The sequence below is a fragment of the Eubalaena glacialis genome, chromosome 14 (assembly GCF_028564815.1).
Source record: "Eubalaena glacialis isolate mEubGla1 chromosome 14, mEubGla1.1.hap2.+ XY, whole genome shotgun sequence".
Lineage (NCBI taxonomy): Eukaryota > Metazoa > Chordata > Mammalia > Artiodactyla > Balaenidae > Eubalaena > Eubalaena glacialis.
In genome coordinates this window covers 60,704,613-60,814,712 of record NC_083729.1, presented here as the reverse complement: position 1 = coordinate 60,814,712, position 110,100 = coordinate 60,704,613, and the positions used below count along the sequence as shown (strand labels likewise).

At 38.3% G+C, this 110,100-nt stretch overlaps 2 protein-coding genes, 1 non-coding gene and 2 pseudogenes across 13 annotated transcripts; 3 read left to right on the top strand and 2 right to left on the bottom strand.

Moving 5' to 3' along the window:
• Window positions 1-25,964: 25,964 nt before the first annotated feature.
• LOC133074605 (phagosome assembly factor 1-like) lies at window positions 25,965-27,133 on the bottom strand (annotated as a pseudogene).
• Window positions 27,134-28,864: 1,731 nt separating this feature from the next.
• Window positions 28,865-28,935, top strand: TRNAG-CCC (transfer RNA glycine (anticodon CCC)). The gene has a single exon. It is a non-coding gene; the product is annotated as a tRNA-Gly (tRNA).
• Window positions 28,936-29,212: 277 nt separating this feature from the next.
• TIA1 (TIA1 cytotoxic granule associated RNA binding protein) lies at window positions 29,213-58,576 on the top strand. Of its 8 annotated transcripts, none has more exons than XM_061168638.1 (13): window positions 29,213-29,497; window positions 37,643-37,739; window positions 40,764-40,862; window positions 41,371-41,425; window positions 41,596-41,628; window positions 42,775-42,862; window positions 46,068-46,143; window positions 51,900-52,008; window positions 52,396-52,491; window positions 52,597-52,681; window positions 53,150-53,273; window positions 54,879-55,021; window positions 55,944-58,576. In XM_061168638.1, the coding sequence occupies exons 1-13, from the start codon at window positions 29,472-29,474 to the stop codon at window positions 56,068-56,070; spliced, it is 1,158 nt and encodes a 385-aa protein (XP_061024621.1). In that variant the 5' UTR covers window positions 29,213-29,471; the 3' UTR covers window positions 56,071-58,576. The 8 variants fall into 8 exon arrangements, with proteins under 8 accessions (XP_061024621.1, XP_061024620.1, XP_061024623.1 ...); XM_061168637.1 differs by having other exon boundaries at window positions 54,876-55,021; XM_061168640.1 differs by lacking the exon at window positions 41,596-41,628.
• A 10,074-nt stretch (window positions 58,577-68,650) lies between these two features.
• Window positions 68,651-108,761, top strand: C14H2orf42 (chromosome 14 C2orf42 homolog). Of its 4 annotated transcripts, XM_061210759.1 has the most exons (11): window positions 68,656-68,681; window positions 81,346-81,641; window positions 86,327-86,604; window positions 87,364-88,198; window positions 88,908-89,018; window positions 90,974-91,078; window positions 93,198-93,302; window positions 96,389-96,496; window positions 99,834-99,934; window positions 101,280-101,442; window positions 108,484-108,761. In XM_061210759.1, exons 4-11 carry the CDS (start codon window positions 87,376-87,378, stop codon window positions 108,690-108,692), a joined length of 1,725 nt encoding a protein of 574 aa, XP_061066742.1. In that variant the 5' UTR covers window positions 68,656-68,681; window positions 81,346-81,641; window positions 86,327-86,604; window positions 87,364-87,375; the 3' UTR covers window positions 108,693-108,761. The 4 variants fall into 4 exon arrangements, with proteins under 4 accessions (XP_061066743.1, XP_061066742.1, XP_061066745.1 ...); XM_061210760.1 differs by lacking the exon at window positions 81,346-81,641 and having other exon boundaries at window positions 68,651-68,681; XM_061210762.1 differs by lacking the exon at window positions 90,974-91,078.
• On the bottom strand, window positions 69,438-83,880 carry LOC133104984 (small ubiquitin-related modifier 1-like; annotated as a pseudogene).
• Window positions 108,762-110,100: the final 1,339 nt, after the last annotated feature.

The window sequence follows — 110,100 nt, the reverse complement described above, 5'->3', positions numbered from 1 at the left end:
AAACCAGTGGAAAATATTGGTTTTTTAAAATATTGATTCTAATGACACAGACATTCTAGTGGAGGGAGACAGATGACAATTAGAATAAACAAGTAAATGATGTAATGTAGGGTGGGGAAAGAGGAACGGGGAATGGCTTGCAATTTTAAATAGGATGGTCAGATCAAGCCTCATTGAGCAGGATGGCATTTGAGCAAAAGTTTGCAGTAAGTGAGAGAGTGGGCCAGGTGAATATCTAGGGAAAGAGCTTTCTAGGCAAGGAAAATGCCTGGCATGTTTGTGGAACAGCCAGTAGAGCACAGTAAGAAAGGGGAAAATGGAGGTGTTAATGGAACAAGATACAAGTCACACAAGAAATAAACACTTCCATGTAAGAACATAAAAATAGGGACTTTCCTGGTGGTGCAGTAGTTAAGAATCTGCCTGCCAATGCAGGGAACACAGATTCAAGCCCTTGTCCAGGAAGATCCCACATGCCACAGAGCAGCTAAGCCCACGAGCCACAACTACTGAGCCTGTGTGCCACAGCTACTGAAGCCCACGTACCTAGAGCCCAAGCTCCGCGACAAGAGAAGCCACCACAATGAGAAGCCTGCGCACTGCAACGAAAAAAAAGAAATAGAGTCTTTAAAAAAAAAAAGAAAGAACATAAAAATATGAAGATTAAGTCTCCTTTTTCTACAAGTTACAAAGAAAGAACTAAATTATGTGTTTTTTACTTTTCTTTTTCCAAACTACATTATGCCCACAACACCTAAGTACATTAAGCCTGAAAGCCCTTCAATAAATATATGTTGGTTGATTAGAATTTACCATGTCAGTGAACTTCACACACCTGTCCTAAGTGGAAACTTTCATTTCTGCTTCTGAAACATTAGGAAAGATTTTGCTGAAAGGACCCTCGATGAAGAGACAGTAAAAAAGACTTGCAAAGTGGAGGTGGATTGAAGGCTTTCTCATTCTGCATTCTTTTAACTTTTCAAAAGAATACTGTCACTAAAACTCAAAAAGATTTTTTTTAAGTCATTGGTGGAAAATGTTACCATGTATATGAAGTGTAATAATAAAGTAATATAAGAAATATTTATTCAAAGAAGTGTTCAAGAAAGCAGTCTCCTTAAGAACCTAAACATTAAGATTCTCTCCTTGACCAAACCCTAGCCAGGTTCTTCTGAGACCTCTTCTCAACAGCGCCTCAACTTTAGCATATAAAGACTAACATAGTTTACAACAGCTCAAAGCCGCATCCTTGGAATGAGCCCAAATTCCCTTAAAGTGCCTATCTGAAAAAACTCAAGGCTGCCAAAAAAAACTTAGTGTTAGTTCCAGCTAACAAATGAAGATAGAGTCCCTATCTTCTAGTCTTTGTGGAAGGACTGGAGACTAAATTTGATAAGTAGCAGTTAACGCAGAGGGATTTCACTTGCCTAACAGCTGCTTCTCAATTTTTGTAATCTTTCATTTCCCTGACTCTACTGGTCCCCTATTCATCCCCCCACCCCCATTCTCTCATTCTCCTTTTAAAACGTGAGATCACCTATGTACAAATCGAAGTTGATTTGAACATTTCCCTATTGCAACAGTATATCATTGATTAAAATTTAAATGTTGACAGGTGTCCAGCTTTGTATTCACACTGGACTTTTCCCCAGTGAAATACTAAATTACTGATAAAAGTTAAAATTTAACAAGTGTATGGCTTTTTTTGTCTATGACAACACTGAAATCAATAATTCTGCCACGTCTCCAGGTTTTTTTTCTTCATTGGAACTACCTTAAGAAATTCATTTGCATATGTTGTTACTTCCAAACATCTCATTTCTTTCTTATTCTAAATAGTCTAAATGATATTTATTCTGTCCTAGGCAAGATAGGAAATTTAGAGGCAATATGAGAAAAGATAAACATATTTGATTACATAAAACATAAACATTTTCAGATGGCAAGAGATAAAATTTTAAGAGTTAAAAAAACAATGCATGAGAATGAATATTTGCCACGAAAATGACAGACAAGATGGTGGTTTATATCACAAACATACAAAGAACTCTACAAATGGATAAGAAGAGGGAAACAACTCAATATAAATACAGACTAAGTACATAATTAGGTAAATCACAAAAGAGAAAGCAAGTGCCATTGGTCAAAAAGACAAGATGAAGCAATGCTCAACTCCAGTAGTAGTTTAGATGAATGTAACTGCAAACAAGGAGATACCAGTTTTCATCAATCATATTGGGGGAAACTAATAAGAATAATAACATCTTAATGCAGAAAAAAAGGTGGAGTAGACATAGAGCTCAGGTACTGACTTTGTTAGTGGGGGTATGAATGACTAAAACCTTTTAAAAACAATTATTTATTAAGATACATAAAAAGATAATATTGGGTTGGCCAAAAAGTTCATTTGGGTTTTTCCGTAAGATGGTATGGAAAAAAACCGAATGAACTTTTTGGCCAACCCAATATTTAATTCATAAATCCCATGTTTGGAAATCTACAGAGATAAAGTAATTAGTCATAAGGGTATATGTACCAGGATGCTTACTGCAACACTGTTTGTAGTGGGGGGGGGGTGCGGGGAACAGGTGTAAAATACTAGCAGACGTAAGGGAGAAATTCACTGGAAAACAAAAATATTGGGGAATTAAACACCAATATCACATCAATGGACAGACCTCCAGACAGAAAATCAATATAGAAACACTGTTCTTAAACAACACAGTAAACCGGTTTGACTTAATAGATATATAAAGAAAATTGCATTCAAAACAGCAGAATACACATTCTTTTCAAGTATACCAGGAACATTCTCCAGGATAGATCACATGATAGTCCACAAAATAAGTCTCAGTAAAGTTTAAAAGATTGAAATCATGTCAAACATCTTTTCCAACCACGACACTATGAGACTAGAAATCAACTACAAGAAACAAAAAAGTGCAAAAAACACAGTACAAACACGTGGAGGCTAAACAACAAGCTACTGAACAACCAATGGGTCACTGAAGAAATCAAAGAGGAAATCAAGAAATACCTGAAGACAAATGAAAAACCAAAAATGCAATGACCCAAAAGATATGGGACCCAGCAAAAGCCATTGTAAGAGGGAAGTTTATAGTAATAGAAGCCCACCTCAGGAAACAAGAAAATTCTCTAATAAACAACCTAACCTTACACTTAAAGGAACTAGTAAAAGAACAAACAAATCCAAAGTTACTAGAAGGAAAGAATCATAAATAACAGAGCAGAATTAAATAAATAGAAACTAAAAAACAATAGAAACTACTAGTGAAACTAAGAACTGGTTCGTTGAAAAGATAAAACAAAATTGATAAACCTTGAGCCAGACTCATCGAGAAAAAGAAGAGAGAGGGCCCAAATAAATAAAATCAGAAATGAAAAAGGAGAGGATAAAACCAATGCCACACAAATACAAAGCCTCATAAGAGAGTACTATGAACAATTATATGCCAATTAAATGGACAACCTAGAAGAAATGGACAAAATCCTAGGAATGTGCAATATCCCAAGGCTGAATCAGGAAGAAATAGAAAATATGAACAAACCAATTACCAGTAATGAAATTAAATCAGTAATCAAAACACTCCCAACAAACAAAAGTACAGGATCAGATAATGTCACAGGTGAATTCTACCAAATGTTTAGGGAAGAGTTAACATCTATCATTCTCAAACTATTCTAAAAAATTGCAGAGGAAGGAATACCTCCAAATTCATTCTATGAGGCCAGTATCACCCTGACACTAAAACCAGGCAAAGATATCACACACAAAAAGAAAATTACAGGCTAATGTCACTGATGAACATAGATGCAAAAATCCTCAACAAAATATGAGCAAACTGAATCCAACAATACTTCAAAAGGATCATACAACAAGATCAAGTGGGATTTATCCCAGGGATGCAAGGATAGTTCAATATCCAATAATCAGTAAATGTGATACACCACAGTAACTGACTGAAAAATAAAAACCATATGATCATCTCAATAGATGCAGAAAAATGCTTTCAACATAATTTGACACACATTTATGATTAAAACTCTGAACAAAGTGGGTATAGACGTTACATACCTCAACATAATAAAGGCCATATATGAGAAACCCACAGCTAACATCATAATCAATGATGAAAAGCTGAAAGCATTTCCTCTAAGACCAGGAGTAAGACAAGAATGCTCACTCTTGCCACTTTTATTCAACTAGTATTGGAAGTCCTAGCAACAGCAATCAAACAAGAATAAGAAATAAAAGGAATCCAAATTGGAAAGGAAGAAGTAACATTGTCACTGTTTGCAGATGACATGATACCATACACAGAAAATCCTGAAGATGCCACCGTCTAGAGCTCATCAAGGAATTTTGTCAAGTTGCAGAATACAAAATTAATATACATAAATCTGTTGCATTTCCATATACTAACAATGAACTATCAGAAAAAGAAATTATGAAAATGGTCTTATTTACAGTCACATAAAAAAGAATAAAATGGGGGTTCCCTGGCGGTCCAGTGGTTAGGACTTGGCACTTTCACTGCCGTGACCCTAGGTTGAAACCCTGGTCTGGGAACTAAGATCCTGCAAACTGCATGGTGTGTCAAAAAAAGAAAAAAAGAAAAAAAAGAATAAACCACCTAGGAATAAACCTACCTATAAAATGCTGATGAAAGAAATTGAAAATGCCACAAACAGATGGAAAGATATACCATGTTCATGGATTGGAAGATTTCATATTGTTAAAACAAACATAGATTGTCCAAGGCAATATACAGATTCAAGGCAATCCCTATCAAAATACCAATGGCAGGGGCAGAGTCAAGATGGTGGAGTGGGAGGACGTGGAGTGCACATCTCCCCACAACTAGGTACCTGCCAGATGCTGGTGGGGGACCTCAACACCGAGGGATGGGAGGAACCCCCGAGTGACCAGGTAGGACGTGGGGGGGGGAGAGGGGGGGAGGAGAAGTGGAGGCTGGACAGGACAGGCGCCCCTGAGGGGTGGCTGGGGGAGGGGAGGGGCTCCCACACCTGCAGGGACACTTGGGGGTTCAGAAGATTGGGGGGGACGTGACTAGCATTTTCCCTACCCAGTAGGGCCCAGGGAAGCCTGCTGGTGTCCTGGGTTGGGTCCTCTGCCTTCTGGGACCCCCTCCAGCTGCATGGGTCCTAGGGGCATGGGAGGGAGGGTGGGGGGAGAAGAAGAGGAGAGGTGGATGGGGAGGGACCCTCCAGGATCAGAGGATCAGGGGAGATGTGACTACTTTCCCCTACCCACTCGGGCCCAAGGAGCCTCCTGGGGTCCCGGGCCTGGTCCTCCACCCTCTTAGGCAGGAGGCATTCTGGGGCTCCTCCTGTCTCACTGATCCTAAGCTCCATCCCCACTCCCTGAGGGCCTTTTCCGGACACATGGGTCCTAAGCCTAGACCATGCCTCCTAAAGCCTGCCCCTGCCTAAGCCCCTCCCCCCAGAGCCATGGCCTTTTCTGGAATATTTTTTTCCCTCTTTTTTTGCTTTTGTGGTTTTGTTTTACCTTCTGGTTGTTGTTCCACCTATATTTTTATTTTTCCTAACATATCTGTTAGTTTCTAATCTTATTTTTTTACTCTTTGTTATTGTTCTGATCCTTTTTTTTTTTTTTTCCACCCCGTGCAGCTTGCAGGATCTTGGTTCATGGGCCGGGGGTCAGGCCTGAGCTCCTGTGGTGGGATCCCTGAGTCTGAACCACTGCACTAACAGAGAACCTCAGACCCCAGGGAATATTCATCAGAGTGAGGTCTCCCAGAGGTCCTCATCTCGGCATTAAGACCCAGCTCTACCCAACAGCCTGCAAACTCCAGTGCTGGAAGCCTCAGGCCAAACAAGCAGTAAGACAAGAACACAATCCCACCCATCAAAAAAAACCCAAAATGAGACGACAAAGAAATATGTTACAGATGAAGGAGCAAGGTAAAAACCTACAAGACCAAATAATGAAGAGGAAATAGGCAATCTGCCTGAAAAAGAATTTAGAGTAATAATAGTAAAGATGATACAGAATCTCAGAAATAGAATGGAGGCATGGATCAAGAAAATACAAAAAAGGTTTAACAAAGACCTAGAGGAAGTAAAGAACAAACAAACAGAGATGAACAACACAATAACTGAAATGAAAAATATACTAGAAGAAATCAATAACAGAAAAACTGAGGTAGAAGAACAAATAAGAGAGCTAGAAGACAGAACGGTGGAAATAACTGCCAAGGAGCAGAATAAAGAAAAAAAATGAAAGGAATTGAAGACAATCTCAGCGACCTCTGAGACAACATTAACTGCATCAACATTTGAATTATAGGTGGCCCAGAAGAAGAAGAAAAAAAGAAAGGGTCTGAGAAAATATTTGAAGAGATTATAGTCAAAAACTTCCCTAACATGGGAAAGGAAATAGCCACCCAAGTCCAGGAAGCACAGAGAGTCCCATACAGGATAAACCCTAGGAGAAACACAGCAAGATACATATTAATCAAACTAATAAAAATTAAATTCAAAGAAAAAATATGAAAAGCAGCAAGGGAAAAGCAAAAAATAATGTACAAGGGAATCCCCATAAGTTTATCAGCTGATTTTTCAGCAGAAACTCTGCAGGCCAGAAGGGAGTGGCAGGATATACTTAAAGTGATGAAAGAGAAAAACCTACAACCAAGATTACTCTACCCAGCAAAGATCTTATTCAGATTCAATGGAGAAATCAAAAGATTTACAGACAAGCAAAAGCTGAGAGAATTCAGCATCACCAAACCAGGTTTACGACAGTGCTAAAGGAACTTCTCTAGGTGGGAACACAAGAGAAGAAAAAGACACACACAAAAAAAACCTAAAATAATTAAGAAAATGGTAATAGGAGCATACATATCAATAATAACCTTGAATGTAAATGGATTAAATACCCCAACCAAAAGACACAGACTAGCTGAATGGATACAAAAATAAGACCCGTATGCCGACTCTTTGGTGGGGCTAATGTCAGACTCTGGGAGGGCTCACACCAAGGAGTACTTCACAGAACTTCTGCTGCCAGTGTCCCTGTCCCCACAGTGAGCCACAGCCACTCCTGCCTCTTCAGGAGACCCTCCAACACTAGAAGTTTCCTATTTTTAACTTGAAGAGATAAGGAAGGAATACAAAGTAAGATCATCCTCCCCTTTTGGAAAACGGAGAAATGAAGAGTGAAAATCCTCAACTACAAGTATTTTACTTTAAATTATGAAAGTGAGTTCATAGATAAATGAGAAAGAGGGAGAAAACAGGAGATCAAGGCAGAGCTGACAGGAAGGGGATTAAGATGAGACGTGAATCCCCCTTGTGCCTCTCCATCATTCCTTCCCCTTCTTCCCCCTGTGGCCATCAGAGCAGTGGATGAACAGAGCTGGAAAATGGAGCACAGGGTAAAGCCGTGTAGCTGACAGGGTCTTGGTGCTGTGGCCAGGTGTCAGGCCTGTGCCTCTGAGGTGACAGAGCCAAGTTCAGGATATTGGTCCACCAGAGACCTCCCAGCTCCACGTAATAACAAACAGCGAAAGCCGTCCCAGAGATCTCTATCTCAACGCTAAGACCCAGCTCCACTCAACAACCAGCAAGCTACAGTGCTGGACACCCTATGCCAAACACCTTGCAAGACAGGAATACCACCCCACCCATTAGCATACAGGCTGCCTAAAATCATAATAAGGTCACGGACACCCCCAAAACACACCACTGGACGTGGTCCTGCCCACCAGAAAGACAAGATCCAGCCTCGTCCACCAGAACACAGGCACCAGTCTCCTCCACCAGGAAGCCTACACAACCCATCGAACAAACCTTAGCTACTGGGGGCAGACACCAAAAATCAACGGGAACTACGAACCTGCGGCCTGCAAAAAGGAGACCCCAAACACAGTAAGTTAAGCAAAATGAGAAGACAGAGAAACACATAGCAGATGAAGGAGCAAGGTAAAAACCCACCAGACCAAACAAATGAAGAGGAAATAGGCAGTCTACCCGAAAAAGAATTCAGAGTAATGAGAGTAAAGATGATCCAAAATCTTGGAAATAGAATGGAGAAAATACAAGAAACATTTAACAAGGACCTAGAAGAAATAAAGAGCAAACAAACAGTGATGAACAACACAATAAATGAAATTTAAAATACTCTAGAAGGAATCAATAGCAGAATAACTGAGGCAGAAGAACAGACGAGTGACCTGGAAGATAAAATAGTGGAAATAACTACCACAGAGCAGAATAAAGAAAAAAGAATGAAAAGAATTGAGGACAGTCTCAGAGACCTCTGGGACAACATTAAACACACCAACATTTGAATTATAGGGGTCCCAGAAGAAGAAGAGAAAAAGAAAGGGACTGAGAAAACATTTGAAGAGATTCTAGTTGAAAACTTCCCTAATATGGGAAAGGAAATAGTCAATCAAGTGCAGGAAGCACAGAGAGTCCCATACAGGATAAATCCAAGGAGAAACACGCCAAGACACTTATGAATCAAACGATCAAAAATTCAATATAAAGAAAAAATATTAAAAGCAGCAAGGGAAAAACAACAAATAACATACAAGGGAATCCCCATAAGGTTAACAGCTGATCTTTCAGCAGAAACTCTGCAAGCCAGAAGGGAGTGCCAGGACATATTTAAAGTGATGAAAGGGAAAAACCTACAACCAAGATTACTCTACCCAGCAAGGATCTCATTCAGAGTCAATGGAGAAATTAAAACCTTTACAGACAAGCAAAAGCTAAGAGAATTCAACACCACCAAACCAGCTTTACAACAAATGCTAAAGGAACTTCTCTAGGCAGGAAACACAAGAGAAGGAAAAGACCTACAATAACAAACCCAAAACAATTAAGAAAATGGTAACAGGAACATACATATCAATAACTACCTTAAATGTAAATGGATTAAATGCTCCCACCAAAAGACCTAGACTGGCTGAATGGATACAAAAACAAGACCCGTATATATGCTGTCTACAAGAGACCCACTTCAGACCTAGGGACACATACAGACTGAAAGTGAGGGGGTGGAAAAAGATATTCCATGCAAATGGAAATCAAAAGAAAGCTGGAGTAGCAATTCTCATATCAGACAAAATGGACTTTAAAATAAAGACTATTACAAGAGACAAAGAAGGACACTACATAATGATCAAGCCATCAATCCAAGAGGAAGATATAACAATTGGAAATATTTATGCACCCAACATAGGAGCACCTCAATACATAAGGCAAATGCTAAAAACCATAAAAGGGGAAATCGACAGTAACAAAATAATAATAGGGGATTTTAACTCCCCACTTTCACCAATGAACAGATCATCCAAAATGAAAATAAATAAGGAAACACAAGCTTTAAATGATACATTAAACAAGATGGACTTAACTGATATTTATAGGACATTCCATTCAAAAACAAAAGAATACACTGCCTTCTCAAGTGCTCATGGAACATTCTCCCGGATAGATCATATCTTGGGTCACAAATCAAGCCTTGGTAAATTTAAGAAAATTGAAACCGTATCAAGTATCTTTTCCAACCACAATGCTATGAGACTAGATATCAATTACAGGAAAAAGTCTGTAAAAAATACAAACACATGGAGGGTAAACAATACACTACTAAATAACCAAGAGATCACTGAAGAAATCAAAGAGGAAATCAAAAAATACCTAGAAACAAATGACAATGAAAACACGACGGCCCAAAACCTATGGGATGCAGCAAAAGCAGTTCTAAGAGAGAAGTTTATAGCAATACAATCCTACCTCAAGAAACAAGAAACATCTCAAATAAACAACCTAACCTTACACCTAAAGCAATTAGAGAAAGAATAACAAAAGACCCCAAATTTAGCACAAGGAAAGAAATCATAAAGATCAGATCAGAAATAAATGAAAAAGAAATGAAGGAAACAGTAGCAAAGATCAATAAAACTAAAAGCTGGTTCTTTGAGAAGATAAACAAAATTGATAAACCATTAGCCAGACTCATCAAGAAAAAACGGGAGAAGGCTCAAATCAACAGAATTCAAAATGAAAGAGGAGAAGTAACAACTGACACTGCAGAAATACAAAGGATCATGAGAGATTACTACAAGCAACTATATGCCAATAAAATGGACAACCTGGAAGAGATGGAAAAATTCTTAGAAAAGCACAACCTTCTGAGACTGAACCAGGAAGAAATATAATATATAAACAGACCAATCACAAGCACTGAAATTGACACTGTGATTAAAAATCTTCCAACAAACAAAAGCCCAGGTCCAGATGGCTTCACAGGTGAATTCTATCAAACATTTAGAGAAGAGCTAACACCTATCCTTCTCAAACTCTTCCAAAATATAGCAGAGGGAGGAACATTTCCAAACTCATTCTACGAGGCCACCATCACCCTGATACCAAAATCAGACAAAGATGTCACAAAGAAAGAAAACTACAGACCAATATCACTGATGAACATAGATGCAAAAATCCTCAACAAAATACTAGCAAACAGAATCCAACAGCACATTAAAAGGATCATACACCATGATCAAGTGGGGTTTATCCCAGGAATGCAAGGATTCTTCAATGTATGCAAATCAATCAATGTGATACACCATATTAACAAATTGAAGGAGAAAAACCATATGATCATCTCAATAGATGCAGAAAAAGCTTTTGACAAAATTCAACACTAATTTATGATAAAAACCCTCCAGAAAGTAGGCACAGAGGGAACTTACCTCAACATAATAAAGGCCATATATGACAAACCCACAGCCAACATTGTCCTCAATGGTGAAATACTGAAACCATTTCTTCTAAGATCAGGAACAAGACAAAGTTGTCCACTCTCACCACTGTTATTCAATATAGTTTTGGAAGTTTTAGCCACAGCAATCAGAGAAGAAAAAGAAATAAAAGGAATCCAAATCAGAAAAGAAGAAGTAAAGCTGTCACTGTTTGCAGATGACATGATACTATACATAGAGAATCCTAAAGATGCTACCAGAAAACTACTAGAGCTTATCAATGAATTTGGTAAAGTAGCAAGATACAAAATTAATGCACAGAAATCTCTTGCATTCCTATACAGTAATGATGAAAAATCTGAAAGAGAAATTAAGGAAACACTCCCATTTACCACTGCAACAAAAAGAATAAAATACCTAGGAATAAACCTACCTAAGGAAACAAAAGACCTGTATGCAGAAAACTATAAGACACTGATGAAAGAAATTAAAGATGATACAAACAAATGGAGAGATATGCCATGTTCTTGGATTGGAAGAATCAACATTGTGAAAATGACTATACTACCCAAAGCAATCTACAGATTCAATGCAATCCCTATCAAACTACCAATGGCAATTTTCACAGAACTAGAAGAAAAAATTTCACAATTTGTATGGAAACACAAAAGACCCTGAATAGCCAAAGCAATCTTGAGAAAGAAAAACGGAGCTGGAGGAATCAGGCTCCTGGACTTCAGACTATACTACAAAGCTTCAGTAATCAGACAGTATGGTACTGGCACAAAAACAGAAATATAGATCAATGGAACAGGATAGAAAGCCCAGAGATAAACCCATGCACATAAGGTCACCTTATTTTTGACAAAGGAGGCAAGAATATACAATGGAGAAAAGACAGCCTCTTCAATAAGTGGTGCTGGGAAAACCGGACAGCTACATGTAAAAGAATAAAATTAGAACACTCCCTAACACCATACACAAAAATAAACTCAAAATGGGTTAAAGATCTAAATGTAAGGCCAGACACTATAAAACTCTTAGAGGAAAACATAGGCAGAACACTCTGTGACATAAATCACAGCAAGATCCTTTTTGACCCACCTCCTAGAGAAATGGAAATGAAAACAAAAGTAAACAAATGGGACCTAATGAAACTTAAAAGCTTTTGCACAGCAAAGGAAACCATAAACACGATGAAAAGACAACTCTCAGAATGGGAGAAAATATTTGCAAATGAAGCAACTGACAAAGGATTAATCTCCAAAATTTACAAGCAGCTCATGCAGCTCAATATCAAAAAAACAAACAACCCAATCCAAAAATGGGCAAAAGACCTAAATAGACATTTCTCCAAAGAAGATATACAGATTGCCAACAAACACATGAAAGGATGCTCAACATCACTGATCATTAGAGAAATGCAAATCAAAACTTCAATGAGGTATCACCTCACACCAGTCAGAATGGCCATCCTCAAAAAATCTACAAACAATAAATGCTGAAGAGGGTGTGGAGAAAAGGGAACCCTCTTGCACTGTTGGAGGGAATGTAAATTGATACAGCCACTATGGAGAACAGTATGGAGGTTCCTTAAAAAACTAAAAATAGAACTACCATACGACCCAGCAATCCCACTACTGGGCATATACCCTGAAAAAACCATAATTCAAAAAGAGTCATGTACCACAATGTTCACTGCAGCTCTCTTTACAATAGCCAGGACATGGAAGCAACTTAAGTGTCCATCGACAGAAGAATGGATAAAGAAGATGTGGCACATATGTACAATGGAATATTACTCAGCCATAAAAAGAAACGGAATTGAGTTATTTGTAGTGAGGTGGATGGACCTGGAGTCTGTCATACAGAGCGAAGTAAATCAGAAAGAGAAAAACAAATACCGTATGCTAACACATATATATGTAATCTAAAAAAAAAAAAAAGGTTCTGAAGAACCTAGGGTCAGGACAGGAATAAAGATGCAGACGTAGAGAATGGACCTGAGGACATATGGAGGGGGAAGGGTAAGCTGGGATGAAGTGAGAGAGTGGCATGGACTTATATATACTACCAAATGTAAAATAGATAGCTAGTGGGAAGCAGCCGCATAGCACAGGGAGATCAGCTCTGTGCTTTGTGACCACCTAGAGGGGTGGGATAGAGAGGGTGGGAGGGAGACGCAAGAGGGAGGAGATATGGTGCTATATGTATACATATAGCTGATTCACTGTGTTGTACAGCAGAAACTAACACAACACTGTAAAGCAATTATACTCCAATAAAGATGTAAAAACAAAACAAAACAAAACTGCAATCAGGTATCTTCACCCTAGTCAGAATGACCATCATCAAATATTCTACAAACAATAAATGCTGAAGAGGGTGTGGAGAAAAGGGAACCCTCTTGCACTGTTGGTGGGAATGTAAATTGATACAGCCACTGTGGAGAACAGTATGGAAGTTCCTTAAAAAATTAAAACTAGAACTACCATATGACTCAGTAATCCCACTATTGGGCATATACCCTGAGAAAACCATAATTCAAAAGGACACATGTACCCCAATGTTCATTGCAGCACTATTTACAGTAGCCAGGACATGGAAACAACCTAAATGTCAAACAACAGATGAATGGATAAAGAAGATGTAGTACATATATACAGTGGAATATTACTCAGCCATAAAAAGGAACAAAATTTGGTCATTTGTAGAGATGTGGATGGACCTAGAGTCTGTCATACATAGTGAAGTAAGCCAGAAAGAGAAAAACAAATATCATATATTAACACATATATGTGGAATCTAGAAAAATGGTACAGATGTACCTATTTGCAGGGCAGGAATAGAGATGTAGACATAGAGAACGGACATGTGGACACAGGGGCAGGAAGGGGAGGGTGGGACGAATTGGGAGATTAAGATTAACATATACCACGTAAAATAGATAGCTAGTGGGAACATGCTATAAAGCACAGGAAGCTCAGCTCGGTGTTCTGTGATGACCTAATTGGTGGGATGGGGGGGTGGGAGGGAGGTCCAAGAGGGAGGGTATATAGGTATACATATAGCTGATTCACTTCATTTTACAGCAGAAACTAACACAATATTGTAAAGCAATTAAACTCTAATAAAAAATAAAAATAAAAAAATTAAAATGTCTGAGAAAAAAATACCAATGGCATTTTTCCCAGAACTAGAACAAATAATTTTTAAATTTGTATGGAGACACAAAAAACCCTGAATAGACAAAACAATCTTGAGAAAGAACAGAACTTCAGGTATCATACTCCTTGACTTCAGACTATACTACAAAACCACAGTAATGAAAACAGTATGATAATGGCACAAAAAAATGACAGATAGATCAATGGAACAAAATGGAGAGCCCAGAAATGAACCCACACTTTTATGGGCAATCAATCTATGACAAAGGAGGCAAGAACATACAATGGGGAAAGAACATCTTCGGTAGATGGCAATGGGAAATGTGGACAGCTACAAAGACTCAACTCAGCCAATAAATAAATAAATTTATAAAATAAAAAAAAAAGGGACTTCCCTGGTGACGCAGCGGTTAAGAATCCCCCTGCCAATGCAGGGGACACAGGTTCGAGCCCTGGTCCAGGAGGATCCCACATGCCGTGGAGCAACCAAGCCCATGCGCCACAACTACTGAGCCTGCACTCTACAGCCCGTGAGCCACAACTACTGAGCCTGTGAGCCACAACTACTGAAGCCTGCACGCCTAGAGCCCATGCTCCGCAACAAGAGAAGCCACCGCAATGAGAAGCCCACGCACTGCAACACAGAGTAGCCCCCACTCGCCGCAACTAGAGAAAGCCCACGCGCAGCAACGAAGACCCAACACAGCCAAAAATAAATAAACTTTAAAAAAAAATTACTTTGCATGTAGCTCTTTTTTTACAGAGCTACATGCAAAATAATTAAACTGGAGTACTTTGTCACAGCATGCAAAAAAATAAATTCAAAATGGATTAAAGACCTAAATGTAAAACCTGAAATCATAAAAATTCTTGAAGAAAACATATAACTCTTTGACATTGGTCTTAGCAATATTTTTTGGATGTGTTTCCTCAGGCAAGGGAAACAAAAGCAAAAATAAATAAATAGGACTACATCAAACTACGAACTTTTCCACAGAGAAAGGAACTATCAACAAAATGAAAAGGTCACCAACTCAACTGGAGAACATATTTGCAAATGTTATATACAATAAGGAGTTAATATCCAAAATATACAAAGAACTCACATAACTCAAAATCAAAAAAACAAACGAGTCCATTAAAAAATAGGTAGAGGACCTGAATAGACATTTTTCCAAAGAGGACATATAGATTGTCAATAGGCACATGAAAAGATGCTCAGCTTCACTAATCATCAGGAATGCAAATAAAAATCACAATGAGATGTCACCTCACACCTGTCAGAATGGGTATCATCAAAATGACAACAATGGGAAATTCCCCAGTGGTTCAGTGGTTAGGACTCCAAACTCTCACTGCCGAGGGCCTGGGTTCGATCCCTGGTGGGGGAACTAAGAACCCACAAGCCAAGTGGTATCGCCAAAACAAACAAAAAAATTACAGCAGATAACAAGTGTTGGTGAGGATGTAGAGAAAAGGAAACTGCTGTGCACTGATGGTGGGCATATGACCTGGGCAGCCACTATGGTAAACAGTTTGAATATTCAAAAAAAGTTTTACCGAATTCCCTGGCTGCCCAGTGGTTAGGACTCTGTGCTTTCACTGCCAAGGACCTGGGTTCGATCCCTGGTAGGGGAAATAATCCCACAAGGTGGGCAGCACGCCTCCCCCCCAAAAAAAATTTATGATATAACTACTATACAATCCAGCTGCTTCACTTCTGAGTATTTATCAGAAAAAAACAAAACACTAATTCAAAAAGATATGTGCACCCTCATGTTCATTGAAGCATTATTTACAATAGCCAAGATATGGAAGCATTTTTTTATTAAAAATTTTATTGGAGCATAGTTGATTTACACTGTATTAGTTTCAGGTGTACAGCAAAGTAAATCAGTTATATATATACGTATATCCACTCTTTTTTTTATTCTTTTCCCATATAGGCCATTACAGAGTATTGAATAGAGTTCCCTGTGCTATAGAGCAGGTCCTTATTTGTTATCTATTTTACATATAGTAGTGTGTATATGTCAATCCCAATCTTCCAATTTGTCCCTCCCCACCCTTACCCACTGGTAACTGTAAGTTTGTTTTCTACATTTGTGACTCTATTTCTGTTTCGTAGATAAGTTCATTTGTATCCTTTTCTTAGATTCCACATATAAGTGATATCATATGATATTTCTCTTTCTCTGACTTACTTCACTCAGTAGGACAATCTCTAGGTCCATCCATGTTGCTGCAAATGGCATTATTCCATTCTTTTTTATGGCTGAGTAATATTCCATTGTATATATGTACCATATCTTCCTCATTCATTCCTCTGTTGATGGACGTTTAGCTTGCAAGCATCTTAAGTGCCCATCAATAGATGAATGGATAGAGAAGTATATAAATATACATACATATAGATATATATATTTACTATATATAATGAATATATAAAATAAATATATATAGAAAAAATATATAGAAAGAAATATATTAGATATATATAAAAGTATATATTAGATATTCCTTCCTATATATTACGTAGCAAGGAATATATTATACATAATATATATAAAGGAATATTACTGAGCCAGAAAAAAGAATGTAATCATGACATTTGTGACATCATGGATGGACCCAGAGGGTATTATGCTAACTGAAATAAATCAGACAGTGAAAGATAAACACTGTACTATTTCACATATATGTGGAATCTAAAAAACCAAACAAATGAACACACATAACAAAACAGAAACACAATCACAGTTACGGAGAATGAACAGGTAATTGTCAGAGGAGAGAAGGTCATGGGAAGGAGTGAAATAGGTGAGGGAGATTAAAAGGTACAAAAACAAACAAATAAAAAACAGGTGAAACCTGAAAGTATGTCAATGAATGCCATTTATCACTTATTCAATTTGCCACAGAAAAAATTGTGGCATATTCTGTGGACTCTTTGATGCTTTTAAAATAACAATTAATTAGATACATATTAGTTGAACTGGAGAATATCTATGATGCAAGTTTAAGCGAGAAAAGGAAGTTGCAAGTAATATCCATGGTGTAACCACATTTTTTAAAATAACAAAACCCCAAAGTACTTATATACATGTGCATCTGTATGCATGCAAAGTAAGATGTGGAAGCTTACAAACTAATGGGGGGAGGATAAGGTGATTATTAATCATTTCCTTATTTATCTACATTGTTTCACTTGTGACAGTGAGCATGTGTTACTTTTCTGAAAATAAAATAAGGTCCTTTAAGAAAAAGTAAAAAATAAGAGAAATCTCCCAAGGAAGAACATAGAAAATGGACCAGTGTGGCTAACGGGGGCCAAAAATAAAATGGGGCAGGCAGTCATGACAGACCTAGGGTTCAGTCACATACTCTGTGTTCGTAGAAAAACCACGAACAAAAACTTTAAAGAATTTTATTCTGCTAAGGGTCCTACTTAGAAAAGCCCCAATCAAGAAGCTCCAATGACAGCCAATCATTGATCATGATGGGAGGACTTGTAGTCAGTCTGCAAGGGCCATCCAATCCCCTTACAAGTCTCCCAGCTATGGCTTCTGAGGGTTTCACTTTTAAAAATCCCTCACCCCTTTCCCCCACTGGGAACACAATTTCAGTTTCAGCTGAGGGCTGTGTATCCCCAGTTTGCAAACCTTGTGAACAATAAAGCTGTCTTTTTGCTTCAAGATAACCCTGATTCTTTTCTGGATGTTATTTCTAATTTAGGACAACACAGTTGTAACTTTAATACTTTATTAAAGTTTTTAATAAAGCTTTTAAAATAAATATAATATATAATAAAATAATAAAGTTTTAACAAACTTTTCAAAGCTTAAAAAAATACTTCTGCTATATCCATAGGAAGGAATGAAGTATTTTCTTTTAATTTTGGTTGCGTTGGGTCTTCGTTGCTGCACGTGGGCTTTCTTTAGTTGCATCGAGCGAGAGCTACTCTTCGTTGGGTGCGCGGGCTTCTCATTGCAGTGGCTTCCCTTGTTCCGGAGCACAGGCTCTAGGCTTGCGGGCTTCAGCAGTTGTGGCACACGGGCTCAGTAGTTGTGGTTTGTGGGCTCTAGAGCACAGGCTCAGTAGTTGTGGTGCATGGGCTCAGTAGTTGTGGCCCACGGGCTTAGTTTCTCCGCGGCATGTGGGATCTTCCTAGACCAGGGCTCGAATCCGTGTCCCCTGCATTGGCAGGCGGATTCTTAACCACTGCGCCACCAGGGAAGCCCAGGAATGAAGTATTGATACATGCTATAACATAGATGAACCATAAAACCATAATGCTAAGTGAAATAAGCCTGTCACAAAGGACCGCATATTTTCTTATTCTGTTTATACTGATGAAATAATATTATTTTTAAGGCAGGACAAGAAAATTTTTAAACATAAAATTCTCTCTCTGCCTGTTTGGGCTACTACCCCTCTTGCACTGTACATCTGTATGATCCATTAACCAGATCTCTTTAGCAGATGTAGGAATGCCTGCTCAACCATAAAAACAATTTTTTCCTGGTGCCAGCAAGGTAACTTCTTAGGATATAACATTTATTTTTTAATCTTATAAGGGGTCACCAATTACCCACTTCTTGCCTTATACAAGGAGATCTGAACTACATAGACTGTCAATACATCATTTGATATATAACCTTTTGTCTCCAAAATGTATATAACTGTGCTTTAACTTCTAATGGGCAAAACAGTCCTCAGAGCTTTCTGAAAGACTGTCTTCTATTGGCTCGAATAAAATTCTTTATTTCCTTCTTAGATTGACTACTAATAATTTTTCATAGACATTTGCATGGCATAGCCAGCAGGATATCAGAGATACCCATCAGAGGACACCTGGAGACTACCTGAACTGGTTGTTGTTCAGTACCAGCTCAGGTCCTTTGAGTTCCACTGGCTTCTCAGTACTTTGCAGGTGTTCCAGTGAGTTCTCCTGATATCCAGATCTTATTGTTTTAAGTGATGGTCCTACAAATTTTATTCAAGCTGATTTTACTTAAGACTTGGAGTCTTAAGGAGCACTGGTACATTTCTTAGGCAGGGACTTAGGGGGATCTGGGTAGGAGGCTCAGAGAAACCCAGATAGGTGGCCAGGTTTTTGTTAAATTTGGCTTAGTTGAAAAACAAGTAGATATATGGTCTGAACAAACGGCTAGTGAAATGAGAGGCTGAATTATTCCACTCCGAAGAAAAGGGACATTTGCTCCTTCTGGCCACAAGGTGTCCTCAGGCAACTGAGAATTTAGTGGAAATGTCTGAGGATTAATCCTTGTGACGTGGAGCAGTCTCACAGGGAATCCCAGTACAACTATTAAGTCATTTCTGCTCTTCCTGAGACACATGATGTAAAGACTGATCATCTAGTGCTCTGAGCACCCAAAGCAGTTTTAGACTATCAGAGGGAAAAACAGAGACATGTAAAAGAGTCAAACCAATCCAAGGTTAACTCTCTGAGGAGCTAGACTCAGAAGCAGCACGCATGCGATCCACCACACTGTTCTCAGAAAGTTGTTGAATCAGGCTACCAAATTAATAACGGGAAATTGTTCCTCAAAGGCCAAACAGCTCCCTGACAGACAGGCACCTATGGGAACCCCAGCTGGGCTTATGTATCACACTTATGGAACTGATACCTGCGAGAGCTTACTTAGTTGGGAACTGTGGAAAGTCACGCCCTGAAAATGACCAAGATGGGGCTCTTTTTGACATTCCCAAACTGGCTTTGCATATGCAGTTATATAATGCCAGCTTGATAACCATCTTCTCAGAATTCGGACCCTAAGGGAACAAGATCTTCTAGGAGGGACTTGCTTTTCTCTCCCTATGCCTTGAGATGTAAATGTTCTACCAGGACTCTCAGGAACTCTTACCTTACTCTTATCTAAACCATCTCCAATTCCTGAGACTGAGAGGAAAAAAGGTGGAAAAGAGGCCTTTTTAAACTCATGCAGATAAACTTAACTTACTCCAATTGCTATTTACAAACTAGTGAGTTTATATTGTAATACCTGATTCAGACTAGATTTGAAAATGAAGCTATGAGATCTTTGGTTGTGTCTGTCTATACGTGTGTACGTTATAGATATGATATATCTTTACCTTCAGATGGCTTTACCAAAATTAAATGCCAATTAATGTAAATTAGCTCTATTTAATTGGCTTAAATAAAACTAAGCTCTTATGTAAATACTCAGAATTATAAAAGAAACTAACCCAAATGAATTTCAGGTTCACATGATCTGGAAAATATTCAATGTTAAATTAATATTTGGTATCAAAATTAGTTTAAATTTTTTGGTTTAACTGATAACAGATATGTCTGTGGAACCATCAACATTAAGTACTAGGTTTACTAGAAGTCAAATAAGATCTTATAATCTCTGTTAAAAAATTTGTCAGCAAGAAAAAGAACTTGATTTGATGAAACCAAGTTTCTTTGTCAATTGCATTGTAATTAGATCTTTAACCATACCTTTTAAAGTCTTTTTATCATTTACGGACAGCTATTGTTGTACTCCGATGCTTTTGAAAAAAAATGCTTCATCTTCAAGAATATTCATAGAAAGAACCTTTTGACAAGTACAGGTTTCTGATATCTTTCAAATCATACCACTAATCTGGGTAAGAAATTAAAGAGTTCTAATGGAAAACCAAATGGCTTCATAAACTGTTAACAGATGATCAAGATCAACAAGGATTAGCTACATAGGGCTGAGTGAACTGATGAATATGGTTATAATTTTTATGGCTTTTTGTCTGAAATATTTTTGGCTTTTAATCTTTGTTTTCCAGTTTTAAGGAAATCTTTCCTCTTAAGCTAATAATGACTTATAGCAACTTGGTAAGTTGTACGTTTTTAAGCAGAATTGAAATATTTATCCTTTCTCTCAACTTAATTACTCCAGAATTTGGAAAGTCTTAGTGAATATTCTTATTTTTAGGTAATATAGTTATTTGTATAAGTTCGATAAGAATCTGTTCTCCTTATAACCGGACATAATTGGAAACATTGGTTATATTACCATGGCTTTGACTGGAATGTTGTATTACAGAATGTGATAGAAATGACCAAATAACTTTAAAGAACTAAGGTGAACTTTATGGAGCTATAAAGCCCCTTGGAAAACAACCTGGTACCCTGCTTTCAGTGTTCTCAGCAGCCTTACCAGGTAAATAAAGAAGTCCACCTGCTGGCTGGTGCAGGAATCTCAAGATATTTTGGGGACCTTGAGAAGAGAGGAATTCACCCAAATCTATAGATACCACAGGCAGAATCTGATAGCAAGCCCTTGATGTGGCTTGCCCACCCTTGACAGGCCTTTTAAAAGTTTAACCTGAGATTCCTTATGAAAACTTCCAGCAAAGCCAATTTAAAGAGCCTATATAATCAATTACACTTATGTAAATAATTAAGATAAGTTTATTGAAGCCAGGCTTATTTTGCAAACAAATTAGTCTTAATTTGGCTATATTTGGTGGAAATGAGGATAATTTTGGAGAGAAAAATTACTTGTGGATATTAAATTCTAGTGCTGTTCGTGTCTTTGGGGTTTTATATTTACTACCTAAGACTCACTTCCTGAAGGGCTCCTCATTACTGTGTTATATTATTGTAAAGTTTAATTAAATTTGTAAAGGACATTCTAAGTTTCTTTCTGAAGCTTATCCCAGTAGTCTGTCTTTGGGCAAAGATCAGGTGCCCCATGACCTGCAACCAGGCAGATTATGCATACTGGGAAAGACATTATTTAAAGGGCCATCTCCAACCTAGATAGAAAGACCCTTACCAGGTACACTTGACTAGCTCATACACAGTAAAACTAAAGGAAATTGACTTTTGGATTCTTATTTCCCACTTTAGAAGGGCCCTGCACTGGGCTGGTCTATAGAGAAGACTGCTGACCTCAACTCACTTTAAAACAGTGCTCAAATAGAAGAGAAACTACACCCACACTAGGACAAGAAGACAATGGCATCAGAAGTAGACAGCTATCTTGAGATGCTGGACCTGACTTATATGATTATTTATAGTGTTTTATTGATTTCGTGGACTTTTGCATATATCAATTTTTTTCTATCATGGACACAAAGCCTAAGTAGGGTTTAAAATTAATTCAATTGTTGGCTTTACAGTCAATAATCTACGACTGATTCTTCTGGGTGTACCTTGATGGATTTCTTCTCTCCAAGGCTCTAACTGGATGGGCCTTAGAAATTTTATTTTAGAAGAAAGATAGGCTAGGACTGTGCCAGCTACCACTGATATCACTAAGTGGGACCCTCTTATTCAGCCAATTAATGACATTTGTTCAGAACCTGACTATCAATACTCCTTTTCACTAGATATTAAATATGTTACTTAGGGCTTCCCTGATGGCACAGTGGCTGGGGGTCCGCCTGCCAATGCAGAGGACACGAGTTTGAGCCCTGGTCTGGGAAGATCCCACATGCCGCGGAGCAGCTAAGCCCGTGAGCCACAACTACTGAGCCCGCGTGCCACAACTACTGAGGCCCGTGCGCCTGGAGCCTGTGCTCCGCAGCGGGAGAGGCCACCGCAATGAGAAGCCCGTGCACCACAACGAGGAGTGGCCCCTGCTCCCCGCAACTAGAGAAAAGCCCGTGCGCAGCAACGAAGACCCAATGCAGCCAAAAATATAATAAAAATAAAATTAATTAATTAAAAAAGAGATAATGGATATAAATTTATATATATATATATATGTTACTTAGCTCCTACTAGGATCCAATGGATTTATCGAACAATTTTATGGCCTTGGCTCTCCCCAGGTTGGTTAGGAAGATGCACAATTGGTTTTACTCATGCGCAAGGTCACCTAGAGGTAGCCTTTGAAACTGTCCCTGCCAATCTGCCTTTAATGTGAACACACTGGGATCAATCAGTCTTCCACGGGTATGATCGTTTGGCCACAATATTTATCCCTTCACTTGGAATAGAAGATGTCATTATTCACAGAGGCTTTAACAAAATTCACCCAGCAAGCCTTAAATGATAGTAACCAAGCCATTAGCTTGCTCAATTTAGAAGTTTCCACGATGAGAAAAGAGGTCCTATAAAATCACATGGCCCTAGATATTTTAACTGCTTCCCAAGAGTCTTCTAATATAACCCATATTGTGACACATATGAAAACGCAAATTTCCACTCTAAATGATCTTCTTCCCAGTTTAGGAGAAATACTAGGAAAAAGGTTTGGTTCGGGGGGGTCCTGCTTTAAATCTTTACTAATGGCATTCTTACTCCTGTTGGTAATTTTGATTACAGTTTGTGTAACTTATAAAGTGATGGTTTCTTGCATTTCGTGCTATGTATCACCAACTTCTACTAAAATAATATCTAAACTGCTTGAAACTATTGATTACATCTATAGTTCTCTATAAAATAATGAACATGCACAATGCACATGCAATGTAAAATTAACATAAGTCTTATTGGGCAACTTGGAATTCACTGTCAGTCCTTGACAGACATTACACCAGTACAATCTCCCTAAAAGGAAAGAAAGAACCAGGCTTTTAGAACTGGGAATGGAGGGACATGACAGACCCAGGGCAGGTAAGCAACCACAGGTGGCATCAAGGGACCAAATATTTGATCACCTAATGCTTTCTATCAAAACATTAATGATCAAAAGAGGGAATTGATGAAATAAAACTATTTTTAAGGCAGGACAAAAAAATTTTAAACATAAAACTTTCTCTCTGCTCATTTGGGCCAATACTCCTTTTTAGTGTGCACTGTGCTTCTACAATTATACATAAACCAGATCTCCTTAAAAGACACAGGAATGCCTGCTTGATGGTAAAGAGCAATTCTTCCTGGCACCAGAAGGGTAATTCCTTAGGATATAACATGAGGGATCAGACATAACATGAGGGATGAGGCAGCATTGAACATGGGGGTGTTTTATTTCTTTTCCTTCTCAACTAAAGAGGGTTTTCATTTCCAGCTCAAGTGTATTTTATTTTATTTTATTTTATTTATTGCTATTATTTTTTGGCTGCAGCACACAGCTTGCAGGATCTTAGTTCCCCGACCAGGGATTGGACACAGCCTGGGCAGTGAAAGTGCCGAGTCCTAACCACTGGACCGCCAGGGAATCCCCACATTCCTTTCTTAATCCTTAATCAAGATGACTCACTACTTGCCTTGTACATGCAGATCTGGACTATGTAAACTGTCAATACATCATTTGATATATAACTCTTTGTCTTCAAAATGTATATAACTGTGCATTTTCTCTCTTTTTTTTTTTTTTCAAAGTACAAACATCCCAGCACATGGTAAGCTGTTGCTGAGGGCATAGGTCTTCTTTTTTTTTTTTTTAATTAATTAATTTATTTATTTATTTATGGCTGTGTTGGGTCTTCGTTTCTGTGCAAGGGCTTTCTCTAGTTGCGGCAAGTGGGGGTCACTCTTCATCGCGGTGCGCGGGCCTCTCACTATCGAGGCCTCTCTTGTTGCGGAGCACAGGCTCCAGACGCGCAGGCTCAGCAATTGTGGCTCACAGGCCTAGTCGCTCCGTGGCATGTGGGATCTTCCCAGACCAGGGCTCGAACCCGTGTCCCCTGCATTGGCAGGCAGATTCTCAACCAATGCGCCACCAGAGAAGCCCCGGGCATTGGTCTTTATTGGAGGAGGGGTACAGGCAGGGCATGAGGATGGTTCCCCCATTCTAAGAGGATGGGAACAGTCCTGGCTGCCCCACAGTGGGTTGTGAGGGGGTCTCTGGCCAGGCCACAGTCCACATGGGAAGACACCAATCAGTCACAAAGTCATGGGAATGCCACACAAGCCTGGCTGTAGGCCCAGGCACCATACAGGCGCCCGGGGCAGGTCCCCTGCACATTCATTGTTAAACTATACAGGATGAGGCTGTACGTGAGTTAATTACAAAAGAGTCATATTTACAAAAATCTGTACACACATTTGAAAAACTCACAAAATTGTCATCTATGTATCACAAGTTGCTAAATGAAAATAATTAAAAATGGAATAAAATTATACATTTCTTTTCTCAATTCTTTTCAAAAGGATTAATATTTTTAAAGCACATATGCTACTTTCCTTAGCAAATTCCACGAAGAGACTGAGCAGCCCAGCCCTCCTTGAACCCCAGAGGACTTGAGCTATGAATGGGCCTGGCCAGGGGACACTGCCCAGATTCGGGGAAGGGGAGCCAAGCCCACAGTGCAGAGCAGAATGCTGAAACACAAAAAAGGAGGAAGTTGTCTCTGGCTACAACTCTGGCATTAAATAAAAGAGGCAAACAGGATGGAAACATGCAGCCCTGCCAGCCAGGTTGGGGCAGAGTAGGGGAACAGGCGGCCTTGAAGCCTGGCTCCAGGAGAGGTGGGAACCAGGCCTGGGCACGTACCTTGATGGGAGAAAGTGTGTTTCAACCAGTTGGGTGTGCCTACTGGGCCTGGCAGGGAGTGCATGCAGGAAAGAAACAGGGAAGGGCAGGTAGGCCACCTTGGCCACAGCCAGCTCATCCAGTAACTAAAGTGGATGTAGTACAAAAGTTGCAACCAAGTACTATGGACATGCTACCTGCTTGCCTTAAGGGTCATGTGGCAATGTTGGGCCAAAGGCAGGACCTTGTCCTTGTCCTGGGTGCCTGGGTCCTCAGCCACAGAAAGAGCCCCAAGTTTTCCCAATGTGTGTGGGTCAGGGGAGACAGACCACTCTCCCCTTACATGTTAGCCGAGAGCTCCTGGGTCCAGGTATCAAGGCTCAGAGTTTGTGCTTCTCTATGCAGTCTGTGTCCCCTGTTGGCACCAGCAGGCTGAGAATGGACAGAGGAATATCTGGGCCTCTCACCCCATGGCAGAGCATCCAGCCTGAACTCCAGCTCAAAATATCACAACAGCCCTTCCACACCGACAAGGTGTCCAAGAAAACCCACAGGGTGGCCTGCCGAATACGATGCGATGCACAGTTCCATGGGGCAGAGGGGCATGGGTGGTGATGATCCTAGGGGAGCTCCGTGGTCCCCAGGTGTGCACCAGGCCTGGGAGGGCCATAAATGATCACCGAGGCAATGTGGTTGTTCTGCATGACCTCAAAGATCACCCGCTGAAGACCAAAGCAGAATGTGGAGCCAAATGGGTTGGTGTTGTCTGGGGAGGAGGACCTGTGCAGGGCAACAGGCTTCTCCACGGGACGGCCCAGAAGCTCTTGGATGTTGCCCCCCTTGCTGTAGGTCATGCATGTTTCTGTCTGACCATCTGTGTTTTCTCTCTTTACAGTTAGTGGGATCTTGAACTCACAGTGGTGATAAATGTTAAAATTATAAGGTCCAGGGTAATTGGCATGTAGGACAAAGTTCTTCACTTTGAGTGTATTCGCGTCAAAGAGGATGTCCACTCGGAGAGTGAAGTAGTTAAAAAAGTAGTCATTGCACTTGGATGGAACTTGCTTATCAGGAGAAGGAGAATGAATCTTCATTTTGTCTTCTGACTTGTAGAAGACCTTGTGTGTAGAGCCCAACATGCTAAGAACATCTTGGCAGGAATTGCCAAAATACACTAAGAATTCAAATACCCACATCTTGGCATCTGCTAATACGCTGGATCCGAAACCTGCAGCAAGTAGGAGAAGTCATAAACCTGAGGGTCCAGTTCCATCTCAAAGAACATCTATACTCTCAGCCCACACATTGCCCAGGAAACAGCTCAGGGGCATCATGGGAACCTTGGTATCCTGTAGGCTGTTTCCACTGTGGATGTACATTCGTTTCACAATTGCTACGTGGGTTGTCTGGAGAGAAGCCAGACCATGGGCAAAACTGGGTTTGTACTTGGGAGCCTCGGTCCATGAATCTAGCTGAAAAGAGAAAGACAGTCCTCTGAAGTTGAGGTGGAAGAGCTGCTCAGTGGAGCTGTACACTCCAGGATGGGTTGCACCGAAAGACTGGTCAATCTGCTCAATGGTGGGAGCTATGGCTTGAGAATTGAAATGCACACCACAATATTTTAACTTTACTTTAGTCAAGTCATATATTTCAATCACCTTAAGTCTCTGATAGTTTGATCCCATCCTGAGCCAGGTTAGAGATGAGGTGATGGCTTAGAGGAGACCAGTGCAAATTCCCATTGCTCGTTTCCCAGAGAACGCTGAGGCACCACCTCCACACCCAGCATTGGTTTGGTTCGCTGATCCGGCGGCCTCCCTGCCGCAGCGCAGACAGACCGGAGCTCACCTGACCGGCAGCAGCCTGGGGCGGCCCTGTGCATTAACTTCTAATGGGCAGAAAAGTCCTCAGAGCTTTCTGAAAGACTGTCTCCCGGGCTATAATCCTCAGGTTGGCTCAAATAAAATTCTCTATTTCTTTCTGAGATTGACTATTAATCAAATTTTTCGTGGACAATATAATGTCCAGAATAGACAAATCTGTAGAGACAGAAGATTAGTGGGTTGTGGCGAGGGGTGGAATGGGGAATAGGAAGTGACTTCTAATTGGTAAGGGTTTCAGTTTTTCGGGGGTGAAAATGTTCTAAAATTGATTATAGAGATGGTTGCACATCTCTGTGATTACACTAAAAAAAACACTGAACTGTACATTCTATCTTTATACATTTTTTTCCTTTTTTTCTTTTTGGCTGCCAGCTTGGGGGATTTCAATTCCGCCACCAGGGGTTGAACCCAGGCTGTGGTAATGAAAGCCCGGAATCCTAACCATTAGGCAACCAGGGAACTCCCAAACTGTATATTTTAAATGGAAGAAATGTATGTTATGTGAATTACATCTCAAAAAGTTGTTTTAACATACTATCCACTATTAACATTTGTCTTATTCATCCCCAAAAGACTAATATTTGATATCTTTGAATAAAATCCCAAGAATGTGCACCAGATTCTAAAGACAATTCTAAAAATGGTTATCCAAAAGTATCGAAGTCTAAAGGAACTAGTCCAAAGAAAACACCACATTTTGGGGCATGTACATTTCCCAATGTTTAAAAACTTCTACATAACTTATAAAATGCAATACAAAATACATAATGGGTATACTGAAGTACATTTCAGAGCCCTAATTTTTCTGCTTCCCTGGAAGAGGGCTGAAATTTGTATATATTCTGAGTCAGTTGGTTTTAGAATTCTTGGGACCTATTTGCATTAAATAACTATTTCTTAAATATTTTCCAGTATACATTGAATATACCAAGGAAATTCAAATATAAAGAAAAATTCCGCTAAGATCTAGAAATACATTCCAGGCTCTCAAAAATTTGGTTAACACCAAGAAGACAAATTCTTTTAACATCTTTATTGGAGTATAATTGCTTTACAATGGTGTGTTACTTTCTGCTTTATAATAAAGTGAATCAGCTATATATATACATATATCCCCATATCTCTTCCCTCTTGCTTCTCCCTCTCTCCTGCCCTCCCTATCCCACCTCTCTAGGTGGTCACAAAGCACCGAGCTGATCTCCCTGTGCTATGCGGCTGCTTCCCACTAGCTATCGGTTTTACATTTGGTAGTGTATATGTGAAGAAGACAAATTCTTAATGAAACTTTTTGTTTTTTGGCCGCGCTGTGTGGCTTGCGGGTTTTATTTCCCTGATCAGGGATGGAACCCAAGCCCCCTGCAGTGGAAGCGCCGCTGCACCTCCAGGGAAGTCCCTTGAAACTCTTTTAAGTTAAAAAAAAATTTTTTTTTAATGAGATTTTTTCCGTACAGAATAAGCAGGAATATCCATTCAACTGTATCGGAATGAGAGAAAAGAAATCATTTCTTATATGAAAAGTAACAGATTATATGGACTCTCAATAAACTTTTATTTTTAAATAAATAAACAAATCTTCCGGGAATAAACGTTTGCTTGTACGTAATCCTAAAGCATTTCAGCAACGACAATTTCCGTGAGCGCCGCTGGTGTAGTGGTATCATGCAAGATTCCCATTCTTGCGACCCGGGTTCGATTCCCGGGCGGCGCATTCAACTTTTCTCCTTCCCTTAAATAATTTTTATAATCTTTCTTCTTCTGGAAACACTACTTTTCATTTCCATGAAGATTTATATTTCACCATAAATTACTGTTAACACATTCGAATCTGGAGGTGGAATTCAAAAAAGTTTACTCAAGTCATGAACTAGTTAACCTTTACGCCTGCGCAGTCTGAGACATCCCCGCGCGTCACTGGAAGAGCGGCTGCGCAACGAGTGAATATAAGGACTGAGGTGCAGCCTGGCGGCCAGAAGGTTGAAAGTGCAAGATTCTTCTGCGCCTGCGCGGCCCGGGTCACTTCGCTGGCTGCTCCAAGGCTCCCGGCTCGCCGCCATCTTGTGTTGGGGCTTCATTGTTCGCGCTGGGCCGGGTGGTTTAGTGTAATTGCCGCCGAAGCAGGGGGCGGAGTAACCGCCGGTCGGCCGAGAAACCCCGCTATTTCACAGACATAGCAGCTCAAAAGATTTGTGAGGTAGTAAAGGGTAGAGAGCTGGACCCGGAGGCGCCGCCGCGACAGCAGCAGCCATGGAGGACGAAATGCCTAAGACTCTGTGAGTCTGGGGCAGCGATGAGGGGGGCGGGATGGTGTTGGTCCCGGAGCGAAGCTTCGGCTCTGCGCCTCTCCCCAGCCTATTGTTGCCCGCGGACGCCGCGATATCATGGGTTCCTCTCCTTAGCGCTCACCGGGATGCCTAAGGACCGAGACCCGGGCTGTGAGGGGACGAGATGGACGGAGACGGGGCTCAGCCCTCTAAATTAGTCCCTACACCGTAACTACCCCACAGCGTGGCTTTTGGCCTCGTCCCGGGCCCTCTGTGGTCTTAGGCGTGGAGAAAAGATTTTCATTCAAACCTGTTTTTAGAACTCGGCTAGCCTTTTTGTTCTACGCTTTTCTTCTCTCCCCCCATCCCCCTCCCCCGCTTCTCGATTAACCTCTTTTGATTTTTACGGCCGTCTCCCTTTCATTTTACTTTGATTTTCTCTAGAAACTCTTTCTTTCATTGTCTTTCGTTGATAAGAATTTTCGTCTTGAAAATGCTTATACTGATTTTCAGGGACTTAAACTTTATTCTCGCAGTTGCCAACTGGAAAAAAGCCAAATGTTTTTTCTTGAACTTCTCTGTGGCTTTCCTTCTGTGGCACCCCCTCCCCCGATCAAAAAGCCCCAAATCGGACCCCTTAAGGATTTTGAAACTGCTTTTTAAAAATGGAACTCGACCCCGGAGGTATATATCAACTGAGGGGAAGTGGATATAATGCATTTTTGTCGTCGCTTGCTACTTTTCTGATTGACATGTCGTTGAAGGGGCGGGGAGTTTTTAATGAAGCAACAATTGATAAGTACCTTAACATATTTAGTCACCTCTGAGAATTTTTAGACTTAGTGTTAAGTGATCTTAGTTTGGGATCTTTTCTTTGTCGTGTTGCTCTCCCCGCCCCCTCTCCTTTGTTTTTTTCGAAATATTATCCGCTGAGGTGATCCTGCCTTTGTTGCTTTTCTCGAAAAGAAGAAAAAGCCCGATGAGTTTTTGACGTAGCTTTTTTGTTTTTGTTCTTAGAATACTGGCAGTTTGAGAACTCAAGGCAATAAAAATACACTCTTAGGTTTCTTTTTGCAACTCTCTGGATATCACAGTTGTTACGAAGTACAACATAATCAATTATTTTTTTCGCCACCAAAATAGTTTCCGTTTTGTAATCTATATGAGAAATAGAGTTACTTGTTTTCTTAATGAATAGGTAAACTTTTGATAGTTTATCTCATAATGTTAGTTACATTATGTGTCTTTTTAATAGGATGCAGCAATTAGCGCATGACTTTTGTCTTTTGAAAGATTATATCTGTAGATGAATACTCTCTAAAAAATCAGCCCCATAGAGTTTATGGAAACCTTTTTTCCCTCTTGCCTCTTCGCTAGAAGTATGATAGCCAACAGCATATTGGATTAAGAACTCATCTTTTATAATGTCTTTAAGATTCTTATTTTGAAATTTTTAATTTCAGAAACTGCCAAAAATAATCTGAGAACTTAACCTTTTTAGTACGTTGATTTGGGAGTATCAAATAATGAAGACAACTTAAGCTTTCCCAGGCCAGTCTACAAAAGCAAGCAGTACTAGCTTGGGGACAGGGGACCAACCATTGCAGGAGAATTAATGAAGTTTTATTTATTTATTTATTTTAAATTATTTATTATTTATTTATTGAATACTTACCGTTTGCCATGTGTTCTCTGTTAAGTGCTTTATGAGCTTGTGTAATCCTCATCAGAATTTTGCAGTAAATGGGTCCATTTTACAGCTGAGGAAAAGCTAAGCTTAGAATTTAAGTAACTCATCCCAAGTCATATACCCTTTTGTTCATCATCCTGCAACTCTTCTGTCCTCAACTCTTGACACTTACATTCATGACTAATTTTGCCTTGTATGCTTTACTAGAACACCCCATCCAAAAATCTTTTCCCCAAAGTAGTCCATGCTTTAACATTTCCTATTATCCCCTCCCTCGCTTCTACCTTTCTCAACCAAAACTCCCATTCTTCCAGTCAGACCAATCTTGATTAAATATGAGTAGGTGCTCATCCCTAATTTTTCCCAGCAATGTTTCTATTTTTAATATAAAATGTTTGTTTGAGTAACCTTGGGAGTCAGAGGCTTTTAATATGTTCTTAGCAATGTCTGCTCCATGGTAAGTGATCAATAAATTTGTTTTAAAAACTGGTACAGTTTCAAGCAGTGAATCAAGATTTTACTCATTCTTGAGGGTAAGATACAGTCTGAATTTCAGTATTACCTGTGTACCTGAATGGCTCAGAGGAAGTGCCTTCCTTTGCCACAAATGAGTGTTCAGCAGTGCCTTGTTAGAGACTGCCAGTATTCAATTTCTTGTCAGCAGTACTCTGGAAATGTACAGTTGACCCTTGGACAATGCAAGGGTTAGGAGCTCCAGCCCTCAAGCAGTCAAAAATCTATGTATAACTTTTACAGTCAGACCTCTGCTTCTGTGGATTCAACCAACCGTGGATCATGTAGTACATATTTAGTGAAAAAATTCCATGTGTATAAGTGGATCCACGCAGTTCAAACCCATGTTGTTCAAGGGTCAACCGTATTGTGAGAAGTGGTTTGATTCTGGAAATGTTTTGAAAATAGAGCTATGGGAATTGCCAGTGGTTTGGATGTTGAATGTGAGAGTGAAGTCGGCAATAACTTTAATTTGCAAACGCGTAATTATCAGCCATCTAGAATGTTAGTTTGTTGTAAAATATAATTAAAAACGAGAACTGTCCTGAGAGCATGGATATCTTATTAATAAGTCTTCTGGGCATAGTGTTAGATACTTCTGTTCAGACTGGTTTATGTACAGTTGGCCCTCTGTATCCACTGAAGTGGAACCCTCAGATATGGTGGGCCAGTTGTAAGAAACCTGAGCATCCATGGGTTTTGGTAACCATGGGAGGGGGCAGGTCCAGGAACCAATCCCCTGGGAGTACCAAGAGTTGGCTGGCTGCATATGGTCTGATCTCCAAGTGAAGGAGGTGCTAGCTGATAAAATAAGAGGGTTTCAGCTATCACGCAACAGAGTGTCCTTTGCGAAGAGTAGACAGTTGTTAAATAATAGTAAGGTTGGGGCTTCCCTGGTGGCGCAGTGGTTGAGAATCTGCCTGCTAATGTAGGGCACACGGGTTCAAGACCTGGTCTGGGAAGATCCCACATGCCGCGGAGCGACTAGGCCCGTGTGCCACAATTACTGAGCCTGCGCGTCTGGAGCCTGTGCTCCGCAACAAGAGAGGCCCGCGCACCGCGATGAAGAGTGGCCCCCGCTCGCCGCAACTAGAGAAAACCCTCGCACAGAAACGAAGACCCAACACAGCCATAAATAAATAAATTAATTAAAAAAAAATAGTAAGGTTATGATGCTGGTATATAGTATTTGTATTATGTACAACAAGCATTTACTGTCATACATAATTTCTTTTTTTAAATTGAATATAGTTGATGTACAGTGTTATATAAGTTACAGGTGTACAGTATAGTGATTCACAATTCTTAAAGGTTATACTCCATTTATAGTTATTTTAGAAAATATTGACTGTATTCCCTGTGACGTATAATATACTCTTGTCATAATTTCATAATTAGTAGGAGACATACACCTTTTCCCCCTGAACTAGAGTGACTCAGGCAAAATGGGTTAATTCCCTAGCAAATTGCAAATGTTCAAAAGTAATTCTGAGAGAGTACAGTTATCTCTTTGACAAATATTTATAGAGCACTTAAATATTCCAGGCAGGGTTCTAGATAGTAGATATATAGTATGAATGAAAATAAAAATCTCTACTCTTACAAAATTTATCATTAGATTAAAATGTATTCATGTTTTTCACTCAGATTTTCAGAGGCCTCATATCAAAGTCTGCATTTTTATACAACGATTGTGGCTCATAACAAACTCAATACAGCATTCTGCCTTGTAAATTTTTCTTTGTAGCTTAAATTTTCTAGAGCTGTACTAATCAAAATGAATATTTAAAATGTTTTGGATTCCAATGTTATAACTGTTTGAACTTAATATCAGCTTTTAAAATATATATTAAATTGACATGAAATCCTATCCCAGAACTGTCAAGTTTTCACTAGCATTGATGACTTTTTCCATTGACTTTTCTCAGGAAGCTTTTTTTTTAGATTTATTTATTTTTTATATTTTATTTTTACTGTACATGGGATCTTTGTTGTAGCATGTAGATTTCTTAGTTACGGATGCATGTGGGATCTAGTTCCTTGACCAGGGATTGAACCCGGGGCCCCTGCATTGGGAGCATGGAGTCTTACCCACTGGACCACCAAGGAAGTCCCTCAGGAAGCTTTTTATTTTGAAAAATTTAAAACCTATGGAAAAGTAGCAAAAATAGTATGTTGTAGACTTAGATAACTTTCATGTGGCTTTACCAATTGCTAATAGTTAGCCAAATTTGCTGAACCATTTGAGAAGACATCATGACACTTAGGGGCTAAATACGTCTAAGAATAGGGGCATTCTCTTATGTAACGGCAATATAATTTTCATATTAAGGAGACTACATTGAGTCAGCATTGTTAACTAATACACAGTTTATACTCATATTTTATCCAGTTGCCCAAGGAGGATGTTTACTTTCCAGTTCTGCACAAGATTGGTACATGATCTCAGAGGTGATATAATAAATATCAACATGGGATACTTCAGTCTATGCTGTTAACAAAAAGTTCATGGAACACGTAGAAAGGGATATTTTAACGTTCTTGAATAAAAAGCATCTTGAAAAATTAAAACTACATAAATGTAAGAAATTTACATTTTTGTTTAGTAGTCCAGTTGACATTGTGACAGGGAATCTTGGCTTACAACTGCTCCAGTATCAATTTTTGTATCACTCAGAATTTTCTTAAACGCAAGCTGCAAAAAAATTCAGGCATAAAAGGAATTTGTTTAAAAAGATATTGGACACTCCCGGAATTTGCGGGAAGGTTATGGAACCTGGCTTAGAAAATGTTCAGGAAAGAGAGACAACTAACTGTCAGGCCTACAGTCCTAATCAAGCCACAGACCATCCCAGAAAGGATACTACTGCCACACCTACTGAGGACCTGATACTACAGCTTCCACTTTGACTGGGCATGGGACTCTGCGGCTGTTTGCCACCAAAGTGGATTCTCTTCAGTCTCTGCTTCTTTCACCCCTATCTTTGTCTTCTGTGTTCAGGACTGGTATCTGTAATTGAGCTAGCCCAGATCACATGCAAGGGAGACTATATAACCATATTTAGCCTTTTCATCTTCTGAAGAGGAGTCAGGCTTTGCCACAGGGTGAGGATTTCTCTAAAAACAGGAAGATATTTGGCAGCCTAAAAGAAAAAAAAAAATCTGTTACACAGGTAACTTAAATCCATGCTGTTAAGAGGAAATCCTTTCACTTCAGAAACAGAATAGTATGTGACAAAGTATGGGACAACTAAAGAAACATTTTTATATAAAAATGGGAATGAACTACAAGTATATATGTTACTTGTAGTTTATTGTAATGGTGTCGAAGGTTGAGAGCAAGTTGTTGTGTAACTTCCTCTGAAGAGACTTTCTCTAAACAGCTGTGTGTAGAGTTAATTGATAAAGCCTCCTGGAACATATATTATACAGCAGGCCACATTAAATAAACAAATATAAAGGCCATACAGACCTTAGTGCTTTTTAAAGTATCTTTTATTATTATTATTAGCTATCTTCAAACTACGTAAATCACTTAGAAAATATTTCTGAGAAAATCTTAAAGTTTTGCAAAGAGTAAATGATAGACTCCGGGTTCCCTAAATACTGTTCAACTTGTCACTAGATTATCTACCTTTAGCACAGCAGATGTTAGAATTAAATTTTCAGAAGAGCCATTTTTTTCATTTAGACATGCAATCCTTAGGATTTCTTATAGGCACAAGAGTCGGGTAAGAATAGATACAGAAGAGTTGCAGAGATAGTACAGAGTTCTCATTTGACCTTCACCCAGCTTCTCTTGATGTTAACATCTTACTTATATAACCATGATATAGTTATCACAACTAAGAAATTAACATTGGTACAGTACTGTTAACTACAAATTTTATTACCATTTCCCCATGCCACTAATGTCCTTTTTCTATTCCAGGATCTAATCCAAGATACCACATTGTGTTCAGTTGTCATGTCTCTTTCCTGTAATATGTAAGGAGATATCTTCCATTACTGTGGCACTTTTGAAGGGTACTGTTTCTCCACTGTACAGTGACTACTATTTTTCTCTACATACTCTGTCAGTTAGAATTGAGTCACTAAGAGTAGCCGACCCTCAAGGAGAGGGAAATTAAGCTTCACTTCAGAGAGGGAGGTGTATCAAAGAATTCTTGCCAGTAGCGATTGTTACTAAGGTGTTTTAATGGTGATTTCTCTCATTTCTTCTATATTTATTAATTAGAATTCTGTAAGAAAAAGCTATTGCCCCCCCCCCCCAATCTAGAATTCAGTCAAGGATTATTCATTGTAGTAGGTTGTCAGTGTCTTTTAAGTCCCTCTTAATCAAAAACAGTCTTCCCCTCTTTTTACTTTTTTTTAGGACAATCTTTTGAAGATAATCAAATAAGTCGCCTTATATAATATCCCACATCTGGATTTGTGTAATTGTTTTATATGCCCAATATCCTGTAAACTTAGATCTAAATTTAAGCTTAGCTAGATTCAATTAGATATTTCTGATTTGAATACTTCATAGATGATATTATATAATTCATATTGTACACACAATGTCTCATTGTTTATCCATAAAATGATTTAAAGTTTGAACACTGGGTCAAAGTGGCCAAAAGCTCTCACTTTTAAGGTGGGTTTTCCATTTGCAGTTGTTAAGTGATCTATGTGATAACTTAGGCACCCTGCAAATATCCATTTTCTTACCAACCTTTCACCTAATAGTTTTATATCCATTAATCGTTCATTAATGGTTCATGCCTGAGTCAGTTTTTCAGTCGGGCTTACACATTGCTAATTTAATGCTCTCTGTCTACATTTATTGACTAGCATTTTTCTATAAAGGAATTGTTCATTGTTCCTTAAGACTCAGCACTTCTCCCTTTGCCATTTTAACCTATACCTGTGCCTTCACAGTAAGCATTCAATATTCTGTTGAATGGGTAAATGGAAGGAAGGAATTGAATCCACACTTTCTGGCATGTATAGATGTTTATTTTTCTGGGGAGAGAGTCCATACCTTTCATCACATTCCCTGAAGGATTCTTAGCAGAAGAATGAGAAACTACAGTTGTTGGGAGACAGCATTCTCTGATTTCAGAAGTAATAAACCTCTAACTCTAACATGTCTGGAGGTAATCTCATTTTAAAATCCCATTTTGAAAATTTATTTATAAACCCTTTAAATACGGATCATCCCCCTTCCCCCAGAAAAAGTAAGGATCATCCCAGTCATGTGGTCTTATACATTATTTACACTAATTAAGTTTGTTAGTCACCACTTCATATTATCTGTTAAAAGTCTCTCCTAGACTCTTTCTACTCCCTTTCTACTATCACTGATCAGTGGAAGGTTTCCCATTGAAAGGTTTCCCATTGAAAGGTTTCCGATTCTTTTGTGAGCATGTACAACACCTGATAAGTGATTTATCCATGATTTTTCAAAAATATGTTTACTGTGTAAGCCAAAGTATACCTAAATTGGACAGTTTTAGGGAAATCATGTGAATTAAAAATTGAAGATAATTTAATGTTCTCAGTAATACTGTAGAAGTAGAAATAATTGCAAAGCTTTCCAGGATCGATTGTGTAAAATGTTCTACATATTTAATGATTCATTTGAGAGATTTTAAGCATATCTTCCTAAGGTAAGCCTAGAAACTTAGAAACAAGCAACAGGTTTTATTTGTACAACCTTGAATAAAAACACAGACACACACTAGCTTCCCCTCTGCTAACAGTGTCTCATTAATATATTTGCAAGTAACGTATCTTCCATATGTTTTGAAAGAGATTTTGAAGTTTTCACAAACTTTTAAAAAGTTCCCAAATAGTAGATCCCAAATAGTAGATCCCAAAGATCTACCTATTCCCCATATTCACTCTCCAGTAATCAACAAAAGAAGCAAATTTAAAATGATGAATTGTTTTTCTTTGTGTTTCAGATATGTCGGTAACCTTTCCCGAGATGTGACAGAAGCTTTAATTCTCCAGCTCTTTAGCCAGATTGGACCTTGTAAAAACTGCAAAATGATTATGGATGTAAGGGTATTTTACTTAGTTAACTTTCTTTTTTTTCTTTTCTTTGAGGTTGTCCATGATACATTATTTAAATCCATTACTTCCAGGAACTCTTAAATTGGTTTATACAGTCTAAATTCATAGGGGTTTTAGTAAATTTGTAATGAATCCGTTTTGGCCACAAAGTTTGTTTTAGTAAGTAAAGAAAGAAGAGAATGGTACTAATCATGTCTAAAGCAGATGACAACTATATGTGGGCTCTTGTTTTAAAGTGTATTGAGGCATCAGAATTGTTTGTTTTATATGTAGTATCAGTTGATTGGCTAAACTAGAAATTCAGTTATTACAATTAAAATGGGAAATTGGGTAAAAAAAAAATAGACCTTGATACTGTGAAAGTGTTTTTAACTTAATTTTGAAGTTCATGATTCAAGTTTTTCTTGTATTGTGGCAGTGCCCATCCATCAGACCTTAATGTATAGAAAAAACATAGAATTCACTCATCTAATTGGTATTAATCCTGAGTCATAATGTGTGCTAAAAGGCACCTTAAAATTCTTTTGATGAGAAAAACAGTGCTAAAGAGAAATCCTTTTATCCCTGGTCTCTCCTACCTTTAAACTTTTGGTTTTCTTTTCTCCAGGAAAGAAAATCATATGTCTGTATCTACTACTTTCTCTTCTATTGTATTTCAATTTAACTTTTTTTTACTTGGTATTTTTTAAAATAATTATTTAGCCAGTTGGCTTTGGTTTGTTGTCTCAGATTTTAAAATGTCAAACCTTTCTCCTGGGATTTCCCCGGTGGTCCAGTGGTTAAGACTCTGCCTTCCAATGCCAGTTCGATCCCTGGTCAGGGAATTAAGATCTCATCTGGCGCAGGGTGCAGCCAAAAACTAAAAAAAAAAACTTTCTTCTAATGTGGTAGGGTCACCTACATATAATATAGATGGATTCAACAGATGTTTTTTGTCCTTTTCACTCTTCTAAAGTGTTTTCTTATCACATTTAATATCTGTATGCCTTTGGATAAAGAAGAAAAGATTTCTGTACCCTTAGAGAAAGACAAGAGGGAGAGATAGGGGACTATGATGGAGAATTTAAAACCAATCTTTCATCTGGGGCTCCTTCCTTATCTTAGTGATAGCATTTATGGAATGCCTACTGCCTGTTATTTTAATGCTGATGCCTTATCACAAATGCTCAATAGAAACATTACAAAGCAGATGTTATTCCTTTTTTTTTATTATTTTATTTTATTTATTTACTTTTGGCTGCTTTGGTTCTTTGTTGCTGTGCACGGCTTTCTCTAGTTGAGGCAAGTGCGGACTACTCTTCGTTGCGGTGCGCGGGCTTCTCATTGCGGTAGCTTCTCTTGTTGCGGAGCATGGGCTCTAGGCACACGGGCTTCAGTAGTTGTGGCTCACGGGCTCTAGAGCGCAGGCTCAGTAGTTGTGGCGCACGGGCTTAGTTGCTCCGCGGCATGTGGGATCTTCCCGGACCAGGGCTCAAACCTACGTCCCCTGCATTGGCAGGCAGATTCTTAACCACTGCGCCACCAGGGAAGCCCTTCCTATTTAAAATATACAGAAATGGGCAAAGCAAGGATGTAAACCCAGATTGATCTATTCTCTCCATAGGTCTGTAGGCTGCTATTCTCTCTGTGTCTGGGTCTTTCTAGATATTTGCCTATTAAAGATCACTAGGCAAAATGTTAATGACTGCTGGACCTACAAAAAAGGCTAGCTAGGTTACCTCTGCCACTTTGTATAAATTTTGGATTTTGGTCACTCAAAGGCTTAGATTAACTATTCCTTCTCCTCCTCCTTATCATTATTTTATTATTATTAAAGTCTAAATTCCAGTCTATTCACACTGATGCACTGATGTTCATATTTAGAAATTTTATACTCCCTAGAGTATAAAGGCTGATAATGTATATGCTTAGAATTTTTTTTTAATCTAAAAAGTAGTTTTTTTTTTTTCTGGGTACAAATTAAGTAAAATGAACATTCTTATTTATTTGATTGTCCTACTCTTAGGTGTAAGCCACTTTTCTAACCACATTCTGATGCCTGTCAACATTGATCTTGGTAATAGAATTCCCATTAAATATAGCGTAGTTTGATTATACAATTTTAAAAACATTTTTATATTCTCTAATGTTTTTAAAATAAAATAATGGATAGTTTAAATGTCATCAATTTTGTGGTTGCCTCCTTGCTCTAAAATTCTTTAAAATCATTGCCAGTGACTTTTTTTAACTGTTAATTGTGCTTGAAACAAAGTGGCATATTTCTTTCTTCTGTTATCATCCTAGTCTTTTCAATTAGTTTCTTATTTTAACAGTTCTGCTTAGGAGATTATGGAAAGAATTAAAAAGTCATTTGGTATTTTGTACTGATAGGTGTAAAATATTGGGTGTTTTTTCTGCTTCTTTAATTTATCAGAAAACATCCAGGCTTCACCTGTCATCAGACCTCAACTACTTGGAACACCAGTAGAAAAGAGGAGAGAGGTTTTTTTTTCTTTTTTGGCCGCACCGCGGCTTGTGGGATCTTAGTTCCCTGACCAGGGATTGAACCTGTGCCCCCTGCAGTGGAAGCACGGAGTCCTAACCATTGGACTGCCAGGGAATTCCTGAGAATTTTTATTTTTAAAAGATTTCTAAGCAGGCAAAAATTTTGATGTCAGAAAGTCCACATTCTAAAACCTATTCTAAAACTTTACTTACCAGAGAACTTCTTCAGTTTTCAGAGCCTGTTTACTTACATTTTAGTAACAGGTTTAAGAAGGTTAATTAGAACACTTAGTCATTAATAAAAGATTAAATTATATATAGTAGTATAGTATAAGCTGTTGAAGAAGATAGCTTTCTATAAAAATAGTTCATTTTTTAGTGTTTACTGCCTTATCGAAACATTTATTTGCAGAAAAGACCCTTCGTTCTCCATGGCCTGATACTGAGATGTATAAAACTTTGTATAGTTTTAAGGTATTGGGAGTATAAAACTTAAAATTGGCTTTTGTGTTTCTTCTTCAACAGACAGCTGGAAATGATCCATATTGTTTTGTGGAGTTTTATGAGCATCGTCATGCAGCTGCAGCACTAGCTGCTATGAATGGGCGGAAGATAATGGGTAAGGTAAGCTGTCATAATTAAAGAAGGTGACTTGCACTGGAAAATTCTAAGTTGTATACGGTTTTGTTTCCTTTTTAGAAGCATTGTATTCGCTTTACAGAAAATGATCACATTAATATTAAGAAGCTGGGATAAAGCGTTTAGAGGGTATGTTTATGTTAGTATTCTTAATGGTGCCTTGCACATGGTAAATACTAAGACATTTGTTGAATTATTCAAGCTTTGATGAAAGATCTAGGAACATTGGATACTAATGGGGAAGAATAAAAGAAAAAAAATTTATTGGTACTTTAGAAAGGTTAGTTGAATGTTAACAAAGAAGTATGTATAGTTAGGATTTGTTAACATTATTTGCATAAGTGTACGTTAAAAAATAAGTATTGAAATTTTGACCAGAAAGTTTGAATGCTTCATCTCAAACATATACCTATGTGTTCATAGATGCAAAGCTTGTAATATCTGATTATTACCTTTATTTTTATGGAGTATAAATGTAGAAAAATTTTTTTAGGAAGTCAAAGTGAATTGGGCAACAACCCCCAGCAGTCAAAAGAAAGATACAAGCAGTAAGTATATTTTATACTCTTTGAACTTTTGTGTTTATTGTACATAGTAGTTTTATTGTAAAGCATATAAACATCATACATTTGCAGTAATGTTTTGATCGTTATCCTAAGATATGATTGAATGTGTTTGTGTTAATAAATTTAAGAACAAATCTAATCTTTGTCATCAGGTAGTACCGTTGTCAGCACACAGCGTTCACAAGGTAATTGTATCTTCTTAAACATAAAATGAAATCTCTTGAAAGGGTATTCACTAACCACCTGAAGTTTTTTTGTTTGATATTGGGGGGAGCGGGGAGGGAGGGGTCGTATTTCTATTTGTCTCTCTGGCAATATTTTTCCCCCTTTTTCCCACTGTTGACCAAGTGTGGTTTGTCCACTACTTTGGTGGTATTTTAAGTTCTCTGATCCCCATTGGTAGCAGCTGATGCCTTAGAAATACTTTCACCACTGAAGGGCAGGATACCCTGTTTCCTTGAGGTCACGATCTGTGCTTCATACCAGATCTTCTGATTGCTTGAGTTGCTCCTGAAACTGTGTTTCCCAAATGGCAACCCAATATGTTGCTTAAGGCCTGCCAAATAGGGGTAACTTTTCTTTCCAAATATACTTTGTCAGAATTGATATATATGTCCATTTAAAGTGTTGATCCAACTATTTTGTATTTTTAAAGTGTTTCTTTTTTTTTTGAGCATTGTCTTTTTAAGAAAACTTCACATATGGGAACGTTTTTTTCTCTCCAGTGCTTTTTTAATGGCTCTGATATAAAGTGAAGGGATTACTGTTTTCATTCTGTTGCCTTCAGTCTTAGTTCACTTGCACATGGATTCACATAAACTGAATGGTGTAATGTCTGGGCAACCAAAACTGTTGGCTTTTGAGAAAACTGTCAAATACTTTAACATCAAACTGTTGCAATGCAAGGTATTTCTTTGATTGTTCTTCACAAAATATGGTTAAACCAAGTATATCACATAGGTAAACTGAATAAATGTAAATAAGTACTATTAGAATGGTAATGAAGTCATAAATATATATATATATATATTTTGCAAAACTTATTATTATTAGTTTATTTTCTTAGGCAAGTATAATAATTGGCTATAAGTAGAAATATAACTGTCAGTTTCCCATTAGATATATCACAGTCCTTAGGAGAATCTTTCCTGTATTGTCACCTTGATTCATTATGTTTAAAACTGATAGGATTTGTCTAGGTATAGGATAGTGTTATACTTTACTATAATCCATAAATTATTTTAAGAATACTTTACTGAATAGATTTTAGCATTTTTTTAAATTCTAAAATTATGTTTTTCTTTTCACTTCCCCTTCCTTCCCCTTATAAGATCATTTCCATGTCTTTGTTGGTGATCTCAGTCCAGAAATTACAACTGAAGACATAAAAGCTGCTTTTGCACCATTTGGAAGAATATCGTAAGTAACAGAAGATAAATTTTAAATGCTTTATATTAGAAACAATCTTACGTAGAAGTAATTTGAAAATCTATTGTGAATTTTGGACATTAATTTTAACACTGAATGTGATGTATTAATATTCACTTGAATGAGTATACTGTTTAGAGACTATTCAAGCAGTTAACAGCCAAAGATTTTTTCCCATTGATAAATAAATCTTTGGTCTTCAATTATCTTAGAATTCTTTTTCAATTAGCATTAGCTTTTAAGAGACAAATGTGCTGTTGTGCATATTGTTTCTTATATGAGTGTCTTGCTAGCTTGGTCATAATCTTTAGTGAACTTGTGCTATGACTAAGGAATTTAGACCCTTTGGCACTTCTATGATACCATGCATTTTCTGTTAATATATTTTAACAAAAAGAAACCTTAACAATTCAATCTAAAACGCAGTTATTAAATGTTAATTCCCAGGTATCCTTTTGTTGTTGTTGCTATTAACAATAATAATAATGCCTTTTAGTGTTTTGTGAAGCACTGTCTTGCTTGCATTTGTTATTAATTGTATAGTTTAGGGCTTTTATAAAAAGCTCACTCAAGGAGTATTCATCATAAAAGAACTTTATATTTTGAAAAGCATGCCTGTAATAGAGTAAGAATAATAAGTTGATGATTGCACTTTCTTAGAAGTAATCGTTGAATTTAGAAAACAAAATTTTTAGAGTTTCTTGTTGCTTTAGTATTGTTATTCCAGCTAGAAGAGTAGGAAAAAGGAAATGTTAGCTTTGGTTTGGTTTGATGAACAGACCAACAGCAGAGATGAGAAGGAGACTGGACAGTAAAAGCTGGTGGTATTGGTGTTGAATTTTGGAAGTTTTCGTTTGAAGAGTTTTAGTTCATTGGTAGGAGGATGAAAATGCATAGTGACCAAGGAATGACCATAAGTAAGGGGCCAACTTTAAAGGCAGTCACACGATTAGGGTTTACAAGTGGACTCTTCTATTAGGTGACATTTTTCTTTGTCTCTTAGAACTGACTTCAGGAAAATAAAGTTCTAATTTCTTGACTGTTCCTTTTAATCTGTTTTAGGGCTTTGATTATGGTTAGCTGGCTTTCTAGCTGGCTTTCAAATATCTAGATTGGAAAGGTCTTAACCTTTGGCCTCTCAAAGTTTCTATAAATCTCTGTATGCAAAATTTTATGCTGGTTTTCATTTTGGTGTGGAGTATCTTTGTAAGTTTTATCCTATTTTCAGATTAGTCACAGGACCATAAAAGATAAAGAACTCTGATATAGATCTTTGCTGCTTCTTCCTTAGAGAATCCTTTCAGATATAAGTAAGAATTAAATATATTTCAAGGCTAACATTTCCTGAAACTTACCTTTAAAAAGAAAAGGCTTTTCTAACATTTTAACAGATTAAATGCTATTTTATTAAATGTTTCGATTTTGATTGCAGTAGCTTTTCTGAAAGCATGGGAATTTTAGTTTGGCATTAGATAAAGATTGTTTAACAATTGGTGAGTTTAAGTTAAATGACATTCAAATTTTAGTAATTTCATTACTTTTTAATCAAGGATCAATAATTTCTTTTTGTTAAATATGTTGGTATCATAATTATAGTCTGTAGATTTTCTTAGAGTCAACTATGATTACTGATGTATATATCATTTTTTCTTGGTAAGGCCTTTAAGTTTTATAATTTTCAGTCGAGATAATGTCTAAGCTTTAGGCTACCCAAAGAGTTAGTGTTTCTAAATTTGAAGGAACCATTTTCAGTTGGTAGCATCATTTCCTGATTTTTTTCAATTAAAGGAGATAAGTTGATAAATATATATATTGAAAGGTTCTCATGATAGTCAGGTATTCCCTGTAGAGATCCTACAACAGTGCTTGATTTATAAAAGGTGTGTAGTAAATGTTGGCCTATTAAAATATTTAGTATATAAAATACAGTACTTTCTTTCCCTAATTTATATAGCTTAAACTTTTCCTGTTCCTTGAGTTTAGGGTAGTCTAACAAATTTTGCTATAGAAATGAATAAGCTACAAATTAAATGCATGTGTACCATACAGATAATTTTAATAAGTATTTTTACATATTGAGAAGTGGCTTGCATTAGTTTTCCCCTTTCACCATCACCTCTTTGTCATTTTGACCCTAAACACTTAATAAATCACTCCTAAATTGATCAAAATATGCTTATGTATACTTTAATATAAAATTATATTGCATGGCTTTCTGACTTGGGTTTTTGTTGTAAAAGTGCCTGTTTTGTTCATGTGTCCTGAGAGAACAAGCATTGTGACATACCTGGCTAACTTAAAAGCAGATTGCCTGTGAAGCACAATTTGAGTCCAATTTTTTGAGGTATGGAGTTTTAGCTATCATGGCTGGGTTTTTTACTCAATCTCAAATAATAGGGCTCTGGTTATTTTGCAGAGTATCTCTGAAGAATGGACAGAATTGCCCTGGCTAACTACAAGCTACGGTTCACAGTGGATAAATGTTGGCGTGCTTTTTTACTTTCTGACTTTTTAAAATTTTGCTTTTATATCTTATAGTTTCCAATCAATCTTATATGATTGCTATTTTAGAATTTAGTATAAAATCTGCTCTTATATAGTATAAAACTAAAGTGTGTGTCTAGTATTTTTCTTCAATGATTTAACGTTTCTGAAAAGTCAAGTTCTCAAAATTTACCCATAGTCCGGAAGGGGGGTATGAACTGATCTGAGAAAATGAAAAAATTTAATTAATTTAGGGAATATACAACTTTTTCATTCTTTTAGTTTCCAGTTTTCTATTTTAATTTTTTAATGATTAGGTAGTAAGTATATAGTGTCAAATAGCAAATTATAAATTGCATGGTTAAAGAAAGCCATTCATTTAGTGTGCCTGTGAACCCTATAAGTTAAGTAAAATTCATGTGAATAGCTGCTTTTACCATGCTTAATATTTAAAAATTTAAAAATTTTTTGAAGTGGGAGGCAGTTTCTGTACAATGTATACATATATATTTAAGAAGTTATTGATTTGCATGTTTATAAAATTAAGCCTCATTTGCTAATACATGATAAATTTTATAGAATAAAAGGTGAATTTACATTAAAGGTTCGTTTTAATGAAGATGAAACATGAAAATGAGTTGTGTATGAAATTCTCACTTGATATCCAGAGGAGAGTTTGCAAACCTAAACTTCCGATTGTTTCTGATTTCAGAGATGCCCGAGTGGTAAAAGACATGGCAACAGGAAAGTCTAAGGGATATGGCTTTGTCTCCTTTTTCAACAAATGGGTGAGCTAAATAAAAAGTGCATGTGTAGTGCTTTAAGAGTAAACGATAAAAATATTCATTTTGTTTCGATTGTTAATCATTTTCCTCATCTGCCATTTGTTCATTTCACTGATAATTAATACCTTTACTAGAGGATATCTTTTTTCTCCTGTTTGGTCATTTAGTCAGCATTTATTTAGCACCTGATGCATGCAAACTACTGATAAAATGTTTTCAGAATATAGAAAGTAGAGGTGTTTAAATCATCAGCCAAAGTTAGATATTGACTATCTGATTTATATATTTAATTCATTACGTCCCTGTTTCATATTCCCATGGTAATTCAAAAGTAGCTAATAAAATGTTCCAATGGGTGGGAACCTTTCTTAAAATTGTATGTTAATGTATTTGAAAATGTCTCATCATTTCCTTCATTCAGTAAACATTACTAAACATGAATTTGCATGGACTTGAAATTTCTGGGTTTTGCAGAGAAAAGGAAGGATAGCGCATTTTGTCAAATGAGAGGTGAAAGGAGGGTATAAAGAAGGAAAAGGCTCATATGTAGTGTGACGACTGGATAAAATCTTTGGTATGTTCTCCATACAATATAATACTGTGCTGTTGTTTACAAAAAAGAAAATGAATGAGGAAGCTCTGTAAGTACTGGTTATGGAAAGATTTCCATGGTATATTGTCAGGTGAAAAAGCTCTTTTGTGTAAAAAAGAAGAGAGTGTGTGTGTGATTTCTTTTCCCCCTTCAGGGATAACAAGAAACTTGTAGGGTTTCCTGTTTGGAGGGTAGGTAATGAGAGTTAGGCAGATGGGCAGCAGGGCAGGAGGCTTCTATCTGTATTGTACTGTTTGAAGTTTGAACCTTATAAATATTTACAAATTCAAATAAATAATTTTTTTAGTGTGATAACTCAAGGTTCCAAACAATTAAATGCAGAGATACCACATTTCTAAAAATATAGGGATGGATGGTAGGAGAATTTAATGCACTAATCTTGGAGTATACACTAAGGTTTCATTAACCTTAGATTTTATTGTATTGCCTCTATGTTACGACTGTTGTTTGCCAACGATTACTACAAAAATATTGTACTTTCTGTGTAAGAGTACCTTAGAATGAGCCATTAAAATTTTTGATAATATAAAATGTATTTTAGAAAGGATTTTCTTACTTTAGTAAATGGAGTATTTGAAATAGATATCATTTCTTGATGACTTCAGGTCAAATTTATGAGCATCATTCTGAGTCTTTTAAAAATACACCCGTTCGCAGTTATGCCAAATAGTGTCAAATTGTCTTGTTTTTTTTCTAGTTCCTGTGTCTGCTTACATTGAAACTGTTTGGTTATTCCTCCCTATGAACTCTTACTATCCAGATACTTGCTATAGCAGCCAGCTTGCAACCATTTTGCCCCAAATTTACTTTTCAAATAAAAATATCTGCCCTAAAAATGTTTACATGGCTTGTAAGTTAAGGCAAAAGAGGGTAGAATGCACTGTAATGCATTTGCTGTTTGCACAGTAACATCATATCTTGCAATCACATTGTTTAAATGTATAGCTATCATCTTCCTCTCATGAAGTGAAAATGCCTTCTAAGAAGTAGGTTAGCCTAAGAGGTCAGGAAAAATCTGTATATTAGAAGAAAAGTTGCACATGGTAAAGCATATTGAGAGGTGAAGGGGTAAAAGCTCCATCATGTATGTGTCCCATCTACCAAGTATAAGATGAGATAAGAAAATAAAAACTATGAGAATGTAGCTGGTTCTCAAAGCTTTACTGTTAATCACAGCATAATATTTAGGAAAGGTAGAAAAATACCTCTACAATGGATTGATAGCCACAATTAATATGAGTTCCTTAAAGGATTGATAAATAGGATATTAGTGTCTTGTGCTACTTGGGGAAATAGGTTGAGGGCTTTGGGTTGACTAAGAGCTCATTTTTTCCATTTGAGATTATGGAATATATACCCCTGCTATATCAAAGTCACTATTTAATGCATATTTAGTATGAAAGTCAGATAGCAAACGATGTCTGTGTGTGGCCTCTGGAGTTACCCAGAGATGGATTGTAATCCTGACAATCATCATATGATAGGTGTAACTTTGAGTAAGTGATTTAATGTGATCTTCCCAAATTTATATTTCAGTTTCTGTACATTTGGGATATGTGATTGGTAGGCATTCTCAGTGCCACAGCGCTGTCTGAAATTACCCCTGGCTCCCTTGCCTCTTCCTGTGTTGTGTGTGCTAGGCAAACTCCAGTACTGGTTGAACATAGCCTCTCTGCCTACTCTGAAGTAATTGAGTATTGCTAGAGAAAAACTGAGTCAATGGTGTTGCTTCTAATTTAATGGTCACACATTAGATGAGTACATGTTACTGTCTTTGCAAACCTATGTTTCTCTAGCAAATTGGATTTCCTGTTCTTTGATAACTATTTCATGCCCCCTCATTTCTGCTCGGATATTACTCACTCTTTTCTCCATCACCACCCTGAGCTTCAGCTGAGAAAATAGAAGCTATCATACAGGAATTCCCTGAGCTTTCAACCACCAAACCTACATTAAATGCACTCACCTTCTCCCTCTTCCTCCTATTACAGTGGAGGAAAGGTCCTGTAAAAGACCAAATCACTTATGATTGGGGTCCCACCACTCCGTCCTTTTTAAGGACTTTGATCACGTGGTTATTCTGGTTTTTTCCCCGACTAAAGCTTTATTGAGATATAATTCACATACCATAAAATCCACTCATTTAAGGTATATGACTCATTGGTTTTTAGAATATTCACAAAGTTATGCAGCTATCACCACAATTTTAGAATATTTTCATGACCCTGAAAAGAAACTACATACTCATTAGCAGTCACTAGCTTTTTTCTTCTACACCCTCTCCCCTCAGCCTTGAGCAACTATTAAATCTGCCTTCTGTCTATATAGATTTCCCTGTTCCAAACATTTTTTATAAATGGAATTGTATAATATGTGCTCTGCTTGTTCTTTTGTCCTGTGTCATCAGTCTTTCCCTCTTCACTGAATCATTCCCATCAACCAAAAAACATGTTCTGGTGTCTCTTAATAAACTTAACCCCATATCCCTTCCTTATCTATATCCCCATTTCTCTTAATAATTCAGAATCCAACTTCTCAAAAGAGTTGTTTGCATATTCTTCCACTTCTTTGTCTCCCACTCACAATACACATACACCCCACAGAAAAAATTTTCCCTCTTCTGTGAGCAGGTAATTGTATTTGTTTTCTAGGGCTGCTGTATCAAAGTAGCTGAATGACTTAAAACAACAAAAATGTATTCTTTCAAAGTTCTGGAGGATAGAAGTCCAAAATCAAGTTGTCATCATGGCCATGTTCCATCAGAAGACTGTGGAAGAATCCTTCTTTCCCTCTTCTTAGTTTCTGGTAGTGACTGGCAGTCTTGGTATCCTTGGCTTGTAGCTGCATCACTCCAGTCTCTGCCTTGGTCTTTACATGGCCTTCTTCCCTCTGTGTGTGTCCACGTTAGCTTCTCCTCTTCTTACAACGGCCCTTCTTAAAGGGCCCACCCTAATTTGTATTGACCTCATCTTAACTAATACATCTGCAAAGACCCTATTTCCAAATAAGGTCACATTCACAGTTATGGGGCAGGGTAGATAGGACTTCATATAAATTTAAGGGACACAGTTCAACCCACAACAGTAATTAAACATTGTATGGAGTTCAGACTTGGTAGTGTAGTAAGCAATATTTGTTTCTTTTTTAAGAATATGCATTTCCTTTTTGTGTCTCAAGAACAGCTTTTAGTTTGCCTGTTCTTTTGTGCTAGTTTAAGCTGACATTTGACATATGCAAACCAAAGCTGAATCCCATCTACTTTTCACTCTACTCTTTTTTTTAATAAGTTTATTTATTTTTTTGTATATTTATTTATTTTTGGCTGCGTTGGGTCTTTGTTGCTGTGTGCGGGCTTTCTCCAGTTGCAGCGAGCGGGGGCTACTCTTCGTTGCAGTGCGCAGGCTTTTCATTGCGGTGGCTTCTCTTGTTGCAGAGCATGGGCTGTAGGTGCGCGGGCTCAGTAGTTGTGGCTTGCGGGCTCTAGGTGTGCAGGCTCTAGAGCGCAGCCTCAGTAGTTGTGGCACACGGGCTTAGTTGCTCCGTGGCACGTGGGATCTTCCCGGACCAGGGCTCGAACCCATGTCCCCTGCATTGGGAGGCAGATGCTTAACCACTGCGCCATCAGGGAAGTCCCTTTCAGTCTACTCTTAAGCTGGCTTTTGTTCCTACTCTATACCAGCACTACCCTTTTCAAGTTCACCTCTTGACTTCTGCTTGCTTGACTCTGACAGATTTTTGAGGGTTTCTTCCTTCATCACTGGCTATTCCTTCTTAGTCACCTTAGTTAGTGATCTCTCCTTTACCCAGGTTTCAGATTTTGCTGTTTTTCAGGGCTCTATCCCAGGATGCTTTCTTTTCTCTCTCGTCTTTCTTCATGACTCTGAATCTTATATCTCCAGCTCCGTTTACTTCACACTTACTAACAAATGGTCTTCATTTGGATGTCTTACAGATATCTCAAACTTAATGTGTCCTAAATCATCTTTGTTTCTTCCTCAAACTTGTTGCCATCCTCCCTCCCAGGCTTCTCATTTCCATTAATGCTAGCACTATCCTCCCTACTGCCCAGGCAAAACCTAGGAATTATCTTTGATTCCTCCTCCCCTTTGACTTACTGTGCACATCCCTCCCCACCAGTTCTCTCGACTCTTCCTTTAGATTACATCCACTGCTACTGCATTAGTCCTGGTCACCGACTTTTTTTTTAATCTGGATATTGCATTAGTCTCATAAAGTGTCTTTTTCCTTTTACTATCTCCCCAAACTGTTCTCCTTCTTAAAACATAAGAATGGCCTCCTTAAAACATAAATCGGATCATGATAATCTCTCTTAAAATAATCAGTTTTTTCCTCTGGCACTTTTCCTTTTTTGCACACTAGATTCCAGTAAAACTAGTCATCTTTCGCATGCTTCTTTAAGATGCGTACCAAACACTTTCCTGCCTTAACACACCTTGCAGTGCTTTTCCCTCTACCAGGAACACCCTGGTGTTTTGACTTTTCTAGCTCCTCTTCCTCTCTACTTCAGCTTAAATGTCATTTCAGATACCTTCCCTAATCATGCTGCTCTAAAGTAGATTCCCATGCCTGTATCTCAGCATGGGATATTCTCTCTCTCAACCTTTTGTTTCTGTCATGGCATTTACCACAATCTGTAATTACTTTATTTGTCCCCCGCAAAAGAATGTAAGTTCTATCGCAGCAGAGACCATGTCTACCTCATTGACCAACGTTTCCCTAGCACTTAACCTGCTGTCTAGAACATGATAGCTGTTCAGTATTTACTTGTAAGATGAATGAGAAACCAAACACTGTCATTAAAAGCATGTTGGATTGTATAAAGTGCAATTTTCATCCATAATAGTATGGGTTGTTCCATGAACTTTACAATGGCTACCTCATAAGGGCTTTTGGGCTCGAGTCTTTCAGGTGATTAACATTCCCAAAGTCTGATATCCAAGTAAAAGAAAGACAGTTTAAAAGCACCATTGTGTTTTAGGAAAGCTGTCATATATTGTGTATTTCACAAAGCATTTCATTCAAAAAACATTTGTGAAAAGCAACCATGAGTTTTCTCTATTGCTAACAATTGTTTAACGTCAACTAATAGTGGCTTCTTTGTCATTTCTAATGTTGTGTGGAACAGGATGCTGAAAACGCCATTCAACAGATGGGTGGCCAGTGGCTTGGTGGAAGACAAATCAGAACTAACTGGGCAACCCGAAAGCCTCCAGCTCCAAAGAGTACATATGAGTGTAGGTGAATTGGAGAAGAAAAGGAAATGTGGAATTTTGGAGGAAAATACACTAGATTTTAAATGTTAGAGCTGTTCCCGGAGACTTATTGCAGAAATAGATGAGAAGCAAATCAAGACTACTGTTCAAAAATGTACTTAGTTTTCATTTTTGTAATTATAAATAATAAATTATATCTCTAATGTCAAGTCTCCTATTAAATAGAGAATATTGAGTAATTTTTAGACATTCTTGGGGGAGGTTTAATCCTCAATCAAATGTAATATGTATTAAATAAGCATTTTGATCAAGGTAAATATTACCATTACAGTAGTGTAGTTAATGTTGCTTTACTCTTTCTGCACATTTTATTTAATGAATTAAAAATATTAAATTTTTCCTCCCCAGCAAACACCAAACAGCTATCATATGATGAGGTCGTAAATCAGTCTAGTCCAAGCAACTGTACTGTATATTGTGGAGGTGTCACTTCTGGGCTAACAGGTATGGGGGCTTTACCTATGTGGCATCTTGAGATTAATTTTTAAACTAAAAGGCTTGGTATTTGTAGGATTTTAATGCGGGTTGTTTTTGTTTTTTGTCTAACAGAACAACTAATGCGTCAGACTTTTTCGCCATTTGGACAAATAATGGAAATTCGAGTCTTTCCAGATAAAGGATATTCTTTTGTTCGGTAGGGGTGGTTTTTAAAAAAATGTTTCCCCCCAGATCATTTTTGAACATTTAACTTAGTGGTTTTCTTTAAAATTTACTTTGGTTATAAAGAAATAGAAATTTTTCTAGTGTTTATCATATTTGCCACTTTTTTAATAGCTCCCTCCTTCCAACACAAGGCAAATAAAACATTCTATTAAAAGAAGTTTCCCCAGAACTATAAGATCTTTGAGGGGGAAAAAAAATTGAAAATATGCCATTTTATTGATTCTTTTATATTAACTTCCTGTTATACTTCAGGCTCAGTTTGATTTTTAAAAATAGGTTTTATTCATAAGCACTTTAAACTATTTATTTATTTTTAACATCTTTATTGGAGTATAATTGCTTTACAATGCTGTGTTAGTTTCTGCTGTATAACAAAGTGAATCAGCTATATGTATACTAAACAATTTATATTGGTAATTCTTAATATTATTTTCAATAGGTTCAATTCCCATGAAAGTGCAGCACATGCAATTGTTTCTGTTAATGGAACTACCATTGAAGGCCATGTTGTGAAATGCTACTGGGGCAAAGAAACTCTTGATATGATAAATCCCGTGCAACAGGTGAGAAGGTTCTTGACTTTGCAGAGTAATTGCTGGGCTAATAGGTATTTTTAAATGAAATTGTTGATAATCGTCGTTAATGCTTCTAGCTAAAATGATAGCATATAAGGGCTCTTCATGTATTATAGTTCCAGAGTAGTGGTTCATGGATGCAGGGGTGACATGATGAATGTGACCACCTCAATTGACTCATGCTCACACAGTGGGTTTTAAAATGCTGCAACAAACTTAACGGGGTATTAAATTTTTTCTAATACTTAGTAGATTTATTCACATACTATTTGGAGAACTCACAAGCATGTTTTTTTAATTTATTTATTTATTTATTTATTTATTTACCCATTTTTGGCTGCATTGGGTCCTTGTTGCTGCGCGTGGGCTTTCTCTAGTTGCGGCGAGTGGGGGCTACTCTTCGTTGCATGCACGGGCTTCTCACTGTGGTGGCTTCTCTTGTTGCAGAGCATGGGCTCTAGGCACGGGGACTTCAGTAGTTGTGGCACATGGCCTCAGTAGTTGTGGCTCACAGGCTCTAGAGCGCAAGCTCACTAGTTGTGGCACATGGGCTTAGTTGCTCCGGGGCATGTGGGATCATCCCGGACCGGAGCTTGAACCCGTGTCCCCGGCATTGGCAGGCGGATTCGTAACCACTGCGCCACCAGGGAGGTCCTCACAAGCATGTTTGATTCAGTTGAAACAAAAGCTATGAATATATTTAGGACCTTGGCATTTTCTTCCAGATTTTGCTGCCTTTGTTTTTCCAGGCAGTTCTAGTGGTTCAAACTTGATCCCACAAACATTTCTATGAGGAAATGGAGCATCAAGATAGGAGTAAGAAAATCCTAAACTATATAACTTTAAGTAAACTGAATATAGGAATAAATAGTCTTTATCTTCCCTATCTTCCCTAGCTAAAGGAAACAGTCATATGGATAATTTACAAAACACCTAAACATTATCCTGAGTTTAATAACCCTAACCCTAACCTACTGCCTTACAAAGAGTATGCCATTTAGAGCATCATTGTAGAGTTAAAGCAGTATAACCTCACTTTTTTTTTATTAGCCGTGACTTTATAAACTTTTCTTTGTCCTTTAGTGGTTTTTTTTTTAATATATATATAAATTTATTTATTTATTTTATTTATTTATTTTTGGTTGTGTTGGGTCTTTGTTGCTGCGCACGGGGTTTCTCTAGTTGCCGCAAGTGGGGGCTACTCTTTGTGGAGGTGCGCGGGCTTCTCATTGCGGTGGCTTCTCTTGTTGCAGAGCATGGGCTCTAGGCACGCAGGCTTCAGTAGTTGCAGCACACGGGCTCAGTAGTTGCGGCTCGCAGGCTCTAGAGCACAGGCTCAGTAGTTGTAGCGCCCGGGGCTTAGTTGCTCTGCAGCATGTGGGATCTTCCCAGACCAGGGATCGAGCCTGTGTCCCCTGCATTGGCAGGCGGATTCTCAACCACTGCGCCACCAGGGAAGCCCTATCCTTGAGTTTTAATTGTAATGATGGCCCTATGTGTTATGGCTATGTATTTGTGGTATATTAGGACTGTATGTGCACCTATAACTTTAAATAATATTAAATTATCTGTTACAATTTTACTTAATAGCAGAATCAAATTGGATATCCACAAGCTTATGGCCAGTGGGGCCAGTGGTATGGGAATGCACAACAAATTGGCCAATATATGCCTAATGGTTGGCAAGTACCTGCATATGGAATGTATGGCCAGCCATGGAACCAGCAGGGATTTAAGTAAGCATACTTGTTCTTTTCCTTTATTATTAGCCTTTGAAAATGTCAAGAACTTGGGAAGAGATTTTAAGTAATTAGCAGGTAATGTGCCTTCTTTCTAAAGCATAGCCTTTGAAAGACTTAGAGAGGTTTTTACTTTATAGTTTTAAGTGTATATCTTTAAAATTTTGCCTAGAAATGTGTTGTCTTGATTTATAAACAGCGTTATGAGAAGTTTGGTAATGCTTGGCAACGAATCAACAAATATTTAAGTAAGGAAATAAGAACTTAATAGTTGCTAGGCTTATTGGATACAGTTATTTTGATCCTAGTTGCTTTATTCATTATGCTTTTTTTTTGTGCAAGAGGGTTTATTCATACATTGTTATATGAAAGCTTCTTTATACATCCTGAATTACAATTTTACTTAAATTTCTGAAAAACAAACTGGAAATTAAAACGCTTTGCCATTTTTATTAAAAAGAATCTTGTAACATTGAAAAAATTTATGAGCTTACATATACTAATAATTATCTTAATTTCTTCTTTGAGTAATATAAATGCAAGTCCGTATCATACCAAATGATCATGTTTCCTTCAGGTAGTGGCTTGTTCAACATATGTCAAACCCCCGATGGACAGTTTTCTGAGATTAGAGATGAGTTTTTCTGAGTTCAAGGGAATAAATGTTTATAGATAAAGGATATTTTCTTAGCTAGAATTAAACTAACAGAATTAAACTGTACAAATTAAAGCTACAAGGATGCTTGTTTTTAAAAGAAAAAACCTTTTGCCTTTGCTTTCTCTGGCATAACAATTATTCTTATATTTGGGCTTAAGAAAAAGGATATTTCCCACGTATGTGTTATTTATTCTTGGCATTACATTTTATTTTAACCAGTGGATTTCCCCTCCCCTCTGCTTCTTTCACGTTCTCCACCAGTCAGACACAGTCTTCTGCACCGTGGATGGGACCAAATTATGGAGTGCAGCCGCCTCCAGGACAGAATGGCAGCATGATGCCTAATCAGCCTGCAGGGTATCGAGTCGCAGGGTATGAAACCCAGTGAAAAAGGACTCCAGAATCTAAAGCCAGTGGCTTAAGGCTACAGGGAGTGTAGTAAAGCCGTTGTTTACTTAAAGATTTATCAAATCAGTCAGTGCAAATGTCAGATACAATGTATTTATTTAAAAGATTCATTTTTTAATCATGAAATTACTTACCATCCGCATTGTTTTAAAAAGAAACAATATGCTGGATGTCTGCCAATTTTTGCCTTCATTACCTTTTTTGATAAAGTTTCTCAAATCCTTGTTTCAAATACAAATGCAGGGATTGCTGCCACTTTTTTAAAATTGAGGCAGAAAATTGCACAATGTTGAACTTTTTTCCACTGAAGTAGTGTGCAGTTCTAGTTTGCATTCCTGATATGATTTAAAACATGTAATATAAAGATGTAAAAAAAAAGGAAAACCAAAACTGTGCAGAGTCTAGAAGTTCTTTGTAATCTTCAGCTTATGCACAATTCTATTTTAGGTTTTTTTGAAATAGGCATTGTTTGAGCTGTCCCATCTCCACTGTTTTCCCTTTGGGGTTTTTAAATATAAGTTATTAGTTTACATCATTTTTGTATCTACATTTTTTTCACAAATTTGTCTTGCCTTATTAAAGTTCTATAAAGTATACTTAAATGGAAAAAAATGATCTTTAGATTGAAAACTTTTCTCAGATGGATTGATAATTGCATTCATCTTGTGTTTTATATGAGAAGGTGCCTCAAGAATTCCCTGTTGAATTTGTTTAAAAGGGTTTTTATCTTCTGTGATAAACTTTGCTGTGTACCAGGAAATATAAAAACAAAAACTTGTTACTAAAGAAAATCTCTGAAATGTGATAAGTTCTTATGAACCCATGTTAATTTCATGTGTCAACTTCTACATTTACATGTATCATTTCATTATGTAAAATGTTTTAGCAATTTAATATTTTGCACAGTTAGCAAACTTTGTATGTCATTTCCTCCTTAAAGGCATCATGCAGAGTTGACAGGAGATTTATAAGGTTTTGTTTGCATGTGAATATCAAATACACACTTTGGTAGTCTTTGAATACAAAGTCATCTGCTCTTGTTTTTCAAGAACTTTGAGACACAAAGTTGTATGTAAAGAAATATATTAATTTGCCATATTCTAGTTATATTTACTCAAAAAGAGTAAATCAACTTGATTTTAATATGTACAAATGATAGCTGTGAAACTGTAGAATATCCTTATGTCAGGCTTGGGGTTTCTTGTGAACTCCAAAATTAGCCTGAATGACCAGCCGGGCAAAGCATTTTTTAAATGTTCAGAGGCCAAAAGATAAACAAACAAAAAACCGTGAAATCCTACCTCCTTAAACAGCCTTCAAAGAGGAGAATCCTCAGTGCAATCATTACTTTGATTCTTTTGGTACCTGTTTTCCTGGAGTTCCCAATTGTATTATTTTGGGGTGGCTCCGAGCATTAAGAGGTTTAATCTTTGATGGCATTGTTCTAGTTTTGAAATTTCTAGTATATTTCAGTCTCTTAGAAGAATTGTGGGAGATTTTGTTTTGTTTTGTTTTCAGCGAAAGTCACAAACTCTCCTCTTCTTTGACTCACAAAGGGGAAGGGTCCCCAGTATACATATTTGGATGCTTCATTGTTTTTAAGACCAGAGAGCTCCTGGTGTTTTATTTAGGAACAGAAAAGGCCCATGGAATCCTAAGAGTTTCCTGGCCTGTATCCTCCAGGTAGGAGCAGATGACTCTAAGCTGGTCTCTAAGCCAATATTCCTGTAAACCAGAGCCCAGGAAAGACAGATCATAAATGTATAATTCTCTGGAGTTCAATTCTATGCAGTTGTACTGATGTTTCATCAAGTCACTGTGTATTTTCTAAGTGTTGATACATTAAAAGTTGCTTTATGGAAGATGAGTAAATTTTTTAAACACTTGGAAATTTTATTTCCTTGTTAATTAACCTTCTACAGATCAGGGCATGCAACCAAAAGCAGCTTAAATACTCAAAAAATAAAATAACAGGATGCTGTTTTTAGATTCTTCTGGTTTATGTTCCTATTTTAGGACCCTCACTTTTCTCTTATTCAAAAGTATTTTATGTCCTATACATCTGTGGATTGCAGGGTAAATTATTTGGGCATAAATAATCCAAGCAAAAGTATAGTTTTTCTTTCATCTTGACTATCTCAAGAAATAACACTTTTTATTAGCCAATATTTTCTTATTGCACAATTCTAAAATGTACATTGACTACTTTTTGAGAAGAAAGTAGCATTACTCAAAGGCTTATTACTACTGAACAAATTTGCAATTCAGGAACATTGCTAACTTTGCTTTAAATCTTACTCTCAGTGTTAAATCATTTAAAAAATTTACAGTCTAAAAATCATACTGGTATTAGTATCAGGTAAGGAAATTAAAGTTTTTTAAATGGATTCATTCTCTGCAATATGCATTCAGATTTTACTTTAAAATACATCTGGTACTGTAAAGAACCTAAAGTGGTTCACACTTAATGGGTCATTAATCCAGTATTCTTTGCCCTGACTGTTTGGATATTAAAGTTCCTTTATGTTTTCTATAACCTTTGGGATCTTCTTGCAGTGATTATTGTGTGTGAGAGATTTTTTTTTCTTTTTGGTCTAGTCATATTGTTATATTCACTCAGGTATTTGTTAGATTTCTTTTTAATCTTATTTCAGAAACCATGGTTTGCATTGGGTTACTGTTTGATACCACAAAGAATTGCTGTAGATTTAACTCACTATGAAATCAGGATCTCATTTTCCTTGTTAATATTCTCTCTCTGTTGAAAATGAGATTCACATTCTAGTTTTATTCTTCTCCTGTTTTGTCCCTGTGCTTACTCAGCTTCCTTTTGTATGTATTAGAGTTCTATTACTTTTGAGAAGGCGGTTGATAAGGACTAGTTTGCATACACAAAGAGAGTTAAGTTTACCAAGAGCTACAGGGTGCTCTTGAGGTTATAGTTGAATTGGAAAAATAAAATGTGTTTGTAGGAAATAAAGAACAAACCCTTTCAATGAAAGAGTGATGATTTCTAAAACAAAATCTTTTTGTAGGGGGTCGTTACGTTTTTTCCAGTCACTGCATTTTGACTATTTAGAACTTGAAGAACATACCTCCAAAACAAATTTTAATTTAAGAGCCTTGATAAAATGTATGTGAATGTTTCTGAGTTGAATAGGACTTTACGCTATGGTCTCTAAAGTTGAAGGCTGAAGTTATTCTGATAGTAATTCACCTAAGAAAGGGAAAAGTAGATTTCTGACTCAGGGTTAATAAGCTCAGGTGAGAGGCTGTGCAGAAAATAGTTATTAAGCAGTTTTATATACTAGATAAATGAGATCCCTAGCTCCTTATTTGTGTTCAGCTCTAGAAAACCAACAGCCACACTTAAACACACCAGGCAAGATTTGGAGGCTTCTACTGTGGAAAAACTAAGCAACTCTTGAGTGAAAAGACAGATGCTGACATTTGAGGGTCCCCTCCAAATAGTAACTGGCCAAGAGTCCCCTTACAGTGGAGCGTACCAATCAGTAAGCCCTGCCCACGTACACAAACCTTCCAAACAGGTTTTTAGTGCTTCACTTCTAAATAAAGACAGCCAAAGATCACCAGAAATTGAGAAAAACTTTGATTGTAAAAGGTAGAGCTAAATAAAAGCAACTCTCAAGAATCAGAAAACTTCAACAACTATCATATCCTCAAATAAGATACTGTACTCAAGAAATTAGAACAGGATACTAATAAAATGTCACAACAAGAAATTAGAATATGAATAAATTCAGTGAGAATATTAAAAGATGAGATGTTCTATGACAAATCAAAAATATAGGGAAAAAAATAAATATGGATCAATTCAGGAGGTTTAATATTAAATCAATAGGAGTTCCAGGAAGAAAACAGAAAATAGAGGATTGGGTAGAATTTATTAAATAAAGGAAAATTTCCCTGATGAAATTTTGAGTTTCAAGGTTAAAAAAAAAGCTAATGTCGAATTTGCACAATAAATATAAAAGACCCATACGAAGCCATACCATTATGAAATTTTAGGATGCCAGACCTATAAAGAGAATATTCAAATATTTACCAGATAGAAAAAGGATCGAGGAAAATACTCAATGGCAACATTGGAACCTAGGGATCAATGGGGTGCTGTCTTCAAAAGTTTGAATGAATTATGTCTTAGGTGACAATAGAATAAAGACATTTTTAGACATGCAAGTTCTCAAAAGATTTTCTTCTTGTTCACTGATTCTCAGTTACTGGATAAACTCCATCAAAATAAGAGTAAAAATCAAAGAAAAAATATGATGTAGCGTCTAGAAACAGGATCAAACACGAGTGAGATAACGGGAAGTCCCAGGATTGCAGCTGTGAAGCGACCTGGCAGCCAATCCAGCCTGATGGTCAGAGGGCTAGACTTAAGGTTATCTGAGACGCCAGCCTGTGTGTTGTGAGATGTTTTATGGAACTATGGAGCATGTGAAAAGACTAAATACTGGAAGAAAATCAGGCAAATGGAAAGAGACAATTGTCAGGGAAAGCATTCTATAAGAAAGGAAACATTCCCTGAGCCAAGTACATGCATCAAGATAATATTTCATGTTTTCCTGAATTATATTCACAAATATTTGTATCAATACTATTCCACTGCTTTGGTTTTCTTTGGCAATTCCAATTGTGTGTTGGATTTCCTCTGCCTGACATCGGTTTCTATCATTTGTTCTTAATTATTTTTATCTTTTTGTTTGCTTTTCATTTCTAATCTCCGTTCCTTAATATGCTTCCTGTGGTATCCAGACTCACTTGTGTTCCTTTTAATGTAATCTTCATTTCTGAAAATAAATTTTTTTTTTCTTTTCTAAATTCCACCAATTTTTGTTTGACTTCAGGGATGTCTCGTCCCTGAATTCTTGTTTTTCTTAGCTGCATTTACTTCATTAGATTTTTAAAATTCATATTGGAATGCCTATATTATTTTCAACTGCTTTGTGGGAACATTTTTCCTGTGAGTCTTCTCCAGGGAAACTATAGGTAAGTTTTGCTGTCTTATTTTTAATTACAGTATCTTGGTACAAATGCTGTGCTTATTTCTATTTGTTCATATTTGAAACAGTTGGTTTTTCCTAGACCAAGTACCAGCAGGAGGATGAAGGGGAAAGACCTTGTTGAGGTTTCTCACCTCCCTCTGAGGCTACAATGAATTGTCTCCTTAAAAGTGTAGCCATGGGTCTTCTCTGGGATGTGATCTTGTTCAGAAGTTCTGTGCCAGCTCTGAGCTCCCTTGGTTCCTTCATCTCCTACATTAAGGGACCTAACTCCTGTCTTCAAGGAGATCCCCTAACTTGCTTTCTGAAAGACATCACCTCTGCACCCCTTAGGCACTTCACACACCTTCCCTCCCTGCCTCTCCCACACTCATATGCTTGTTCAGTCCTCCCCACAGCGGGCTCCACTCAGGGTTTGGCTCTCTTCTCAGAGTGAATATTTGCGAGTGATTTCTGAGGTCTGCCACCACCAGCCCCCTCCACTCCCTGTCCTTCCCCCATGGCACTCAGTTGGCCTCCCATCCAGTACCACACTTCCACTCAATGTGGAATGTATAAGTTTTCTTTGCATCCCTAGTTTCACTTAAGATACTGTTCGTGGGAGTCAGTTGGTCATATGTTTTCCTTGTCGCTCCCTGTGGTTTCCAGGAGAAGTGGAAAGATCCAGAACCAGGCTGCTAACATTTCTACCAGAATCAGAAGACCAAAGGAATCTTTTAACAGATGTAAATCTGATCATGACACTCCCCTGCTTGAAAGTCTTTGTTTCAAATTGTATCTAGCAGTAATCTAACATCTTTAATGTGGCCTGCAGAGCCTTCTAAAGTGCTATCTGTGCTTACCCAACTTCACAGCAAGCCATTCTCCAGTCTCCCATAAGCCCTTCCACTCCACACTCATCTTTCAGTTTCCTGAATAAGTAAACACTTTATATCAGTTAAGGTCCAGTCAGGAGACAGAAGCCAACACTAAAATTTGAAAAGGGAGATTTTAATGTGAATAGTTGTTAAATAGTAAAAAGTGGTTAACTACTAAAAGGGATCCAGAAATTGCAGGTGCAAAAAAAAGCAGCTACTATTTATGGACAGAGTGGACAATGCAGAAACTAAGGGTTTAGGAGAGCACTGAGTTTCTCACCTCTTCAAAGTGGGCTTGATTATCATAGGAACGTGCCGCCTGGTGAACAAACATGCCAGAGGGCGTGGGCCAGAGCTGGTCCTTAGAAGCTGCCTACCATTGGCCAGAGGTGGGTGGGCTGGAGATGATCTTTAGAAATGGTCCACCAGGTGGGGGAGCTAGGGTTGCCAGATTCAGCAAGTGAAAGCACAATCGCAAATATTGCAAGAAACATACTAAAAGTTACTTGTTGTTTAACTGAAATCCAATTTTAACTGGGTGTCCTGTATTTTATCTGTCAGTCCTCGAGAGGGATGCAGCCAAAGCTGCCATGGAAACAGCTGCAGGTAAGGAAAGTGTGGCCTGAGGGTGCAGCCGGGGCAGGTCCAGAGAACCACTGACGGGAGGGCCACTGGGTCTTCTGTACACTGATCCATTGGCTTGCACACTGAATAAAAAGATAGAACCAGAACCCATAAGGAATGTGCCTTCCTGTCACCATCACCTTGCCATGTTCCCCCAGTGCCCTCTATTGACAAAGCCTAACATTGAGCCAACTGGCAAAGAAGAAATGTTTCACAAAGCAAGGCCAAGAAGGGTGGATTGGGGACCAAGACTCCCATTGCAGAGCCCTGCCATGTGAATGCCTTTTGTCTGCTCTTTGTCTTCAGCTCTCCACTTAAATGTCCCTTCCTCTAAAATGCCTTCCTTTCTTTACCCACAATCTAAATCAGTAGCCTCTCAAGCCATCTTATGTTTACTTTTCCTTTATAGCATTTGTCATCATTTTAAATTATGTATTTGTGCGATTATATCTTTAAAACCTGTGTTGCCCACTAAAAGCTGGTGACTGTTCAGTGCTGTATATACCCAGTAGGTAGTAAATCAATCAATTAATTTAATTATCTCAATCTTGTTTTAACCAAATGGATTTCTACCATGTGCTGATAGTACTACCAGCTAGAGTACTGGGTATGAGGTGATAAGAGCTAAAACTAAAGGACCAAACCAGGGCCAATTCTTTATGCCATGCCAAGTAATTTGAACTTTTGTTTATCTTAAAGGTCCTAGGGAGCCATTGATCTAATTTGTTTTAAATCAAGATGTCTTCCAGGTTCCTGGCATGAGCAATTAGATGGATGGTTGGGGCTAGTTACTGGGGTAGGAAAAGGAAGAAGAGCAGTTTGTGAGGGTGAGTAAGGATAGATGCTAGTTAGAGGGCAGAAGATGAAAGCTAATGAGGTCTGCCTTTCAAAATGTGGCGCTTGGACATGTGTGACATTCAGGTAGATAATAGCCAGTGGGTAATGATATGGAATTTGGAAGGGAGATCCAGGCTGAAATAGAGATGGGAGTCATCAGCATTTAGGTGGTAGTTCAACCCATGGAGTGGCAATCACCCAGAGAGACACTAGAGTGAGGACTGAGGACAGAACTCTTAGGTCTGTCAGTATTGAAGGGGGCAGAGACAGAGAAGCTTGCAAAGGAGAATGAGGAAGAGCTGCCTGACAGGTGGGAGAAATACTGAGGGTCCATGATGTTGCAGAAATCAAGGAGGAAAACATTCAAGGAGTAGTCAAGAGTCAAATATGGCAGAGGGGAAAAATACAAGTTGTGAAAAAAAGTCCACTGGATTTAGCAATGAAGAAGTAATTGGTGACTTTAAAAATGAGCATTTTCAGTGAAGTAGTAGGAGCAAAATGTGGACTGTATTGGGTTAAGGAGTGGGAGGTGGGGGATAGTTAAGTAGTGCAGACTGCCTTCCCGATTCAGTGGGCTATAGACGGAAGGAGAGAGGAAAGAGGAGATGGGTTTAAGAAAGCAATAATTTTTTAAAATCTCAATACAATAAACTATGAATAAATCACAAAGATAAGTGAATGACCACCAAAAAAACAACCCCACTCTTCACTCATTCGGAAAAACACAACAAAAAACATTCACCTCCGTTTTATATAGAAAATCGGAACAACAGTTAAAGAATGCGTTTGTGTGGATGTGTGTACTGTTTCTCTAGGATACTCAGAATTGAATGATGGATTAAAGAATGTAAATTGTAAAAATTGCATGATATATGTTGTCAAATTATATTGGTACATTATAATGTACAGCTCTTTATAATGGTACAGCTCTTAAAAGCTGTACCATTTTACACTCCAACCAATAATGTCTGAAAGCACTCGTTTGCCCCCCTACTTTTACTAATGCTGATTGTTATTAAGCTTTTATCTTCGCCAGTCTGATGCATGTAAAATGATCTCTTTTATTTCCCTGATTGTAAGTAAAGTTAGTGATTTGTTCCCATGATAGGTGGCTGTTTGTGTTTCTTTTCTGTGACCTGTCTGTGTCCTTTGTCCATTTGACCTCCAAGGACTTTTAGACATTATAATAATCACATGTTGAATATGTAATAACTATATTTCATATGTCTTTAGAAATAAAAGATGCAGTAAAAATATGAGCAAGGAAGAAGTGACTATTGAATGATTAGGCAGAATTTTTAAAGAAACTAATAGAACCTCTAGAAATTAAACACACAAAAGCTAAAATTAAAAATTCAGTGGACTGACAAAACCAAATTAGATACAGCTGAAGAAATCTGAATTGGAACAGTACAACAGTGCAGAGACAAAGAGGTAGAAAATATGAAGAGAGCATGGAGAATAGAATGGGAAATCTAAAATATATTAAAACTGGAGTTCCATAAAGAGAGAAAACAATTTGGGATGGGAAATATTCGAAGAGATATGGCTGAGAATTTTCCAGAATTATTGAAGGGTAGGAATTCTCAGACTCAAGATCCACAATGAATCCCAAGAAGGATAAATAAAATGAAGTCCATGCTTACATATATAGTCAAATTGCAGATTATCAAAGACAGAGAGATTTTAAAAGCAGCAGAGAGGGGGAGAAAAAAGAAGACTACTACAATGATATGACAATTAGATTTACATCAAATGTTTCAACAGCAAGACGACAGGCCAGAATTCAGAGGGATATCTTCAATGTGCTGAAAGAAACAACAACCTAAAGCAATCATACAAGAATGAGGATGAAATAGAAAAAGAAAAGCCAAGAGAATTTGCCAACAATAAATCCAATACTAAATGAACTTCTAAAGCATATATTTCAGGGAGAAAAAAGTCCTAAAACAAACGTCTGAGCTGCAAAAAGAAATGGTAAGCAAAGAAATTTATACATATGTAGTTTAATCTAAAGCAACAATAACAGTGCCTTCTTCTAAGGGAGAACTAAAATAAAATACTGGATAATAATAATATATATGACAGGAGGTGATTAAAGTGTTCTAAGATCACTGTATTTTTTTCAGGAGAATAGCAGAAAAATGTATTAGCTTTGGCCTTGAGTTAAAATGTAAAGGATCGTCACTAAAATAATAAAAATAGAGCATATAACTTCCAAAAAGAGGAGGTAACAAAAGAAATCCAAAAGAAGGCAGAAAAAGAAAAGAAACACAGAGAAAGCCAGACAAACCAATCTTAGATGGTAGATGGTAGAAATAAAATTAGATGGTAGAAATAATTCCAAATGGATTAACAAGCATAATAAATGTACTAAGCTAATAAAAGAGATTGTTTAATTGGATTTTTAAAATCTAGATGCACTGCTTAGAAGCAACATCTAAAACAAAAGTATGCGGAAAGATATATACCGGGAAACCCTAAATGAAGCTGATGTAGCCAAATTAATAGCAAAGAAATATATACACATCTGTTCTCAAGCACACATGGAATACTTAAGAAAATATTGGTTTTAAAAGGTCACAGGAGTTAGAGGGGTAAGGGAAGTTGACGAATAATTATTGCCAATTGGCAAAAATCAAAGAACTGTAAATATTTGTTCTAATGTGCAAATACCACACAAATTCTTTTTATTGGAAATGCCTTTAAATATCAGAAGCTATTATTCATCTATTAACAAATAAATAAATAAAGCAGAGTTTCTATGAGATAAAAAAAAGTAGCTTATCATGTTTTCTGACCATAAAGAAGTTAGGTTAGAAATCAAGTATGAAAACACATGTATAAATAACTTATGAGTCAAAGAAGATGCCATAGTGAAAATTTAAAATTATTTAAAATTTAAAGAAAATAAAAATACTGTATATCAAAATTTGTGGAATGCAAGTAAAATGGCACTTTGAAAATAATGTATACCCTTAAATGCTTATATTAGAAAAGAAAGGTTAGAAATTAATGGGCAGGGACTTCCCTGATGGTCCAGTGGTTAAGAATCCGCCTTCCAATGCAGGGGATGTGGGTTTGATCCCTGGTTGGGGAACTAAGATCCCACATGCCACGGGGCAACTGAGCCCACACGCCACAAACTACAGAGCCCGCACACTCTGGAGCCTGTGCGCCACTAGAGAGCCTGCGCGCTGCAGCTAAGACCCGACGCAGACAAAAATAAACTTTAAAAAAATAGTCTATATATATAAAAAAAAAAAACCAATGAGAGAATTAAGTAAAGTGACTGGGTAAATATTAACATACTGAAAATTAACATACCAAAATGGACCATAACTTGAGAATGTTGTGCAATTCTGAGAATCCTACTTATGAGACGAGGGCTCAGAAAGGACTTCGATGATGGCAATGTTTCTTCAAAGGCCCTTCTTTGAAGAAGGAATGGAAGAACCCTGAGTGTCTGGCTTGGAAGAAAGAAACCTCTTTTAGAATGGGGTTGCTTGATAGCTTCCTTTCTGACTGGAACAGATAATGTGTCTCAGCTGAAAACCCACAGATCTCTTAGGACACATTTGGACAATTCCATGGAAAAAACTTTAAACACTCTCTCTTTACAACAGGGTCTCTCAATTGTGGCACTACTGACATTTTGGTCCAGATAATTCTTTGTTGTAAGGGCTGTCCTGTGCATTGCAGGATCTTCCATGGCATCTACTAGATGTGTAGCAGTGCTCCCAGTTGAGAACAACTGCTTTAGATAATCACTTGGTACTAATACAATCATAAACACAACCAGGCATTGAAACCACCACAGTATTATTAGGGGATCATCTAGATGATACAGGATATACTGATGATCATTTAAAACCTTATAATTGAAGTGGAAAGACAAAATTGGAAAAATTTCCTGGAAAAAAATGTGCCCTTCTCCCCCTACCTCCAGTTTAAGAAACAACATAGCAAACCTTAATCATGAAAGGGACCACTTCTCTTATTAACAGTTGAGAAGACTACGGTTCTGCCAGCTAAAGAATGTCACTCACCTTCTGGCTCAACAACGATTAAGTCATTAGCCACTGCAGCCACTGACCTTCAATACACCCTGAAAGGAGTTCAGGGTGGAGATCAGAAATGGGGCACTCCATGCTCTGGGAAAACTGGCAGAATAGGACTTCATATAGATATTTTTGGGAGATTTTATGAACCCAGTTTCTTGCATCTTCCCATACTTAGAAAAACACTGAAATCATTATCTGTGTCTTGTGACCAGCATCAATCTTCTACCAAGCTGTGTGCTTGATTGCACATACCCCTTCTGCAAAATCACAGATGTACTAACCTCTCGCCATACCTCTTCAGATCACCTCCTCAAAGCTATCTGAGAGGTTGTCTCCCTGACTATAGTCCTAAGTAAGTCCCTGAATAAAACTGAAACTCACAGCTCTCACGTTTTTATTTTATTTTAAATATTTTTATTATTTCCGTTGACAGTTCTCAGGCGACCAGCCCACAGTGCCACCACTAATAAGCAGCAGGATGAAGGCTAAAGGTGCAGGAAATCTCATTCCAGAGTTTTCCAACACACACAGGCCTCACCCTTAACACATTTGTACTCAGGAGCACAAATTTATTTATTTGATTAGATTTATTCTGTGCGATTCCAAGGACCAAAACTAGGTCATACCAGAACCCAATTCCAACGCCTTATATGGGAAAACGTTCAAGTAACATGTCAGAGTATAATTAAGGGAGAAAAAGATAACTTGATGCAAACACACAAGTGATAGAAACAGCGAATACTCTGGTGGACAAGACCCCCTTGACAAAACACTAAATCGCAGCCGGCATCTGCTAATAATGTAGAAAATCTAAGGTGATTTTTGCATCAATGACCAATGGAATTCTACTCAGAAATAGGACTCACTCAGGCCTGCAACAGTCATGACCAGCCCTAGAGTTGTATGTGCCTTCCAGTACCAGCAGGGTTGGCCAGAAGCACTCTTTCCACAGCAAAGACCCTAAGTAGTACAGCCGCCAGGTAGGCGCACATTCCACCACCGGATTCCCCAACAATTGTCAGCCGCCTCCAGGAGAAGGAAACTACAACTCCCGTCAGACAACGCGAGCTGAGGTGGGCGGGCTCTCGCCGCGCGTGGGCGGCTCTGACCAATAACGACTGTCGTTACAGCGAACAGTTTGGCCGCGTTTGTAAAAGGCCGTGGCAGGCGAAGAGAGAGGAGGTGAGGGCGGTTATCAGCTGGGGGCCTGGGACGGCGGGGTGGGGGGCGCAGGGCAGGTAAGGGGGCTGTGTTGACAGAAGGCGGGGGCGGCGATGGGACAAGGGCGTAGAGCTGGGAATCCCGGCGGATAGCGTTTCCCAAGAGCAGGGTGCCGGCCAGGTGATGCTTCTGCTTCGGCCTACTTAGGACCGGAAGTGAGCGGTCGCTCGGGGAGGATGCCGGGAAGCAGGTCCCCGGGTGGGTGCGTCCGGGGGCTGGCCGCATCCCGGAAGCTAGGTGGGAGGTGTGGGTCCCGCAGGCCGGATGACAGGGGTGCTGTCCGCATGGCCCCGGAGGCCTTTCTCCACTATTCCGAGGCAGTGCGGGGCAATGGAAGCACCCTGGACCTGGAGTTGAGAGTCCTGGCTTCTAGTCCTGCCCCTTCCTCTCACTTGTGGTTTGACGGAATCCAGCAGATTACAAACTCACGTTAGATTATCTAGAGGCTGGCTGAGGGACATTAATCAAATCAGTACTTTCTCTGAGCCAGTTTCTTCATCTCTAAGATAAAATAATACCTACTTCACAGGATCGTGGTGAGCATTACATGAGTAAATGCATGGGAAAAGCTTACTTGTACTCAGTAAACGTTAGCAAGTTTATGTTTTATTTATGGTGATCGTTCTCTTCACTTACTGTGCTTCACAAGCCTTAAACGGCATTCACCAAACTGTATATAGCTCTACAGCCGAATAGTACGGGGCTGAAAACCCAGCACTACAGGGAGCGTTCGTGGGGTAGCTCTTCCAGCACCAGTCCGTTTACACCATCTGAGGAGGCCAGGGAGAGGAGACCCTTTTTTAGGCAGGATTCAAATACAGGTTCTTTATGAAACTGCACTCCTTCTTGGGTGGGACCCAACCAAAACTCAGACAGGGACTCCAACCCACCTGCACCTCACATTGGGAATTGAACCCACAATCCCTGACTTAGGAGGGGACTCGAACCCACTGTCTTTTAGTTGAAACTGCTCACCTGGTGTCAGGACTTACTGAAGCTCAGAGAATTCAGCGTGAGGCAAAGTGGCAGGTGAAGAGTGAGTTTTTTAGCATAGGAGGCTTGTGAGAGATACGAGCTGGTCAGAAGGGGAGCACAGCCCTGAGAACAAAGAAGGCTATATTTTTATAATCAAAGAAAAAGTGGGGAGGGGAGAACACCACCTTCTTCCTCAGTCTTGGGCAGACGTCAAGGCTTACATCATCATTTCCTCCTTTGACCCTATCTGGTCTAACGCGGACTGCCTTGGCGCTATTTAAATCATATGTATATTAGCAAAAAGGTGGTAAATTATACTAAAATATGGTAATTCATCTCAAGTTTTTGTATAATGTCCCCTCTCACCTAGTTTCTTTCCCCTTTCGTCTATATTCCTGTCTTGGCTACATGCAGAAATGCTACTCTTCAAGGATCATTAACTCCCTGACTTCATGTAACAAGATTCAGACCCCATATCTATTGTCTTGTAACTACCAGGATTTGTGGCTTGAGTATGTCTGGTGCTTGGATGCACCTGGTCTTCCTTCAAGATAGTGTAGATTGTTGCTAGGTTACTGGATTCTTTTCTTGAGTGGTCATTAGCTTACAACAGTCTCCCAAACTCCCTTAAAATTCCCTTTCTGTCTTTAATCCCCTAGTGGGATTTCTAAACTAATCCTATTCTATCCCTATCATTTACAAATTGTGTTACTTGTTTATATGTGCTTTCAATATAGAATCTGTAATAAGTGATACTAGTACTAGTTTAAAATTCAGATCGTATGAACAGTGAAATGTATATCTCCTTCCCACTTTCTATTTCTCAAGTCCCCAGTCACTTCTTCTGAGGCAACATATTCTATATGTGTGTATCTCCCCTGTCTTTTTTCTTTTTTAAACCAAGAGTATCACATTATACACGAAGTATTATACCTTTTCTTACTCCACAGTATATCTTGATATTTGTTCCTTATCAATACATATAAATCTAATTCGTTTTAGTGGCTCTATAGTAGCATATTGTATGGTTACACCATGATTTATTTAGTTAGCTCTTAGGCTGCTTCTGTTCTTGTGCAGTTATGGACAGCCTTGCATGGAGTACCCCTGTACATATTTTGTGTTCATGTGAGACTAGAACTCATGAAATCTTAAAAGTGGAATTGCTAAGTCAAAGTGTGTTTTAAGTTTATTTTATTTACATCCCTTTAAAGATGATATTGCAGTTTACACTCCCACAATAATGTACAGTGCCTGTTTCTCCACATCCTCATGTGATAACATTTATCTTTTTTGTCACTTTGCTGAAGTCTTGTTTTAATTTGCCTCTTGCTTATTGTAAGGTTGAATTTTGGACGTTTAAAATCATTTTTCGGGAATTCCCTGGGAGTCCAGTGGTTAGGACTCCGTTCTTCCACTGCTGGGGGCCTGTGTTCGATCCCTGGTTGGGGAAATAAGAGCTCACAAGCCACACCGCCAAAAAAAAAAAAAAAAATCATTTTTTTTTCTTTTTCATAAGCTGTCTTTTTATGCCCTTTGCTCATTTTTTCTAGTGGGTTTGCTTCTTTTTTCTTATTGATTTGTAAAAATTCTTATTTTAGGAAATTAACCCTTTGTTATTTGTGTTCCAAATATTTTCCCTTTATTTATTTATTTATTTTCTTTTTTTTTCCCTTTATTTTTAATGACAGATTTATTGAAACATAAATCACATAACGTAAAATTCACCCTTTTAAAATGTTACAATTCAGCAATTTTAGTGTATTCACAGAGTAGTGCAACCTTTCATTACCCCAGAAAGAAACGTCACACTCAATGGCAGTCACTCCCAGTCCCCCCTTTCAACCCTAGCAACCACTCCTCTTTCTGTCTCTGTGCATTTGCTTATCCTAGATGTTTCATTTAAATGGAATGTAAGGCTTTTTATGTCTGGCTTCTTTCACTTCGCCTAATATATCAAGGCTCATTCATCCATGCTGTAGCATGTATCAGAACTTCATTCCTTTTATGGCCAAATAATATTTCATTGTATGGATATATCACATTTTGTTTACCCATTCATCAGTTGATGGACATTTGGATTGATTCTACTTTCTGGCTTTTATGAATACTACTACAGTGAACACCAGTACAAATTTTTGTATGTTTTCAATTCCATTGGGCATATATAGATATAGATAGATATAGATATAGATTCTCTTGGGAGTCATATAGTAACTCTGACATTTTGAAGAACGATCAATTTTCCAAAGTGGCTGCACCATTGTGTAATACCATCAACAATGTATGAAGGTTCCAGTTTTTCTATACCCTTGTTATTGTCTATCTTTTTTTAGTCATCTTACTGGCTGTGAAGTGGCATCTCACTGACATTTTGATTTACATTTCCTTAATGACGTGATATTGAACATCTTTTCATGTGTTTATTGGCTATCTGTATATCTTCTTTGGAGACGTATCCATTCAGATCACTGGCCCATTTTTATTTTTATTTTTTTGAATTTTATTTTATTTATTTTTTTATACAGCAGGTTCTTGTTAGTTATCCATTTAATACATATTAGTGTATACATGTAAATCCCAGTCGCCCAATTCATCACACCACCACCACCACCCCCACTGCTTTCCTCCCTTGGTGTCCATATGTTTGTTCTCTGCATCTGTGTCTCTATTTCTGTCCTGCAAACCGGTTCATCTGTACCATTTTTCTAGGTTCTACATATATGCGTTAATATACGATATTTGTTTTTCTCTTTCTGACTTACTTCACTCTGTATGACAGTCTCTAGATCCATCCACGTCTCTACAAATGACCCAATTTCATTCCTTTTTATGGGTGAGCAATATTCCATTATATATATGTACCACATCTTCTTTATCCATTCATCTGTCATTGGGCATTTAGGTTGCTTCCATGACCTGGCTATTGTAAATAGTGCTGCAATGAACACTGGGGTGCATATGTCTTTTTGAATTATGGTTTTCTCTGGGTATATGCCCAGTAGTGGGACTGCTGGGTCATATGGTAATTCTATTTTTAGTTTTTTAAGGAACCTCCATACTGTTCTCCATAGTGGCTGTATCAATTTACATTCCCATCAACAGTGCAAGAGGGTTCCCTTTCCTCCACACCCTCTCCAACATTTGTGGTTTGTAGATTTTCTGATGATGCCCATTCTAACTGGTGTGAGGTAATACCTCATTGCAGTTTTGATTTGCATTACTCTAGTAATTAGTGATGTTGAGCAGCTTTTCCTGTGCTTCTTGGCCATCTGTATGTCTTCTTTGGAGAAATGTCTATTTAGGTCTTCTGCCCATTTTTGGATTGGGTTGTTTGTTTTTTTAATATTGAGCCGCATGAGCTGTTTATATATTTTGGAGATTAATCCTTTGTCTGTTGATTCGTTTGCAAATATTTTCTCCCAGTCTGAGGGTTGCCTTTTCATCTTGTTTGTAGTTTCCTTTGCTTTGCAAAAGCTTTTAAGTTTCATTAGGCCCCATTTGTTTATTTTTGTTTCTATTTCCATTACTCTAGGAGGTGGATGAAAAAAGATCTTGCTGTGATGTATGTCAAAGAGTGTTCTTCCTATGTTTTCCTCTAAGAGTTTTATAGTGTCCAGTCTTACATTTAGGTCTCGAATCCATTTTGAGTTTACTTTTGTGTATGGTGTTAGGGAGTGTTCTAATTTCATTCTTTACCATGTAGCTGTCCAGTTTTCCCAGCACCACTTATTGAAGAGGCTGTCTTTTCTCCATTGTGTATCCTTGCCTCCTTTGTCATAGATTAGTTGACCATAGGTGCGTGGGTTTATCTCTGGGCTTTCTATCCTGTTCCATTGATCTATATTTCTGTTTTTGTGCCAGTACCGTATTGTCTTTTTTTTTTAAATTTATTCATTTGTTTATTTATTTTTGACTGTGTTGGATCTTCATTGCTGCGCACAGGCTTTCTCTAGTTGTGGCAAGCGGGGGCTACTCTTTCTCATTGCAGTGGCTTCTCTTATTGCGGAGCATGGGCTCTAGAGCACAGGCTCAGTAGTTGTGGCACATGGGCTTAGTTGCTCCGAGGCATGTGGGATCTTCCTGGACCAGGGCTCGAACCCGTGTCCCCTGCATTGGCAGGGGGATTCTTAACCACTGTGCCACCAGGGAAGTCCATATTATCTTGATTACTGTAGCTTTGTAGTATAGTCTGAAGTCAGGGAGTCTGATTCCTCCAGCTCCATTTTTTTCCCTCAAGACTGCTTTGGCTATTCGGGGTCTTTTGTGTCTCCATACAAATTTTAAGATTTTTTTAAGACACAGACCTACTAGAGAATGGACTTGAGGATACGGGGAAGGGGAAGGGTAAGCTGGGACAAAGTGAGAGAGTGGCATGGACATACATACATTACCAAATGTAAAATGGATAGCTAGTGGGAAGCAGCCGCATAGCACAGGGAGATCAGCTCGGTGCTTTGTGACGACCTAGAGGGGTGGGATAGGGAGGGTGGGAGGGAGGGAGATGCAAGAGGGAAGAGATATGGGGACATATGTATATGTATAGCTGATTCACTTTGTTATAAAGCAGAAACTAACACACCACTGTAAAGCAATTATACTCCAATAAAGATGTTTAAAAAAAAAAAAAAAAGATTTTTTGTTCTAGTTCTGTAAAAAAACGCCATTGGTAATTTGATAGGGATTGCATTGAATCTGTAGATTGCTTTGGATATTATAGTCATTTTCACAATATTGATTCTTCCAATCCAAGAACATGGTATATCTCTCTACCTGTTTGTATCATCTTTAATTTCTTTCATCAGTGTCTTATAGTTTTCTGCATACAGGTCTTTTGTCTCCCTAGCTAGGTTTATTCTTAGGTATTTTATTCTTTTTGTTGCAGTGGTAAATGGGAGTGTTTCCTTAATTTCTCTTTCAGATTTTTCATCATTAGTGTATAGGAATGCAAGAGATATCTGTGCATTAATTTTGTATCCTGCAACTTTACCAAATTCATTGATTAGCTCTAGTAGTTTTCTGGTGGCATCTTTAGGATTCTCTATGTATAGTATCATGTCATCTGCAAACAGTGACAGTTTTACTTCTTCTTTTCCAATTTGTATTCCTTTTATTTCTTTTTCTTCTGTGATTGCCGTGGCTAGGACTTCCAAAACTATGTTGAATAATAGTGGCGAGAGTGGACATCCTTGTCTTGTTCCTCATCTTAGAGGAAATGCTTTCAGTTTTTCACCATTGAGAATGATGTTTGCTGTGGGTTTGTCATATATGGCCTTTAAAATGTTGAGGTAGGTTCCCTCTATGCCCACTTTCTAGAGAGTTTTTATCATAAATGGGTGTTGAATTTTGTCAAAAGCTTTTTCTGCATCTATTGAGATGATCATATGGTTTTTATTCTTCAATTTGTTAATATGGTATATTACATTGATTGATTTGTGTATATTGAAGAATCCTTGCATCCCTGGGATAAATCCCACTTGATCATGGTGTATGGTCTTTTTAATGTGCTGTTGGATTCTGTTTGCTAGTATTTTGTTGAGGAGTTTTGTGTCTATATTCATCAGTGATACTGGTCTGTAATTTCCTTTTTTGTAGTATCTTTGTCTGGTTTTGGCATCAGGGTGATGGTGACCTCATAGAATGAGTCTGGGAGTGTTCCTTCCTCTGCAATTTTTTGGAAGAGTTTGAGAAGGGTGGGTGTTAGCTCTTCTCTAAATGTTTGATAAAATTTACCTGCAAAGGCATCTTGTCCTGGACTTTTGTTTGTTGGAAGATTTTTAATCACAATTTCAGTTTTGTTACTTGTGATTGGTCTGTTCATATTTTCTATTTCTTCCTGGTTCAGTCTTGGAAGATTTTACCTTTCTAAGAATTTGTCCATTTCTTCCAGGTTGTCCATTTTATTGGCATAGAGTTGCTTGTAGTAGTCTCTTAGGATGCTTTGTATTTCTGCGGTGTCTGTTGTAACTTCTCCTTTTTCATTTCTAATTTTATTGATTTGAGTCCTCTCCCTCTTTTTCTTGATGAGTCTGGCTAATGGTTTATCAATTTTGTTTATCTTCTCAAAAAACCAGCTTTTAGTTTTATTGATCTTTGCTATTGTTTTCTTTGTTTCTGTTTCATTTATTTCTGCTTTGATCTTTATGATTTCTTTCCTTCCACTAACTTTGGGTTTTGTTTGTTCTTCTTTCTCTAGTTCCTTTAGGTGTAAGGTTAGATTGTTTATTTGAGATTTTTCTTGTTTCTTGAGGTAGGCTTGTATTGCTATAAACTTCCCTCTTAGAACTGCTTTTGCTGCATGCCATAGGTTTTGGATCTTTGTGTTTTCATTGTAATTTATCTCTAGATATTTTTTGATTTCCTCTTTGATTTCTTCAGTGATCTCTTGGTTATTTAGAATGTACTGTTTAGCCTCCATGTATTTATGTTTTTTATGTTTTTCTCCCTGTAATTGATTTCTAATCTCATAACGTTGTGGTGAGAAAAGATGCTTGATATGATTTCAGTTTTCTTAAATTTACTGAGGCTTGATTTGTGACCCAAGATGTGATCTATCCTGGAGAATGTTCCGTGCGTGCTTGAGAAGAAAGTGTAATCTGCTGTTTTTGGATGGAATGTCCTATAGATATCAAATAAATCTATCTGGTCTATTGTGTCATTTAAAGCTTCTGTTTCTTTATTAATTTTCTGTTTGGATGATCTGTCCATTGGTGTAAGTGAGGTGTTAAAGTCCCCCACTATTATTATGTTACTGTCGATTTCCTCTTTTTAGCTGTTAGCTGTTGCCTTATGTATTGAGGTGCTCCTATGTTGGGTGCATATATATTTATAACTGTTATATCTTCTTCTTGGATTGATCCCTTGATCATTATGTAGTGTCCTTCCTTGTCTCTTGTAACATTCTTTATTTTAAAGTCTATTTTATCTGATATGAGTATTGCTACTCCAGCTTTCTTTTGATTTCCATTTGCATGGAATATCTTTTTCCATCCCCTCACTTTCAGTTTGTATGTGTCCCTAGGTCTGAAGTGGGTCTCTTGTAGACAGCATATATATGGGTCTTGTTTTTGTATCCATTCAGCAAGCCTGTGTCTTTTGGTTGGAGCATTTAATCCATTCACGTTTAAGGTAATTTTTTTTTTTTTGAACATTTGTTTTTTTTTTTAAATTTATTTATTTATTTTTGGCTGTTTGGGTCTTCGTTTCTGTGTGAGGGCTTTCTCTAGTTGTGGCAAGCGGGGGCCACTCTTCATCGCAGTGCGCGGGCCTCTCACTATCACGGCCTCTCTTGTTGCGGAGCACAGGCTCCAGATGCACAGGCTCAGTAGTTGTGGCTCACGGGCCTAGTTGCTCTGCGGCATGTGGGATCTTCCCAGACCAGGGCTCGAACCCGTGTCCCCTGCATTAGCAGGCAGATTCTCAGCCACTGCACCACCAGGGAAGCCCTAAGGTAATTATTGATATGTATGTTCCTATTACCATTTTCTTAATTGTTATGGGTTTGTTTTTGTAGGTCCTTTTCTTCTCTTGTGTTTCCCACTTAGAGAAGTTCCTGTAGCATTTGTTGTAGAGCTAGTTTGGTGGTGCTGAATTCTCTTAGCTTCTCCGTCGAATCTGAATGAGATCTTTGCCGGGTAGAGTAATCTTGGTTGTAGGTTCTTCCCTTTCATCACTTTTAATATATCATGCCACTCCCTTCTGGCTTGTAGAGTTTCTGCTGAGAAATCAGCTGCTAACCATATGGGAGTTCCCTTGTATGTTATTTGTTGTTTTTCCCTTGTTGCTTTCAATAATTTTTCTTTGTCTTTAATTTTTGTCAATTTGATTACTATGTGTCTTGGCATGTTTCTCCTTGGATTTATCCTGCCTGGTACTCTCTGCACTTCCTGGACTTGGGTGGCTATTTCCTTTCCCATGTTAGGGAAGTTTTCGACTATAATCTCTTCAAATATTTTCTCAGGTCCTTTCTCTCTCTCTTCTCCTTCTGGGACCCCTATAATGCGAATGTTGTTGCGTTTAATGTTGTCCCAGAGATCTCTTAGGCTGTCTTCATTTCTTTTCATTCTTTTTTCTTTATTCTGTTCCGCGGCAGTGAATTCCACCATTCTGTCTTCCAGGTCACTTATCCGTTCTTCTGCCTCAGTTATTCTGCTATTGTTTCCTTCTAGTGTATTTTTCATTTCAGTTATTGTATTGTTCATCTCTGTTTGTTTGTTCTTTAATTCTTCTGGTGTTTGTTCTTTAATTCTTCTAGGTCTTTGTTAAACATTTCTTGCATCTTCTCGATCTTTGCGTCCATTCTTTTTCCGAGGTCCTGGATCATCTTCACTATCATTATTCTGAATTCTTTTTCTGGAAGGTTGCCTATCTCCACTTCAGTTAGCTGCTTTTATGGGGTTTTATCTTGTTCCTTCATCTGGTACATAGCCCTCTGCCTTTTCATCTTGTCTATCTTTCTGTGAATGTGGGTTTTGTTCCACAGGCTGCAGGATTGTAGTTCTTCTTGCTTCTGCTGTCTGCCCTCTGTTGGATGAAGCTATCTAAGAGGCTCGTGCAAGTTTCCTGATGGGAGGGACTGGTGGTGGGTAGAGCTGGGTGTTGCTCTGGTGGGCAGAGCTCAGTAAAACTTTAATCTGCTTGTCTGCTAATAGGTGGGGCTGGGTTCCCTCCCTGTTGGTTGTTTGGCCTGAGGCGACCCAGCACTGGAGGCTACAGGCCCTTTGGTGGGGCTAATGGCGGACTCTGGGAAGGCTCACGCCAAGGAGTACTTCCCAGAACTTCTGCTGCCAGTGTCCTTGTCCTCACGGTGAGCCACAGCCACCTCCCGCCTCAGCAGGAGACCCTCTGACACTAGCAGGTAGGTCTGGTTCAGTCTCCTATGGGGTCACTGTTCCTTCCCGTGGGTCCTGACGCTCACACTACTCTGTGTGTGCCCTCCAGGAATGGAGTCTCTGTTTCCCACAGTCCTGTCAAAGTCCTGCAATCAAATCCCATTAGCCTTCAAAGTCTGATTCTCTAGGAATTCCTCCTCCCGTTGCCAGACCCCCTGGTTGGGAACCCTGACGTGGGGCTGAGAACCTTCACTCCAGTTGGTGGACTTCTGTGGTATAAGTGTTCTCCAGTTTGTGAGTCGCCCACCCAGCAGTTTCGGGATTTGATTTTATTGTGATTGTGCCCCTCCTACCGTCTCATTGTGGCTTCTCCTTTGTCTTTGGATGTGGGGTATCTTTTTTGGTGAGTTCCAGTGTCTTCCTGTCGATGATTGTTCAGCAGTTAGTTGTGAATCTGGTGCTCTCGCAAGGGGGAGTCTCATTGGCCTATTTTTAAATTGGGTTATTTGTCTTTTTATTGTTAACTTATAAGTTCCTTATCATATATATGACTTGCAAATATTTTCTCCCATTCTGTAGGTTATCTTTTCAGTTTCTTTTTTTTTTTTTTAATTTAATTTATTTTTTGGTTGCCTTACGTCTTCATTACTGGGTGCGGGCTTTCTCTAGTTGTGGCGAGCGGGGGCTACTCTTTGTTGCAATGCACAGGCTTCTCATTGCGGAGGCTTCTCTTGTTTTGGAGCATAGGCTCTAGGCACGCAGGCTTCAGTAATTGCAGCACGCAGGCTCGGTAGTTGCAGCATGTCGGCCCTAGAGTGTGCGGGCTTCAGTAGTTGTGGTGCTTGTGCTCAGTAGTTGCGGCGCACGGGATTAGTTGTTCCATGGCATGTGGGATCTTCCCAGACCAGGGATCAAACCCATGTCCCCTGCATTGGCAGGCAGATTCTTAACCACGGTGCCACCAGGGAAGTCCCTATCTTTTCAGTTCCTTGATGTGTCCTTTGAAGCACAAATGTTTTTAATTTTGATGAAGACCAATTTTTCTATTTTTTTTCTTTTGTCACTTATGCTTTTGGTATTATATCTAAGAAACCATTGCCTAATCCAAGTTCACAAGGTTTATTTATTTATTTATATTTTTAAAAAATATTTATTTATTTGTTTATTTATTTTGGCTGCGCTGGGTGTCAGGTGCGGCATGCAGGGTCTTCACTGTGGCATGCGGGATCCTTTAGTTGTGGCACTGTTTTTAGATGTGGCATGCAAACTCCCAGTTGTGGCATGTATGCAGGATCTAGTTCCCCAACCAGGGATTGAACCCAGGCCCCCCACATTGGGAGCGTGGAGTCCTCCCCACTGGATCACCAAGGAACTCCCAGTCACGAAGATTTATGCCTGTGTTTCTTCCTAAGAGTTTTAGCTCTTACATTGATGTCTATGATCCACTTTGTTAATTTTTATATACAGTGTGAGGCAGGGGTCCAACTTCATTTTTTTGCAGGTGGCTATTCAGTTGTTCCAGCACCATTTGTTGATAGGACTGTCATTTTCCCATTAAATGATCTTGGCGTCCTTGTTGAACATCAATTGACCGTAAATGTGAGGGTTCACTTTTGAATTCTCAATTCTCTTTCACTGATTTGTATATCTGTATGTCTAAGTCACATTGTCTTTTTTTCCTCCAGCTTTTTTGAGATGTAATTGACATATAACATTGTGTAAGTTTAAAGTGTGATACACTTATATTGCAAAATGATTACCACCATAGCATTAGCTAATGCCTCCATCACATCACATAATTACCATTTCTTGTTTGTGGTAAGAACATTTAAGATCTACTCTTAGCAACTTTCAAGTATATAATGCAGTATTGCTAACTATAATAACTATGCTGTATATTAGATCCCCAGAACTTATTCATCTTATAACTGGAAGAGTTTGTACCCTGTCACTAACATCTCCCCATTTCTCCAATCCCTTAGTCCCCTGGCAACTACCATTCTATTCTGCTTCTATGAGTTTGGCTTTTTTAGGTTCTACATATAAGTGATGTAATACAGTATTTGTCCTTCTCTGTCCACATTGTCTTAATTTGCTTTGTAGTAAATTTTGAAATCAGGAAGTGTAAGTCCTTCTACTTTGTTCTTTCTCAAGATTGTTCTGGCTCTTCCAGGTCCCTTGCATTTCCCTATGAATTTTAGGATCATCTTGTCAATTTCTGGGATTTTGATACGGATACATTACATTGTATCTGTAGATCAATTTGAGGAATAGTGCCTCTTAACAATATCAAGTCTTCTGGTTCATGAACATGAAAAGATGTCTTTCCATTTTTTAGGTCTTTAATTTCTTTCAATTATGGTTTGTAATTTTCATCATACAAGTCTTGCACTGCTTTTGTTGCTTAGTTTGTTTTCATCTTTGGACTTAGTTTAAGGTACTTTTTTCCATGCAGAAAAATTTCATTTTTAGGTAATCAAATATAATGAGTCATAATTTTTAAATGGGCCAAATATTTGAATAGTTATTTCCCCAAAGAGATAGACATATGGCTAAGTAAGCATGTGAAATTTTGCCAACATCATTATTCATTAGGGAAATGCAATAAAAGCCAAGTGAGATACCACTTCACACCCACTATAATCAAATGGCTATAACCAAGGAGACAGTAACACATGTTGGCCAGGAAATGGAGAAAGGAACCCTCATATGTTGCTGGTGCAAATGTATAATGGCACAGTCACTTTGGAAAACAGTTTGGCGGTTTCTTAAAAACTTGTACGTAAACTTACCCTACCACCCAGTAATTCTAATTCTAGGTATCTACCCAAGAGAAATGAAGACATTTGTCTACACAAAGACTTGCATGTTAATGTTCTCGACAGTGTTCGTGATAGCCCTGAAGTGGAAACAATCCAAATATCTATAAGGTGGTAAATGGATACACAAAATGATATAACCATACAATGGAATACTGTTCAGCAATATAAAGGAATGCAGTACTGATATATGCTACAATGTGGTCGCACCTTGAAAACATCATGTTGAATGAAAGAAGGCAGACATAAAAGGCCACATATCGTATGATTCCATCTATATGAAGTGTCCAGAAAAGGTAAATCTATAGCGACAGAAAGTAGATTAGTGATTGCGTAAGGGTGGGCATGGTGATTGACTCCAGAAGGCAAGAGGGATCTTTCTGGGGTGATGGAAGTGTTCTAAAACTTAATTGTAGTGATGGATACCTAACTCTATAAATTTTATAATATTATTGAATTGTACACTTAAAATGGGTGAATTTTACTGTATGTAAAATATACCTCAATAAAGAAGTTTAAAAAAAAAACCACTGAAATAAATAGGAAAAAATTAATCATTTCTGGATTTAATATTTAATATTTTCTGGATTCTGGGTTTTGTGTCATTTAGGCCATCCTCAATCTGATATCCTTAAAAAATATTTTAAGAAAAATATTCTCTCCTTTTTTTGTTCTACTGCGTTAGCAGTTCCATCTTTTGTATTTGAATGTTTTATCTGCCTGGAATGTATTTGAGTATAGAAAGTGAGATAGGATGAATAAGATATATTTAATGATGATAATATTTTTAGAAGTAGAACTTTTTTCTCCCAATAAAATCTTATTCTGTACCCAATAAATTAAGAAAACTAAAAACAATGTTCAGAATCTTTTCTACTGAAGTATTTGCATCTATGTACTGAGGTCAATGTTTAGGATGTTCATTGCAGCATTGTCTAGAACTAAAAACCCACTGGTAGAGCTGGTTCAACTATGGTCTATTCACACTACAGATTACTGTTCAGCAGCTAAAGATGGTGTTAAAGCCATTTGTGCTGACATGGGAAGAAATCTATGGAAAAATGTTAAGGCAAACTTCAGAACAATGAGTATAATATAATTCAATTTTTCTAAAAACAAAAACCCACATCCACACATATATGTATTTATTTATTTATAAAGAAAATAATCTGATGGATATATGACAGCCTGTTAACTGTATTTACTCTTGAAAAGTGAGGATTTTGGGGGGCATGTGGGGATAGTGGTAGTGACAATAGTGGGGCATAAAAGGGTCTTTAGCTTTTTAGTTTGCTTTTGCACTGTTATTTTGTAAGATGACTTGTCTTTTAACATTTTTTTCAATTTGCATTTTTGAAAAGATCATAGATTTACATGATTTATTATTTTTTTATTATTATTATTTTTTTACAAATATTTTGTTTATTTTAATGAAGCTGGTACAGACAATGTCCATTGAAAACCCATATCCCAGGCCAAAAAGTACAAATAAAGTCAAAAAGAGCAGCGTTCTGCTGTATACACTTCTGCATGAATAACTTAACTGGTAATGAAAATTAGAACTTTTCTGGGATCTTCTGACAAGATTTTTCTCTCATCTTAAAATGCTTTCTCTTCAGTGAAGCCATCTTTGGAGTTAGTCATTATTTTCACCACCTCTGTCACCTTGACTCCAACCTGATATTCCTCTTCTTTTGGTCCAGACCCTCAGATTTTAAAAGTAGCTTCAAGTTAAGGAAAGGGCATTTTTCCACAGTTCAGTTCTCTGAAAAACTTCCATCTCCCACTGAAAGTCACAGTCCAGGAGTGAAGCGATCACATGCTAGAACTTCAGGGCCAATTGGAAAGTCATTATGAACACTCGCATTAGTCAATCTTATTTATCACAAGCCTGTAAATGCACAGTCCTGGAAAAGGCAGCCTCTCTGTGCACACACGTAATTTTTAAAAAGGAGAGGGCGATATGAATGGGGCTGAGGTTTGATCACCAAAAATCAGCACAATGAAAACAAACAATAATGAATAATGGGCACTAGAATTCAAATTACCAGATGCTCTAAAGAGATGGGGTGCCAGTTTTCAATTCTGTTTTGAACACCACATTACAAAAGAACTATTTTTAAAAATAAAAAAGGATTAAGGGAAAAGAAAAAAAATAAAAATATCTAAATTGTTGAACGACCCCCTGATAAACTTCAATCACATCTTCTTCCTCCATTCCCAGTTCTTTTGGAGTGTGATTATCAGCAATTCTCTGACCTTCAAAGAGAAACCTGAGTGAATTCGTGGGAACTCCCTGTCTTTGACAGTATGATTCTTTGAGTTTCTTGAGATGTGTTGTCATTTTCACTTTGAAGTGAGTCTCACTGCTATCCTGTCCGATGACTTTGAGTTTAATATATTCTCCTTCCTTCTTATCCCCCTAGTCCTCAGTTGAAGGTTTTGCCTCCTGGCCAGACATGGTGACGGTGGTTTCCCCCGGGGTCTCCGCACAGCAGTGGCCTCGGGTAGGCAGAACCTCGCTCTGGGGTTTACAAATCCCTTCCCCACAGCACAACACCACGGCTCTACATGATTTATTTACAAAATAAACTATAACTGGCAAATAATTCCTCCCTTAACGAGCAAAGTTGTTCTGTTTTTACACTTTAATAATATGACATCATCATCATCAGTGTAATTTAAAAATTGAATTATATGGGACTTCCCTCGTGGTCCAGTGGTAAAGAATCTGCCTTACAATGCAGGGGACGTGGCTTCGATCCCTGGTCGGTGAACTAAGATCCCACATGCCACAGGGCAACTAAGCCCATGCGCCACAACTACTGAGCTTGCGTGCCTCAACTACAGAGCCTGCTGTGCCGCAAACTACAGAGCCCGTGCACTCTGGAGCCCACGCCACAACTTGAAAAGAGAAAACGCCATAACGAGAAAGAAGCCCGTGCGCCGCAATGAAAGATCCCATGTGCCACAACAAAGACCCGACTCGGCCAAAATAAAATAAATAAATATTAAAAATAAAAAATAAAAAAGGTTTTTAAAAAATTGATTTATATATAAAACAATCTGAAGCTCAGAAGTTAAAAGACTTGGTCACAGAGATAATTGACTTTGGAACATTTTCTCCTAAGAACCCATGTTTGGCTGAATGACAATACCTATCAAAGAAGTTTATTGACCTAAGAAGGAAATGCTGTGTAAACAGGCTAATGTCTCTAGGTCAGTGGTTTTTAACAGGTGATTTTTGCCCCCAGGGGGACATTTAGCAATATCTGGAGACATTTTTGTCTTTTTACAACTTGGGGAAAGTGTGTTGACTGCTACTGGCATCTGGTGGTGGAGACCCGGGTTGCTACTAAACATCCTGTGATGCATAGGATAGCCCCCCGCAACAAAGAGTTACCCAGCCCTACACGTCTGTAGTGCCAAGGTGGAGAACCCTGCTGTAAATCATATTTCACAAAGCTTTATTCACTCAGCAGATATTACAGTTGGGGGATTAGTTCATAGCCAATGAGAAGGTGGGCATTCTTAGGCTTTTTTTATTTGTACTTTCCAGTCTGTTAATCAGTGGACTATAGAAGATGTGAAGGGAGAGTCTTTTATCAAGACCATTCTTGGGACTTCCCTGGTGGCGCAGTGGTTAGGAATCTGCCTGCCAATGCAGGGGACAAGGGTTTGATCCTTGGTCCGGGAAGATCCCACATGCCGCGGAGCAACTAAGCCCATGTGCCACAACTACTGAAGCCCGCGCGCCTAGAGCCCGTGCTCCGCAACAAGAGAAGCCACCACAATGAGAAGCCCGCACACCGCAACAAAGAGTAGCCCCCGCTCGCCGCAACTAGAGAAAGCCTGTGTGCAGCAACGAAGACCCAACGCGGCCATAAATAAATAAAAAAACAAACAAACAAATAAATTAATTAAAAAAAAAAAAAAGAATCCGCCTGCCAATGCAGGTTCGAGCCCGGGTCCGGGAAGATCCCACATGCCGCGGAGCAACTAAGCCCGTGCACCACCGCTGCTGAGCCCGCGTGCTGCAACTAATGAAGCCCACACGCCTAGAGCCCATGCTCCGCAACGAGAGAAGCCACCGCAATGCGAAGCCTGCGCACCACAACAAAGAGTAGCCCCCACTCTCCGCAACTAGAGAAAGCTCGCGTGCAGCAACGAAGACCCAACTCAGCGAAAAAAAAAAACAAACCATTCTTTGGGGTCAGGGAGGAAAAGCAAAGCTAACACCCTACTTCAAAATCACAAGCAGATTTACCTTTCTAAAAAGCATTAAAAATATTAAACTTTAGTTAATAATGTGCATGCCGATCTGATACCTGTAACTTACTTTGAAAGGCATTAAAATATGAAAGGGATTGATAGATGGAGAAAGGGATGGGTAGGTATGTAATAAAGCAAATATAGTAAAATGTTAATTGTAGAATCTAGTGGGTGGGTATATGAAGATTGACTGTATAATTCAATTTTTTTATATGTTTGAAAATTTTCATAATATTGGGGGAAATCAAAAACAGATTCGCACTCTTTTTAGCAGACGCTGGGTTAGTAGAAACCACATTGCTGATTTTGCTGGGTGGCCTCAGGCAAGTTACTTAACTTTTTGATTTTCATCTGAAGAGCAATTGTTGTTTGGCTCAAATAAGATACTAATATGGTGAGGTTCAAATGAAATAGTGAATGTGAAATCACTTTGAAAAGCATAAAGTACTCTAAAAATGCAGTGCATTACTATTAGGAAGGATGAGTGTTCAACCAATTATATACCATGGCTCTAGGTGTTCTTGACAACTCCCTGTGTAATGACATTAACACTGTTTTACCTTCTTGCGATTCAAAGTATAAAGCAACCATAACAATTTCTATCAAATATTTCTCAAGTATTTGTGAAAGACTTAGATTCCTTTTCTAGGATGAAAGAATCATTCTGTCTTTGTATAACTTTAATATTTTTTTCCTGTTTTACTTATAGACTGCCAAGGTCTCCATTTAGGGCAGTGGGAATCTTTGACTGTGGAACATTGGACATGAGCTTTGCCATTGGCTGGTTGAGAAGGAGAAGGCAGAATGTCTGCATTGTTACACCACAGAGCTCAAACTTCAGAAGACTTTGAGTTAAGCAGTGTCATTTACTATGCACATGATTATGTCTTCGTCTGTCCTATATGATCATCACAAACTAATGAAACACCTTTTAGGTCTTATGAATTGAGGTTACACTTTTTCTGGATGCTCTGGCAACTGATAGAGGTAGGATTGGGCTGGGTTTTGTGGGGAATGGTGGAAGGGAAAGAACTCATCTTTCCCATTCTCCAGTCTTTGCTCAAGTCAAACATCTGTGCATGTAAAGATTAGGTTAACTAGGGAATTCCCTGGTTAGGACTCTGCGCTTTCACCGCCGAGGATCCCCGCAAGACACTTGGCGTGGCCAAAAAAAAAAAAAGAAAAAGATGTAGGTTAACTAATCTAGGTTGTTGTATAGAATAGGATTGAATCTAGAAAAATGCTTCAGTTATTACATTAGGACTTAAAAAATAGAGAGAGAGGGCTTCCCTGGTGGTCCAGTGGTTAAGACTCCGTGCTTCCACCGCAGGGGCAGCGCAAGTTCGATCCCTGGTCAGGAAAGTTCCGCATGCCATGAGATGCGGCCAAAAAATAAATTATATATATATAGAGAGAGAGAGAGAGAGATGTGAAATGTGAAAAGCAAAGTTTCCTCCACTTTTTTTTTTTTAAACATCTTTATTGGAGTATAATTGCTTTACAATGGTGTGTTAGTTTCTGCTTTATAACAGAGTGAATCAGCTATACATATACGTATATCCCCATATCTCCTCCCACTTTTATTTTGCTTGAGGGTTTAAGTGGATGTTCTCTTTGAGGGTACAATTTGAAAATAGTGGATAGCTTCTTACATTTTACTTTGTATACTAAATATCATAAGTGATTTTAACTTCGTGTGTGTGTGTGCATGTATACTTATGCTGATGGGCTTATTGCCTTTTCTAGGACCTGTGAAAAATGGAACCAAACTCTCTAAGGACAAAAGTCCCAGCTTTCTTATCTGATTTGGGGAAGGCCACATTGAGGGGAATCAGGAAGTGTCCCCGCTGTGGCACATACAATGGAACCCGGGGACTGAGCTGTAAGAACAAGACATGTGGAACCATCTTCCGGTATGGCGCGCGGAAGCAGCCTAGTGTTGAAGCTGTCAAAATCATAACAGGCTCTGATCTGCAAGTCTACTCGGTGCGGCAAAGAGACCGGGGCCCTGATTACCGATGCTTTGTGGAGCTAGGTGTTTCAGAGACGACCATCCAGACAGTGGATGGGACGATCATCACTCAGCTGAGCTCTGGACGGTGTTATGTCCCCGCATGCTTGAAAGCTGCCACCCAGGGTGTTGTGGAAAACCAGTGCCAGCACATCAAGCTGGCCGTGAACTGCCGGGCAGAGGCCACCCCTCTGACGCTAAAGAGCTCGGTCCTGAATGCAGTGCAGGCCTCCCCAGAAACCAAGCAAACCATCTGGCAGTTGGCCACGGAACCCACAGGTCCCCTTGTACAGAGGATTACTAAAAACATTTTGGTGGTGAAATGCAAGGCAAGCCAGAAGCATAGTTTGGGGTATTTGCATACATCGTTTGTGCAGAAAATCAGTGCCAAAAGCTTGCCTGAGCGCCGTTTCTTCTGCTCCTGCCAGACTCTGAAATCACAGAAGTCGAATGCCTCCAAGGATGAGGCGGTCCAGAGATGCATTCATTTCTTTGCTTGCATCTGTGCCTTTGCCAGTGACGAGACACTGGCTCAGGAATTCTCAGACTTCCTGAATTTTGATTCCAGCGGTAGGTGGTGTCGTTGACACAGTTACTCTGTTTTTCTAAAATGGCAATGGAAGTGCCCCACTGATGGCATTTGGAGATTGTCCTAGCAACCTTCAGAAGCAGTTGCTAGATAAATCAAATGAAAAGCATTCCTTCTTTTAATCCCAGTGAGCATACTTGCATAAAGTTTGGTTGGTTGGCTAGTTGAAATTAATGATCAAGAGACTTGTGCATTTTCATTGAAACAATGAATCTAGCAAAGTTAGCTTTGCTTTGATTTTTTTACTCCACAGATGCCCTATGTTAGTAAAAACAAAGAACAAACAAACAAACAAAATCCCTTTTGTCTTGCTTGCTTGTTTCTTATCTTTGAAGATGGGGAAAACTAGTACCTTGCTCAAAAGATCTTTAAATGTTTCTACATCATCTTATGTTTTTAACATTTTTATCTTGTAGATGCTTTTTATTTTCATTTCTGAACAATCTTTAGTTGGCAGCAGCTCCCAACTTTTTAGTTTTACATTTCTCTGTAGAGCCTTTTATCATATTAATGGTCTATGAACAAAAACATATGTTTGGGAGAGTTCTTTAAAGGAACTGATTTTAAAGAAGACGGTCACTCTATAATTTGTTTTGGGGATTTGGATTTTTAGAAATTAATTTTCTGTAGATAGGGACCCATACTTACTCTTGGGTAGTATTAATAATTCAGAACTTTGTTATATTTTAGGTCTAAAGGAGGTTATTGTGCCCCAGCTAGGTTGCCATTCAGAATCAACAGTATCAGCTTGTGAGTCTACTGCCTCTAAGCCAAAGAAGAGGAAAAAGGAGGAAGTATCTGGTGAGAAGCTGTTTGGTTTGTTTGTTTGGTGGTGTTACCTTTAGAGGTGGTTTTACTGTGTTTTATGTGTTTAACTGAATCTCAGCAAGTATAAGAAATAATGTTGTTGTTGTTTCCTGAAAAAAGTTTTACTCTCCCTTGATGATTCTTTCTCAAGTAAAGCTAAGAGTCGGTCCTACTGGCCAAGTATAAGATCTGACCAAACTCCACTTTTAGTTTTCTCATCCCTTAATCATTCAGACTAGTCTTACACCTTACTCTGCCTTAGGACAGTGTTATGAAATTTTCATCAATAGATATATTTTTTTAAATTTGTGACAATGGTTAATTATATTTTCAACAATAATTTAGCAATATAGTTATCTGCATTTTCAGCAGGTGGCACCATATATGTATTTTTTTTCTTTTTAAATTCAAATATATCAGTGTCAGTTAAAGACTCATATAAATCAGTATGAAAATGCTGAAGTGTCCTAGTCGGTAAGCGTTAAAAGACCTAGGCTCTAGGGATTTCCCTGGTGGTCCAGTGGCTAAGGCTCTGTGCTCCCAATGCAGGGGCCCTGAGCTCGATCCCTGGTCAGGAAACTAGATCCCACATGCCTCAACTAAGAATTAGCATGCCACAGCTAAAGATCCCACACGTGGCAACGAAGATCCCACATGCCACAACTAAGACCCAGTGCAGCCAAATAAATAAATCTTTTTAAAAATAATTTTAAAAAAAAGACCTAGGCTGTAAACAAAAGGAAAATATTACTGGTCCGCACCTGAGGACCAAACTCCAAATGCACTAGTGAAGAGAGAAATGCAAACATTTTATAAATGCAGAATTAAAACAAGATACTTTGGGATACCAAATTAGCAAAGATATTTAAGCGATGAGACCACAGGCAAAGGTAAAATCAGTGTTCTTCAGCATGGCTAGTGTAGTGTAAGTTGCTTTAATCATTTGTAGTATCTGCTAAGAACCTTAAAAATGTTCCTACCCATAGAGGGAGTATTGCTGCAGGTGGGTCAGATGGTCAGGCACAGGCATTCAGGTGCTGGGAAGTTGGAGAAAGATGGAGAAACAAAGCGACATGGTTATTTCTATGTTTTTGAGGGGTAATTCTGGCAGCAGTATAGAGCAGAGATTGTGGTTAAATGTTTGATTATGGGTCTTTCCCAGGAAAACTTGAAATTAAAAAAAAATTTTTTTCCCTCTAACTCAGTAATCCCACTTCTAAATAATCTTTTTTTAAGGAAATAATCCTTTGTACAGGAAAAGCATTTTGTCCAGAGATGCCTATTGTGTAGTTATTTATAATATTGAAAAATTAGAAACAACTAAGGGCCAACCACTGGGGATAGTTAAATGACCCATGATAAACCACTTGATAGCATACCAGGCAGCCATGAAAAATGACTATAAAGGGTTTGGAGAAATTTTAGCTCACTCGGGTAGCCAGATAGAGTACATAATGCTCAGTTCAATTTGAATTTCAGATAAACAGTGAATAATTTTTTGGTATAAGTACTTCCCATGCAATCATTGGAACATATTTATACTAAAAAATTATTTGTTTGAAGTTCAAAAAAAATTTTTTTTTTGCTAAATCTGGCAATCCCGGTATAATTAGAGCTACTTAAAGCACAAAACCAGCAAAATAAACTATTTACAAAAAAGAAAATGGACAGTAGTTCACGAGAAAATTAATAGTGATCGTCTGAAAGGTGGGAACAAAGGGTGAATTTTTTTCTTCCTTTCACTTCTAGCCCCCCCACCGACTTCCTGTAAAGGGTGTGAGACACTTAAGATGTTATGTATAAAGGCTAATGCTCATTCTTTCTAGAAACTGAAGCTAACTTAGAAATTAGCAAAGACTTTTTATATGTTTCAGACTTCAGAAATTAATATTGAATCGATTTATATTCTGCAGACATTTTGTTAAACACTATAATGATTTGTGGTTTAGGTGCACAGACGAACAGTTCACTGCTGCCTCAAGATGCAGTGAGCAGTAATCTAAGGAAAAGTGGCCTGAAAAAGCCTGTGGTTGCTTCTTCATTAAAAAGGCAGGGTAAGTTTCTCTTCCCCAGGATAGGCGAAAGAAGTGGAAAATCATCCTGAAGAAGCCCAAAGAGGGGACTTCCCTGGTGGTCCAGTGGTTAAGACTCTGCGCTACCAATGCAAGGGACGTGGGTTGGATCCCTGGTCAGATCCCACAGGCTGAGCAGGGTGGCCAAAAAAAAAAAAAAAAAAAAAATGATGCCCAAAGCAATATAATCAAAAGAAATGCTGCATATTGTCCCCCTAGATAAATACTAGCAGGCACTGAGGCTAAGATCTGTGCTGTCGGTCCCACTGGTCTCAAATCAGGCTCAAAACCAAATTGTCTTTTTTTTTAAAAAAAGAGATTTATTTATTATTTACTTCTTTATTTTATTTATTTTTGGCTGCATCGGGTCTTAGTTGCAGCACCTGGGATCTTCGTTGAGGCGTGCGGATCTTTCGTGGCGGCGCACGGGCTCTTGGTTGTGGTGTGCAGGCTTCTCTCTAGCTGTGGCACACAGGCTCCAGGGCGCGTGGGCTCTGTAGTTGTGGCGTACAGGTTCCAGAATGCATGGGCTCTGTAGTTTGCGGCACACGGGCTCCCTAGTTGACGCTCGCGAACTCAGTAGTTGTGGCACCTGGGCTTAGTTGCCCTGTGGCATGGGGGATCTTAGTTCCCCAACCAGGGATCAAACCTGCGTCCGCTCCATTGTAAGGTGGTTTCTTTACCACTGGACCACCAGGGAAGTCCCCCAAATTGTCTTTAAATAACAAATGCAACAAAAATTACTGACATGTTTTGGCAGCACATATTTTGTAAAATATTTTCCTTTTGTTGCTGATTACCCATATGCAATTTGGTATAGGGGTTCCAAATTGAAGAAGAAACATATCTTACAATTATGCTGAAAATATTTGTTGAGGAAGACAAATATAGTCTGTTCTCCAAAGTTAGTGAACTTTGAAAACACCTAAAAGCAGTAGCATTTAAGAGACAGAATGACTTAATTTGAATATAACTTATAAATTTATATACGTCAATTTTCTACTCAGAATAGTTAATCTTGTATGTTTGGGGGTCGACATTTTCTTAACTCTCATATAATATGGCTGGGTGTTAAAAATTAGACATTATCCCTGCCCTCATACTCTGGTTTTGAAGACAAGACCGATACATAAATAGCAAACAATACAAGACCAAATCTTAATTGACTAATTAATTAAGAACTTACACAGTCCAAGAATAAATGTTTTTGGAAGGTCAGGAAGTAAACAAATCAAAAGTATCTGGTAGAAGATTTTAAACAAATTTTTATCACTTTGGTGCAAAGAAAAAAGAAAATAGCTTTTAATCCAAATTATCACTATAGGCATTTATTTATGAGAATTGTAATTTAAATGAATAGTAGTTTTGGCATCATTATCTCTTTATAAAAGGGGATAGGGCTTCCCTGGTGGCACAGTAGTTAAGAATCCGCCTGCCAATGCAGGGGACACGGGTTCGAGCCCTGGTCTGGGAAGATCCCACATGCCGCGGAGCAACTAAGCTTGTGCGCCACAACTACTGAGCCTGCGCTCTAGAGCCTGCGAGCCACAACTACTGAAGCCTCTGCACCTAGAGCCTGTGCTCCGCAACAAGAGAGGACCCCGCAGTGAGAAGCCCACGCACCACAACAAAGACCCAACACAGCCAAAAATAAAATAAATAAATTTATTTAAAAAATAATAATAATAAAAGGAGATATATACTTCAGTCATATGAAAACATTTCAGGAGAAGAAATAGAATAGAATGGTAGGTCATTGGGTATATAGACATATTCATCAGGAATAGGGCCAATTATTGGCTCTAAAACAACCATTATACAAGGCCATTCTTCAATTTGCAGTTTGATGTTGAAAGGCTGCAAATTTTTTGTGGTTAATAATCTTAAACCCATTAGTCTCTCAGAGCTTTCTATTTCTTTTTCTAGTTGGATTATTTAAAAGAATCCTGCAATATTCCATTTCACTTATTGTATCTACTTTCTTTGAATTTCAGCTTGTTCCTCTTTTATGTATAAACTCCTTAGCTTTTTCAAACTTCAATTAACTGTTAAATTCTGTAAGAAAAAAGTTAATGAAGCGTTTTGCTTTGTTTTTCCCTAGGCTGTAGTCAGCTGTTAGATGAGGCACAAGTGACCTTATCCTTCCAAGACTGGCTGGCCAGTGTCACAGAACGCATCCATCAAACCATGCACTATCAGTTTGATGGTAAGTATTGGTCACCCAACTGGGCTACTGCTGAAAGTAGGAGAAATTAAAGTAACTGTGTTATAGGTCTACTCTGTTTTGATAGAAAAAGTAATTGGGCTTTAGTCTAGAGTGCACTGGGCCTCAAGAGAGTAGAAATCTAAATGAAATGAAGGAAAAATCACATAATCAAAATATAGGACCAGCAAAATGAATTTAGAGATGGAAGAGAAAAACCACAGCAAATAATAAGTAAAGGTAGAGAGCCTTGGTCTTGGGGTATGCATGGGTGTGTGGTAAGGGAGATACCAAAGCCTTAGAAGATCATTCTAACCCCTCAAACTTAAAGCAAGGGAGGAAAAAGTTTAGAAAAAATCTAAACCTGTGAGACTAAGATAGTCATATAAAATTACACAGACATGCTAAGGAAGATCGGAGAACACAAGCTGGATTTGGGTTGATCGTGATAGCCTCATAGAACCTCAGCAGTTTCAGAGGTGGACCATCCAACCGAGCCTTGCCCATTGCCTTAAAAGCATCCTTGATGGATGGTTTTCCAGGCTTTGTGCAGTGATGAGCAGCTCACTGCTTTTTAATACTTCTTTTTAAAATCATTGTTATTCTTTTTTTTTTTTTTAATTAATTTATTATTTATTTTTGGCTGTGTCGGGTCTTCGTTGCTGCATGCGGGCTTTCTCTAGTTGTGGCAAGCGGGGGCCACTCTTCATCACGGTGCGCGGGCCTCTCACTATCGCGGCCTCTCTTGTTGCGGAGCACAGGCTCTAGACGCGCAGGCTCAGTAGTTGTGGCGCACGGGCTTAATTGCTCCGCGGCATGTGGGATCCTCCCAGACCAGGGCTCGAACCCGTGTCCCCTGCATTGGCAGGCAGATTCTCAACCACTGCGCCACCAGGGAAGCCCCGGCTCACTGCTTTTTGAGGCAGCTCCTGACACTGTTAGACAGTGAGAACTGTGAGGAAGGTCTTCCTCATACTAAGTGGAAATGTTTGCTGATAATACTTCCTGTTGGTTCTAGTTCTGTGCTCTAGTCACATGGAATAAGTCTGTTCCTGTTTTCAAATAACAGTCCCTGCCACTGCACACACCCTTTGCTCTGCCTGACAGGTCTTCTCTTTTCCAAGTGATACATCTCAGGTCTTCAAACACTCCTCACGGCATATTTACAAACCTCACATCATTTTGATGTTCTTTGCTGAATATGTTGAAGTTTCTGAACATCATTTTAAAAATAAAGCACCCCAAACTGAATAGTGGCCCAACTGCAGACACTCAGTAGGAGGACATGAGTGTTGAAGGATTAGATCAGTCGTGGCTTCATGGTGAAGAAAGGGACAAGAATGGAGGTGTTGAAATACATGCTTAGTTTTATTTATATTAATTCAGAATAAATAAAACTTCAGAAGTTACTTTTTAGAAAAACAAAATAAGCTAGGGAAGGTTAAAGAGAAAGTCTATGTTTTCCTTTTCTTTTAAAAATTTATTTATATATTGTTTTAAATAATATAATAAATACCTACTAACCCACCTCCCAGAACATTGACAATAGTGTAAACTATAAACTGTGGTCCTTTTTCATCCCATTCCTTGTAACAGCCCCTCTCACCATCTCCATTACCACCACCTTTGTCAAAGTCACCGTCAGCTCTCTCCTGGACCGTGATTCCGTGCCTTTTACAAGGACTTTTCAAGATTAATTTACCTAAACCCTAGCATCCCATCAGCTGAGTTGTGGTAAGTTAGCAGTTTTAGAGTTGTAATGATCTCTGCAGATAGCCCATAATCTAATTTCAAGATGAAAGATTTTAAAAACCTTTCTGTAGTGACTTCTCGAAACTGCCCAGATATTAATATTTTAGTGGCTTGGGACTTCCCTGGTGGTCCAGTGGTAAAGAATCTGCCTTCCAATGCAGGGGATGCTGGTTCGATCCCTGGTCGGGGAACTAAGAGCCCACATGCCGTGGGGCAACTAAGGCCCGAGCCCCTCAACTAGAGAGCCCACGCGCTCTGGATCCCGGGCGCCACAGCTACAGATCCCACGCACTCTGGAACCCATGCGCCACAACTAGAGAGAGAAAACCCGCACGCCACAACTAGAGAGAAGCCTGCACACCGCAATGAAGAGCCCGCGTGCCGCAACGAAAGATCCCACGTGCCGCAACTAAGACCCGATGCAGTCAAAAATAAATAAATAAAAATTAAAAAAAAAAATTTTAGTGGCTCAGAAGCAGTGACAGTTTTGTCATTGGCATTCTGCATTCAATTAAGTAGGTAAAATCAATTGATAGAATGTAACACCTTAATATGGAATTCTAGAAAACCTTTCATTTTCATTTTTCTTGGCTTGATCTTTATTTCAGAAAGGCAGCTGAACTGTCTTTAAGAACTACACCTTCTACAGGCAGGTGGAAGTTACATGTTAAGCCATGTGGTTCTGGATGTTTTCCCTCTGTTGGAGCTTGCTTCCTGGGCAGAGTTTTTAAGGAAAACTCTGAACTCTTTCACCCTCTCCCCTGAACACTCTTTCTGTTGACTTTTTGTTGACCTAGTGTCTTGCAACTTTTTAAAAGAGGTTTGTTACGTATTTTCAAACAGTTTGCCTGTCTTCACCTCAGAGAGAAGACTGATGCTTATTGGATAAAGTGTCCTAACTTTGCAGTCTCTGGCATTCACGGTCCTGGCCATCTGAGAAAATGAATGCAAACAGCAGGTGCCTGGGATAGTGAGCAGGAGTGAATCAAGTTTACCTTCTCAACTCAGCCTCAATGTTCTCATCTCATTTCATGTCCTCTTTAAAGGGAGAAGTCTGTGCTGTGGCAGTGTTTACAAAATTAGGGATTTGAAAAGTTATCTTTGGTAGATGACAAGAGTGTGCTGTATGTGTTATAATTGCAAGGGATCAAGAGTAGGGCAGGTGACAGTGCTTGACTCATAAAGGTCAATCAAAGCCTTCTTTTTGCCTCTGTGTAAAGAAATCTCAGTGGTATTTTTAGTTATTACCACCCATCAATTCCATTTCTTCCACCTTCCCCTACACACCAGAAAGCCCACTGAGTTTCTTTAAATGAGCTTCTTCTTATTTCCTATAGGCAAACCAGAGCCACTGGTGTTCCACATTCCTCAATCCTTTTTTGATGCCCTGCAACAGAGAATATCCATAGGAAGTGCAAAAAAACGGCTTCCCAACTCTACCACAGGTATGGGGTTTTTCCTCAGGAATAGCAATAGATGTCTTGACCTTAGAGAATAACGTTTGGGGAAAATTGTATGGAATTTTCATGATTAGGACTTCTAGTTACATGCTCAGAGCATGAAGCCTTAGCCCATCAGCTCTTAGAATAATGATCACACTCTTCAAAGGCCCCATGCTTATGCTAGTAAGAGTTGATGGAAAGATTCCGAAAGCACAATGTTGGTAAAAGAATCACCGATGAAGCACAATGAAGGTGCCCACCAAGAAGTTGGGTATTTTCTGGATATGAACCAGTTTCAACAAAAGCATTGCAGGCTCCAATTGTTGTTTGGGCTGGCTTCTTGGAAGCATATTACAGTATGTGTCAAAAACTAAAACTTGTTTTTCATGATTCCCCATTTATGATAAAGAGAGATTTTATTTTTAGAGTGATTCTCAGGCTTGGAACATTTTATAATTACAGTATTCTGATACTTATTTCTTGGTTTTATATAATATCTTTCTACTAGAGATCTCAAGATACTTATTTGGTAGTATAAGGAAATAAGGGAGAGAAAAGGAGAAGGAATAGGTTGCTCAGGGACAAATAGCCCAAGAGTAACTACAGCTAGAAATCAGAGCTATTTCTTCAGTAAATTGTTACTTGATGATGTAATAGGGACTGAAGTGTTTTTGTTTGTTTGTTTTTTGGCCAAGCCTTTCAGCATGCGGGATCTTAGTTCTTGACCAGGGATCGAACCTGTGCCCCTGCAGTGGAAGCTCAGAGTCCTAACCATGGAACCGCCAGGGAATTCCCAGGACTGATGTTTAATTCTGTCTTTGAATAGTACAAGCTGTGAATCTCTCTGTTTAGGGCCATAAAAATCTCTGTCTTTACACCTTATCTATCTGACTTTTGAGACAGTATTTTTTTTTTTAATAAATTTATTTATCTTTTTTTTTTTTTTTTTTTGACCATGTTGGGTCTTCGTTGCTCCACACGGGCTTTCTCTAGTTGCGGCGAGCAGGGGCTGGTGGCTTCTCTTGTTGCCGAGCATAAGCTCTAGGCGCGTGGGCTTCATTTGCTGTGACACGTGGGCTCAGTAGTTGTGGCTCACAGGGTCTAGAGCACAGGCTCAGTAGTTGTGGTGCACGGGCTTAGTTGCTCCGCAGCATGTGGGATCTTCCTGGACCAGGGCTCGAACCCATGTCCCCTGCGTTGGCAGGCGGATTCTTAACCACTGTGCCACCAGGGAAGTCCCTTGAGACAGTGTTGATGCTTCCAGTTTAAACTTTAGGCCTGGAATTTCCTAGCAGTCCAGTGGTTAGGACGCCACACTTCCACTGAAGGGGGCATGGGTTCAATCCCTGGTCGGGGAACTAAGATCCCGCATGCTGAGTAGTACAGCCAAAACAAAAACAAAAACAAACCATTTTAGGCCTAATACATTAATTTTAACCCATTGCTTAGATATTTTTGGGTCCTTCAGTGGAACCCCTTTATAATCTGGGAGGCAGGACAATAGATTGGCAACCACGTGAGCAGGCTTAAACTCTATGTAGTTATTTTAAGGACTATGATTTGACCTCTGACTTATCTAAAGTTGTAAGAGGCTGTTTTATAATAGAGTCCTCTGTGTGTAGACTTACCAAACAAACAAGTTTCCAAGATGCCAAAAATAAGTAGTATCTCAAAAGAAGCATCAGAGACTTTTTATAGCAGAAATCCATATCATTTGATTCATCACATTTCTGCCAAAACTCTATTATAGATTTGCTTCTAGAATTCCTTTTTTAGGGAATTCCCTGGCGGTCCAGTGGTTAGGACTCAGCACTTTCACTGCCAGGGCTAGGTTCGATCCCTGGTGGGGTAACTAAGATCCCTCAAGCTGCGCGGCAGGGACAAAAAATATATATATTGGGTTGGCCAAAAAGTTCCTTCGGTTTTTAAATTAAAATAAAAGACACATTTTTCATTTTCACCAAAACTTTATTGAACAACGTATTCACCCTTTTGTTCCACTACCTTCTGCCGTCTTTCAGGCAACTTCATAATCCCACATCTTCCCAAAACTTTTTATCTTTTTGAGCAAAGAACTGTTATAGGTGTCTTTTACAGTCTTCCAGGGAATTGAAATTTTTTCCATTAAAAGAATTCTGTAAAGACAGAAATAAATGGAAATCTGAAGGTGCAATGTCTGGTGAATACGGCAGATGAATCAGAACTTCCCAGCCAAGCTCTAACAGTTTTTGCCTGGTCATCAAAGAAACATGCGGTCTTGCGTTATTCTGATGGAAGATGAAGCGTTTTCTGTTGACTAATTCCAGACACTTTTCATTGAGTGCTACTTTCAGTTGGTCTAATTGGGAGCAGTACTTGTTGGAATTAATCGTTTCGTTTTCTGGAAGGAGCTCATAATAGAGGACTCCCTTCCAATCCCACCATATACACAACATCACCTTCTTTAGATGAAGACTGGCCTTTGGTGTCGGTGGTGGTGGTTCATTTCTCTTGCCCCACGATCGCTTCCCTTCCACATTATTGTACAGTATCCACTTTTCATCGCCTGTCACAATTTGTTTTAAAAACAGAACATTTTCATTACGTTTCAGTAGAGAATTGCATGAGGAAATACAGTCAAGAAGGTTTTTTTTTATGTGGAACCCAAACATCAAAGCGATTAACATAACCAAGCTGCTGCAAATGATTTTCAACGCTTAATTTGGATATTTTGAGTATGTCGGCTATCTCCCGCGTGGTATAATGTTGATTGTTCTCAATTTATGTCTCGATTTGATTGCTATCAACTTCAACTGGTCTACCCGACCGTGGAGCATCGTCCAGCAAGAAATCTCCAGCACAGAACTTCACAAATCACTTCTGACACATTCAATCAGTCACAGCATCTTCTCTGTACACTGCACAAATCTTTTTTTGTGTTTCAGTTGCGTGTTTACCTTTCTTGAAATAATAAAGCATAATATGCCGAAAATGTTGCTTTTTTTCTTCCATCTTCAATATTAAAATGCCTACACAAAAATTCACCAATGTTGATAAGTTTTTTTTTAATGCAACTGATATGACAGTTGTCACAATACAATCTAACAAGATTGTTTCAAATGAAGTTAAAGACCACTAAGCAATACTAGAGCCATCTTATGGAAAAAAACGAACAAACCTTTTGGCCAACCCAAAACATATATGTGTGTGTGTGTGTGTATAAAATACCTTTTTTAGAGGGCTGAGATTCTATAAGGCAGGAATATCACTTCACTGAACTCTCCAGAAACTGGATAACAAATTCAGTGAAAGAGCATGTTATTTTTCGATAGTCTAATTTTACCCCCTTTTTACCTTGAAGCTTTTGTTCGCAAAGATGCTTTGCCACTGGGAACCTTTTCCAAGTATACCTGGCATATCACGAATATCCTGCAAGTTAAACAAATCTTAGATACCCCAGAGGTAAGAGTTTATTTCTACAGTGGTGGGAGGGCAGAGAGGGGAAGAGAGGGAAGCAAGTGCGGGAAGTATGTTTGCACCAGCTCCTTGAGTCATGGACACCAAAGAGAATTCCTTTTTTTCATACTAAGAGATTATTCAGAAATATTCATGGCTTTATTGTTCCAACTCTGATTTTAATAGGTATTCCCTGTAGCTTGAGGCTGTATTTTAAATTGGAGTATCCTTTTTTCTTTGCCTTTGGGATCAGAAAACAGGGATGCTTTTTCTTGTAAATTAAATAATGATCCCCTACTAGCCATGGTGAGCCCTAGGTTAACTGGCAAGCAGCTAGAAAGTATATATATAATTTGAGATGATATACTATTTGTGAAGTCTGTGGGTCCAGCACAATTCAATGTTCCTCTCCAAACTGCAATTAAGTTCTCATTAGAGAAATGATTCTTAATTAGTTTGTGTTCTTTTTCACAGGGACAATATTAGACATTTTTAAACATGTTTTTCAAGCAGATCCTAAAAATGTGAGGATTTTCCCTTCCTATGATAATGGAATAGTGTGGAAAACTCAGCATCATGTGATTTAATACATTAAGATTAGCTGAATTGCAAGGCACTGTTATGTTCAGAAAAATAAATTGTTTGGTAACTATAGAACTTACATGGGAACTCTAGGAAAGGCCTATGTTCGCACTAAAGACACTTGAGGAACTTCTTTAAATGCAGGATGTCGCAGAAACAGCTTCTAGCCTGAAAAGGGTGGGGTTCAGGGAGGCACTGCAGCAGCCCCAGAGCAAAGTCAAGTCGTGGAGCTTCTGTGTTGCACGTTACTTACCTGTATCACCCCATTCAGTCTCACAACCATGCACTGGTATTAACTGTACTTTGCAGATGAGAAACAGGCTATGAGAAGCTCAGCCTGCTGTTTAGTGGCAAAGGCAAAATTCAGTTCAAGCTCTGTCTGGCTTAGTCCCAAGGATGGTGGAAGCACATAGGATGTGAGGTCAGCTATAGGTGCCATTGGTAGGGTTTTTAAGAGAAGATTGCTGCTAGCAGAGCAGTAGGGAGGGAATAAAACTGATTTTAGAGCAGGTCTGTGCCAGTAGCAGTCATGTAGCCATGAAGGTATTAGGTGTTCAGTATGGTTTGGTAAGAGTTCAAATGAAAGTTACAGAGAGAAAAAGGAAAGGCAGAACTGTTGAAAAAATTTACTTGAAAATACAAGGGGAAATTTTAGTTAATTTGAGTGTACTTAGCAGAAAAGAATGAATAAAATCTGTTGTCATCCAATGTTTGTCTACTTTGAAAGTTTTTCCTTTCTCACCTTTCTTGGTATTGTCTCCATATGCAGATGCCTTTGGAAATCACCCGGAGTTTTATCCAGAACCGGGATGGGACTTACGAGCTGTTTAAATGCCCTAAAGTAGAAGTAGAGAGCATAGCAGAAACCTATGGTCGTATAGAAAAGCAACCAGTGCTGCGACCCTTGGAACTAAAAACTTTTCTCAAAGTTGGTAAGTAAATTGGTGGTTTCAATAGCACACCTTCCTTTGAGGGTCACCTGTGTGTATTACGCAATCCTCGACTTTGGGGCTTGACCTTGAACAAAGAAGACACATTCACACATTTTGTAAAGGCAGTCATGGGATAAGGTGTTTTGTTTCATTTGAGCCAGTACTTTAAAAATAAAATTAGAGGGCTTCCCTGGTGGCGCAGTGGTTAAGAATCTGCCTGCCAATGCAAGGGACATGGGTTCAAGCCCTGGCCTAGAAGATCCCACATGCCGCGGAGCAGCTAAGCCCATGCGCCGCAACTACTGAACCTGAGCTCTAGAACCCGCAAGCCACAACTATTGAGCCCATGTGCCACAACTACTGAAGCCTGCACACCTAGAGCCCGTGCTCCGCAACAAGAGAAGCCACAACAATGAGAAGCCCACGCGCTGCAACGAAGAGTAGCCCCCACTCGCCGCAACTAGAGAAAGCCTGCGCACAGCAACGAAGACCCAACACAGCCAAAAATAAATAAATAAATAAATAAATGTATTTATTTAAAAAAAATAAAATTAAATAAAATTAGAGAAGTAATACCTGTTCATTATACAGAAATCATAGATTTCATTATAGAGCTTTACGGAGGAGAAAAATAAAAACCACCTGTAATCCCACCCACTATAGATGACATCATCATTAAGATTTTAGTGTATACTCTTTCAGACTTTTTTTTTCTGTGCATGAAAAGGGTTTCTAGGGGCTTCCCTGGTGGCGCGGTGGTTAAGAATCTGCCTGCCAATGCAAGGGACACGGGTTCGAGCCCTGGCCCCGGAAGATCCCACATGCCGCAGAGCAACTAAGCCCGTGCACCACAACTACTGAGCCTGCGCTCTAGAGCCCGCTAGCCACAACTGCTGAGCCTGCGTGCCACAACTGCTGAAGCCTGCGTGCCTAGAGCCCGTGCTCCGCAACAAGAGAAGCCACTGCAATGAGAAGCCCGCGCACCGCAACGAAGAGTAGCCCCCGCTCACCGCAACTAGAGAAAGCCGGCGCACAGCAACGAAGACCCACTGCAGCCAAAAATAAAAACAAACAAATAAATAAATAAATTTTTAAAAAAAAAGAAAAAGGGTTTCTAAAACATGGGATCATATCTCAACAGCTTTTTTCACTTAAAAATATATCAGGAACAGCTTTCCATGTCTGTCTTCAACACTATTTTTTAAACTTTTTTTATTATTATAAAACATGTAATATAAAACTTAACATTTTAACCATTTTTAAGCATAAGGTTTTCTGGCATTAAGTACTTTTGCATTGTTGTGCAACCATCACCACCATCCATCTCCAGAACTTTTTCATCTTTCTCAAATGAAACTACCCATTAAATACTAACTTTGCATTCCTGCCTGCCCCCAGACCTGGTTGCCATTCTACTTTCTGTCTGTATGAATTGGACTACTCAAATTAGAATCATACAATCTTTGTCCTTTTGTGACTGGCTTATTTCACTTAGCATAATCTCTTCAAGGTTCATCCACGTTGTAGCATGTGACAAATTTTCTTTCCTTTCTAAGGCTGAAAAATATTTCATTATATGTATCTACTACATTTTGTGTATCCATTCATCTGTTTGGATACTTGGATTGCTTCAACCTTTTGGCTATTGTGAATACATTTTTAAACAGCTTCATAAAATTCATTCATTAAGTTATCTCACTCTAGTCAATCCTGAATTTAAGTTGTTTCAAACTTTTTGCTATTATGAACAATGCTTCCTTTTATAATTAACTTCCTTTTAGACAAACCTTTTATAGCCTTAATTATTTCCTAATTTATTTAGGATATTCTTTCGGGTAAATTCTTAAAAGTTAAACTGGAGGGTCAAAGGTTATGTACATTTTTAGGACTTTTGTTTTTGTCACACTGCCCTCCAGAAAGATTGTAATATTTCTACAGTTTACTCCTAGCCATGCATGAAAGAGTTTTTTTTTTATTTTATTTTTTTTATTTTTTACTTTTGGCTGTGTTGGGTTTTCATTGCTGCCCATGTGCTTTCTCTAGTTGTGGTGAGCAAGGGGCTACTCGTCATTGCAGGGGACTACTCTTTGTTGCGGTGCACGGGCTTATCATTGCGGTGGCTTCTCTTGTTGCGGAGCATGGGCTCTAGGTGCGCGGGCTTCAGTAGTTGTGGCGTGTGGGCCTAGTAGTTGTGGTGCACGGGCTTAGTTGCTCCATGGCATGTGGGATCTTCCCGGACCAGGGATCGAACCCATGTCCCCTGCATTGGCAGGCGGATTCTTAACCACTGCGTCACCAGGGAAGTCCCCAAGAGTTTCTTTTTTTAATCTTTATTGATTTGATAGCCAAAAAAATGTTCTATCATTCTTTTAATTTGCATTACCCTCAAATGTTAATGAGAGTAAATTTTCATATTAGTCATTTGTATTTGATGAATTGCTTTTTGTCTATTTTTAACTTGGGTATAATAATTTAATAATAATAATGACAACTATAACAAGTAGCACTTAATGAGCACCTACTCTGTGCCAGCTGTTATTTTAAGTTCTTTACCTAGATTAATCCATTTAATGCTCATCAGCCCACTCAGAGGTAGATTCTGTGATCCCCATTTACAGATGAATAAACTGAGGTGAAGATAGGTGCAGTAACCTGCCCAGAGTTACACAGCTAGTAAAGTGGTGGAGCTGGTCCTCAACCCCAGGCAGTTTGGGACTCCAGAGCCTTCACTCCTAGCCATCCAACACTCACCTGTCTTTCCACTGACTAGGCTATAAGCACTGTCTGGGCAGTGAAGTGTGTCACCAAGAAATTTAGAATTTATAATTATTTTGTCAAATTCTTGTGAAATATATTTTTGGCTGCTCTTGTGAATAAGATGTTTATCATGTGTCTAACTCATTACTGCCAATGTATGGAAAGCTCTTGATTTTGATATAATTACTATCAAATTGCTCTCCTTAATGAGTTCCTAGTAGTGATGATAGTTGTTTACCTGTTGTTTCTGGGAAATCAATTATATCACTTGAAAAATAATGATAATTTTGTTTCCGATCAAATGTTTATATCTCATTGTTTTTTTCTTGTTAAATTAGCTACAACTTCAAGAGCAACAATGAATAATAGTAAAGCTAGCAGCTGAGATTTTCATTTTACTATAGTAAAACTATCATTTTTACTATAGTAAAAACTCCTCCAGCATAGCATTTTCCAACTCTATCTTGAAGAAGAGATAGTGATAAGTATGCTGTGAAAAAAGTGTTCCATGATCTGATAAGTTTGAGAAATGCTACATACTGTATTTCTTTGATTCTAAGACCCTTGACTGTAAGACGTTCAGTCAATTTTGTAATAACTTTTTTGGTGGGAAAAGAAGCTTTGCCACATGAGAACTTCCCTGGTTGTATGATATCCTCAGATCTCAGAAAATGTTACAACTGGAGTAGGGAGGCAGTAGGGAGTAGTGTCTTAGAATATAATGTATCTCTCTTGGTAACTCATCCTATAAATTTACATATTAAAAAGATTCTGAAATTAAAATATCTGTTGAACTTTATTTAACTTAAGTTTTCCCCAGTTTATTTGACCGGTCAACACTTTTCAGGGGAATACCATTAGCATTTCATAGAATTTTTCTGGGAAAAGCTGCTCTGTGTTTCACTGTTAAATAATGAATTATTGGTTATTGATTTCAGATAAAATTTTTTATTATAACAGCATATCATATTCTTGGTTTATTAAGTATTTTTATTAGGAACTAGAATTGATTTTTTTTAATGTACTTGTTTTTTAAATTATTTTTATTTATTTATGTATTATTTTTTGGCCTCACCACATGGCTTGTGGGAGTTCCCCAACCAGAGATTAAACCTGGGCCACAGCTGTGAAAGCACCAAATCCTAACCACTAGACCACCAGGGAACTCCCTAGAATTTAATTTTTTGAAATACCTTTTTTTTTTTTTTTTAATTTTTGGCCACACCCCGCAGCATGTGGGAACTTAGTTCCCCGACCAGGGATCAAACCTGTATCCCCTGCATTGGAAGGCAGAGTCTTAACCACTGGACCGCCGGGGAAGTCCCTTGAAATACCTTTTTACCATCTTTTGAGAAACCTCAAAAGATAAACGGTTTTGACCCAAGTGCAATGAAATTTATTTATTTTATTTAAGTATAATTGATTTACAATGTGAGTTTTATGAATAAATGTCTAATATTGAAGTAATCTTGCCTTTCTGGAATAAATCCTGTGTGGTCTTTTTTATTTTAATATGTATGTAGATTCTATTTGCTAATACTTTCTTTAGGATTTTTTATTATTGATTCATAAGTATTAACTGCCTACAGCTTCTTTTTTAGAGGCCATCTTTTTTGGGTTTTTATAATAGTTATATAGAAAATGATTTTAGAAAGCTTTGGACCAAATTAAATATCTTGGGGGGGAGGGTAAATTGGGATATTGGGATTGACATATACACACTACTATATATAAAATAGGTAACTAATAAGAACCTACTGTATAGCACAGGGAACTCTACTCTGTTCTCTGTACTGACCTATTTGGGAAAGGAATCTAAAAAAGAGTGGATATATGTATATGTATAACTGATTCACTTTGCTGTACAGCAGAAGCTAACACAACATTGTAAATCAACTATACTCCAGTAAAAATTAATTTTAAAAAATAGCTTAGGAAATATCTGTTCCTTGAATGTTTGAAAGAATTTATTCTCTTGGACCTAACCTTTACTTGCAGGCCGTTCTCTAAAAACTTCTTTAATTTCTTCTGATTTATATTTGTACTCACGGTCTCTATCTCTTCTTTAGTCAATTTTGGTTTTTTCCCAAAAAATTCTTCTATTTTCATTCAAAATTTAAATTGTGTACATTTTTATAATTTTTGGTATAGAGAATAATCACATAACTTTTAAAACCTGGGTCTATAGTTATATACTCCAAGAATTTTTTGTCTTTTTCAAAGAACTGGCTCTTGTATTTATTTGAATGTCTGTTTTGAACTATTTTATGCTTTTGTCTGTAAAAATTTCTCCTAACTCTTTAAAAATGTTTTCTAACATTTTCTTGGAATGTTTTCATTTTTATACCTTTTGGAATTATCAGTTAATTTTTAAAATTCATGTTCGATAATAAGAACATTTAAGGTTCTTCTTCTTATTATTAATATCTAAATAGTCTCTAATCATAGTTTAGTTTCTCTGTGTCCCCAACACTTTGTATTTAAAATTTCCAGTTGGTTGAGTTGGTTTGATTTTTATATTCTTAGGTATCAATTTCTACTTCTATTATTTTGAGGTCAGAAGATGTGCCTTTTCAATTTCTATTTATTTTAGGGATTTAAAAATATTTTCTCACTAACCTAATGTATGATATTAATTTGTGCTAGCAAAGATGTTATTATTTATCCAATGTAAAGTCTTGTGGAGCTTTAAGACTTATACAACTTAGCAGAGTTGTGATACAATTTCCTACTACAGTTATGTTTCTCTAAATGTCTTCTGATATTGCAAAAAGGCTTTGAGTATTGTAATGCAATGTTTTTGGTACATCAGAGTTATTGACAGATGTCAACGTAAATATATTGTCTTAGTCCATTTGGGCTGCTATAACAGAATACCAAAAACTGGGTGGCTTACAAACAACAGAAATTTATTTCTCACAGTTCTGCAGAGTGGGAAATCCAAGATCAAGGCACCAACAGATTTGATGTCTGGTGAGGGCCTGCTTCTCGGCTCAAAGACGGCCATCAGCAGTCTTCACTTTGTGTCCTCACATTACAGAAAGGGCAGGGATGTCTCTGGGGTCTAAAATAAGGGCACTCATCTCATTCATCTGCCCTCATGACCTAATCACCTCCCAAAGGCCCCACTTCCAAGTACTATCACATCGGGGATTAGGTTTTCAATTTATGAATCTTGGGAGGATACAAAATATGTGAGAAATTTTGGGAGAATGTAGATTCAGTCTATAGCAATACTTTATCAATGTAAAAATAACATTTGCCTTAAATTCATCTTTGTTCAATATTACAACAGTGACACCAGCTTTCTTTTGTTTTACATTTTTCTGGTGTTTGCCATCCTGTTAACTTTTTTGTGACACTTTGTTCTTATTGAATCTCTTATCAATATTATATTGTTGGTTTTGATTTTTGTCCAATTTCAATAGTTTATCCCCTTTATTATAATTGATATAGTTGGTCTTCTGTCTCCTTGTTTTGTTCTTCTGTTTTTTGCTAAATGGACTATGTTTTCTATGCTTAATTGTCTCCATAGTTTTTAAGGTGATACCATATGCTTATTTTTAATTCTGCTAGTATTTTACATTTTTTCAAAAGCATTCTTTTCCTCTTCGTCTGGGCTCTCCTTATGATTCTTTTGGCCCTATTTTCATAAAAGCTGGGTCTTATTTTATTTGAGGATGCCAGACAGTTCCCTGAAACTTTGTTTTGGATAGAAACAGCAGTCATCACTTTTCCCTTCCCTTGATTCTTCTTGTTGCCCCCCCCCCTTTTTTTTCCTCATATATATATATTTTTTTAAACTTCTTTTTCATTTCCTTTTAAAATTTGTGAACAGGGTAAGATCTGTCCAGACTCAATTTTTTTTTTAATTTATTTATTTATTTATTTATTTTTGGCTGCATTGGGTCTTTGTTGCTGCGCGCGGGCTCTCTCTAGTTGCTGCGCGCGGGCTGTCTCTAGTTGCAGCGAGCGGGGGCTACTCTTCATTGCAGTGCGCGGGCTTCTCACTTCTCATTGCGGTGGCTTCTCTTGTGGCAGAACACGGGCTCTAGGCACACGGGCTTCAGTAGTTGTGGCACGTGGGCTTAAGTAGTTGTGGCACACGGGCTTAGTTGCTCCGCAGCATGTGGGACCTTCCCGGACCAGGGCTCGAACCCATGTCCCCTGCATTGGCAGGCAGATTCTTAACCACTGTGCCACCAGGGAAGTCCTGTCCAGACTCAAATTTATTTTGGAATTGTACTAATCAATCGTTTTTCTTTTCTTTTTCTTTTTCTTCAGGCAACACTTCCCCAGATCAAAAGGAGCCAACACCTTTCATCATTGAGTGGATCCCAGATATTCTTCCCCAATCCAAGATTGGCGAGCTGCGGATCAAGTTTGAGTATGGTCACCACCGCAATGGGCATGTGGCGGAGTACCAAGAACAGCGGCCCCCCCTGGACCAGCCCTTGGAACTGGCCCCTCTGACCACCATCACTTTCCCTTGAGGCAAAACAAAAGAGTCTTTCACTGCTAAATTTGCACATCCCCACCCTTTGACAACTTTAAATACTAGTTAGGCACTTAGATGGCTCTGTTCCTTACTGAACTACTCTTAGCTAAGATGCGGTTTCTCAACACATTCAAGAGGATTCTGTTGAAGAAAAACTCTTCTTGTACATAGCCCTTTTGGTGCTGCTGTGTATAGTCTTCATTATAAATTGGGTGGTATTCCTGGCTAGTTTTTAAAGGAACAAAAAGAAAACCAGCCCGCATACCTTCTCGAAGAACTCACCTTTAGAGTTTGTTGCAACCTTTTCCTAATTCTCTAAGAAGTTCGCAGCACTCGCCTTACACCAGCAGTGTTGGAAAGTTAATAATACCCTGGTTAGGGCAGAATGTTGAAGATCATCCTGGCAGAATTCCAGTCATGCCCTTTTATTCTCTTCTCAAAGCACAGTGTCACTAGTTTTTCCAAATTATATCTCATGTTGGCCTAATTATAAAATTATAAACCTTTCGGGAGATTTAGGTGATAGTAAAACAGGAAAAAGAGATCCAGGTGTCAAGGCAGTATTTGACATTTCAAACTAATGCTTGTAATTGCTTGTTTACTTGATTTTTATTTCCTTCTTTACTCTCCAAAAAGTTTAACAGGTGGTAAAATTCAATTCCTGTTTTTTAATTCATTGATCACAGAATGGAGATACTGAAAGATACAGAATGAAAGCCTGCCTTTAAGGAGAAAAAAGGGAATGAACATTTCCTGTTTGCCTACTACATTCCAGGCATTTTCATTTAGATTCTCATTTGATAATTTTTGTCATTTAGTCCTCATCATTCTTTGAGTTTAGCCATTACCCCTTCTTTTATAAATTTAAACAGTCTCTTTGAGATTAAGTATCTTGCTGGAAACAGCATTAAAAATGTTTCATTTTATTCCAAAGTGCATGTTCTTTCCACTCTGTCATGTTGCTTTATAATATAAATTCCTTATAATTCATTGTCCTTGGGAAGACAAGAAAAGTCCTTAGGTAGGCTTTTTGTTTTGATTGCACATAACAAAAACCCAACTCTAACCAGCTCAGGCAAAAATGCGAATGAATGACTGGTTCATGGACATTAAAATAGGGCTGGACAACCATCCTGGGGTGGAGCTGGGGTGTGGCTAGGCCTCTGAACCCCTGCAGCCAGGGTCCATCTGACCCATCTCCACCTCTCCTGAGGCTTCACTCTCTCTCAGCACAGAGCATCTCCTTCTGGTAGGAATTCTGGCTCCTAATGCACCTGAAAGTATGGCTTTCACTTCCACACTAGAGCAGGACTGACTGCTCTACTCTCCCTGATCCCAAGTTCAAAATCCCCGAAAGAAAGGCTCTGCTGGGCCTAACTGGGGTGGGGGTGGGGGAGTCTGTG

Coding starts and splice junctions, on each gene's coding strand:
- C14H2orf42 (XM_061210760.1), top strand. CDS start 87,376: ATGGAACCAAACTCTCTAAGGACAAAAGTCCCAGCTTTCTTATCTGAT. Junction 89,019..90,973: donor GAAAAAGGAGGAAGTATCTG/GTGAGAAGCTGT, acceptor TTTGTGGTTTAG/GTGCACAGACGAACAGTTCA. Junction 101,443..108,483: donor AAAAACTTTTCTCAAAGTTG/GTAAGTAAATTG, acceptor CTTTTTCTTCAG/GCAACACTTCCCCAGATCAA.
- TIA1 (XM_061168637.1), top strand. CDS start 29,472: ATGGAGGACGAAATGCCTAAGACTCT. Junction 41,426..41,595: donor TCAAAAGAAAGATACAAGCA/GTAAGTATATTT, acceptor CTTTGTCATCAG/GTAGTACCGTTGTCAGCACA. Junction 52,492..52,596: donor TGTCACTTCTGGGCTAACAG/GTATGGGGGCTT, acceptor TTTGTCTAACAG/AACAACTAATGCGTCAGACT.